At 42.5% G+C, this 144179-nt stretch overlaps 4 protein-coding genes across 11 annotated transcripts in view; 1 reads left to right on the top strand and 3 right to left on the bottom strand.

Moving 5' to 3' along the window:
* The window catches only part of snx11 (sorting nexin 11), a 73786-nt gene extending 43620 nt beyond the window's left edge, over nt 1-30166 (bottom strand). Inside the window, exons 1-3 of one of the 2 annotated variants that reach the window (XM_084322876.1) lie at nt 30029-30166; nt 7729-7783; nt 6129-6215 (exon numbers count right to left, since the gene is read on the bottom strand). In XM_084322876.1, the coding sequence (XP_084179002.1) occupies nt 6129-6215; nt 7729-7752 (111 nt within the window). In that variant the 5' untranslated portion in view covers nt 7753-7783; nt 30029-30166. Of the gene's footprint in view, nt 1-6128; nt 6216-7728; nt 7784-29870 lie in introns of both variants that reach the window. The other variant, XM_084322877.1, reaches the window with a different exon arrangement.
* Nucleotides 30167-60410: 30244 nt separating this feature from the next.
* On the top strand, nt 60411-75635 carry cbx1b (chromobox homolog 1b (HP1 beta homolog Drosophila)). 3 transcript variants are annotated; one of them, XM_084323304.1, is made up of 6 exons: nt 60411-60545; nt 67156-67239; nt 68034-68397; nt 68796-68940; nt 69298-69392; nt 70910-75635. In XM_084323304.1, the coding sequence occupies exons 2-6, from the start codon at nt 67191-67193 to the stop codon at nt 71052-71054; spliced, it is 798 nt and encodes a 265-aa protein (XP_084179430.1). In that variant the 5' UTR covers nt 60411-60545; nt 67156-67190; the 3' UTR covers nt 71055-75635. The 3 variants fall into 3 exon arrangements, with proteins under 3 accessions (XP_084179430.1, XP_084179431.1, XP_084179432.1); XM_084323305.1 differs by having other exon boundaries at nt 60430-60536; XM_084323306.1 differs by having other exon boundaries at nt 60436-60545; nt 67163-67239.
* A 2583-nt stretch (nt 75636-78218) lies between these two features.
* On the bottom strand, nt 78219-114432 carry nfe2l1b (nfe2 like bZIP transcription factor 1b). 5 transcript variants are annotated; one of them, XM_084322797.1, is made up of 6 exons: nt 114298-114432; nt 112416-113241; nt 110705-110920; nt 105823-105912; nt 101681-101839; nt 78219-81851 (listed from the first exon to the last, which is right to left on the bottom strand). In XM_084322797.1, exons 2-6 carry the CDS (start codon nt 112971-112973, stop codon nt 80484-80486), a joined length of 2391 nt encoding a protein of 796 aa, XP_084178923.1. In that variant the 5' UTR covers nt 112974-113241; nt 114298-114432; the 3' UTR covers nt 78219-80483. The 5 variants fall into 5 exon arrangements, with proteins under 5 accessions (XP_084178923.1, XP_084178925.1, XP_084178924.1 ...); XM_084322799.1 differs by having other exon boundaries at nt 110705-110887; XM_084322798.1 differs by lacking the exon at nt 114298-114432 and adding an exon at nt 113498-113618.
* A 1959-nt stretch (nt 114433-116391) lies between these two features.
* On the bottom strand, nt 116392-138966 carry cdk5rap3 (CDK5 regulatory subunit associated protein 3). The gene is made up of 14 exons (XM_084322735.1): nt 138830-138966; nt 138363-138408; nt 138015-138146; nt 137694-137794; nt 137315-137363; nt 134190-134368; nt 125255-125391; nt 122207-122351; nt 120883-120990; nt 120090-120162; nt 119890-119978; nt 118740-118945; nt 118273-118444; nt 116392-116806 (listed from the first exon to the last, which is right to left on the bottom strand). Exons 1-14 carry the CDS (start codon nt 138833-138835, stop codon nt 116741-116743), a joined length of 1509 nt encoding a protein of 502 aa, XP_084178861.1. The 5' UTR covers nt 138836-138966; the 3' UTR covers nt 116392-116740.
* Between the last annotated feature and the right edge of the window lie 5213 nt (nt 138967-144179).

Raw genomic sequence — 144179 nt, 5'->3', positions numbered from 1 at the left:
TACTGATTTTTATGGATGACCCTTCCCGGTCGACCACAAAATTATTGGGAATAATCGACGACTTTGGTAAATTGTCAGGCTTTAAGATTAACTGGAACAAATCAGCCTGCCTACCTCTTAATGAGCTGGCCAAGGCGGTGCGACTACCAGCTGATATCCCCATAGTGGAACATTTTAAATACTTAGGTATAGAGATATTCCCCACGCTGAGTCAAACTACTAAGTACAACTTCACGGGTACTTATGATAAAATACGCCAGGATCTAGACAGATGGTCGTCCCTTCCTAACTCCTTACAAGCCCGAGCTTCCATAATCAAAATGAACGTCCTGCCTAGGATAAGTTTTGTTAGCTCAATGCTCCCCCTGCCCCCTCCAATAGACCACTGGCGCAAGGTACAATCGATGGTATCTAAGTTTATCTGGAATAACAAACGCCCGAGAATCAAAAGAGCTACTACTCAACGTAGGAAACAAGATGGGGGCCTCGCAATCCCTGATTTGAAGCTTTATTTCTGGTCCTTTTCACTGAGACCTCTGATGTGCTGGCTAGACCCTGTAGATGCTGTATCTTGGCGCTCCTTAGAAGCGGCGGCGGTCTCACCGCTAAGATTGCAGGATGTGGTGTACTCCACTGTCCCTATTTCGAAATGCCGACTGAGGTATGGACCGATCATAACTCACGTGATCCAGACGTGGCGTAATGTACAGAAGTCGTGTGGGGTTAAATGCCCATGGCACCTGGACTCTCCAATTTTTAATAACCAGCAATTACTTGTTGGGCTCAAGCTTTGCAACCACACCCCTTCCTCAGGCTCATAGTGGACAGGACGACCTCCAGAGGGTTTGTCTCAGACTTTTATACGCTCTTAATTCAGTCCACGTATAAAAATGTATCATTGGATACAATCTGGCGTGTGGATATCCCGGGGTTGGACCCCGAGTTTGACTGGGATGATGTTTGGGCAAATGTGGCATTGTCTTCCCGCAACCCCAATCACCAGCAAATAAATTTCGTTCTTCGCTATTTGGTCATCTATTAGATAGTAACCCTGGAATTTTGAATTTAAAATTTAAAAAGGTTGAACTCTGTTTTCTTTTCTTTTTGTCTTTATAATTTATAAATTGTTATATTCTGTGTTATTATTGTTTGTTATTTTCCTGTGAAGTTCTGTGTATTGTGATTGTGATTAATGTGTTGTCTTGTTTCATGTGAGTAATAATAAAAAAAATTGATCAAAAAAAAACTGCCTATGCCGGTACCGTGACTTTCTTTTCCAGCGCGTACTGTGTTATCGTTTCCTTTTTCTCGCATGAAACCGCGTCACCACAGGAAACTCTACTGTGATTGGAATGTTTATGCGGCTTGTGGAATGTGGGACTTGTAGTTTTTGAACGATTAGCAGCGGAGCGAAAAAAGCACTACCGAGTTTGTAATCTTCACTCGTCTCGCACATTATGCAAGTAAATGATTTTTCCTGTTCGCACACACATATTTTTAGGGGCAAATGAGAGTGAAATGCTCGCACTATAGAGCATATATATAATTATATATATAATTAGTAAACTGTCGAGGGCTTTTTTTTGCCCCCCCTTAACTGATTTGAGGGCATTTGGTAAATTTTCAAGGGCATTTTTCCCCTTGCCCCCCTTAATTTCGAACCCTCTGATGTAATGCTTAATTATACCCCAGAAACTCTCGCTTGAAACTGTTGTGCAAAACGCTTCTGGGGGAAAAGAACAGAGTTCAAGAACTGAAAGTCACAAGTTTTAAGGAGGAGGTCTCGCCTCGTTTCCTGTAACGATGCAGTGAATTATCACACGTACAAATCCGCTAGCTTTAGTGTTTAAACACTACACTGCTAAGCACAAAGACACATGGATAATAATTTTGTCAGAGTTGGTGCTATTTCTTTTCCCCTTGTGAGGGTTTCTTGGTGTTTTGCTCCTGGATAAGTTGAGCTCCTGGATAGGGTAATTTGGCATTCTGTTTGTTTTTCTAAAAGGTTACAGCAAAGACCTTTCAGAGGGAGACTAATCACGCCATTCCTCTAAAGCACATGTATCAAACTCAAGGCCTGTCTGGCGTTTTTATCAGACCCCCAGACTGAATTCACAATTTATTTTGGCCCACTGCCTCTCCTATAGGCGCAACTCAACCGGCCTGTGATATATAAATCAAGCACACCTTGTGCAAATGTCCCGACTGTTCAAGCAAACGCACATGGATTGTGTCTTTATTGAATAAAAATGCATCAATCTGCATTGGGTTGCATCTAATTTTACTTTATCAAGTGGATTATTGCTAATTCATCATATCTACTCTGAAATCAAATCCGTGGAAATGATTGGTTTTGTGCAAGATAAGTGAAAGCTATGGTAGAAAGAGATGCTGAGGTGAGAGATATTTTCTGTGTGTTGCTTGTGTACATGTGGGTGTGTGTGTGTGTGTGTGTGTGTGTGTGTGTGTGTGTGTGTGCGTGTGTGTTGTTGTGTATGTGTGGGTGTTCCACTTAGTTCTCAAAGTCCAGGACCAGTTTAACCTAGAATTGCTAATCTGACTTAACTATTGTGAATGAATTTATAATTGCAACGTAATAGGCATTATTTAATTAATTTCACACATCTACTCTGTGGAAATAATAGTTTTGCATGAGACCAGTGAAAGCTGTTATTCTCCAATAGTCCAGGACCAGTTCAATTGCTAATCTTACAAACTTTTGTGGGTGAATAATTAACTTAATGGCTAATATATGTAATTTCATTCTGTAAAAAATAAATCTATAATAAATTATCCACAAATGATGCTTCCATATCCACTTTTTAAACAGCCTTCCCTGTATTCATTGAGGCACCAGAGAATCAACATAAGTGCATTTACAACATCATATTGAGCTGGTATGCATAAAATAAAAATGACCAATTAAGCTAGTGACCTCAGGAAAATGCACCTTTTTAAGTATTATTATTTGTCCGGCTCGCAAAATCATCCGTTTTTCATTTGGGTTAGAGACTAATTGAGTTTTTCACCCCTGCTCTAAAGCGGCATGTGAGCGACACAAGGCACAGCGTTGGTGATCTTACTAAGATAAGATAGCATGTTCCTTTATTGATTCCCTTGGAAAAGTTCAGGGGTCATAGCAGCACAGGGGGGAGGGGAGGTACCGGCAGGGTAATAGACGGGTGTCTCGTCTACGTCAGACTCGGTGTGCGCATGCATCAAGGAGGCAAAAAGGAACGTAATCAGGGTCAGAACAACGTGGCAGCTACAACATATTTGCATTTGTTAGTCATGCTAGCTAAACAAAGATAGATATGTAAAAGGTGAAAGACTCACACTCGCATTTAATTTGAAACAACTTTTAGCCAGGAGAGTGCCATGGTTTCTCCATAGAGCCCCATTGTACTTTTGTATGCAGGTAGGGGGCAACTGAGTCACGTGACCCCCCCCCCCTCCCCTACCTTCCACCACAATGAGAGATGAGGTTTTGACTTAATGTGGCCATTTTCTTTATTCACAATAAAGATCTAGGTAAATATCTGTCCGTCTCGTACAAGTTGAAGGTGTTCTGAACATTCTAACACTAAATTTATGTTTTTCTGACTGGTGGAACCAGTCAAGTCTGTTTGACACTTGTCCGGCGATCTCACAGTGTTAACAATAGTGCCTGTGTTAGGAGACAGGAACAGCAGCATCTTGGGTTATAGGATGCTCTGCCTTCAACCCCCTTGCTGAGTGGGGTTGTGGGTATTGTAGTAGTCACCACAATACCACAAACAGTTACCATGGAAACAAATAAAGATTACCATATAAAACACATTTTTGCTAAATATTAAGTTAAAACATTTTCCATTATTGGTTGTAACAGTGAAATAATTAAATAATCTACCCCTCTGACAACGATTTTAAAGCTACACAATGTGGTATGGCTGTAATTACTGATACTTCGATCTTCACTGGGCAGCTGCAGAATTGGTGGAAATCACAGTGAACCCTCACTCCCTTCAACCCCCTAACTCTGTGCAAAACCAACCTGGTTGTGTTATGGGCACATAAAGTGTGTTATATATTATATTAAAAAAAAAATGTGTGAATCACACAGTGTGATAGGTGCCAGCTACTATTCCGAGGCTGCAGAAGAAGAGCAGAACTTTAAAAATATTTTATATATTTTTTGTTCACATGCATCCTTGTTTTGTTCACATGCACGTAACCATGGCAAATCAATTTCAGACAGATGACTGCGCTTCTCCTTTCTAACTGGTCACGTAATGGACCATCACAAGAATGCACCCACAGAATCAGTGCTTGTGACTTGAATGGTAGTCACTAACACATGATGCTGTCTGTGTATGCATTTTATTTTTCACTTCCACATTTGAGTGGATAATATCAATGGGAAAGGGGGCATGTCCTAAACCTTTTCATCGATTCATCACACGGCACATCTGGGTGCTTGGGCTTTTTTCGCAGCCCAGTCTACACAGACACTGTTCCTATTGACTGCCATTGTATTTGGCCTGTTAGTGCATCAAGTAATTGCTTTCCAACACTGGCCAGGTCATGAGGTGACATATCAGCCATTTTCATGACTCAAACCCACAGAAGCGTGACACACCCATCTAGTCACTGACTCTTGCTGCTGTTAAGCTACAGCATTCCAAACAACATCTCAACCGTTGTCCATACAAAACCTAAAGAACTCGGGTCTAGTGCATGACAAATTCCAGTCAAGTCCAGTAAAAGACACTCTTTAACTCTTTCAGTGCCACTCACAAGATTTCTCGTGTTTTTTTATAGGTGGTTGCTAGCCACTCACGAGATTTCTCGGATTTTTTTTTTTTTTTTTTGCGATCTGAAAAATTATTGCATCACCCGAGCCTACCCGAGTATAGCCGAGGGGCGCCGACGATCACTGTGGAAAAAAGCGCCCCCTGTCGTCTCCCAGATGACATAAGTGATTTTGGAATGGACTCAATGAAAATGAATGGGGAAAAAAATCCAGTACTCCACATTTTCCAGTTCACTGATCCAGCCGGGGTTACCAGAGTTCATTCTGGAGCCTCAGATCCCCGCGGATCATAGAGATCTACTGTGTCGCGTTGGATCCATACACGTATCGATTTTTTCGAATGGTGATCAGGAATTGGAATATACCAGTTGGATACCATCTGATGTCAGGTAAGGACTCTATGTTATCAGTGGTAGGATAATCGGAGTAAGTTTGATGAAGTTATAAGCTGTTTTGTGAAATGTCTTCTTTCGGTTTCACTGTAAAACTCAGTGAGGTAATCAACGGAGCGATTATCAGTGCGCGGCCGTAATGTGCGTGCGTGCACGTATAATATTGATCATCTAGCGTTTATTTGAAAACGATTCATAAAAAGGCAGACGAATATCAACGTTGTGGAATATTCCAATAAAAGACGATTTTCATAGAATGCTCCAGAATGAGCTGTTTTTTTATATCAAAACGGGGGCTTTTCTAACTGCTCTGAAATGGAAACGACGCGATAAAAAAACAATCTGTCTTCACAGCACTGACTGGAAAATAGTCTTTGATAATGCGATGGGCAGATTAGACACATAGCCATAATTTAAAACATAGATTAGGCGATATTAACGTTAACGCCGATGGTGGCATTCAAGCGGTAAAACGGAAAACCAGGCGTGGCACTGAAAGAGTTAAAGGTGCACTATGCAGTTTCGGAGGAGGGGGGTCTGTTTGCAGAGCATGCAATACATTTAATGTAATTCTTAGAATTATTCTATCTTATGTTATTATAAATTAAAACTAAATAATTGTTAGGCACTGTGAACCAAACGTAAGCCTAGAACATGTTTAACTAAATTGCGGGCCCTGCCTTTGTAAACGACAAAGTTAATAAAATAGTAACTTTTCAGTGTTCCAGGGATCCCATTTTCCTCTGAGGACAGGACTCACTTATCTGACTAACAAAATGACATACTGCACCATTAAATGTATTCAAAGGAGCGTATCTATAAAATGCCATTACCTACAAATGATTTCAACGTTTTCACTCAAATCTGTGTAGCGAGTGATATCTCTTTGTAGGTCTCACTAATAGTGAGTGAAAATGCAATGTGTATGAATGTTTATTACTCACATGAAGGAATATCTTGTAATCCACATATGAATTCCAAGAGCCTTCATTCTGAATCCGAGGGTCTTGGACCCGCACTGCAATAAACTCCTGGAGAAGGAAAACAAAGCGTCATTTCAGATGCCGCACAAAAACAACAGTGTGTGACGTGTATTTAAGAGACAGAGCAAGATTATGGGGAATGATACACACCGATACAAGCTTCAAACTTTATACTTGATGACATCACAAGTTAGAGTCTTAACAACAATAAATGTATGAATTCTGAAATTGGGGCATAGTTCCACTTTAAGACCACATTCTTATATTCTGTCTGAATATACCTGCATATAATCCTTTTTACATACCTCACCTGTATTATATACTATATCTATATCTCTATATATATCCCTAACCTACTTACTAGTTATACCACTGGCCAGTATAACTTACTACCATAGTGTTTTTATACCTGTATCTGTATCATTCACTGTACACAATACTATACATGTAATAAAAAAAGTCAACCAACAAACTCGATTCTTGTACCGGATCTCCTCACTGGTAAACAAGAATACCCTGAAGACTCTAGCAGAAGCACTCATTCAAGGGTACTACGACTATGCTTGCACCTCATGGTACCAAAGCACCTCAAAGGCGCTAAAAACAAAATTACAAACATCTCAAAACAAACTGGTCAGACTACTGCTTGACCTTACTCCTAGAACCCACCTCACCCCTGCCCACTTTGACAACCTAGGATGGCTTAGAGTAGACGACAGAGTACAGCAACTTGCAATGGGCCTGGTCTACAAGATACACTACACGACCAAGGTACCCATGTACATGACAAAATACTTCCCAAAGGTCAGTGAATACCACGATCACAACACCAGAGGGAGCTCCACAAATCATGTTAAACCCAGATTCGGCTCAAACAAGGGACTAAACACGTTTCGCAATTATGCCACATCAATGTGGAACGCCCTACCCAAAGCTGTAAAGGAATGTGAATCACTACCCACTTTAAAAAACACTCTCAAAAAACACCTAAGGGAGACTGCAACTCGAAACTGGCCCCTGTAAATGTCCGAACACAACCCCCTCCAATGTACAGTAAATTACCAAGTATGGTCTTGTCAATAATCCAATGTACAGTGTTTGTTTGTACAGGTGTACAGTGTCCCCCCCCCCACTCCTACCCAACCCCCCCCCCCCCAATCCAATGTACAGTTTCTACGTCTAATGTATATACTCTTTTCTTTCTGGACTCTTTTTGTATCACAAACAGTACTGTAATTGCAAATCTGGTATGTCATAAATGTATAGATGTAGCAGTACTGTCTATCGGTATGTCACATATGTTACGATGAATTGAAAATGGGGGACCCTGATGTAAACAAGACGAAAGTCTTTCTCTGGTCTGCATCCCCTTAACAATTGTATGTATTGAGCTGTAATGTACTGTACCCATTCTGCAATCTGTTAATAAAGTTTTCAATCAATTCAATCAATCAATAACACTGTACATACATCCGATTATCATTATTACTCAGTAGTACTCATATATACTCCAATTTAATCACTTATACTTATACATTGTATATGAAGTAGGGTTACTTACATCTTCTTCGTGACTCTTGATCATCCTACCGAAGGCTGCGCTGCACAGGAGACATCTGCAAACCAATGGAAGGAAATAATCCCTATCAAACTGATTCATTCTCACTCGTATGGTCTTGTCATAAGCTGTTTGGTCCTCAGAATGTAAAGTTTCACAATTAAAACAGACACTATGATTTGCACGTAATCAACATATTTTCTAACTTCCGAAGGACAGTTTTAATAATAGGCACAGGAGCGTTGTGAGGAGTAAAGGCACAAAGCTCATCCTTTCCGCTATATTAGCCTAGTTTGTTGTCTTCTTTCGACTGAAAGCTAGAGCTGTGTTAGCCCCTTTCGTGACTTTCGGTTTGCAAGCCTGTGGCTTTTGTGACCGGAGTCACTTGCCCACCCGCCCCGATCAACTGCGGTCAAGTGAGCCGTCTTTTGCTTTTGCGTGGTCAAGTGAGCCGCTCTTGTTTTTCGAGTGCGCGATTAGTTCCAGGTTTACGGTAATGCATTCAAACAACCCTGGGAGGCTGTTGTAATGAACCGACGTGACTTTTGAACACAGTCTCGCAAGTAGATCTTACAGAAATACTTAATATGACATTGAATGCGCATCGAATCAATAGGACGTTTAGTCTAATCAATAGGACGTTTCGTATGTGCAGTATTATTGAACATCGAATCAATAGGACGCGCAGTATATTCGACCACTAAACAAAAGCTACAGACAATTCCACAGAGGAACACTTCCGGTGAGGATTTCAAAGTAAAGGATGGCATGTGGTTCATTTCTATTATTTCATAAGTAGTTTATTACACTGCCATGTTTGTACTTAATACTTCTCAAGACTACTTGCACAAATAATATTAACTACTTTTACTGTGTACTTTGAGTAATTTGAGTTTCAAAGTCCTTTTTATAGAACAATGAGTATTTTCGACTAACTTTGATGTGGGATAAAAAAAAGATTTTCCCATAAGCACTTTATGAAACTGCCATGGTTGTACTTAGTACCCCTTAGACTACTTGTACAAATTATATGAAATATTTTTACTGTGTACTTTTTGAGTAATTTCAGTTTTAAAGTCCTCAGAATCAGCATTTTCGACTAACTTTGATGTGGGATAAAAAAAAGATTTTCCCATAAGCACCTTATGAAACTGTCATGGTTGTACTTAGTACCTCTTAGACTACGTGTACAAATTATATGAAATATTTTTACTGTGTACTTTTTGAGTAATTTGAGTTTCAAAGTCCCCAGAATCAGCATTTTCGACTAACTTTGATGTGGGATAAAAAAAGATTTTCCCATAAGCACCTTATGAAACTGCCATGGTTGTACTTAGTACCTCTTAGACTACGTGTACAAATTATATGAAATATTTTTACTGTGTACTTTTTGAGTAATTTGAGTTTCAAAGTCCCCAGAATCAGCATTTTCGACTAACTTTGATGTGGGATAAAAAAAGATTTTCCCATAAGCACCTTATGAAACTGCCATGGTTGTACTTAGTACCTCTTAGACTACCTGTACAAATTATATGAAATATTTTTACTGTGTACTTTTTGAGTAATTTGAGTTTCAAAGTCCTCAGAATCAGCATTTTCGACTAACTTTGATGTTGGATAAAAACAATTCTTCCCATAAGCACTTTATGAAACTGCCATGGTTGTACTTAGTACCTCTTAGACTACCTGTACAAATTATATGAAATATTTTTACTGTGTACTTTTTGAGTAATTTCAGTTTCAAAGTCCCCAGAATCAGCATTTTCGACTAACTTTGATGTGGGATAAAAAAAGATTTTCCCATAAGCACCTTATGAAACTGCCATGGTTGTACTTAGTACCTCGTAGACTACCTGTACAAATTATATGAAATATTTTTACTGTGTACTTTTTGAGTAATTTGAGTTTCAAAGTCCCCAGAATCAGCATTTTCGACTAACTTTGATGTGGGATAAAAAAAGATTTTCCCATAAGCACCTTATGAAACTGCCATGGTTGTACTTAGTACCTCTTAGACTACCTGTACAAATTATATGAAATATTTTTACTGTGTACTTTTTGAGTAATTTGAGTTTCAAAGTCCCCAGAATCAGCATTTTCGACTAACTTTGATGTGGGATAAAAAAAGATTTTCCCATAAGCACCTTATGAAACTGCCATGGTTGTACTTAGTACCTCTTAGACTACCTGTACAAATTATATGAAATATTTTTACTGTGTACTTTTTGAGTAATTTGAGTTTCAAAGTCCCCAGAATCAGCATTTTCGACTAACTTTGATGTGGGATAAAAAAAGATTTTCCCATAAGCACCTTATGAAACTGCCATGGTTGTACTTAGTACCTCTTAGACTACCTGTACAAATTATATGAAATATTTTTACTGTGTACTTTTTGAGTAATTTGAGTTTCAAAGTCCCCAGAATCAACATTTTCTACTAACTTTGATGTGGGATAAAAAAAGATTTTCCCATAAGCACCTTATGAAACTGCCATGGTTGTACTTAGTACCTCTTAGACTACCTGTACAAATTATATGAAATATTTTTACTGTGTACTTTTTGAGTAATTTGAGTTTCAAAGTCCCCAGAATCAGCATTTTCGACTAACTTTGATGTGGGATAAAAAAAGATTTTCCCATAAGCACCTTATGAAACTGCCATGGTTGTACTTAGTACCTCTTAGACTACCTGTACAAATTATATGAAATATTTTTACTGTGTACTTTTTGAGTAATTTGAGTTTCAAAGTCCCCAGAATCAGCATTTTCGACTAAATTTGATGTGGGATAAAAAAAGATTTTCCCATAAGCACCTTATGAAACTGCCATGGTTGTACTTAGTACCTCTTAGACTACCTGTACAAATTATATGAAATATTTTTACTGTGTACTTTTTGAGTAATTTGAGTTTCAAAGTCCCCAGAATCAGCATTTTCGACTAACTTTGATGTGGGATAAAAAAAGATTTTCCCATAAGCACCTTATGAAACTGCCATGGTTGTACTTAGTACCTCTTAGACTACCTGTACAAATTATATGAAATATTTTTACTGTGTACTTTTTGAGTAATTTGAGTTTCAAAGTCCCCAGAATCAGCATTTTCGACTAACTTTGATGTGGGATAAAAAAAGATTTTCCCATAAGCACCTTATGAAACTGCCATGGTTGTACTTAGTACCTCTTAGACTACCTGTACAAATTATATGAAATATTTTTACTGTGTACTTTTTGAGTAATTTCAGTTTCAAAGTCCCCAGAATCAGCATTTTCGACTAACTTTGATGTGGGATAAAAAAAGATTTTCCCATAAGCACCTTATGAAACTGCCATGGTTGTACTTAGTACCTCGTAGACTACCTGTACAAATTATATGAAATATTTTTACTGTGTACTTTTTGAGTAATTTGAGTTTCAAAGTCCCCAGAATCAGCATTTTCGACTAACTTTGATGTGGGATAAAAAAAGATTTTCCCATAAGCACCTTATGAAACTGCCATGGTTGTACTTAGTACCTCTTAGACTACCTGTACAAATTATATGAAATATTTTTACTGTGTACTTTTTGAGTAATTTGAGTTTCAAAGTCCCCAGAATCAGCATTTTCGACTAAATTTGATGTGGGATAAAAAAAGATTTTCCCATAAGCACCTTATGAAACTGCCATGGTTGTACTTAGTACCTCTTAGACTACCTGTACAAATTATATGAAATATTTTTACTGTGTACTTTTTGAGTAATTTGAGTTTCAAAGTCCCCAGAATCAGCATTTTCGACTAACTTTGATGTGGGATAAAAAAAGATTTTCCCATAAGCACCTTATGAAACTGCCATGGTTGTACTTAGTACCTCTTAGACTACCTGTACAAATTATATGAAATATTTTTACTGTGTACTTTTTGAGTAATTTGAGTTTCAAAGTCCCCAGAATCAGCATTTTCGACTAACTTTGATGTGGGATAAAAAAAGATTTTCCCATAAGCACCTTATGAAACTGCCATGGTTGTACTTAGTACCTCTTAGACTACCTGTACAAATTATATGAAATATTTTTACTGTGTACTTTTTGAGTAATTTGAGTTTCAAAGTCCCCAGAATCAGCATTTTCTACTAACTTTGATGTGGGATAAAAAAAGATTTTCCCATAAGCACCTTATGAAACTGCCATGGTTGTACTTAGTACCTCTTAGACTACTTGTACAAATTATATGAAATATTTTTACTGTGTACTTTTTGAGTAATTTCAGTTTTAAAGTCCTCAGAATCAGCATTTTCGACTAACTTTGATGTGGGATAAAAAAAGATTTTCCCATAAGCACCTTATGAAACTGCCATGGTTGTACTTAGTACCTCTTAGACTACGTGTACAAATTATATGAAATATTTTTACTGTGTACTTTTTGAGTAATTTCAGTTTCAAAGTCCCCAGAATCAGCATTTTCGACTAACTTTGATGTGGGATAAAAAAAGATTTTCCCATAAGCACCTTATGAAACTGCCATGGTTGTACTTAGTACCTCTTAGACTACGTGTACAAATTATATGAAATATTTTTACTGTGTACTTTTTGAGTAATTTGAGTTTCAAAGTCCCCAGAATCAGCATTTTCGACTAACTTTGATGTGGGATAAAAAAAGATTTTCCCATAAGCACCTTATGAAACTGCCATGGTTGTACTTAGTACCTCTTAGACTACCTGTACAAATTATATGAAATATTTTTACTGTGTACTTTTTGAGTAATTTCAGTTTCAAAGTCCCCAGAATCAGCATTTTCGACTAACTTTGATGTGGGATAAAAAAAGATTTTCCCATAAGCACCTTATGAAACTGCCATGGTTGTACTTAGTACCTCTTAGACTACTTGTACAAATTATATGAAATATTTTTACTGTGTACTTTTTGAGTAATTTCAGTTTTAAAGTCCTCAGAATCAGCATTTTCGACTAACTTTGATGTGGGATAAAAAAAGATTTTCCCATAAGCACCTTATGAAACTGCCATGGTTGTACTTAGTACCTCTTAGACTACGTGTACAAATTATATGAAATATTTTTACTGTGTACTTTTTGAGTAATTTGAGTTTCAAAGTCCCCAGAATCAGCATTTTCGACTAACTTTGATGTGGGATAAAAAAAGATTTTCCCATAAGCACTTTAGCCTTAACTGGCGTGGTTTATTTAATATGTACATTTGCGCCACTAAACCTGCTCTCCATGAGAGCTAGAGAGAGAGAGAGACAGAGGGGCAGGGAACAATCCCTTATACCTGATACCTGACGTCAGTTACAATAGCTGCGTCTCCTTACGCCTATAGCGCCCTCTTACTGTGGAACAGTTAAAGTGCAGTTACATGCAAACATTAATACTGTACTTACACTTAACAATCTGTTTGCCTGTTTTTGTCATACATAGACACAATCACTGAATGACTGTTTCAGTTGATAAGCTTTCATTTTTTGTTTTTAATATTTGCTCATCTCCTATTGTTGTGAAGGGCCAGATTAAACCGAATATATATATTTATTTATATATATATATTTAATTGTATTTGTATATTCTCTAATATTCCCTGATATCCCTTGTATATTCCTTGTACAATATGCATTGAATATCCATTCTAGCCTACTGAACATCCCATAATAGTCTCCATTCTACTATTGGTCGAGACCTTGGTGCCAGGCTGCCATACCCCTCAGACCCAGTTCAAACGTACCGCTCGACATGTACGAACAAGTCCTAGTTCCGCGTAGGAATTTGGCTACCGCACCACTAATGGGACTATTTGTTCATAGTGCGTATATATACTGCGCTACTAAAGTAGGACTTTCTTTTCAGTCCAGTTTCTTACCCTCCAATAGAGTCACAGACGTAAAGCCTCCCCGCGATGCCACGTGTGGGAGTAAAGCCAAGTTCGGCCTACCATCGGTATTGAGACATCGTGTATATTAATATTTGAATAGTCATATTTGGCACTATATCGTCGAGTTGGACGTAGTCTATTAAGCTAATAATAGTCTGTTAATATATAGTGCTTCGTGCGGTGAGAATACTACCGTAGTCAGTACCCCATCGTTTCGGGCAGAGAACTGGCTGCTTACCCAGGGTGGTTGACCCTATGTGAAGCTGCACCCGAGGAGCCCCAGAGCCGACGAGCGAGTGGACCTGTATACCGGATTATTCTACCGACGACAGCCCGCCTTCCCAGGCACGGATTATGCTTTGGATACTTCGATTATTCTATGGATAAAGACCCCCGACACTACCGTGTGTTGGAACCCCCCCCCCTGGAGAGGACGCAAGGTGAGGAGACGCTCTGCAAGACGAGGTCTCTCCACATCTCTCCCCCGTGGACCGGAGAGAGCCGGCCCACAAAGAGTCCACCTGCTTTCATCTGTGGTCCAAGGATCGCCGGCGCATTGAACGGCACTACAGTGGGTTCACCTGGGATACCCTTGGCCGGACGAGGCAGCTGGATTCTACCCCTCCCCCCCCCCTCCTACTCCTGTCGGCTTACAAGCGACCGGATTAACCCCCTCTAGTGTATCCAGCCTATAATCATTAAAGTATCATTGCTGTTATTCCTTAACTATTCCAGGTCGTATATTTACCACCTGCGCCTTCAGAGATTGGACATTATCTATTGATATACCGACGAATACTCCTTGCCATAAAAGTGCATACTATTTCAATTCATAAATGTAATTAAGTGATCAAGTGCTTATTCTACACACCATCGCTGTGTAGGAAATAAAGACCTGTTTCTAATTCGTACATTTGTGTTGGATCCGTTTCATCTACGTGAGAGTGTTCATGATAATATATTTATGCCGTGTACTGGGTGGCCGAATATTAAGTACAAAGGTAGTGGTAGTAAGTATCATATCTAGTAATACAGTCAGGGAATTGTACCCCTCAGTTACACCTATGCTTATCTATGTAGTTTAGTTGGATATTCATATTTTTATTATTGGCATGACTACTTACTTTTAGTAGAATGTATATATATAGTTAAAGGTGTTCATATTCATTTTATTTTCAAATATATGTTATAAGTATCTACGTTTATTGATATTATATGTGTAAATAGTAATTTTGTATTTCAAATACATCATGCTAATTTCAAAGATGCTTGTATGTGTGTTTTTATTGCAACATCAAAGCAACCTAGGTAAGTTGAACATCAAAAGCCAAAACAAAAGTTAAAAAACAAACTATAAAAACTCTAATATTGGCACGTGCTACTACAGTTATACTGTTTTAAAGGTAAAAGTTAAAATATCTTCTTGCAATACATCCAAAAATAATTTTCACTGTGTTTCGTGAAATTTTGACAATGCAGTCTAAAAGTATAATGAACCAACCCTGTTCATTTGTGCTAGATAATCAAAAACAGTCATTCCACAACTACATGTTCATGACTTTTTGCTAAAACTATTGTATTGATTCAATCATTTAGAATTGCAATGTCATTGTGAAATAGAAATGTTCATCATATTTTTTTATTCAGCACAAAATCAAGACAGTACAGATATGCAGATATACTTTACAACACGTTTAACATCATGTCTGTACCGAGACTGCTATGCTTGGGGAAGGGGCGTGGGGGAAACATAAAAAGAAAAAGAAAAACAGGTACACCAGAATTTGCAGATAAAAAAATACAGTACTGTTGAGTCCAGAAAAGAGAGTATATACATTTGACGTAAAAAAGACGTACATTGGAGGAGGTTGGGTAGGTGGGGTGGAGTCGTGGGGGGGGGGGGGGGGGTTTGGTTAGGCGGGGTGGGTGGGGAACACTACAAGCAAAACTGTACATTGGTAAGTATTACTGGTGAGATAAATCAAACACATTTTTAAAAGAAAATGACAATCAAATGGGAAATAAGATGAAAATAAATATAATGCAGTGCCTTTATAGCCCTATACGCTCTATACAAGCCCACTTTATATCGAACTGTTCACCTTGCAACCTGATCAGATGAGTCATCCTCTCCATGTCCTGAATTTCTTTAACTTTGTTTAGCCATTGGTTATGTGTTGGGGGACTGTGTGATAATTTTCTTGGCAGCAGTTAACAGTATTTGAAGAAGATACACACTTTTCCTTCCCTCAATGCCCTCCGTTATGACTCCGAGGATGGCAGTTTTGAAATCTTGTGGGATGTCCATGTCGAATACTTTTTTTTACATCCCTGAATGCAAAAAGTCCAAAAGCAGGACAACAGTAAGATTTTGGTGGGACAAAGTGGGACAGATAGATAATGTAAATTTTTGTATTAGAATAACTCGTCTTCACCGAATAGATTAAGGTTAAATCAAAATAAATACAAATTAAATACAGAATTATATCTCTCCACATTCATCTTGGCACTGGCAGCCGGCTTGTTACCACCTAACATCTGTTTTAAATATTCAAACTTTATCACTTGACAGGAATGTCTTGTGTTCGATTTTTGCTTCGAAAAGAGGGACATCCTCTCAATACGTGGGACGCGGTCTCAAATGGTGGAAACAGTACAACCAAAAGGGGGACACCTGGTCACCGTACCCAGAAGTGACATAATTTTGGGCATGTCCAGAAAATGTATGGTTAATTTGTTCACCACATCCCCTCCAGCATTGGCTTGTGGGAGTTGTACCTGCTTTAGCAGTCAATAAGGGGGTCTTGAAAAACATACTAATGACCTTCCATATATATTCTCTCCAGGAGTTAGAATTAGTCACCTTATGTAATTCAGTACAAACATCGAACCACTCCTCTTCTTGTGAGATCTCCTGTTGGAGCTCAGCCTCCCACTTCAACTTAATGTATAGCGAGTCGTTGGGGTTCATTGATATTAGGTTTTGATATAATTTAGAACTAATTTTTTGTTTTGAAGCATCAATTTGTATATTAGCTATAAAGCGTTCTATTGGAGAAGGGTGTCGAATTTTTTGTCCCAATCTTCCTGGTTTTCAAAAAAATGCCTTAATTGGAGACATCTGAAAAAGTCAGTACTAGGAAGGCTAAACTCCACTCTGAGTTGTTGGAAGGATTTAAGCTGGCCGGAGTGAATAAATTGGTAAACAAATTTCAGACCCTTTGTCCTCCATCCACTGAATCCTGCATCCAGAGTTGATGGTGTAAAGTCCCCAATGAAACCAATTGAGGTCAGGCCCGATGTTAAAGGCAAACTGAACTCTTTCTGGACCGCTCTCCATATTTGTATCGTAAATCTCGACCATGCTTGGCCAGCTGTAATGTTTTAAAACGCACTAGGTAATTTCCCCTGCCATATTAAACGTGAGAGTAATTGATTTAGTAAATTTAGTAAAAGTGTGGTTACCAATTGGGATGGCCAGCATTAGAAACGGATACAGTAGTCTAGGGAGTATGTTCATTCTGATTATTTCCACCCTCCCTATCAAGGAAAGAGGCAGAACAGTCCATCTATCCACGTCCTCTCTGATCTTATTGATAAGCCTCGTGTACTTGGCTTTATACAAATTGGTCAAATGTGGGTGTTATGGTATGCCTAAATATTTAATACCAGTACTTGGCCATTTAAAAGGGAAGAGGGATATGGCCTGTTGAGAAATGTTCCCCCCAATAGCCAGTGCCTCTGTTTTGTCTATGTTAATTTTATATCCAGAGTAATAACCAAATGTTAAAATTTTACTCATACGGCATGGAATCGACCTCGAAATAGAAATGTTAATTAAAAGGAAAAAGGAAAAATCTAAACCCAAGTACTAAGTACAACCATGGCAGTTTCATAAAGTGCTTATGGGAAAATCTTTTTTTATCCCACATCAAAGTTAGTCGAAAATGCTGATTCTGAGGACTTTAAAACTGAAATTACTCAAAAAGTACACAGTAAAAATATTTCATATAATTTGTACAGGTAGTCTAAGAGGTACTAAGTACAACCATGGCAGTTTCATAAGGTGCTTATGGGAAAATCTTTTTTTATCCCACATCAAAGTTAGTCGAAAATGCTGATTCTGGGGACTTTGAAACTGAAATTACTCAAAAAGTACACAGTAAAAATATTTCATATAATTTGTACAGGTAGTCTAAGAGGTACTAAGTACAACCATGGCAGTTTCATAAGGTGCTTATGGGAAAATCTTTTTTTATCCCACATCAAAGTTAGTCGAAAATGCTGATTCTGAGGACTTTAAAACTGAAATTACTCAAAAAGTACACAGTAAAAATATTTCATATAATTTGTACAGGTAGTCTAAGAGGTACTAAGTACAACCATGGCAGTTTCATAAGGTGCTTATGGGAAGAATTGTTTTTATCCAACATCAAAGTTAGTCGAAAATGCTGATTCTGAGGACTTTGAAACTCAAATTACTCAAAAAGTACACAGTAAAAATATTTCATATAATTTGTACAGGTAGTCTAAGAGGTACTAAGTACAACCATGGCAGTTTCATAAGGTGCTTATGGGAAAATCTTTTTTTATCCCACATCAAAGTTAGTCGAAAATGCTGATTCTGGGGACTTTGAAACTCAAATTACTCAAAAAGTACACAGTAAAAATATTTCATATAATTTGTACAGGTAGTCTAAGAGGTACTAAGTACAACCATGGCAGTTTCATAAGGTGCTTATGGGAAAATCTTTTTTTATCCCACATCAAAGTTAGTCGAAAATGCTGATTCTGGGGACTTTGAAACTGAAATTACTCAAAAAGTACACAGTAAAAATATTTCATATAATTTGTACAGGTAGTCTAAGAGGTACTAAGTACAACCATGGCAGTTTCATAAGGTGCTTATGGGAAAATCTTTTTTTATCCCACATCAAAGTTAGTCGAAAATGCTGATTCTGAGGACTTTAAAACTGAAATTACTCAAAAAGTACACAGTAAAAATATTTCATATAATTTGTACAAGTAGTCTAAGAGGTACTAAGTACAACCATGGCAGTTTCATAAGGTGCTTATGGGAAAATCTTTTTTTATCCCACATCAAAGTTAGTAGAAAATGCTGATTCTGGGGACTTTGAAACTCAAATTACTCAAAAAGTACACAGTAAAAATATTTCATATAATGTGTACAGGTAGTCTAAGAGGTACTAAGTACAACCATGGCAGTTTCATAAGGTGCTTATGGGAATTTTTTTTTTATCCCACATCAAAGTTAGTCGAAAATGCTGATTCTGGGGACTTTGAAACTGAAATTACTCAAAAAGTACACAGTAAAAATATTTCATATAATTTGTACAGGTAGTCTAAGAGGTACTAAGTACAACCATGGCAGTTTCATAAGGTGCTTATGGGAAAATCTTTTTTTATCCCACATCAAAGTTAGTCGAAAATGCTGATTCTGAGGACTTTAAAACTGAAATTACTCAAAAAGTACACAGTAAAAATATTTCATATAATTTGTACAAGTAGTCTAAGAGGTACTAAGTACAACCATGGCAGTTTCATAAGGTGCTTATGGGAAAATCTTTTTTTATCCCACATCAAAGTTAGTCGAAAATGCTGATTCTGGGGACTTTGAAACTCAAATTACTCAAAAAGTACACAGTAAAAATATTTCATATAATTTGTACACGTAGTCTAAGAGGTACTAAGTACAACCATGGCAGTTTCATAAGGTGCTTATGGGAAAATCTTTTTTTTATCCCACATCAAAGTTAGTCGAAAATGCTGATTCTGAGGACTTTAAAACTGAAATTACTCAAAAAGTACACAGTAAAAATATTTCATATAATTTGTACAAGTAGTCTAAGAGGTACTAAGTACAACCATGGCAGTTTCATAAGGTGCTTATGGGAAGAATTGTTTTTATCCAACATCAAAGTTAGTCGAAAATGCTGATTCTGAGGACTTTGAAACTCAAATTACTCAAAAAGTACACAGTAAAAATATTTCATATAATTTGTACAGGTAGTCTAAGAGGTACTAAGTACAACCATGGCAGTTTCATAAGGTGCTTATGGGAAGAATTGTTTTTATCCAACATCAAAGTTAGTCGAAAATGCTGATTCTGAGGACTTTGAAACTCAAATTACTCAAAAAGTACACAGTAAAAATATTTCATATAATTTGTACAGGTAGTCTAAGAGGTACTAAGTACAACCATGGCAGTTTCATAAGGTGCTTATGGGAAAATCTTTTTTTATCCCACATCAAAGTTAGTCGAAAATGCTGATTCTGGGGACTTTGAAACTCAAATTACTCAAAAAGTACACAGTAAAAATATTTCATATAATTTGTACAGGTAGTCTAAGAGGTACTAAGTACAACCATGGCAGTTTCATAAGGTGCTTATGGGAAAATCTTTTTTTATCCCACATCAAAGTTAGTCGAAAATGCTGATTCTGGGGACTTTGAAACTGAAATTACTCAAAAAGTACACAGTAAAAATATTTCATATAATTTGTACAGGTAGTCTAAGAGGTACTAAGTACAACCATGGCAGTTTCATAAGGTGCTTATGGGAAAATCTTTTTTTATCCCACATCAAAGTTAGTCGAAAATGCTGATTCTGAGGACTTTAAAACTGAAATTACTCAAAAAGTACACAGTAAAAATATTTCATATAATTTGTACAAGTAGTCTAAGAGGTACTAAGTACAACCATGACAGTTTCATAAGGTGCTTATGGGAAAATCTTTTTTTATCCCACATCAAAGTTAGTAGAAAATGCTGATTCTGGGGACTTTGAAACTCAAATTACTCAAAAAGTACACAGTAAAAATATTTCATATAATGTGTACAGGTAGTCTAAGAGGTACTAAGTACAACCATGGCAGTTTCATAAGGTGCTTATGGGAAAATCTTTTTTTATCCCACATCAAAGTTAGTCGAAAATGCTGATTCTGGGGACTTTGAAACTGAAATTACTCAAAAAGTACACAGTAAAAATATTTCATATAATTTGTACAGGTAGTCTAAGAGGTACTAAGTACAACCATGGCAGTTTCATAAGGTGCTTATGGGAAAATCTTTTTTTATCCCACATCAAAGTTAGTCGAAAATGCTGATTCTGAGGACTTTAAAACTGAAATTACTCAAAAAGTACACAGTAAAAATATTTCATATAATTTGTACAAGTAGTCTAAGAGGTACTAAGTACAACCATGGCAGTTTCATAAGGTGCTTATGGGAAAATCTTTTTTTATCCCACATCAAAGTTAGTCGAAAATGCTGATTCTGGGGACTTTGAAACTCAAATTACTCAAAAAGTACACAGTAAAAATATTTCATATAATTTGTACACGTAGTCTAAGAGGTACTAAGTACAACCATGGCAGTTTCATAAGGTGCTTATGGGAAAATCTTTTTTTATCCCACATCAAAGTTAGTCGAAAATGCTGATTCTGGGGACTTTGAAACTCAAATTACTCAAAAAGTACACAGTAAAAATATTTCATATAATTTGTACACGTAGTCTAAGAGGTACTAAGTACAACCATGGCAGTTTCATAAGGTGCTTATGGGAAAATCTTTTTTTTATCCCACATCAAAGTTAGTCGAAAATGCTGATTCTGAGGACTTTAAAACTGAAATTACTCAAAAAGTACACAGTAAAAATATTTCATATAATTTGTACAAGTAGTCTAAGAGGTACTAAGTACAACCATGGCAGTTTCATAAGGTGCTTATGGGAAAATCTTTTTTTATCCCACATCAAAGTTAGTAGAAAATGCTGATTCTGGGGACTTTGAAACTCAAATTACTCAAAAAGTACACAGTAAAAATATTTCATATAATTTGTACAGGTAGTCTAAGAGGTACTAAGTACAACCATGGCAGTTTCATAAGGTGCTTATGGGAAAATCTTTTTTTATCCCACATCAAAGTTAGTAGAAAATGCTGATTCTGGGGACTTTGAAACTCAAATTACTCAAAAAGTACACAGTAAAAATATTTCATATAATTTGTACAGGTAGTCTAAGAGGTACTAAGTACAACCATGGCAGTTTCATAAGGTGCTTATGGGAAAATCTTTTTTTATCCCACATCAAAGTTAGTCGAAAATGCTGATTCTGGGGACTTTGAAACTCAAATTACTCAAAAAGTACACAGTAAAAATATTTCATATAATTTGTACAGGTAGTCTAAGAGGTACTAAGTACAACCATGGCAGTTTCATAAGGTGCTTATGGGAAAATCTTTTTTTATCCCACATCAAAGTTAGTCGAAAATGCTGATTCTGAGGACTTTAAAACTGAAATTACTCAAAAAGTACACAGTAAAAATATTTCATATAATTTGTACAGGTAGTCTAAGAGGTACTAAGTACAACCATGGCAGTTTCATAAGGTGCTTATGGGAAAATCTTTTTTTATCCCACATCAAAGTTAGTCGAAAATGCTGATTCTGAGGACTTTAAAACTGAAATTACTCAAAAAGTACACAGTAAAAATATTTCATATAATTTGTACAAGTAGTCTAATAGGTACTAAGTACAACCATGGCAGTTTCATAAGGTGCTTATGGGAATTTTTTTTTTATCCCACATCAAAGTTAGTAGAAAATGCTGATTCTGGGGACTTTGAAACTCAAATTACTCAAAAAGTACACAGTAAAAATATTTCATATAATTTGTACAGGTAGTCTAAGAGGTACTAAGTACAACCATGGCAGTTTCATAAGGTGCTTATGGGAAAATCTTTTTTTATCCCACATCAAAGTTAGTCGAAAATGCTGATTCTGGGGACTTTGAAACTCAAATTACTCAAAAAGTACACAGTAAAAATATTTCATATAATTTGTACACGTAGTCTAAGAGGTACTAAGTACAACCATGGCAGTTTCATAAGGTGCTTATGGGAAAATCTTTTTTTATCCCACATCAAAGTTAGTCGAAAATGCTGATTCTGGGGACTTTGAAACTGAAATTACTCAAAAAGTACACAGTAAAAATATTTCATATAATTTGTACACGTAGTCTAAGAGGTACTAAGTACAACCATGGCAGTTTCATAAGGTGCTTATGGGAAAATCTTTTTTTATCCCACATCAAAGTTAGTCGAAAATGCTGATTCTGGGGACTTTGAAACTGAAATTACTCAAAAAGTACACAGTAAAAATATTTCATATAATTTGTACAGGTAGTCTAAGAGGTACTAAGTACAACCATGGCAGTTTTATCAAGTGCTTATGGGAAAATCTTTTTTTATCCCACATCAAAGTTAGTCGAAAATGCTGATTCTGAGGACTTTAAAACTGAAATTACTCAAAAAGTACACAGTAAAAATATTTCATATAATTTGTACACGTAGTCTAAGAGGTACTAAGTACAACCATGGCAGTTTCATAAGGTGCTTATGGGAAAATCTTTTTTTATCCCACATCAAAGTTAGTCGAAAATGCTGATTCTGGGGACTTTGAAACTCAAATTACTCAAAAAGTACACAGTAAAAATATTTCATATAATTTGTACACGTAGTCTAAGAGGTACTAAGTACAACCATGGCAGTTTCATAAGGTGCTTATGGGAAAATCTTTTTTTATCCCACATCAAAGTTAGTCGAAAATGCTGATTCTGGGGACTTTGAAACTCAAATTACTCAAAAAGTACACAGTAAAAATATTTCATATAATTTGTACACGTAGTCTAAGAGGTACTAAGTACAACCATGGCAGTTTCATAAGGTGCTTATGGGAAAATCTTTTTTTATCCCACATCAAAGTTAGTCGAAAATGCTGATTCTGGGGACTTTGAAACTGAAATTACTCAAAAAGTACACAGTAAAAATATTTCATATAATTTGTACAGGTAGTCTAAGAGGTACTAAGTACAACCATGGCAGTTTCATAAAGTGCTTATGGGAAAATCTTTTTTTATCCCACATCAAAGTTAGTCGAAAATGCTGATTCTGAGGACTTTAAAACTGAAATTACTCAAAAAGTACACAGTAAAAATATTTCATATAATTTGTACAGGTAGTCTAAGAGGTACTAAGTACAACCATGGCAGTTTCATAAGGTGCTTATGGGAAAATCTTTTTTTATCCCACATCAAAGTTAGTCGAAAATGCTGATTCTGAGGACTTTAAAACTGAAATTACTCAAAAAGTACACAGTAAAAATATTTCATATAATTTGTACAAGTAGTCTAAGAGGTACTAAGTACAACCATGGCAGTTTCATAAGGTGCTTATGGGAAAATCTTTTTTTATCCCACATCAAAGTTAGTCGAAAATGCTGATTCTGGGGACTTTGAAACTCAAATTACTCAAAAAGTACACAGTAAAAATATTTCATATAATTTGTACACGTAGTCTAAGAGGTACTAAGTACAACCATGGCAGTTTCATAAGGTGCTTATGGGAAAATCTTTTTTTATCCCACATCAAAGTTAGTCGAAAATGCTGATTCTGGGGACTTTGAAACTCAAATTACTCAAAAAGTACACAGTAAAAATATTTCATATAATTTGTACACGTAGTCTAAGAGGTACTAAGTACAACCATGGCAGTTTCATAAGGTGCTTATGGGAAAATCTTTTTTTTATCCCACATCAAAGTTAGTCGAAAATGCTGATTCTGAGGACTTTAAAACTGAAATTACTCAAAAAGTACACAGTAAAAATATTTCATATAATTTGTACAAGTAGTCTAAGAGGTACTAAGTACAACCATGGCAGTTTCATAAGGTGCTTATGGGAAAATCTTTTTTTATCCCACATCAAAGTTAGTAGAAAATGCTGATTCTGGGGACTTTGAAACTCAAATTACTCAAAAAGTACACAGTAAAAATATTTCATATAATTTGTACAGGTAGTCTAAGAGGTACTAAGTACAACCATGGCAGTTTCATAAGGTGCTTATGGGAAAATCTTTTTTTATCCCACATCAAAGTTAGTAGAAAATGCTGATTCTGGGGACTTTGAAACTCAAATTACTCAAAAAGTACACAGTAAAAATATTTCATATAATTTGTACAGGTAGTCTAAGAGGTACTAAGTACAACCATGGCAGTTTCATAAGGTGCTTATGGGAAAATCTTTTTTTATCCCACATCAAAGTTAGTCGAAAATGCTGATTCTGGGGACTTTGAAACTCAAATTACTCAAAAAGTACACAGTAAAAATATTTCATATAATTTGTACAGGTAGTCTAAGAGGTACTAAGTACAACCATGGCAGTTTCATAAGGTGCTTATGGGAAAATCTTTTTTTATCCCACATCAAAGTTAGTCGAAAATGCTGATTCTGAGGACTTTAAAACTGAAATTACTCAAAAAGTACACAGTAAAAATATTTCATATAATTTGTACAGGTAGTCTAAGAGGTACTAAGTACAACCATGGCAGTTTCATAAGGTGCTTATGGGAAAATCTTTTTTTATCCCACATCAAAGTTAGTCGAAAATGCTGATTCTGAGGACTTTAAAACTGAAATTACTCAAAAAGTACACAGTAAAAATATTTCATATAATTTGTACAAGTAGTCTAATAGGTACTAAGTACAACCATGGCAGTTTCATAAGGTGCTTATGGGAATTTTTTTTTTATCCCACATCAAAGTTAGTAGAAAATGCTGATTCTGGGGACTTTGAAACTCAAATTACTCAAAAAGTACACAGTAAAAATATTTCATATAATTTGTACAGGTAGTCTAAGAGGTACTAAGTACAACCATGGCAGTTTCATAAGGTGCTTATGGGAAAATCTTTTTTTATCCCACATCAAAGTTAGTCGAAAATGCTGATTCTGGGGACTTTGAAACTCAAATTACTCAAAAAGTACACAGTAAAAATATTTCATATAATTTGTACACGTAGTCTAAGAGGTACTAAGTACAACCATGGCAGTTTTATCAAGTGCTTATGGGAAAATCTTTTTTTATCCCACATCAAAGTTAGTCGAAAATGCTGATTCTGAGGACTTTAAAACTGAAATTACTCAAAAAGTACACAGTAAAAATATTTCATATAATTTGTACACGTAGTCTAAGAGGTACTAAGTACAACCATGGCAGTTTCATAAGGTGCTTATGGGAAAATCTTTTTTTATCCCACATCAAAGTTAGTCGAAAATGCTGATTCTGGGGACTTTGAAACTCAAATTACTCAAAAAGTACACAGTAAAAATATTTCATATAATTTGTACACGTAGTCTAAGAGGTACTAAGTACAACCATGGCAGTTTCATAAGGTGCTTATGGGAAAATCTTTTTTTATCCCACATCAAAGTTAGTCGAAAATGCTGATTCTGGGGACTTTGAAACTCAAATTACTCAAAAAGTACACAGTAAAAATATTTCATATAATTTGTACACGTAGTCTAAGAGGTACTAAGTACAACCATGGCAGTTTCATAAGGTGCTTATGGGAAAATCTTTTTTTATCCCACATCAAAGTTAGTCGAAAATGCTGATTCTGGGGACTTTGAAACTGAAATTACTCAAAAAGTACACAGTAAAAATATTTCATATAATTTGTACAGGTAGTCTAAGAGGTACTAAGTACAACCATGGCAGTTTCATAAAGTGCTTATGGGAAAATCTTTTTTTATCCCACATCAAAGTTAGTCGAAAATGCTGATTCTGAGGACTTTAAAACTGAAATTACTCAAAAAGTACACAGTAAAAATATTTCATATAATTTGTACAGGTAGTCTAAGAGGTACTAAGTACAACCATGGCAGTTTCATAAGGTGCTTATGGGAAAATCTTTTTTTATCCCACATCAAAGTTAGTCGAAAATGCTGATTCTGAGGACTTTAAAACTGAAATTACTCAAAAAGTACACAGTAAAAATATTTCATATAATTTGTACACGTAGTCTAAGAGGTACTAAGTACAACCATGGCAGTTTCATAAGGTGCTTATGGGAAAATCTTTTTTTATCCCACATCAAAGTTAGTCGAAAATGCTGATTCTGGGGACTTTGAAACTCAAATTACTCAAAAAGTACACAGTAAAAATATTTCATATAATTTGTACACGTAGTCTAAGAGGTACTAAGTACAACCATGGCAGTTTCATAAGGTGCTTATGGGAAAATCTTTTTTTATCCCACATCAAAGTTAGTCGAAAATGCTGATTCTGGGGACTTTGAAACTGAAATTACTCAAAAAGTACACAGTAAAAATATTTCATATAATTTGTACAGGTAGTCTAAGAGGTACTAAGTACAACCATGGCAGTTTCATAAAGTGCTTATGGGAAAATCTTTTTTTATCCCACATCAAAGTTAGTCGAAAATGCTGATTCTGAGGACTTTAAAACTGAAATTACTCAAAAAGTACACAGTAAAAATATTTCATATAATTTGTACAAGTAGTCTAAGAGGTACTAAGTACAACCATGGCAGTTTCATAAAGTGCTTATGGGAAAATCTTTTTTTATCCCACATCAAAGTTAGTTGAAAATGCTGATTCTGGGGACTTTGAAACTCAAATTACTCAAAAAGTACACAGTAAAAATATTTCATATAATTTGTACACGTAGTCTAAGAGGTACTAAGTACAACCATGGCAGTTTCATAAGGTGCTTATGGGAAAATCTTTTTTTATCCCACATCAAAGTTAGTCGAAAATGCTGATTCTGGGGACTTTGAAACTCAAATTACTCAAAAAGTACACAGTAAAAATATTTCATATAATTTGTACAGGTAGTCTAAGAGGTACTAAGTACAACCATGGCAGTTTCATAAAGTGCTTATGGGAAGAATTGTTTTTATCCAACATCAAAGTTAGTCGAAAATGCTGATTCTGAGGACTTTAAAACTGAAATTACTCAAAAAGTACACAGTAAAAATATTTCATATAATTTGTACAAGTAGCCTAAGAGGTACTAAGTACAACCATGGCAGTTTCATAAAGTGCTTATGGGAAAATCTTTTTTTATCCCACATCAAAGTTAGTCGAAAATGCTGATTCTGGGGACTTTAAAACTGAAATTACTCAAAAAGTACACAGTAAAAATATTTCATATAATTTGTACAGGTAGTCTAAGAGGTACTAAGTACAACCATGGCAGTTTCATAAAGTGCTTATGGGAAGAATTGTTTTTATCCAACATCAAAGTTAGTCGAAAATGCTGATTCTGAGGACTTTAAAACTGAAATTACTCAAAAAGTACACAGTAAAAATATTTCATATAATTTGTACAAGTAGTCTAAGAGGTACTAAGTACAACCATGGAAGTTTCATAAAGTGCTTATGGGAAAATCTTTTTTTATACCACATCAAAGTTAGTCGAAAATGCTGATTCTGAGGACTTTGAAACTCAAATTACTCAAAAAGTACACAGTAAAAATATTTCATATAATTTGTACAAGTAGTCTAAGAGGTACTAAGTACAACCATGGCAGTTTCATAAAGTGCTTATGGGAAAATCTTTTTTTATCCCACATCAAAGTTAGTCGAAAATACTCATTGTTCTATAAAAAGGACTTTGAAACTCAAATTACTCAAAGTACACAGTAAAAGTAGTTAATATTATTTGTGCAAGTAGTCTTGAGAAGTATTAAGTACAAACATGGCAGTGTAATAAACTACTTATGAAATAATAGAAATGAACCACATGCCATCCTTTACTTTGAAATCCTCACCGGAAGTGTTCCTCTGTGGAATTGTCTGTAGCTTTAGTTTAGTGATCGAATATACTGCGCGTCCTATTGATTCGATGTTCAATAATACTGCACATACGAAACGTCCTATTGATTAGACTAAACGTCCTATTGATTCGATGCGCATTCAATGTCATATTAAGTATTTCTGTAAGATCTACTTGTGAGACTGTGTTCAAAAGTGACGTCGGTTCATTACAACAGCGTCCCAGGCTTGTTTTAATGCATTACCGTAAACCTGGAACTAATCGCGCACTCGAAAAACAAGAGCGGCTCACTTGACCACGCAAAAGCAAAAGACGGCTCACTTGACCGCAGTCCCGATCACCCAGTAGCGAAACGACCAAGCGTCGTCAAGGGGCTCGCGGTGTGTCAAGAATACATCAGATCTGAATTTCAAAGATACCCAGCGTACAATATGGGTCTAACACAGCTTCACGATGGGGTCTGGAAGCTCGGAGTTGCTAATAAACAGTTTAAAACATTGTTACTCGACGAGTGGTATTTACAGACCGAACGTCCATCTCCGCCGTTGGTGTCACAGCGCATGCGCACCATGCCGCGTTCACGTTACTGGGAAGAAGCGGAAGAACCAGTTTCCGACTGGGAAAAACCATTCACGTCAGCCTCCTAGTGGTAATTCCTACTAGGACATATGGGATTCTTTTATAGACCCCATATCTCCCACTTCGCGTCACGAATTGCGGAAGTATGGATGTGGGCGTTTCATCCATAGATATATATAGAGTCAAAGCGTGAAGGCTTCCTAGTTGTAGCAACGAGATGTCCTCTGGTTCTTCCGCTTCTTCCCAGTAACGTGAACGCGGCATGGTGCGCATGCGCTGTGACACCAACGGCGGAGATGGACGTTCGGTCTGTAAATACCACTCGTCGAGTAACAATGTTTTAAACTGTTTATTAGCAACTCCGAGCTTCCAGACCCCATCGTGAAGCTGTGTTAGACCCATATTGTACGCTGGGTATCTTTGAAATTCAGATCTGATGTATTCTTGACACACCGCGAGCCCCTTGACGACGCTTGGTCGTTTCGCTACTGGGTGATCGGGGCGGGTGGGCAAGTGACTCCGGTCACAAAAGCCACAGGCTTGCAAACCGAAAGTCACGAAAGGGGCTAGAGCTGTGTCAAAAACAAAGCAAAATGAAATTCCTTGAAAATCAACCCTATGCTGTCTGGTGGCGGTTCAATGTTAACCCTATTCCTTTTATTGAGATCAACTGCATTCATTGAAGCAATGGGTTTAGCCCCAAAATCAGGCAACCCCAATAAAAAAATGTATGCGTAATATACCACAGGATATCTACCCCACGGCTCACAGTCTGGACTGTTCTAACCCTGGCTGTGACGGCTTCAAAGTGACAGCAATAACATTCTAAAAAGAAGAGTATGTCCTGTTGCAATGTTTGCTAATGCAATAGTTGACAGGAAATACATTTAGGTCCAAACTGTTCCGTGGCAACATAAATAACTCCAGTGAAACAGTCTATAATAATAATGAATAAACTGCACACAGACGACAGAACATTCAGGTTAAACTAGATTTGTCAAAGTGATCATAAACAAATAGCAAGGGATACCGTTAGCTGAAATAACACCCCACCGTCAAGTGTCACCAGATCATCATAATAAACAAACTCGGGACCCATCGAGTAGGATCTTGATCTTCCTTCTGTGTCTCGGCTGAGAGGACCGTGACTAGATGGCTTCGAGGTGAACACTGACGAAATAATAATATCATCGGGCTAACTTGAGACTTACTTTTACAAAGTAATGCATAGGCGTGGCTGCGTCCAGTCAGCTATATGTTTTGTTGTAATTAAATGTTCGGAATATCCACAGGAGTTTCGGTCCATTTTGCAAGTCAGCGAGCGCTACGGCGTCACTCGGAGTCATATCCGCTTCCGGGGCGTGTAGAACGGTCTCGTTCTCACCACTTTTGTTGAAACGATACGTATTTTTACACACAAATAATCAAGACGCCAAACGCGAATAAACGCACAAACAACAAGTAGTTGTCTGATTAAGTAAAGCTGAAATGCAAAGTAAAACAATATGTTCTAATGTGCCGCTGTGCGAGCAGCGCATGTTTCGTGACCAGTGGCGGACTGTTTGAAGGGCAGGGGCGAAAAGAAAAAAAGGGCACCTAATGCGCAAGCGCAACATCAGTGAGCAAAAAGATGAAAGATCTGATGCGTCATGTTAACATTAGCAGTGGCGGACTCAGGCTGTTTGAAGGGCAGGGGCGAAAGAAAAAAAAGGGCACCTTCACAACATGGGACCCCATCAGCAGGCATGCGTTGTTCATGGGACGGGGTCCCACGGTGTGGGACCTCACTCGCTATTTGCATATCAATAGCTCCGGTCGTCAGGTGTGTTAAATACGTTCTCAGACACATTCACACCTAACCTTGTTGTGAAGACGTGTTACATTCCATTCGTAGAGGCAATTAGGCACTGTCTTTAGTCTGTGCCCAAGCGAGGGGACATTAAATGCGCATTCGCGGGAGCGCGCGCACGCGCAGGGAGCGCGCGTGCACGTGGTGCGTGTCACCCCAGATGATTTCAATAACGCACCACTGCCCATCAGTGAGCAAAAAGATATGATGCGTCATGTACGGTGAAATAGTCTTCATCCTTGATTAAGATTAAGATTATAACAACATAGACAATCCAGATTAATAGTATAACTACACCTCTATGATAAAAACACACAGGGAACAATACACCTTTCAAATGTTTATTTCACCTCATTGTTATGGTGTTTGAAAAGTTAATTATCATGGTGTTTGAAAAGTGGATTTATCATAGTGTTTGAAACTTAGATTTATCATGGTGTTTGAAAAGTAGATTATCATGGTGTTTGAAGGCCTGCCCTAAACCATTGCTGCAGTGGTACTGTGCATTTATCAATGCTAAAGATATCAGTGAGGAATATAAATATTTGGGAAACAGCATTTTAATATGGTCTGGGTTGAAAAATAGTGAACCTATTCTTTAAAAGCTATTTACAACATATATTTTACAGGATATAAAACAGTTTAACAGTTAAAGTTAATTCGAGTGCCGTTGAGCTTCTTCCTTTCTCTCTCCTAACTCTCCTTCTCTCCTCCCCTTCTCTCCTCATGTACTCCCCTTCTCTCCTCCTGTACTCCCATTCTCTCCTCCTGTCCTCTCCTTCTCTCCTCATGTCCTCTCCCCTCCTTCTCTCATCCTGTCCTCTCCTTCTCTCCTCTCTATCTTCCCCATTCTCTCAATTAAACTTAATATATTGTACCTGCCTGGATACTGGCTGGATCAGTGGGATATTTTAATGGAAACAGGAGATCATTCAAGTTGTTTGTTGTTGTGTTGTTTGAATCATTTCTCTCCCTATCATCATTTTCATCCTCGCTTTCTTTAGCATCTCCATGATCATCTTCATCATCATTTCTCTCAATAGCATCATCTGCATTCTCTCTTGCCTCCACTTCTTCATAATTTCTCTCCATATCATCTGCATTTTCTCTTTCCTCCACTTCTTCACCATCTCTCTTCCTGATATCATCATTTCCCTCTTGAATATCTCCATCTCCATTGTCTGTACTGTCTTTATCTAAGGTGGAGCAAATCATATTGGTTTTATAATAGTAATATAATTGTACTGTATATAATATTTGTACTGTAGCCTACAATGTTATAATTGTATTATAAAATAATATGTCATAATATTATAGCACTACCACCACTAGCCCTCTTGCCTTGATTGGAATAAAAAGGATCTATGGTTGGTAAATTTAAATGTTTAAGACACCTTTTTCTGTCCAAAATAAGCATTATTGACCATGTTAGCACCAGATTCTCTGTTAGATTATATATAAGAGAAGCTGCTTCTCGCAGCATTTTTCAGCAACTTTTTAATATTCTTCCAATTCCTTTCTCTCATTGGCATTCTGTAATCATAGAATATATATAATATAGGCCAATGCTAAACCCACTTTTAAGTTTACTACCACTCTTAAGTTAGCTTTAAAAAGCAATTCACACTGAACTTTAAAGTGCTATGGGTATATTTTGTGCAAATAGTCCTAAAATAATTTGTACACTTTATTTCTAAATTGAGAACACAGGTTAGCATAGAATCAGCTAAACAAGGTACCTGTTTAGTTAGCTATCTACAGTAGTAATACAGCTAGCCTACAGTAGCCTAAACACACTGCCATCAATAAAATCACTTGCAGTGTACATACATTAGTATTTAGTAATGCATAATTGGTAAAACAAACTCAATCTTTGCAACTTCAAAGAAAGCTTGATGTATTACCTACCTCACACACAGCAGTAGGATGCAGGGTTACAGCTCAGACTGCATTAAGCCCTCTGGCATCTGAACATTCAAGAGGGGATGTGTCTAAAACTGAAAACTTAAATGGATGGAATATTGTAGTGACAGCGCTGCTCAGAGTTGTAGCTAACACTTTTGCGTGACATTATTTAACCGTCGGGGCACATGGTCAAGTTTAACCATTGGAGGGGCACCAATGGGCACGTCCTCTAATTTTCGCCACTCAAAATGGCATTTTAGCGCAATGTTTTCAACTGTGGGGGCTAGGGGTGTAATGATTCGACCTCACAACGATTCGATTAGATTACGATTCTTCAGGCAACGATTCAATGCATGCATCATGAAATCTCTTCATTTGACCACGATTCGATTCGATACATTTTTGATACATTTTCGATACATTTTCTATCAGTTAATTCCCCCCAAAATGTTGAATACACAAACGTGGCTGGGGGAACTGATTCACTCAGCATGAATGGACTATTAGGTACCCATGTACATGTCAAAATACTTCCCAAAGGTCAGTGAATACCACGATCACAACACCAGAGGGAGCTCCACAAATCATGTTAAACCCAGATTCGGCTCAAATAAGGGACTAAACACGTTTCGCAATTATGCCACATCAATGTGGAACGCCCTACCCAAAGCTGTAAAGGAATGTGGATCACTACCCACTTTCAAAACCTCTCTCAAGGGACACCTACGGGAGACTGCAATTCAACACTGGCCCCTGTAAATATCCTAACCCAACCCCCTCCAATGTACAGTCATTTACATAGTATGGTTTTGTCAATAGTCCAATGTACAATTTTGTTTGTTTGTACAGTGTCTCCTCCCCCCCCCCCCTCAATGTACAGTTTTGCTTGTTTATACAGTGTGCCCCCCCCCCCCCAACCACCTCAAATGTAAATTACCCAGTATGGTTGTCAATATCCCAATGTACCCAACCCCCCCCCCCACCCAACCTCCTCCAATGTACAGTTTCTACATCAAATGTATATACTCCCTTTTCTTGACTCCTTCTGTATCACAAACAGTACTGTATTTGCAAATCTGGTATGTCATAAATGTATAGATGTAGCAGTACTGACTATCTGTATGTCATGTATGTCATATATGTCCTGATGAATTGAAAATGGGGGACCCTGATGTAAACAAGACGAAAGTCTTTCTCTGGTCTGCATCCCCTTAACAATTGTGTGTATTGAGCTGTACTGTATTGTACCCATTCTGCAATCTGTTAATAAAGTTTTCAATCAATCAATCAATCAAGGTAAATAAAAACAATACACAAAAGAAAAACATTAAAAAATATATATATTTAAAAAAAAAATATTATTTAGATTAATTTAGATTATAATCGATTCTAACATATTCAAATCGATGCATCGAATCTAACACATTAGAATCGATGCATTTCGATTAATCGATGCATCGTTACACCCCTAGTGGGGGCACATGGTCAAATTTAGACCATTGGAGGGGCACATCCTCTAGTTTTTTCACTCAAAAGGGCACTTTTGCATGATGTTTTTCAACTGTGGGGGCACATGGTCAAGTTTAGACCATTGGAAGGGCACCAATGGGCACGTCCTCTAATTTTTGCGACTCAAAAGGGCACTTTAGCGCAATGTTTTCAACTGACACTGTACAACTGTACAAGCAAAACTGTACATTGGAATATTGACAAGACCATACTTGGTAATTTTTACTGTACATTGGAGGGGGTTGTGTTAGGACATTTACAGGGGCCAGTTTCGAATTGTAGTCTCCCGTAGGTGTTTTTGGAAGTGGGTAGTGATTCACATTCCTTTACAGCTTTGGGTAATGCGTTCCACATTCATGTGGCATAATTTGAAACGTGTTTAGTCCCTTGTTTGAGCCGAATCTGTTAGGGTTTGAAACCGACCTCAACAGCACGGCACAGACAGGTAGTTCAGAGTTAGCCAAACACTAGGGCGTATTTATTACAGAATCAAAAAGAGCCAAATAACAAATCTGAATCAACAAAAAAGGAGAATGCCTTCGGCAGAGTTGTCTGCGGCTCTGCAGATCCTCCCGGTGTTAGAGGTGGGGAATCGGCGTAGGCGCCGCTGCGGCTCTGCAGATACTCCCAGATCCAACTCGGAGTGGAAACGGAGAGAGAGAGATAGATCAACAACAGTCCAACAGTACACAGAGGCAGTGCAGTTCAGTCCTCCCTTAGCTGAGTCCAGTATGAAATACAAGTGACTTGATCTTCGGTGTAAACTACACACAAGTTAGCTGAGTCCAGTACAAAACAAAACGGTACTTCTTCAGTGTTATCCAAACACACAATTTAGCTGAGTCCAGTACAAAACAAAACGGTACTTCTTCAGTGTTATCCAAACACACAACTTAGCTGAGTCCAGTACAAAACAAAAACGGTATTTCTTCAGTGTTATCCAAACACACAAAAACAGATAATCCAAAAAGGTTTGTTTCCAAAACTCACCAAAGCACAAACGCGTAAAGCGGGCAACAAGGCGCAGCTCCAAACGGATGATCAAGATATTCACCAGCGGCGATCCAAAGATGTCCTGGAGGCAAAGTAGACGAGGCACAACAACGGGGGGAAGACAGGCAGTAGCAGTAGTAATCAAAACGACCCGACAACGATTGAAAGAAGGTCTGAGTATATGAAGCCTCTGGAGCGCTAATCACAAACTACGACAGGTGCGTGATGGAATTGGTACTCGCTCCTGAAGCATGTGGCGGGGAATGCACCAATCAACACAGTACCTTGAAGAAGCATGTGGCGGGGAACGAGCCAATCCTCACAGTACCCCCCCCTCCACGGGAGCCACCCGGCGACCAGCCCGACCCGGCTCGTCCGGATGGGAACGATGGAAGTCGGTGATCAGGCCGGGGTCCATGATGAGCTGGCGGGAGACCCAGCTCCGTTCCTCCGGGCCGTATCCCTCCCAGTCCACCAGGTACTGGAACCCCCGACCCCGCCGTCGGACGCCCATCAGCTGGCGGACTTGCCACTGGGGGTGTCCGTCCACCATCTCGGGAGGAGGCGGGTCCGGAGCAGGAGGCATCAGGGGACTGAGAGAGACAGGCTTAACCCGGGACACATGGAAAACTGGGTGAATGCGCATGGATGCAGGAAGCTTAAGACTCACCGCCGCCGGACTGAGTACCTTCAGAACCTCAAAAGGACCGACGAACCGGGGGTTAAGCTTCTTGGCCGAGGACCGAAGCGGAAGGTCCTTTGCGGACAGCCACACCCTCTGCCCAGGGTGGTACGTCGGCGCAGGGACCCGGCGCCGGTCAGCCCCACGACAGGCGCGCTCCGATGACCGGAGCAGCGCAGTCCTGGTGATCTCCCAGACCCGACGGCACCGGTCGAGATGGTCCTGTACGGAGGGAACTGCCACCTCCGACTCCTGTGCAGGGAAAAGAGGGGGTTGTTAGCCCAGGGATATCTCAAAAGGTGAGAGGCCGGTGGCGGAACTGACCATGGAGTTGATGCAGTACTCGACCCAGGGAAGGAACCGGCTCCAAGAAGCGGGTTTCTCGGCAGCCACACACCGAAGAGCAGACTCCACGCTCTGGTTCATCCTCTCCGTTTGTCCGTTAGTCTGGGGATGATAACCAGAGGAAAGACTGACCGTTGCCCCCAATCCCTTGCAAAAAGCCCGCCATACCTGGGAAGTGAACTGGGGCCCCCGGTCCGAGACGACGTCCTGGGGAAACCCATGGAGGCGGAACACGTGGCGTGTCAGGAGGTCCGCCGTCTCGGCTGCCGAGGGAAGCTTGGGAAGGGCCACGAGGTGAACCCCCTTGCTGAACCGATCCACCACGGTCAGTAGGCACGTGTTCCCCTGGGAAGAAGGAAGACCCGTGACGAAGTCCAACGCCACATGGGACCAAGGGCGGCTCGGAATGGGAAGCGGCTGCAATAGCCCGGAGGGTGCCTGGTGGGAGGCCTTGCTGCGGGCGCAGACCGTGCAGGCCAGTACAAACTCCTTGACGTCGTTCCTCATGGTGGGCCACCAGAATCGACGAGCCAGGAAGGAGAACGTGCGATGAACGCCTGGGTGGCAGGCGAACCGGCTGGTATGGCCCCACTGGAGGACCCGGGACCGGACTGAGTCGGGGACGAAGAGGCGATGAACAGGTACATTGCCGGGAGCATGATGGAAGCGTAGGGCACGCCTTACCACCCGCTCGATGCCCAAGGTGACCACTCCCACCACCCTGGCCTCTGGGAGGATGGGAGTCGGGTCCTCAGTGGTTGGAGCCCCCTTGGAGTGTAACCGGGACAGGGAGTCGGCCTTCGTGTTGCGGGAACCATGGCGAAAAGTCAGCGAGAAGTCGAACCGACTGAGGAAGCTGGCCCATCTTGCCTGCCGGCCGTTGAGGCGCTTGGAAGCACGGATGTACGTCAAGTTCTTGTGGTCCGTCCAAATGGTGAATGGTTCCTCTGCCCCCTCTAGCCAATGACGCCACTCCTCCAAGGCAGCCACAACCGCCAGCAGCTCCCGATTGCCGATGTCATAGTTCCTCTCGGCAGGGAGGAAACGACGTGAGTAGAAGGCGCACGGATGTACCTTCTGGTCCGTTACCGACCGCTGAGACAAGATAGCCCCTAGTCCAGTATCCGAGGCGTCCACCTCTACAATGAACTGTCTCTTGGGGTCTGGGTGGAGCAAGACCGGGGCGGTGGTGAACCTCTTCTTGAGGGAACGGAACGCAGCACACGCCGCTGGGGACCAGTCGAACGGCAGGGCGGGAGAGGTTAGCCTGGTAAGTGGTTCCGCCACCTGGCTGTAGTTCCGGATGAATCTTCGGTAGAAGTTTGCGAACCCGAGGAAGCTCTGTAGCTCCTTCCGAGAGGTGGGTTCCGGCCATTCCTCCACGGCCCGGATCTTGCGAGGGTCAGCTCGGGTCAAGCCGCTCTCCACGATGAAGCCCAGGTAATCGACCTGTGGGCAGTTAGTTGGATGGGTGGATATAAGCTGGAAGATCACACCCACACGGGGCGCCTCATTGTGTCACTTGCTGGTGATCATGGTGTCGGAGGTTGCCTGTGGTTGCCACTGTGGTGGAACTGTGTTTCATTTGCCCTTGTTGTAGTGTATTTGGCCTTGTCTCCATAACTGTATGAGACTGTGTGTTCGTCCTGTTCACACTGGTAGGTATCTGAGCTAGCGTTGCTACCAGGTAACATATAGAGACATATATATAGATTGGCCTCTGTGTTAATTGACACATTCATGGGGGAGCATGTCTATATTATTGGCCTTATCATTTAATCCCTAGTGTTGTCTGTTTGTCCATTTATATCTACCTTGTTTGTTCTCCCCTTACCTTTTTCCCTTTGTGTGATCAAGGGTTGAAATCCCCTAATAACATCCCCTTCTCCCCTTTGGGGAACAGGCCGTGGGTTGGAAGCCCCACACCTAATAAATACAATTTACCATCTGAAATCGTCTTTGTTTACTATCTGCCTACCCGGGACTGTTTTGAAAAGCATTTTCTACTGAGGGGGTTGTTTCTGCTCATGTACCACCTGCCCAGTTACTATCCTGCATGGTCGTTAGACCTCTGTACATGACATGGGGGCTCGTTAGTTTGCGCAATTGTATGGTTCCTTGTTGGTAAAATAACGGGGTGACTTGTCGATTGAAGCATGTCAGGTGAGATAAGATAGCGTTTTCTAATTGGTAGGTTAGTGTGGTTCCATTGTCCGTGCTACACAGTTTGATTGATGTAAACCATTGTTGTATGTGATACGCTTGAACTAATCTGTTTTTTCTGCCACATAGGTAACAGGGGGATCGCCTACTTGGTTAGCGGGTGGGGGGCACGCGTCGTAATTCCGGTGGAGTGCGCAATGAAATCGGTAAGCGACTGAAGATATGTGTAGCCTCATCCCGGCAGGGGAGTAGTTTAGCTGGGGTATGCTAGAGTGACGTGGGTGATCCTAGTTAGGTGGTTAGACCAGCATTTATTGTTTTCATAGATGGTAGATGTGGGCAGTAAATCAGAGTGGTTGAATTGTATACTACGGAATGTAATGATTAAATGTGTTACGCACGGATATTGTGGAGTAGGTGAGGGGGTATTTTCTTGTCACCTGTGATTCGTTTATTATTATTGTGTTATTTTGCGTAGGTTGTGGTGTAGTCATATTCTGTAGGGACTATGGCTGGGGCGACTTTTACTTTGGACTTGTTTGTGGCGGATCCTACGAGGGATCAGATTGATGACTGCACGAAAGCTGAATTGTGTGGGGTCGCCAAGCATTATGGCATTACGGTCCAAAGTTCAAAAAGTAAAGAGGAGGTGAAAGCAATTGTGCTCGCTGGGTTGGTTGATAGGGAGATATTAAGTTCGCCCATAGCCGGGGGAAATGGCTCGGAGGACGTCACGCATGACGAGGCGTCTGGTGAGTCCAGTGAGGGAACAGGTGGTGCGATACAGGAACGGAGGGGTAGCGGTGCCAAGGCTGAGGAGATTGACAGTGATAATTCTGTACACTCAGGACGTGCCTCTGTTTCAGAGGAGAGAGCTGCTATGCGTGACAGGGAAGAGAGAAAGGAGGAGAGAGACAGATTGGAGAGGAAAGAGGAGAGAAGAGAGGAGAGAGACAGAGAGGAGAGAAGGGAGGAGCGAGACAGATTGGAGAGGAAAGAGGAGAGAAGAGAGGAGAGAGACAGAGAGGAGAGAAAAGAGGGGAAGGAGAAGGATAGAGAGCTCCAGATTACAATAAGGAGGATGGAACTGGCTCTTCTTCTCCCTCATCTGAAAGTTACCAGGGCAGTTTTAATATTGGGCAGCATATTTCTATGGTGCCCCTTTTTCGGGAGTCTGAGGTGGAAGCATATTTTTCTGATTTTGAGCAGATAGCGTGGGCTTTACAGTGGCCGAAGGACCAGTGGGCACTATTATTGCGATATAAGCTCACAGGTAGGGCTAAGGGGGCATGCCAGTTGTTATCAAAGGAAGACAGCATGGTATATGAGAAAGTGAAGGGTGCTGTCTTGCGCGTATATGAACTGGTGCCGGAAGCGTATAGGCAACGGTTCAGAGCACTAAGTAAAGCTCCCTCGCAAACACATGTGGCATTTTCCCAGGAACAACGGACAATGTTCACTTGTTGGTGTGAATCATGTAAAGTGGATGGGGTCGAGGCTTTGAGCGAGTTAATCCTCATTGAACAATTTAAAAAATTTGTGCCCGAACGCATGATTGTGCTTTTGGAGGAGCGAAAGGTTTCTACCCTCCAGGAAGCTGTGGTTTTGTGTGACGAGTTAGCAATGACCCACAAATATATTTCTGTACGAAATGATGTGTATGTAGGAGGGGGCGCGTTTTCTCAGTCGGGGTCGCTGTTTCGGGGAGGTGACGAGCGACCCTTCCGACCTCGCTCACCGCCGTCTGAAAAGGTGTGTCATTATTGTAAAAAAGAAGGGCATTTTGTGAAGGACTGTCATGCGCTAAGGGATCGACAGGAGACCAGGGAGTCAGCCCAGGACCCGAAAGGGGTGGGGTTGATTGGTACGGTGTCATGTCCTGACCAGCATAGCTCTTTTGAACCCTTTTTGTTTGATGGTTATGTGTCCCTGTCGGGTAAAGTTGGGGACTACCAGCAGGTGAGAATACTCCGTGATACAGGAGCCGCTCAATCGTTCATCCTGGCTGATGTATTACCATTGGATGTGGACTCCTGTCAGTCGAGTGAATTGGTGAGAGGTATTGACATGGGGTGTGTGCGCGTGCCGTTGCATAAGGTGCATGTACAGTCTGTACTGATCACAGGTTGCTTTCCGGTCGCGGTTCGCCCATGTTTTCCCGTAAAGGGCGTGGATTTCGTCATGGGGAATGATATCGCTGGGGGTAAGGTCATCCCTGTGTTGGAGGTTGGATACGCTCCATTTACTAACTCATTGATTGATAATCACCCCAATGTTCCTTCTATTTGTGCTGTCCCTAGGGTACAGGAGCGGAAGCGAGACCAAGGTCTAGCGTTGGGTGACTCTGTCTGTGGTGAGTTTTGCAAATTGGCGGTGGCGCAGCATTTTGAGGCGGGGGATGAGGTGTTTATTGTGCTGCCCACGCCTAGTACTGTGCTCGCTGCCCGGTTCTCAGGACCTTATGTGGTAAAAGGAAGGGTGTCTGCCACTAAGTATATGTTGCATACGCCAGGGCGGCGGAGGAGGACACGCTGGTGTCATGTGAATAGGCTAATGAAAGGTTCTGCCCGCGTCTCGTCGGAGTTGGGATGTGACAGGGTGGTTGGTTCACATGCTGGGTTGTGTTCTATTGTGCCTTGCAGGACGCATAGTGCTGATGTTGGGAGTGCGAACCCCGGTAAGCGGTTCGCGTGTCGGTGTCCGGTGGCGATGAGGGAGGTCGTGGGGAGAGTGGCTATGTACCCTGACAAAAGAAAGAGGGGGCTGGCTTCACCTGGCCATGGTCCCTGGGACTCTCCTTGCCTTCTAACTCCCATGGCTAATGTGTCTCTCCGGTCTTTTTGTACTACAGGAGGGTGAACGTAATGACGGTGCCTGTCTTGTTCCCGTTATGGCATGTGGTATTGGGAAGGGTGTTGTTTATTTATTTCTGTTCTGTTGGTGCTAATCGGATGTTGGTTAATAATAAGTGATAATGTTTTGCTAACCCTGCGGGTTCGCTCTTATGGGGGGAGGTGTGACGTACGTGGGTTGGTCATTATCATTATTACTGTATTAGGAGACCATGTGAACATCAGATTGTATCATGAGTTGGGTTATGTTGTTCTTGGTGGTGTGATGTGTCATCTTTAACGCTGCTTCTTCTCTTCTTCCCAGAGACCACTCATCCTCCTGATTGAGCTGATTGCACCTGCTTGATTACACCTGTGGGCAGTTAGTTGGATGGGTGGATATAAGCTGGAAGATCACACCCACACGGGGCGCCTCATTGTGTCACTTGCTGGTGATCATGGTGTCGGAGGTTGCCTGTGGTTGCCACTGTGGTGGAACTGTGTTTCATTTGCCCTTGTTGTAGTGTATTTGGCCTTGTCTCCATAACTGTATGAGACTGTGTGTTCGTCCTGTTCACACTGGTAGGTATCTGAGCTAGCGTTGCTACCAGGTAACATATAGAGACATATATATAGATTGGCCTCTGTGTTAATTGACACATTCATGGGGGAGCATGTCTATATTATTGGCCTTATCATTTAATCCCTAGTGTTGTCTGTTTGTCCATTTATATCTACCTTGTTTGTTTTCCCCTTACCTTTTTCCCTTTGTGTGATCTAGGGTTGAAATCCCCTATAAATATATACAATTTACCATCTGAAAACGTCTTTGTTTACTATCTGCCTACCCGGGACTGTTTTGAAAAGCATTTTCTACTGAGGGGGTTGTTTCTGCTCATGTACCACCTGCCCAGTTACTATCCTGCATGGTCGTTAGACCTCTGTACATGACATCTGCCTTGACGAAGAGCCGATTGTGGAGGAGGCGCTCCAGCACACGGTGGACATGCTGGATGTGTTCCTTGAGGGTCTTGGAGAAAATGAGGATGTCGTCTAGGTATACCACCACAAACTCCTCCAGCATGTCACGAAGGACGTTGTTCATGAGCGCCTGGAATACCGCCGGAGCGTTGGTGAGGCCGAACGGCATTACCAGGTACTCGTAGTGGCCCCTGGGAGTCTTGAAGGCGGTCTTCCATTCATCGCCCTCTCGGATACGGACCAGATGGTAGGCACTCCGGAGGTCCAGCTTGGTAAAGACGGTAGCCTGGGTGAGAGGCTCGAAGGTGGAGTTCATGAGAGGAAGAGGGTACTTGTTCTTAATGGTGATCTCGTTGAGCTGGCGATAGTCCATGCAGGGTCGAAGGTCTCCGTCCTTGTTCCCAACAAAAAAGAAACCGGCCGCCACCGGGGAGGAGGAAGGCCGAATGAGGCCTGCTTCCAAGGACTCAGAGATATATCTATCCATCGCTGCCTTCTCAGGGACGGTCAGACTGTAGAGGCGGCTGCCGGGAAGGGGAGCCCCTGAGCGGAGGTCGATGGCACAGTCGTAAGGCCGGTGAGGCGGAAGGGCCTGAGCCCGGGACTTACTGAAAACCTCCTCAAGGTCGTGGTACTCGGGGGGTATAGTCGAGAGGTCCGGGGGCGGCTCACAAAGGGGGCTCCGGGGCGAGGGACAGGACGCCGCCTGAAGACACTGGGCATGACAGGCGGAGCTCCACCCCCTGATGGTACCGGAGGACCAGGCGATGTGGGGCTCATGCAGCGCGAGCCAGGGCCTGCCCAGGACTACTGGGACAAGAGGGTATCTGGTGATAAAAAACTAGAGTCTCTCAACGTGGTTACCAGCAATGGTGAGAAGGACTGGACAGGTGCGTTGAGTGATGTCAGCCAGGCGGTGCTGGTCCAACGCGAACACCTCCAAGGGTCTCACGAGGTCCTCTAGCGGAATGTTGGCCTGGGTAGCAAACTCGAAATCCAGGAAACTCTCGTCGGCACCCGAGTCAATGAGTGCCTCCACCGTCGCCGGTTGGTCCGCCCAGGCCAGGGTGACGCTCATCAGACGGCTAGGTGGTGCACGGTTCTGGGAGCGAGAAAAACGGCTCACCAGGATCTCCCGGGGTCCCGGCGAGCCTGGTCTTTTGGCCGGGTGGGGCAGTTGGAGATACGGTGCCCATCCCGGCCGCAGTAGAGGCAAAGGCCGGACCTGAACCTGGCCTCCCGTTCAGCCGGGCTAAAGTGTGAGCGTCCCAGCTGCATGGGTTCCTCCTCGGGCACCGAACGGGAGGGGAAGGAACCACCAGTTGTGGTGGGAGCAGGACGGACCGCAGTACCGTCACGAGTGCGGGGGGTCTGGGGAACTTCTGGGGGTCCCAGTCGGGCTCTCTCACGCCTTCTCTCCTGGAGGCGTCCGTCGATGCGAATGACGAGGTTGAATAGGTCCTCGAGGGACTCAGGCTCCTCATGGGTCGCGAGCTGGTCCCTTACAGCGTCGTTGAGCCCCCTCATGAAGGTGAGACGAAGCGCTTGATCGTTCCAACCGCTCTCCGTTGCGGCCAGTCTGAACTCCAGCACGTAGTCGGTGACCCCGCCACTGCCCTGCCGGAAGGTGCCCAACCGAGCTCCTGGGTCCTGGCCACGGGCTGGGTGGTGGAAAACCCTGCGGAGCTCTGCCACGAAGTCTGGGTAGGAAAACAAAAATCAGCCCTCATTGCCCAGGAGGCAGTAACCCACTGTGCTGCCCGGCCTGAGAGCAGGTTAGTCATGTAAGCCACTCGGGCTCCCTCTGAAGTGAATCGGCTGGGTTGATGAAGAAAAACCAACTCACATTGCATGATGAATGTGGCACAATCCTCGAAGTTACCATTGAATAACCGTGGTTCGGAGAGACAGGGCTCCCGAGGTGCGGGATCGGGAGACGCGGGGCCCGCCACGGCTGCGGGTGGTGCTCTGGCCGAGACTCCTGAAGCAGGTGGGGTTACAAGCAGGGCGTTAAATACTTCACTCAGAGTTTGTAATTGGTGAAGAATATCAGCCTGCTGATTACCCTGGGCTGTCTGCAGGGTAGCCAGAGAGCCAAGGGACTCCTGAATAGGCAGGACCTGGGCTCGGAGCTCCTGTACAGCAGCCGCAGCCGCACCTAACTGTAGGCTGTGGTCGTTGGTCAATTCAATCTGGACCGCCAACGCTGTTCTGACTCTGTCTGTGTCGGCTGAGGTCGTCATGGTCGGGTCGTAATGTTAGGGTTTGAAACCGACCTCAACAGCACGGCACAGACAGGTAGTTCAGAGTTAGCCAAACACTAGGGCGTATTTATTACAGAATCAAAAAGAGCCAAATAACAAATCTGAATCAACAAAAAAGGAGAATGCCTTCGGCAGAGTTGTCTGCGGCTCTGCAGATCCTCCCGGTGTTAGAGGTGGGGAATCGGCGTAGGCGCCGCTGCGGCTCTGCAGATACTCCCAGATCCAACTCAGAGTGGAAACGGAGAGAGAGAGATAGATCAACAACAGTCCAACAGTACACAGAGGCAGTGCAGTTCAGTCCTCCCTTAGCTGAGTCCAGTATGAAATACAAGTGACTTGATCTTCGGTGTAAACTACACACAAGTTAGCTGAGTCCAGTACAAAACAAAACGGTACTTCTTCAGTGTTATCCAAACACACAATTTAGCTGAGTCCAGTACAAAACAAAACGGTACTTCTTCAGTGTTATCCAAACACACAACTTAGCTGTGTCCAGTACAAAACAAAAACGGTATTTCTTCAGTGTTATCCAAACACACAAAAACAGATAATCCAAAAAGGTTTGTTTCCAAAACTCACCAAAGCGCAAACGCGTAAAGCGGGCAACAAGGCGCAGCTCCAAACGGATGATCAAGATATTCACCAGCGGCGATCCAAAGATGTCCTGGAGGGAAAGTAGACGAGGCACAACAACAGGGGGAAGACAGGCAGTTGCAGTAGTAATCAAAACGACCCGACAACGATTGAAAGAAGGTCCGAGTATATGAAGCCTCTGGAGCGCTAATCACAAACTACGACAGGTGCGTGATGGAATTGGTACTCGCTCCTGAAGCGTGTAGCGGGGAATGCACCAATCAACACAGTACCTTGAAGAAGCGTGTGGCGGGGAACGAGCCAATCCTCACAGAATCTGGGTTTAACATGATTTGTGGAGCTCCCTCTGGTGTTGTGATCGTGGTATTCACTGACCTTTGGGAAGTATTTTGACATGTACATGGGTACCTTGGTCGTGTAGTGTATCTTGTAGACCAGGCCCATTGCAAGTTGCTGTACTCTGTCGTCTACTCTAAGCCATCCTAGGTTGTCAAAGTGGGCAGGGGTGAGGTGGGTTCTAGGAGTAAGGTCAAGCAGTAGTCTGACCAGTTTGTTTTGAGATGTTTGTAATTTTGTTTTTAGCACCTTTGAGGTGCTTTGGTACCATGAGGTGCAAGCATAGTCGTAGTACCCTTGAATGAGTGCTCCTGCCAGAGTCTTCAGGGTATTCTTGTTTACCAGTGAGGCGATCCGGTACAAGAATCGAGTACCCAAGGAGGACAATACACTACCTGAAGCATACTGCACCTTGTGAATACTGGAATTTTTTTTTTTTGTTTAACCTTTATTTACCCAGGGTAGGTTCGCTGAGCACAGATGCTCTTTTTCAGCTACGCCCTGCTTCACATTCACACAGTTCCATTCATACCTGGGAGCTGCCCAGTACAACCACAGTCTGACACCATTGGCCACTGAGCAACTCCACTGGAGCAGTTGGGGGTTAAGTGCCTTGCTCAAGGGCACTTCAGCGGCAGATTTTTCCTGCCGGTCCCGGGGATCGAACCGGCGACCTTCCGGTCACAAACCCGCTTCTCTAACCATTAGGCCACCGCTGCCCCAACTTATATTGACCAAATTGTTTTACCCCATGCTCAGTAGGCTCAGTATATTCTTACTGTATTTATTTCTGTATATTTTATTTCATTTCATTTTATCCTATTTTACTCTACTCTTATCCTAGGCAACTTGATTTGATTTGTGTTATTATTCTAATTTGTGACCTGTCCTGTCTAAATGTTTAAATGTTGAGCGATTTGCAGTGTCAAATTTCCCACGGGATAATAAAAGTATTTCTATTCTATTCTATTCTATATACATTTGACGTAGAAACTGTACATTGGAGGAGGTTGGGTGGGGTTGGATGGGAGGGGTTGGGTAGGAGGGGTTGGGGGGGAAACAATGTACAACTGTACAAGCAAGACTGTACATTGGAATATTGACAACCATACTATGTAATTTACTGTACATTGGAGGGGGTTGGGGGGGGAACACTGTACAAACAAGCAAAACTGTACATTGGAATATTGACAAAACCATATTAGGTAAATGTCTGTACATTGGAGGGGGTTGGGTTAGGACATTTACAGGGGCCAGTTTCGAATTGCAGTCTCCCGTAGGTGTTCTTTGAGAGTGGTTTTGAAAGTGGGTAGTGATTCACATGTCCTGATGAATTGAAAATGGGGGACCCTGATGTAAACAAGACGAAAGTCTTTCTCTGGTCTGCATCCCCTTAACAATTGTGTGTATTGAGCTGTACTGTATTGTACCCATTCTGCAATCTGTTAATAAAGTTTTCATTCATTCATTCATTCATTCATTCATTCATTCATTCATTGAAAATGGGGGACCCTGATGTAAACAAGACGAAAGTCTTTCTCTGGTCTGCATCCCCTTAACACTTTGACTGCCACTCACGGCTAATTTCGGGTTTACGATAGTTACGTTGAAAGCCACTCACGAGATTTCTCGGAATTATTTAAAAAAAATAATTTAGCGATCTGAAATCATATTGCATCACGCAAGCCTACCCTAGCCTACCCAAGGGCCGCCGGCGATCAGATGTGAAAAAAGCGCCCCCTATCGTCTCCCAGATGGTAAATGGTAAATGGAATGGACTCAATGAAAATGGATGGGAAAAAAAATATTCCAGTCCACATTTTCCAGTCCACTGATGCAGCCGGGGTTACCAGAGTTCATTCTGGATCCTCTGAGCCCCGCTGATCATGAGTTCTACTGTATACACGTTAGATCTATACACTTATCGATTTTTTCTAATGGTGATCAGGAATTGGAATATACCATTTGGATACCATCTGATGTCAGGTAAGGAATCTATGTTAGGATAATCAGACTCGTTTTCGAGGAGATATAAGCTTTTTTCTGATATGTGCTCTATCGGTTTCACTGTAAAATCCATGAGGAAATGAAAACGGCTATTATCAGCGCGCGCCTCGAACGTGCGTGCACGTATACTATTGATCATCTAGCGTTTATTTGAAAACGATTCATAAATAGGCAGACAAATATCAACGTTCTGGAATATTCCAGTAAAAGGCGATTATCACAGAATGGGCTGTTTTTCACCTGAAAACGGGCGCTTTTCAAAATGCTCTCAAGCGGAAATGAAGCGATAAAAAACCAATCTGCCTTGACAACACTGACTGGAAAATGATTCTTTGATAAGCGATGGGCAGATTAGACACATAGCCATAATTTAAAACATAGATTAGGCGATATTAACGTTAACATTGGCGCCGATGGTGGCATTCAAGCACTAAGTCGTGTGCCCCCTGGTGGCACTGAAAGTGTTAACAATTGTGTGTATTGAGCTGTACTGTATTGTACCCATTCTGCAATCTGTTAATACAGTTTTCAATCAATCAATCACAAATGTAACACAAGACGATGTTGTGTATGTCGTAAACAAGGAGAGAGAGAGAGCGAGGAGAGCAAGCTAAAAGCAATTGGTTTTGATAGTCTATCAGTGAGCTGGATGCAATCCTACCTTGAGGGGAGGGAACAGATGGTGGAGGTAAACGGTACCCTATCCCCCCCCCCCCTCACAGTGAGCTGTGGTGTTCCACAAGGAAGCATACTAGGACCGCTACTGTTCCTAATTTATGCAAATGACATGTCGTCAGCTTGTGACTGCAACTTGTTCCTGTTTGCGGACGACTCAGCCCTGCTGGTCTCTGACAAGAACAAGTTACAGGTTGAAAAAACCCTCAGCTCGGAACTAGGCAAAATCTGCATATGGCTCGCGGATAACAAACTATCATTACACATGGGCAAAACAGAGTCCATTCTCTTCGGTTCAAATAACAAACTCAGCAAGACCGACGACTTCTCAGTTACAGTGGGTGACAATATTGTCACAAGGAAAGATGAACTTACCTACCTGGGTTCCATCCTAGAGGCTAATCTCTCCTGTGACAAAATGGCATCCAGTGTAATAAAAAAAGTCAACCAACGAACTCGATTCTTGTACCGGATCTCCTCTCTGGTAAACAAGAATACCCTGAAGACTCTGGCAGGAGCACTCATTCAAGGGTACTACGACTATGCTTGCACCTCATGGTACCAAAGCACCTCAAAGGCGCTAAAAACAAAATTACAAACATCTCAAAACAAACTGGTCAGACTACTGCTTGACCTTACTCCTAGAACCCACCTCACCCCTGCCCACTTTGACAACCTACGTGGAGGTATTAGACTGAGACTAAAAAGAGCTGCTTACCGCCCAGCAATTCCATCCATCTTTCTGGCGAATGCCCGTTCGTTGGAGGGTAGGATGGATGACCTAAGGGCGAGGGTCCGGTTCCAACGGGAGATGAGAGACATCAACATCATGTGTCTCACGCAGGGCCGCCTGGGAGAAATGCGAGGCCCTGTGCGAGATTTAACGCGAGCCCCCCCCCCCCCCCAAAGGAAAAAAAAAATTATATATATATATATATATATATATATATATATATATATATATATTTTTTTTTTTATATAGTCAACATATTCTTAAATAATAGCGCTGCCCGAGGCGGGGCATGATACAGTCAACATATAGCAAAAGAGAGAGCGAGAGAGAGCTCCCGTTCTACAGTCAATATACAGTGTACAGAGAGAGAGAGAGAGAGAGAGAGACACATTGGAAAGAAATTGAAATGCTATTTGGCCCTAAACAGAGAGTACACAGTGGCAGAATACCTGAGCACTGTGACTGAAGATCCTTGAGCACAGCCTAGCCATCGAGAAAGGCCGCCATAGGCAGACTGTGTGTGTTAGAAAGAGAGAGAGAGAGAGAGAGAACATGTGTGTTTGTCATGTGTGTGTGTGTTAGAGAGAGACTATAGCATGTATGAGAGATTCAAAAGGACAAAGATCAACACTTAAATCCAACAAGAAGAGGGTCAACAGAGAAACCAAAGCAGCAAGGAGCCAATGGCCGACATCAGCTAAATAGGCTAGCCAGGTACTGTGACACCAGGCCACGTGACACACAGCTTTGGCCAACGGCCCAACGCTACCCAAGCTACACAAACGACCATTCACACACAGCACATGTCGTATCTCCAAATGTTGTGAAGTAGCATATGTTTTGCCTGGAAAAAAACATCGTTATTAACAAAACATTCGGGAGGGGAAGGAAGGAAGAGTGGGGTAATGTCATGACATTTTCATTAATCTTACGTTACCTGCACGAGGAACGCAGGGCGAAAGGCCGCAACACAGGTCTCCACGTTGACGAAAGGCCTCTCGCTGTCGGGACAAAGCTATGGCCAGAGCCTTGTCATGGTGCAGGCCCGACTACATCTTCTGTCAAAGATGATGTCGTAGTCAGAGTGCCAGGGCCTGCTATTCTCAAGGCTAACGAACGTTCCCAGCTGACGCTAAACAGCTAACTGGCTAACAGTTAGCTCAATCAGGCACCTGGCTGCATGTAGTAGCCGCATAGCTTGCTTCTGCGTTAGCTAACAGCTAACAAGCTATGCGGCTACTGTCTACATACAGCCAGGTGCTCTCACCAGGCACACACAGTTAGCTACTAGTAGTACTATATATTAGCTAGTCGACCAGTTTGGCTCCAGAGAGAGAGAAAGATAGATAGGTCAGGACAGGTCCACGGCGGGTATATAATCATAGGTTGACTCACCATAACGCAGTATCAATGAATGCGGCGCGGCCGGCGCCAATGGTAAAGTTGGAAGGAGACTTGGCCCACGGTGTAATTTCTTCTTCTTCTTCTTCTTCGAGTACTTTCCGGCAGACTGGACACCTTTCGGCGTATTGCTGCCTAACAGATTTATCTGCTCACAAGTTCTCTTCTCCTTCTTTTGAAAAGACATCCACTCGCCTCGCCTCGCTCCTCTGGATAGGTTAGCTAACGCTAGTTAGCCGTTAGCTAAGCTAGCTACTAGCCGACATCATCATGGCTATCCCGACTGAACCACACGTTAGCACTCAATATTATAACGTAGCTAAAGCTAACTAGCTGTCCCTGTCTTTAGCCGGGATGGCTAGCCTGACTGAACTGTCTAACATGCAACAACTTTCATCTTCAGTCCATCTGCCGAACGATGTCCTCTTCACCTTGGCTGGCATAAACTCCAATGCTGCACGCGCGGAATAGTCAGACGCTACCTTACCTGTAACCCCTCCCCTCATTGAAACCAATGCCTGCTGCAGAGCACCAGAGCTCCAATAGTGACCCAGGTGCAGACCCAGGAACAAGTCATTCTACAAACGTGTCTAATGTGAAATATATAAGCATATAAGCAAAACTAGATTTTAGGTCTGTGATGAAAAAGGGCCTCGCGGGAAGGGGGCCCTCGCAAAAAAAAATAAAAAATAAAATAATAATAATAATAAAAGAAATAAATAAAAAAAAAATTTCTTTTTTTTTGCGAGGCCCCCCTTCCCGCGAGGCCCTGTGCGACCGCACTGCTCGCACACCCCCTGAGGCGGCCCTGGACTCTCACGGAGACATGGCTCACGTCGGCGACTCCGGACAAAAGCGTCTCTCCCTCGGACGCCTTCACAGTATTACGTGCAGATCGAACGGCTGCCTCAGGAAAGAGCATCGGCGGCGGGGTCTGCCTCCTCACGAACAATTCCTGGGTTAATCCCGAAGGGGTGCATGTTCTCTCGAACTCGTGTTCCCCGGACATGGAACACCTTTCTATCCTGTGTCGTCCGTTTCACCTCCCGAGGGAGTTCACCGCGGTCATCATGACCGCCGTATATATTCCCCCACACGCGAATACGGGCAAAGCGCTGGGAGAACTACACGATCACCTCAACAGACACCAGATCAAACATCCAGACGCAGCGATGGTAGTGGCCGGAGATTTCAACCAGGCAAACCTGAAGAAAGTGATACCGTCCTTTTTTCAGCACATCGCTTGCTCCACCAGAGGGAAGAACACACTCGACCACTGTTATTCCCCGTTCAGAGCCGGCTACAAGGCAGTAGCCGCTCCGCCATTAACGGGGTCCTCAAGCTCGAGCGACCACGACTCCATCTTGCTATTTCCGGCATATCAACAAAGATCACGTAACGCCGTCGTGTCACGTGAGACAAAGAAGTGGACCGACGAATCAGAGGCCATGCTCCAGGACGTGTTTACAGATACGGATTGGGATATGTTCAAAGGAAGCGCCAGTGACGTCAGCAAGCTCGCAGACACAGTGGTGAGCTACATAACAACAATAGCTGATGGTATTGTCCCCAGGAAAACGGTGCGGGTTTTCCCAAACCAGAAACCGTGGGTGGACAGCACTATTAGAGCAGCTCTGAACTCTCGCACCACCGCCTACAACCTGGGTAGAGAGTCAGGAAACATGGAGGAGTATAAGGCTTCAGTCTATACTCTACGCAAGGCTGTTAAACTTGCTAAGAGGACATATGCTGACAAACTGGAGACACAAATGGCACAAAACGACACAAGAGGATTATGGCAGGGACTGAAGACAATAACTGACTATAAAGTCAGCGCCCCCTCAATGGGGAGCGACGACGCCTCCCTCGTGGACAAGCTCAACACCTTCTACGCTCGGTTTGGTGTAGACAGTGGCGCTGCTGGCTCTCCGGCTAGTGACGTCACTGGCGCGCCGGCTGTTGTGGAGGGGGGGGGGCAACCGCGGGGGGGCGGGGACGCTCTCTCGTTGTCGGAACACAGTGTGAGAAGAGCATTTATGCAGGTGAACACCAGGAAGGCTGCTGGCCCAGATGGCATAACAGGACGCATACTCAAGTCCTGTGCCAACCAGCTGGCCCCAGTGTTCACCGCCATATTTAATCAATCCCTGGCGGAGTCAGTGGTCCCTGCCTGCTTCAAGATGTCATCCCTGTACCGAAGAAACACTCCCCAACATGTCCAAATGACTACAGACCGGTGGCACTCACCTCTGTGGTCATGAAATGTTTCGAGAGGCTGGTCAAGGACCACATTTGTGCCTCCCTCCCCAGTGATATGGACCCTATGCAATTTGCATACAGGACAAACAGGTCCACCGACGACGCGGTCTCCCAGGTACTGCACAGCACCCTCTCGCACCTTGACCGTCAGAAGGGGGGCTATGTGAGACTGTTGTTCATTGACTACAGCTCAGCGTTCAACACCATAGTCCCCACCAGACTGGTGGACAAGCTGATCGAGCTAGGTCTGAGCTCCGCCCTGAGCGCCTGGGTACTGGACTTTCTGAGCGAAAGACCCCAGGCGGTCAGGGTGGGGGGTCAGACCTCCAACACCATCACCCTGAGCATCGGGTCCCCCCAGGGCTGTGTTCTGAGCCCCCTGCTGTACTCACTCTACACACACGATTGTGTGGCCAAGTTCAGCTCCAACTCCATAGTGAAGTTCGCAGACGACACAGTGGTGGTGGGGCTGATCTCGGACAACGACGAGAAGGCCTACCGGGAGGAGGTTGAGGTACTGGAACGCTGGTGCCAGGACAACAGCCTGCTCCTGAACATTGGTAAAACCAAGGAGCTGATCGTGGATTATAGGAGAGGACAGCAGGAGACGCACACACCACTGATGATTAACGGGGCTACCGTGGACAGGGTGAGCAGCTTTAAGTACCTGGGGGTCCACATCTCAGAGGACCTGACATGGTCAACACACATAGACACAGTAGTAAAGAAGGCGAAACAGCGCCTCTACCACCTGAGACAGTTAAGGAAGTTCAGAGTATCGGGGAAGATACTTCAGTCCTTCTACTCAGGAGCTGTAGAGAGCATCCTGACCGGAAACATCACTGCCTGGTATGGAAACAGCACGGCACAGGACAAGAAGGCCCTACAGAGAGTGGTGCGCTCAGCCGAGCGTACCACGGGTATTGCACTACCCCCCCTGCAGGTTCTATACAACAAGAGGTGCAAATCCAGAGCCTGCAGGATAATGAAAGACCCTCACCACCCCAATAACAGCCTGTTCCAGCTGCTGAGGTCAGGCAGGCGCCTGCGAACCCCAGCTACTAGGACAGAGCGGCTTAGGTTCAGCTTCTTCCCCCAGGCCATCAGAGCCCTGAACAATGAACATTGAGTGCTCAGAACATTGAACTATCCACACACAAGCACACATGAACACACACACGACACGCACGCTGTGCACGCTCACACACGAGCAGCCACTTATCACTTTAACATGAGCGGGCACACACTCATGTCGCACACACGCACACTTATGGCCAAAAGGAAAGGACACTTTAAATTAGAATAACAGGAACAGTGTATTGCACTACCAAAGCTAACTAGCATGTCCCATATGCTCTGTAAATAACTATGTACAGATACCGAGATGTCACTCCATGTTACCTGTTACCTGTTTACTGCACAATGTTGTTTTTTTATTTTTTGATTCTATTATATGTTGTACCACTGTATTGCACATCGTTGCGGGCAAGACCACTCGCATTTCATTGTATACCTGTATGCCGTGACAATTAAAACTCTTGACTTGACTTGACTTGAACCTAGGATGGCTTAGAGTAGACGACAGAGTACAGCAACTTGCAATGGGCCTGGTCTACAAGATACACTACACGATCAAGGTACCCATGTACATGTCAAAATACTTCCCAAAGGTCAGTGAATACCACGATCACAACACCAGAGGGAGCGCCACAAATCATGTTAAACCCAGATTCGGCTCAAATAAGGGACTAAACACGTTTCGCAATTATGCCACATCAATGTGGAACGCCCTACCCAAAGCTGTAAAGGAATGTGGATCACTACACACTTTCAAAACCACTCTCAAGGAACACCTACGGGAGACTGCAATTCAAAACTGGCCCCTGTAAATGTCCTAACCCAACCCCCTCCAATGTACAGTCATTTACCTAGTATGGTTTTGTCAATAGTCCAATGTACAATTTTGCTTGTTTGTACAGTGTCTCCCCCCCCCCCCTCAATGTACAGTTTTGCTTGTTTATACAGTGTTTCTCTCCCCCCCCCCCCCCCCCCCCCCCCCCAACCACCTCCAATGTAAATTACCCAGTATGGTTGACAATATCCCAATGTACCCAATCCCCCCCACACAACCCCACCCAACCTCCTCCAATGTACAGTTTCTACGTCAAATGTATATACTCCCCTTTCTTGACTCCTTCTGTATCACAAACAGTACTGTATTTGCAAATCTGGTATGTCATAAATGTATAGATGTAGCAGTACTGAATATCTGTATGTCATGTATGTCATATATGTCCTGATGAATTGAAAATGGGGACCCTGATGTAAACAAGACGAAAGTCTTTCTCTGGTCTGCATCCCCTTAACAATTGTGTTGTTATGGTTTGTAACCGACCCCAATCGCACAACACAAGACAGGTATGAGAGTAAGCCAAAACAGGGCATTTATTCAATACAAACAAAAAGCGGCACTGTCCCTTTAAGGGAGAACACAAAAACACTGGAACAAAGAAATAGGGCAAAATGTGGCACTGTGCCTTTAAGCGGCGAGCAGGCTAAGGGGAAGGCTAGGGGACAGGGCCAGGGCAAAGGTCAGGGCAGGAACAGGGGCAATGGAGAGGGGGAACAGGGACAGAGGCCCGGGGAGGCGGGCTGGAGACAGGGACAGAGAAACAGGGTTAAGGCCTAGGACAGGGCGAGGGCCAGAGCTGCTTACAGGGATGGCAGGGTTCAGACGGCGGAGGCCTGGCTAGGAGATCCTCCTCGGAAGTGAAGAGACGCATCCTCCCGTGGGATAGGAAGCGATGCGCGCCGGCTTGAGCGTCTGGAGTAGGAGCGCGCCGGCTTGAAGAGACGCATCCTCCCGTGGGATAGGAAGCGATGCGCGCCGGCTTGAGCGTCTGGAGTAGGAGCGCGCCGGCTTGAAGAGACGCATCCTCCCGTGGGATAGGAAGCGATGCGCGCCGGCTTGAGCGTCTGGAGTTGGAGCGCGCCGGCTTGAAGAGACGCATCCTCCCGTGGGATAGGAAGCGATGCGCGCTGGCTTGAGCGTCTGGAGTTGGAGCGCGCCGGCTTGAAGAGACGCATCCTCCCGTGGGATAGGAAGCGATGCGTGCCGGCTTGAGGTCTGGAGTGGGACACTGGAAAACCTCCCGTAGAGGATTAGAGAGCGTAGACGGTGTCCCACTCCAGGCAAATGGCGACAGGTGGTGATGGCTGGCACCTCGTCTCACGCCGGAGACGCGGCAGGTGATGGTAACGTCCAGGACTCCATGAACACTGAACACAGAAAAGGATAAAGAGTCCAGAACAAAGAACCAGCATACAGAACGACCCGACAAGGACTGGAGGGGAGGTCCAGGTATTTAAAGCCCTCTGGGGCGCTAATCATAACTTATCACAGCTGTGAAAGGTAGTCCAAGGGTGGGGGCTGGTGAAGAGCAGAGGAGCGTAAAACAACGCGAGGGTGGGGGCTGGTGAGGTGAGGAGACAGGGAATTAAAGGTCCAGGGAACAGGCGAAACCTCACATGTGTGTATTGAGCTGTACTGTATTGTACCCATTCTGCAATCTGTTAATAAAGTTTTCAATCAATCAATCAATCAATCGAGAGAGCCCCCCCCCCCCCCCCCCCCCTCATCCGCATGCGCAGTAGTGCAAAAGGTTAGGGTAACCATAGATATCTATGAGGGTAACAGCCTGCTGGAGCGATTGGCGCTGAAAAAACGTCAGTGGCCAATAAGATCGCGCAAACCGAACGCGGAAGTGCATCACCATTAGGGAAAATATACAGTATGTCGGCGGTGTGATTACGAAACCTAGCCGCATTTCTCGGAGACGCTCTCTGATTGGCACTGACTGACGCTCTCTGATTGGCCACTGACGCGTTTGCCCAATCCGTGACGAGCTGTGTCTTTGCCCATTTCCACGTCAAACAGCCTGCAAACTACCTGGCGTTCTATCGCCATGCTCTAAGACAAACTCTAACCTTAACCAACTTCGAAAGAGTGCCTAAGCTTAACCGTCGAAAGAACTTGCTGGAAATGGTAACAACAGATGAGGTACTCAAAAAACTGAGCGCCCTCCAACCCAACAAGGCCACTGGCCATGACAACATCCCCTCCAAATTCCTCAGAGACTCAGCAGCCGCCATCACCCCAGTCATCACACACATAATAAACCTCTCCATAAAACAGGGACACGTCCCCAAGGACTTCAAAATTGCGAGAGTGACCCCTCTGCACAAAAAAGGCAGTAAATTAGACCCAGGCAACTACCGCCCTGTTTCTATCCTTACCTCCATCTCGAAAGTCATGGAAAAAATTGTATACGAACAGGTCGAAAAATACCTTGCGGAAAAAAATCTAATCTACGAATTCCAAACTGGCTTCAGAACATCCCACTCCACTGACACATGCCTTCTCTATTTAAACGACCACATCAAACAAGAGGTGGACGCGGGCAAATACTGCGGCATGGTCATGCTGGACCTACAAAAGGCCTTCGACACTGTCAATCACACCATTCTGATTGACAAGCTAAAAGCAATTGGTTTTGATAGTCTATCAGTGAGCTGGATGCAATCCTACCTGGAGGGGAGAGAGCAGATGGTGGAGGTAAACTGTACCCTATCCCCCCCCCCTCACAGTAAGCTGTGGTGTTCCACAAGGAAGCATACTAGGTCCGCTACTGTTCCTAATTTATGCAAATGACATGTCGTCAGCTTGTGACTGCAACTTGTTCCTGTTTGCGGACGACTCAGCCGTGCTGGTCTCTGACAAGAACAAGTTACAGGTTGAAAAAACCCTCAGCTCAGAACTAGGCAAAATCTGCATATGGCTCGCTGATAACAAACTATCATTACACATGGGCAAAACAGAGTCCATTCTCTTCGGTTCAAATAACAAACTCAGCAAGACCGACGGCTTCTCAGTTACAGTGGGTGACAATATTGTCACAAGGAAAGAAGATATTACCTACCTGGTTTCCATCCTAGAGGCAAATCTTTCCTGTGACAAAATGGCATCCAATGTAATAAAAAAAGTCAACCAACGAACTCGATTCTTGTACCGGATCTCCTCACTGGTAAACAAGAATACCCTGAAGACTCTAGCACAGGGGTGTCAAACTCATTTTCACAGAGGGCCACATCAGCATTATGGTTGCCCTCAAAGGGCCAAAGACCGTATAAATGTTAATGTAATGTAAAATAAATGTCACAGTCAAGAGGGGCAGAACTAACAACTGTGAGCTGCAAAGAACACGTGGGACAGATGTAGCAGATGTTACAAAAACAAATGGCTGCACACAACCTTGCAGAGGCCATACATCCAACTAATGGAAGATAGTTTAATTAACTTTAATTAACAGATTGCAGAATGGGTACAGTACAGTACAGCTCGATATACACAATTGTTAGGGGGATGCAGACCAGAGAAAGACTTTCGATTTGTTTACATCAGGGTCCCACCATTTTCAATTCGTAATGAAATTGCTATTATGTGTCTGCATGAACACACAACTGTAACTTTATTCAAAAATAACAAAATAAGGGTTGCCTCAGTTCACAACTATATTGGTCAAGTTTTGGGTGGGACTTGTTTGCGTCCCTACAGCTTCTTATTCAATTGAGCGAGATGCTCGGTTATGTCACACAGCCAGTTTGCATCTGACAGTTCAGACAATATTTCTTCAACCCTTTGTTACCTATTCCGCCTGGATCTTTTTTGTATTTTGGGCTGTAAAATTGTCAAAGAATGTCTGAGGAGTAAGTGCTTTTGGCTTTTTTCCTTTGTTACTTCATCAATACCTCAGATGTTCAACATACATGTATGTGTAAGAATGTGTAATAACTAAGGCTGTCAAAGTTAAAGCTTTATTAACGCATTAACCCACAATTATTTTAACGCCGCTATTTTTTAACCCAAGATTAATGTTTAAAAAAAAAAAAAAAAAAATTTTTTTACCAGAGCTCTTGGGGGCCACATCAAATGACGTGGCGGGCCACATTTGGCCCACGGGCCATGAGTTTGACACCTATGCTCTAGCAGGAGCACTCATTCAAGGGTACTACGACTATGCTTGCACCTCATGGTACCAAAGCACCTCAAAGGCGCTAAAAACAAAATTACAAACATCTCAAAACAAACTGGTCAGACTACTGCTTGACCTTACTCCTAGAACCCACCTCACCCCTGCCCACTTTGACAACCTAGGATGGCTTAGAGTAGACGACAGAGTACAGCAACTTGCAATGGGCCTGGTCTACAAGATACACTACACGACCAAGGTACCCATGTACATGACAAAATACTTCCCAAAGGTCAGTGAATACCACGATCACAACACCAGAGGGAGCTCCACAAATCATGTTAAACCCAGATTCGGCTCAAACAAGGGACTAAACACGTTTCGCAATTATGCCACATCAATGTGGAACGCCCTACCCAAAGCTGTAAAGGAATGTGAATCACTACCCACTTTCAAAAACACTCTCAAAAAACACCTAAGGGAGACTGCAACTCGAAACTGGCCCCTGTAAATGTCCGAACACAACCCCCTCCAATGTACAGTAAATTACCAAGTATGGTCTTGTCAATAATCCAATGTACAGTTTTGTTTGTACAGTTGTACAGTGTCCCCCCCCCCACTCCTACCCAACCCCCCCCCCCACTCCTACCCAACCCCCCCCCCACCCACCCAACCACCTCCAATGTACAGTCCCCCCCCCACCCCCACCTACCCAATCCAGTGTACAGTTTCTACGTCAAATGTATACTCTTTTTTTTTTTTGACTCTTTTTGTATCACAAACAGTACTGTAATTGCAAATCTGGTATGTCATAAATGTATAGATGTAGCAGTACTGTCTATCTGTATGTCATGTATGTCATATGTTACGATGAATTGAAAATGGGGGACCCTGATGTAAACAAGACGAAAGTCTTTCTCTGGTCTGCATCCCCTTAACAATTGTATGTATTGAGCTGTACTGTACTGTACCCATTCTGCAATCTGTTAATAAAGTTTTCAATCAATCAATCAATCAATCAATCAATCAATGCTGTCACGCTCTAAGACAAACTCTAACCTTAACCAACTTCTTCTTCTTCTTCTTTTGAATTTCCGGCAGAGTAGACGCATCGTGGCGTATTACTGCCCTCCACACTTCTTTTGATGATCTCTTCTTCTTCTTCTTCTTCTTCTTCTTCTTCTTCTTCTTCTTCTTCTTCTTCTTCTTCTTCTTCTTCTTCTTCTTCTTCTTCTTCTTCTTCTTCTTCTTCTTCTTCTTCTTCTTCTTCTTCTTCTTCTTCTTCTTCTTCTTCTTCTTCTTCTTCTTTCTTGGCGTATTTCTTCCCTCCTCATTTCTTATACTACACTAGTGGTGTTCCATCTTTAGGCCTCTTCAACTCACACTTTCTCCTTTTTCTCTGCTCCTCTTGCCTGTCCAATACTAATACATACCCTAACGCTATATCCTCTGGTACAACTCTGAAGCATGCAGAAATGTCAGCACTGCCTCTGTGATCAACTGGTGGTTCTCATTATCCATGCCAAAGAATGATTTAAGAGAGAAGGAAGAGACTCCCAGCTCTTCCAGACTTTTATAAAAGATTTCCCTCTCTTTCCTATACCTTTCACATTTTAGGAAGACATGCCCGACAGTTTCAGTCTCTCCACATTCACACACCCCATCTGGATGTTTGCCCACAATGCACAAGCTACTGTTCAACCCACAGTGCCCCAGCCTCAGTCTACACATCTTCACCCTATCACTCCTTGACCCATATCCCTCCACCTTGATCTTGACCCGAGGCTGCAGAGAGAAATAGTGCCTTCCCTTGGTCCCCCTTTCCCACTCATCCTGCCACTCAGCCTCGAAGAGTGCCTAAACTTTTAACCAGTGTAGAAACAGGCGTCGGCCAATCAGAGAGCGTCTCCGAGAAATGCGGCTGGGTTTGGTATTCACACGCCTAAGCTTAACCAGTGTAGAAACAGGCGTCGGCCAATCAGAGAGCGTCTCCGAGAAATGCGGCTAGGTTTCGTAATCACGCACCAGACGAAGGGGGCGGCATCTTTTGTAACATAATAATACTCATTTTGCCATTAAATCAATAGAGATAAGATTTTATCAACCATACACGTCGCATTTATCCATGCTCGGGTGCATTTTGTACGCAAGTTAAATTATAAGGTTTGTTTGGTGAGTTGCATTTTCTTTCCTTCCTCTTCCTTCCAACATGTGTTGTTTCAGCACCGTAACCAGTGTGATCGAACGGGTCTTGCAGGCTTTATGAGAGCATCAACAATGGGGGACAAACATATTTGCATTTAACTTGGCATGGACACATGACACGATACAAGCACTTTAATCTGCATCGTCGAGGTAGCTAGAGTATGATCCATTAACGGATGCTAACGCTAAAAACAATATGGAGGACACGACCGATAGTAGAGAGAGCGCTTTCACTCGAGGCTTTGTCTTATTACTACTAGATATAGACTTAACGTTAGCTATCCTCGGAATCCACTGCAACTTTCAGTTTTAACAAATACACAGCTTGCACAGCGGAAACATCATTCAATGATACTTTAGGAAGTGGATCATGTCTTATAACGTTAGCTGTGTGCAGCACGCTGCATAGAAGCCAGGGCCAGGTGTTGAAACATGCACCGGTCAAGTCTTTTTGGACGTTGGATTCAGGGTAGAGAGATACGGATATTTGTATTTGGCCTCCTAAGTTCTGGATTTTAACATATTTGTGCAGCCATACTCACTGCAAGCAATCATTTCGCCACTGTTAGTATGGTGATTGAGGACATACATTCCTGGGACAGTAACATTAGGCCCGCCTAACGGTAAAACATTAACACAATTGGTTCACCGGTGTGGTCAATTTGAGATATCACGGCAATCTATATATTATTTTGCTTAACATTTTCCTAGCCCCTTTCGTGACTGTGTATGCACGCCTTGCTTTGAATACAAAAATACAGTATTCAAAGCAAGGCGACGTGCACAGTACACAGTCACGAAAGGGGCTAGGATTTTCCATGCTTTGTCAAGATTGGTAGAGAGAGATGCGAGAGATGCGATGTCATCAAAGAGAACAGAGTTGGTTTGAGACCGATAGATGGATTGGGAATAGGGATGACCGTATAGGAGTACCATAGACATTTTCAGCTTCTCTTTTAAAATGTCTCTTTCAGAACTACACAGTGCACATTTAAATCTGTAGAATTTGACCCCACCACTGCTGTAGAGAAACACAGTGGAACCAAAGATTGGCATATTGACTTGTGACGATAAGACTTGCTCTAATTTATTTCTTTTTCTGTTTTTCAGTTCCTCTTTTGGAATAATATCTGGAAAGGATGGAATGTTCTATCGATAGGCTAATACAATTGTGTTTCTGTAACCTTATAGTTTTGTAATTGCTTCCATTTTACTAAAAAGCTGGAACCAAAAGCAAAACTGATTAATTAATGCAATGGCACACATTGGCATATAAATGTAAAAGATGTATATATATATAATATAGGTTTTGTTATTTTGGCAACATTTTGTATTAAGTTGGAAGTAGGGAAATGTATCATCTCCGGCCTACCTGTTCAAGCTACAAAGTCAGAAAAACATGAATGCTGCTCACACTAAACTTTGTTCTTAACCAACTACTGTATTGATACTTGATTGGTCTGAAAGCATACTAAGTTGAAATAATTTTTTTTTCAAATTCATACAGTTTTATATATTTCTATATTTTTGGTCACCGTATACAATGTGGGTGGCCATGTTGAAATGACAGAGTTGAGAAATCGTACATCAGTTTGCGACTAGCGAGTTGACTCACTGTTTTATTAGATTTTTTCTAGTAGGAAGTCGGAATTTCCAACCTCCGAGTTATGATCAAACGCAGAATTAATATTGGGTTTTGACAGAGGATTATAATTTCTGTGCATCCCTAAATGGGAAGCTGAACTACTGAAGTTGTTGTGAATTGATTACAATCAAGGCTGATTATTAAATCATTGAGAATCATTTCTGTTGTCAGTATGTCGTTTGTATTCTGCTTTTCTGTTCAGAGTAGGGATTTATTCAACCTTAGTAGGTCCGCAGTACACACTGCTTATCTTCCTATCCGCTGTTAGATATATTAAAAGTATCACAGAAGTTTGTAAACAGACCCAAGTATGTTATAATAAAGTGTGAGAACACTTGAGAGAGAGAGAGAAAGAGAAAAAAGCCAGATTAAAAACACTTGCTCAATATTAATGAAGTTATGAAATAATATTGAGCAAATGACAACAGTGTGTGTGGGTGACCTTCCTCCTCATAGCCTGATCCTCTCCACCACCTGTCACAGACTAATGTTCAAGGTGTATAAACTGATACAACAGCGCTATAGCATGAAGGATTGTTCCACATCCTCTCCCAGTTTTCCAAATAATCATATTTCAGCCAGTAGACCTACTTGAAGCCCATGTCATTGTTGAAAACAGCATCTAGCTGAATAGCCAATGTCCACAATATATATTTTGACCCCAGTAGATCACTGGTCATATAATCCACCACCCATGTGCTCCCTGGAGGATTTAACAAGACATACATGTCTCTGAATAGAAATTTTTAGAAGCCTGAAGGTGTCTAGTTAACAAATACAAATGTTCTGTCCAAAACGGTCCTAAAGGGTTAATTTGGCAGCCTTTTCATACAAGGCTATGGATGGACATTTGAGGATTTTGCTAACTTTTGAACGAGACAGAAAGACGAACTAACCAGTTTTCCAATACACAATTGACACTGGGAATTCATAAAAAGAAATAGATGGAATGATGCTTAAAACTTTTGGAAACGTGTAAAAAATATGTGAAATCTAACTAGGAAGGTCATGGTCTTTAGGAGGGCCTCCCATGTACCCCTTGGAAGTTTTATCGACTCCCTAAATGTTTCTAGTTAACAAATACAAATGTTAACCGCACAAAAACATTTCCCATCTTGGATTCCATCAGACAAACTAGCTTCTGAACCAGACATCACAGAAAGACAAATTAACTCACCGACCTCTCTACACAAATTACATATATATTTTTTCTATTTAAAATGCTATTTTTGTGATGGAACAATATTTCCACAGACAAGCTAACAGTCACTTTGAAGGAGCTACAGAGTCGATTGTGCACCAGTCAACAATATGAAGAACTGCATAAAGCTGGCCTGCAGGGGAGGGTGGCAAGGAACCAGAGGTGGAAGTACACAGTTCCCTTTAGTAAAAGTAAAAATCCTCGATTCAAAACTTTACTTGCGTATTTGTATCTGATATTGAATGTACTTAAGTATCAAGTAAAAGCACACATTCTACATGCTGTCGGTGTATTCCAGTGCTTTGGAGCCTTCAACCTCAAACCATTCACCTCTAAAGGTTACGTTAAAGTGGTTATGTGATCCAGTTATGCCGGCTCTGATTGTGTCCTATGCAAAATATCCTTCTTCAAAATAACAAATGGGTTCAGATGAATGTAGTGAAGTAAAAAGTACAATATTCCATTTGAAATGTAATGGAGTAAAAAGTACAAAGTTCCCTAAAATGAAAATACTGCAAGTAAAGTACCTAGAAACTATACTTTGGTGCAGTACTTCCACCACTTCAAGGAATCTGCATCCCCCTTCTTGCACCAACAGTTGAAGCGAGGCCCTTGAGAGATGCCCTGTGAGAGGGTGTCCTGTGCGGGGGTGTCCTGTGAGAGATGCCCTGTGAGGGGGTGTCCTGTGAGAGATGCCCTGTGAGAGGGTGTCCTGTGAGAGGGTGTCCTGTGAGAGATGCCCTGTGAGAGATGCCCTGTGAGAGATGCCCTGTGAGGGGGTGTCCTGTGAGAGATGCCCTGTGAGAGGGTGTCCTGTGAGAGGGTGTCCTGTGAGGGGGTGTCCTGTGAGAGATGCCCTGTGAGAGGGTGTCCTGTGAGTAGGGCTGGGCGATATGACGATATTATATAAATATCGGGTACAGTTCATTAACGATACACTTTTTTAACGTATCGTGGATATCGTGATGTTTTGCCCAAGAGGATTGTGTCGCGTCAATCTGGTCCACCCCGTTCAAACTTTTGAACAACGCCGCTCCCACACACACATTACTGCATCAAAGTTAGTACTTATGATTAACAAAGGCATTCGTTTTGTGGCATCAACATTATATAGTTACACGTTATATAGTTACACATCAGCGTATTTACCCAAACATAGCAACGTCCGATGACGACATAGATAGCAAGCGTTACTGTTCATATCTCAGTCCGTGCCGAGTTGTGCGTGCCCATTCTGCTGTCTGTTAAGAAAGTTTTCAATCAGACAGATGTATGGAAAGGCTTTTATTATAACATTTGTTGCAGTAAAATCATTATGCCTCGTTGTTATGCTGCGGTGCGCTAGTAATCACTCGTCGGCTGCGGTGAGCTGTTGTTGTTGTCGTTGAGCTGAGCTCTCGTTAAAATCAAAGGAGGGCATTCAGGAATGTAAAAAAAGAATAGCGCTGCTTGCCGATTGGTGCTAAGAACAGCAGGGCGGGTACAAGCGGTGTGACGTAATTGGCAGACTCGACTGTCAATCAAAATTATTCTGTTGCCGGCTGAATGATTGAATGAATGAACGTTATTAACGATTGCAGAATGGGTACAATACAGTACAGCTCAATACAACAACAGTGGACTGACTGGAGGATGAAGACCAGAAAAAGACTTTCGGCTTTTTTACATAAGGGTCCTCCATTTTCAATTCATCAAAACATTTAGAGACATACAAATATACAGTAGTTTCATAAAAATGCTAAAATCCTATTGATTGATTGATTGATTTAAAACTTTATTAACATATTGCAGAATGGGTACAGTACAGCTCAATACATACAATTGTTAAGGGGATGCAGACCAGAGAAAGACTTTCGTCTTGTTTACATCAGGGTCCCCCATTTTCAATTCATCATATTTCATATCTAAATCATATAATATCTCATTGCTAAATATATGCAATATATAATCTAATAATCCAATAATCTAAATCTAATATATAATATAAAAATGCTAAATGCATGGGTATTTTATTTTGTCTTTAATGTTAGCTTGCAAACTCAAATACTGTCTTGGTAAGCCTCATAATGAATTGTTTGGGGGAAAAAAGAAAAACATCGTGATGCGTATCGTGTATCGCCGAAAGGTCAGAAAATATCGTGATATCATATTTAGGCCATATCGCCCAGCCCTACCTGTGAGAGATGCCCTGTGAGAGGGTGTCCTGTGAGAGATGCCCTGTGAGAGGGTGTCCTGTGAGAGATGCCCTGTGAGAGGGTGTCCTGTGAGAGGGTGTCCTGTGAGGGGGTGTCCTGTGAGAGATGCCCTGTGAGAGGGTGTCCTGTGAGAGATGCCCTGTGAGAGGGTGTCCTGTGAGAGATGCCCTGTGAGAGATGCCCTGTGAGAGGGTGTCCTGTGAGAGGGTGTCCTGTGAGAGATGCCCTGTAAGAGGGTGTCCTGTGAGAGATGCCCTGTGAGGGGGTGTCCTGTGAGAGATGCCCTGTGAGAGATGCCCTGTGAGAGGGTGTCCTGTGAGAGATGCCCTGTAAGAGGGTGTCCTGTGAGAGGGTGTCCTGTGAGAAATGTCCTGTGAGAGATGCCCTGTGAGAGATGCCCTGTGAGAGATGCCCTGTGAGAGATGCCCTGTGAGAGGGTGTCCTGTGAGAGATGCCCTGTGAGAGATGCCCTGTGAGAGATGCCCTGTGAGAGGGTGTCCTGTGAGAGATGCCCTGTGAGAGATGCCCTGTGAGAGGGTGTCCTGTGAGAGGGTGTCCTGTGAGAGATGCTCTGTGAGAGGGTGTCCTGTGAGAGATGTCCTGTGAGAGATGCCCTGTGAGAGGGTGTCCTGTGAGAGATGCCCTGTGAGAGATGCCCTGTGAGAGGGTGTCCTGTGAGAGATGCCCTGTGAGAGGGTGTCCTGTGAGAGATGCCCTGTGAGAGATGCCCTGTGAGGGGGTGTCCTGTGAGAGATGCCCTGTGAGAGATGCCCTGTAAGAGGGTGTCCTGTGAGAGGGTGTCCTGTGAGAAATGTCCTGTGAGAGATGCCCTGTGAGAGATGCCCTGTGAGAGATGCCCTGTGAGAGATGCCCTGTGAGAGATGCCCTTGAGAGATGCCCTGTGAGAGGGTGTCCTGTGAGAGATGCCCTGTGAGAGATGCCCTGTGAGAGATGCCCTGTGAGAGGGTGTCCTGTGAGAGATGCCCTGTGAGAGATGCCCTGTGAGAGGGTGTCCTGTGAGAGATGCCCTGTGAGAGATGCCCTGTGAGAGATGCCCTGTGAGAGATGCCCTGTGAGGGGGTGTCCTGTGAGAGATGCCCTGTGAGAGATGCCCTGTGAGAGGGTGTCCTGTGAGAGATGCCCTGTGAGAGATGCCCTGTGAGAGGGTGTCCTGTGAGAGATGCCCTGTGAGAGGGTGTCCTGTGAGAGATGCCCTGTGAGAGGGTGTCCTGTGAGAGATGCTCTGTGAGAGGGTGTCCTGTGAGAGATGTCCTGTGAGAGATGCCCTGTGAGAGGGTGTCCTGTGAGAGATGTCCTGTGAGAGATGCCCTGTGAGAGGGTGTCCTGGGAGAGATTCCCTGTGAGAGATGCCCTGGGAGAGATGCCCTGTGAGAGGGTGTCCTGTGAGAGATGCCCTGTGAGAGGGCGCTCGGAACGGCACATTTAATTAATCCCATTCTCTCTCTCCATGTTTTCTCTCTTCTACCCGTTGACTTCTGGTTCCTGCCATCATGCTACACACTTGACGTTGACCAGGAACCAGCTGGTCCCAAAGGTCTACAGGACGAGTTATGAGCCAGACGACAGAACCCTCTAACGATGCTCCTGATGTTACAGAAGGTCTAATTATTATTTTTCTAAACCATGAATTTCACTGTATCACTTGTCCTTTGTTTGGGGAGGTGTATTTTGAGAGTCAAGAAAAAGAGAATATAGACTGGTGTGTGCCTTTCTAAAGATCCACAGTGGCTTTGGAAAGCATTGGGACCCCTTCACCTTTTCTACATTCTGCTGTGTGGATTTTCTTTAATGTTTTTGCCATCAATCCATCCACACAAAATACCCCATAATGATGAAGCGAATACATGTTTTTAAAATGTATACCAATTGAAATACAGAAATTCCCCATTTTTCACAAGTATTCAGACCCTCATATGTATTCTCATATGTAGCTTCGATGCATCGTGTTTGCAGAGGAGATTGTTTTGCTTAGATCTTAGCCGAGTTTAGTGCACTTATGGCCCTGGGTTAGAAACTGAACTTAAGTCTGTTAGTCCGGGTGGGCATGACACTGAAGAAACAGTTGATTGGACTGATATATAGCTACTGTATGTATGTGTGTGGACAAGTACAGTAAATATTTGCACTCCCAGTCCCATGTGATGCCTCTCAGCACTTTGGTATCACTGTTCATTTATGATCCGGAGGGAGGCTGTCGTCATGCAAGCGGTGCCACTTGGCCATTAACCCTTTCAGGTGTATGAAAAATGAACATTGTAATGATGACACAACAACGAAAGAGTTATAGAATTCTGAGAAAACATTCTGACAAACTACCAGGTGTGAGGTGTCATCCACTGTCCAGAGAGTCACGCGTCTCCTGGAGTTTTAACTTGCTGCTCATGAACCCACAGCCCCTGAAGCCCCCTGCCCCGCCCCCGCCCAGGAAGAAGCTAAGATAACGACAGAGAAGGACGAGAAGGCAGAGGACGAGAAGGCAGAGGACGAGAAGGCAGAGGACGAGAAGGCAGAGGACGAGAAGGCAGAGGACGAGGTGGCGACGCCTGTGGCAGTGCCGGAGGCAGCGGCAACAGAAACGGCAACGGCAACAGCAACAGAAACGGCAACGGCAGCAACAACGGCAGCAGCACCGGTAGCGGCGGTGACGGTGGTGGAGGAAGAGGAGGAGGAAGAAGAGTATGTTGTGGAAAAGGTCCTGAACCGGCGCGTGGTTAAAGGAAGAGTGGAATACCTGCTGAGGTGGAAGGGCTTCACTGAGTGAGTGACGTGATGTGTTAAATGTTTCATAATCATAAACCAAGGTTGTAATATGTCCCAAGCGAATGCTGCAGGGCCGTGCACAGATATTTTGGGGGGGCAAGCAACAAAAAAAGCACTCCCACCACACCCAAAGTCAAACAGGGAGGTATTTCTTTTTTTTTTTCAATCTTTTGATGGTTATCCTGCCCCGTTTTAAGCTGAGATTGTAGTAAACTAAAACTTATATGCAAAACATAAAAAAAAATAAAAATCTGAGGGTACTTCATGTATAGCAAGGCAAAATGAGCAGTGTCTCTCAAGCCCCCTTTAGACCCTATCTGTGCACATGCCTGGCATGCGGCGATGCTGTATCTTAAACTAAACATCTAATGTGTATCATTTCTCTGTTTCTGCAGTGTAGACAACACGTGGGAGCCGGAGGATAATTTGGACTGTCCGGACCTGATCGGAGAGTTCCTGCAGTCCCAGAAAACAGCCCACGAGGGCAAGAGGAAGGCTGCAGAGGGAGACGAGAGTAAATCCAAGAGGAAAAAAGACGAGGTAGGTCCAAATGAATTATTAGTGTTTGATTAGCCACATAATCATCTCTGCCAATGAAATTGGTACCTTTTATGCTAATCTGCAACTTATTCTTGACAAAAATCTGTCAACATATTATGAAGTGCTTGGTCCATCTTGACCAAATCACAGGTCAGAAATGGACCAGTGATGTAAAAAAGAAAAAAGGTTAAATGTGTCTGCAGACACATTGCCTAACCTTTATTTAACATAAATAAATACAAAGTGTCATGATAAGAATTGCCAAGCAACACGTGTCATTTCAGGAGAACTGCTTTGGGCCACGGATGAAGCATGTTTTGTGTGTTTTCTCAACCAGCATTTTGTGTTGTGTTTCAGACGGAGAAGTTAAGGGGCTTTGCTCGAAGTCTGGATCCAGAGAGAATAATTGGTGCCACTGATTCCACAGGAGAGCTGATGTTCCTCATGAAATGGTTCGTACACTGATTCCACAGGGGAACTGATGTTCCTCATGAAATGGTTCGTACACTGATTCCACAGGGGAACTGATGTTCCTCATGAAATGGTTCGTACACTGATTCCACAGGGGAACTGATGTTCCTCATGAAATGGTTCGTACACTGATTCCACAGGGGAACTGATGTTCCTCATGAAATGGTTCGTACACTGATTCCACAGGGGAACTGATGTTCCTCATGAAATGGTTCGTACACTGATTCCACAGGGGAACTGATGTTCCTCATGAAATGGTTCGTACACTGATTCCACAGGGGAACTGATGTTCCTCATGAAATGGTTCGTACACTGATTCCACAGGGGAACTGATGTTCCTCATGAAATGGTTCGTACACTGCATTTGATTCGTAGCCTGCCAGAGGTTTGACAACCGTCAAAAATTAAATGTCACAGGCTAAATAAACTTGTAATTAAATACGGTAGTCATGACAGCATCTGGCTACACGTACATTCGTAGGGTACATTCGTAGGGTATCGCCACTTATTTCCCCATTCGATTCCGATTCACAAGGTCACGATTTGATTAGATTCAATATTGATTCGGTTAGGGATATTTATTCTTCTTGGATATGAAAGAGATTCTCAGAGAACTAATGCTGTAAATTGTACAAGGAATCCTCTAACCGGGTGCATTATTACAAATATTAATGTTTACATTAAGAATTGACCACAAATGGTGGCTAGGTGGCGCAGTGGGCAAGGCGCTCGCCACCAACGCAGGAGATGCTGGGTTCGAGCCCAGCTCTCGCCGTTGCTACCAGCTTGGCTGGTCGTTCATACTAATACAATTGGCAGTATTAGGGGGTGGGAAGCTGGTGGGTGGGGATCGGACGTTGTGGACAGCGACTCCAACAGGTCGGTTGGTGCACCTGCGCAGTAGAATCAGGAAGCGACGGGCGGCGTGTCCCTCCCATGCAGACCCTCGCCGCTGAGAGATCGCGCTGTGCAGGTGAAAAGATGCGAGAGTACCGGAGGGGACACGTGATGCAAGGCTTGGTCCACATTGCAGCCGGCTTGTGGGAGGCATGGCCTAACAACGTTCGAGACAGGGGAGGGTAGAATTGGACAATACGAAATTGGGGAAGGGAGAAAAATAGAAAATGGGGAGAAAAAGTAGATCAAAAAATAAATAAACAATTGACCACAAATCAGTTATATTAATGTCATTATTTAACATGACCAACACACTACAGCAGTCAACACAACATAGCATGCATATATATATATGTACAATATATGTATATATATATATGTTTAAGATTGATCTCAGGATTTTATGAATCGATATTGGATCATTCAAATTTAAATCGATTTGAACCGATTTTTATATTTTCCTTTTTAAACCCAGCGCTACACATTTGTATGTATTGTTGCTAGTAAATATTATGCCATGTGTGAATATACTTATCAACTTATATCTCTTGATTTCAGTGTGCACTTTCTATGATCTGAATGTCCTCTGTCCTCCTTTTAGGAAGAATTCTGACGAAGCAGACCTTGTACCAGCGAAGGACGCTAACGTTAAGTGTCCGCAGGTGGTCATCTCTTTCTACGAGGAGCGTCTCACGTGGCACTCGTATCCCACCGAGGAAGAGAAGAAGGACGATAATAAGAACTAACATGCGGTTAGGGAGAGGGGGGGCAAAAAATAAGTAGTTTTGAAAACTATAGAAGTAGTTTTGAAAACTATAGATGTAGTTTCAACAAGGTTTTTAGACGGAGGGGCAGAGACGAGCGGGAAAACATTGGACTCTTTTGTCTTTCAGCTCCATATCACCCATCTTGATTCAACTAGCCCTCCATCCGGATACGATGAAAGTGAATATGTGATATGGGTTTGCTTGAGAACCATTCCAGGAGGACATGTAAAAATGCAGTGTTAAAGTTTTCTAAATATCCATTCCAGTGACAAGTTATTTGGATACTGCAGGATCATTTTCACTCTACAAATTGGTCCAGAGGTCCAGGTTGTTTTGCTATGACATTATTGTATTGTTGGGAGACGTGTGATCATGTTGTCTTTCATGACAGGCTGTGCCATTTATTTTTTTACTTAAGTGACTAGTTGCTTTTGAGAGCTAAACAATGGTTAATTTCTTCTCCAGAAAGTCTTTATTGATGTAAATGTTTTGAGGGTGCAACCCCCGAAGGGCCTAGACCCTGTAAAAAAAATTGGTGGTTTTATTATAATTATTCAGCTTCCGCCACATGTACCTCAACGCATGCGTCACTTTTTATGCAATTCGGCCTGCTGATAGACCAGCAAAAAGTTACACGATGAGACAAAAAAGTGGAACGAACAATCCTCATGGTGGCGCTATAACAAGCATTGAAAATTATAAATTCAAACGGCTGTATCTCGTGAGACCATTAGAGATGTGATTTTTTCTTTCTTTAACACATTAACTGCCACGCTTATATCCATCAATGTTTGATCACTGCCACCAGTCTAAGTCTATGGAGATGTTTACCTTTGCAGGGCTATAACTTTTTAAATTGTATTGCTAAATTGACATTACTATGGCCCATTCAACATCGATTATCTATCGTTCAGGATGTAGGAACGTTTAACTTTTTCATTCACACATTCATACAAAAATACTGTCTAGAATATAAATATGTTTTTATCGTTTTCTGCAGTAATTCCTAGAACGTGAGATATAGGCATAAATGCATTATATAGATTATCAAATGCCGTTTGATACCGATCCAAGCTATATAAAAAACGTCAACTTACATGGTCCTAAACGTTATGCACGGGGGGGGGGGGGGGGTCGTTTATAATTCTGTGATCGCCGTTAACCCTTTATCTGCTGGAGATTATTCTCATCTTAATCCCTTCTCTGCCAGTACTGTAAGTATATGGAGATGTTCCCCTTCTTTGCAGGGCTATAACTTTAAATTGTATTGCTAAATTGACATTACTATGGCCCATTCAACATCAAGTATCTAACGTTTAGGATGTAGCAACGTTCTACTTTTTCATTCACACATTCATACTAAAATACGGTCTAAAGTATAAATATGTTTTTATCGTTTTCTGCAGCATTCCATAGAACGTGAGTTATAGCCATAAATACATATATTAGATCATCAAATGTAGTTTGATACCGATTGACGCCAGATAAAAAATTTCAACTGTACGTGGTCCTAGACGTTATGACTTATCATCTGCTGGTGCCCGGAGTGGGGGGGGGTTTATAAGTCCGTGGCCGACGTTAAATCATTTATGTAGTATGGGTTATATATAGATCAGAGCAGTTTGTATGGATAATAATAATCAAACACGCTGAAACTCACCGCAGCTTCCTCGTAGCGATGGGGGATGCTACTGGAGCAAAAAGATCGTTATTATGGGATGTCGATCTAGTTGGTCCAGTTCCAGGTTGTATAATACTAATATACGTCCAATCATGTTGTTTATCGAGTTATGGCAACGGATCCATGTCCAGTGTGTCGAGATGGAGCCGGACGAAATATGGGTGAGCACCACTTCCGGCCACTCACTTCGGTTTTGGCAACTCGCCGATCGGCCACCAGGTGGCGGTCTTGAACCGTTGGAGAGTTGAGAGGAGATCTACAGCACCCCTCAAGTCTCCGTGGGTGAAATATGATTTGAAATATTGATCTCAAAGACGCTGTACGACGTCATTGGCAGATTACGCATGGCGGAGAATGACGTCGTAACACGTCATTGGCGAGAAAAGGGTTAAATGCTTCATGTACTATGGGTGATATATAGATCAGAGCAGTTTGCATCGATAATGATAAACAAAAACGCTGAAAGTCACGGCAGCCTCCTCTTACCGTTGGGCGATGATACTGGAGCAAACAGATCCCAGTTATTTGATGGGGATCGAGGCGATCCATTTCCGGTTTGTATAATACTAATACACGCCCAAATCATGTGGATTATTGAGTTATGGCAGCGATCCATATCCACGGTGTGTGGCTAGAGTCCTGGGATGATATGCGAGTGGCCGGACGGATTTAGGAGACGCACCGATATGCAACCGGCATATCCGGTTTGGCAACTCGCCGATCATCCACCAGGTGGCAGTGTTGAAGCGTTGCAGAGTTGTGCTGAGTCCCACAGCATCATACAAGGCTCCGTGAGTGAAATATGAATACCATGGCGAAAATATGAAATATGATCACAATAACGTTGTACGCCGTGATCTGGCAGAATTCGCATGAACTTGAAACCCGTTGTACGACGTGAATGGCGCACAAAGTGTTAATGATCTTTTTCCGTTTTTTTTCTCCCATCCCAATGTTAGTCGTTATGCCAATTCCCAATCCCCTTCCTGGTCGTTGCGCACTCTACCCCCTACCGTCGGTCCGGGAGGGCGGAGACTATCACATGCTTCCTCCGACACATGTGTACCCAGCCCACCGCTTCTTTTCACCTGGCAGCGCGGACTCTCACTGGGAGAGTGTAACGTGTGGAAGGTGACACAACCTCTCTTAGATCCTTTCCTTGCTGTGCAGGCGCCCCGACCGAACTGTAGGAGTCGCTGTTTACAACGACGAGGACCCACCCTCTAACACTGCCAATTGTGTTAGTATGTACGGTCGGCCAACCCGGAAGCACCACAGCTGGATTCGATCCTACTGTCTGTGGTGGTAGACAGACGTTTAGTCCGCTGCACTACCCGGCCGCCGCTTAGAGATAATAATAATAATGCAGGACCTCTTTAGGGGGTCTTTATTTGGCATGCAACAAACTGGACATGCAATTGGAGCGGCACACACATGCATTGTCTTTTTCTCAGTCGCCGATGTGATTGAGTCTCTGCGCCTAACCCATCCCGTCGTCCTTCCCCCCATGGGCAGCCGGGAGCAGATAGGGCGGCAACGTGAGCCGCGCCCCGGGGACCAATCCAAGTGCTCCTGCCCGTCTTCGTCAAGGACGCCACAGCGTTAGCGATCTGTTGTTGTGCATGTTTTTCCATTGGGTTTATCTTATCGGGGGGGAAACCCTTGCGAGCACGGAGAGAACATGCAAACTCCACACAGAAAGGCCTGGGAGATACCCCACCTGGGTACCTGGCATCATGGAAACCTGGTCCCCAAGCGGCAATCGAACCCTGGACCTTCTTGCTGTGAGGCGACAGTGTTAACCAGTGTTAACCACTACACCACGTGCCGCCATGTGAAACTTAATGTATTTCCTCACGATTAACAATGTTGCCTCAAGGACCCATAAAGATTTCTTGAAATTATTTGAAAAACATTTTGTTCCTGTACCAATTTGAACCAAACTTGCGGCATATCTTTAGGGAACATACGTATGCATTTTCTGTCCAATTCAGCTGAATCGGTTGAAAAACATTGGTGCTGTGAAGTTTAGTGCAAATGCCGCAAAATACAGAACCGCATGAACATCAAAAGTTGCTTGCATGACTTTGTTTCCAGTACGGAAGTTAATTTACAAAATGACAGAGATACAGCCACTTCAATATTTTCACATTAATTGCCCATAGAGTGCCATTCATTTTATGAATTTCTTCACAAGTGCTTAGTCTTTCCAGTTCATAACATCAACATAAATGATTTGGCTTGCACCCTTGTATAGGCTGCTTGCAGCTATATTATTGTTATTATTATTCTTTTTTTTAACATGTCATTGACTCTTATAATTGTAGTGGTTTTCATAAACTGGTCTTGCTTGTGTTTTGGTGAATAAACCACTTTTTGTTATTGTGTTGTCTCATTCCGGTATTACTTTAAAGGGTAACTTCAGAATGTTGGACCCTTTAGCCCTATTTCCTACTTACCAATGTCCTCCGCACAATCCATACTGAATACATACGCGCAGCTACACTGTGCACCCAAAGTAGGTGATTTCAGGGCTTTGTACAGAAAGCAGTGTGGCCCCATTGACCACTCGTTTTGTGGTTTAACTAGCCAGAGCTTGCTAGCTAGAGTATCCAGTAGGAAGAACAGTGTGGCTTGCGCTGAAAGGGGACTTACCAGTCAACACCATAAGTAGGAAATACAATTCTGAACATACCCTTTTTAAGTCTGATTGTTAATAAGAACTAAACCTGCATCAAAAGTGATGTGATTCAGTGGCTGGATCCAGGCTAATTAAGAGTTTCAAGTGGCAATCCTTATTTTTGTTTATTTTGGTGATCTCTATTGGTGATAAGTGGCTATTGCTGTTTTTCCACTGTATTGACTTCCTTTCCATCTTGAAAATTCATGCCGACTAGTACTACTGAGTTAATCTTCTATTCATTCCAAACAAAGCACTCACTTCCTGTGTGCCAGTTATTTCCCCAGGGATGTCCTACCAGACACCAGTGTTTAGAAACGGCAAAAACAATCATGAACTGGTTATAGGTAGAATCACTATTGTGTTACATCAGTAGGTGGCAAAATATACATGTATTTAATTTATATTAAATTGTTTGAGATTATCACTTTAATTCCTGCTTCAGGTCTTCTATCATATTGGTTCTCAGCGTGGGGTCTCCAGCAAAACAGAGAGTAGGTTAATTAGTGTGGGTGACCTGGCAAAGCCTTAAAATCTATATTATGCTGCCGCTTTTTTGTTTCGCTACTCCTCCCAGAGCTTTCGCACCACACTATTTAGGAAAGTTTCACCACACGGTTTGTGGGGAAAATTCAAACGACAATTTTGCTCCATAGGAATGAAACTAGTATGGCAGCTGCAATTTTAAGTACATTTTGTAAATCACAACAGTGGCCTAAATTTTGCACCTAGATATAAAAATAAGACAAAATGATGCCATGACTGTCCCCTTGCTCGTAAAAAAATATTAATCGAATTGGACATTTCAATCTCATTTTGTGGGCATTTGTTTGACAGTCACGCTCCACATACACACTACTAATGGACTCTCCACTCTAGGTGAAATCTGATTTGTTTTTACGTTTTTAGATTGCCAGAGGCCACAATTGTCAACTGAATTACACATAATCGCACATAAACCTTCATTAACTCCCTCTAGTACTCAATTTCAAACATCTAAGCTTTAACTTCTATGGTTTTGCTTTTATTGTATTCTTAAGTTAAGTGAGAAGTGCTGCCTCATTGAAATACATTGAGAATAGATGTGTGTCAGTTAGAATTTGACAGTGGGGTCCATGCACAAAAAAAAACCCACTTAAAGGGACAGGCACATGAATGAACCTCTTTCACTGGGAAAAACATGCTTATGGGGACATCAATCAACTCGGTACAGACTTCTACATTAATTGGTCTAAGTTAACCACGCCCATATGCATAGGCCACACCCTTTCATATGTCATGAACCGTTTGTCTCTAGAGACTTAACACTTTCGATGCCGGCCGTGTTTAGTTTAACACTAACTTCAATGTTAGTGTTAAAAACGCATATGTTTAAAATTATGGCTATGTGCCTAATCTGCCCGTCGCTTATCAATGACTTGTTTGCAGTCAACATTGTCGAAACGGATTGTTTTTTTTAATCGGTTCATATCCTTTTTATAGCATTTTGAAAAACTATCGTTCTCTCGAAAATTTCCGGAAAATAGAAAGATTCCCCCATAAACAGCATTTATTGGAATATTCTCGAATACACTAGACACGTTGTCATTTGTCAGCCTATTTATGAATCGTTTTCAAATAAACGCTAGATTATCGATAGTATATGTGTACTTATGCACGCTATAGAAGCGGGCTGAAAAATCGATTCTCTCATTTCCTCAACATCACATGGCACATGCTGATATCTCAGTGAATACAGCTCTGATTATCCTAAAACTGGTAACATACTCCTTACCTTAGATCAGATGTTCTCCAAAAAGATTATTCCAATTCCTGATCGCCATTCCAAATATCGATCGCCTTTATTGATTGATTATTGGCTGCTGTAAATATATATTCCACGCTGCTTTCCAACTCGCGATCACTTCCCTCATCATCAGATCCATCGCCAGCATAATGGAGTCAGTAGGCTCCCCCCACAGGGATCTCCCAGTATAATCGAATGGCCTGCAGTTACACAGGGATAGACGATAGGGGGCGGTATTTTCCCATCTGAGCTCCTAGAGGGTCTGCTGTACCAACGGGAGACTCGATTGATCAAACGACAATTAGCGTTGTCGGCACTCAACGGGGGGCATGCTAAGACGACAATATACGTCGTCGGCACTCAAAGTGTTAAGGGAGGTGTCAATCAACTCAGTAGACCGCTACATTAATTGGTCTAGATTAACCACGCTGCTACTCTGAAGCTATGCTTATGCCCCCTTTCATATCTCATGATTTAACTGTTTGTCAGAGACATGCGGGTGGTGCCGTTGGACTCACTGGGGATATCCTTTTTCATTGGTCTATGTTTGCCCCGCCGCTTATACATACGTCCCGTCCCTTTTTGTATCTTGAACCGTTTGTCGTAGAGACTCGCAAGAGAGGTGCACAGGCGTCACCCACTTTCCCAGTGGAATTGTCCAGTTTCACTAATATTCTATTAGTATAAGAATGACTATTCTGATCATCTAATTCACTCTCCACGTATCTCCCCAGCTACAGTATAGACCGTTTCAGTCTAATATCTCTGCATGTTTATGTTGTGAAGTTGAAACTGTCTATAGACAGACATTCTGTACTAAATATCTAAAGCCGTCTTCTCAGATAGAGCTCGCTGGGAAATCTTATCAAATGGGGGTCCACAGCTTCTTACTTATCCAGTTGGGAATCCATAACATGAGAAAAAAATTGCGAACCATCTATAATATACAACTTGATAACCATTCTTCCTCATAATTAATGACACGAAAGCACAGTCTCACAGTTGAAAATAAAAACACTTTATTAATCAATAAAAACAATCCCAGATTGCCAGCAAATATCTGAAGGTAAAACGTGTAGAGAGAACTACATCCAAACTCAAAAGCAGGGGGATGAGAAAGGCAACGTAAAGAAAACAAATGACCAACACAAGTAACATGAAAATATTTACAGAACAAACAAAGACGAAAGCAGTGCACTAAGATAGTAGTAGTAATAACTTAATAGTCGGTGTTGCATTGAGTTGCGATGAAGTGAATAATTCCAATCAAAGGTTGTGCGAGATCCATGCCTGAATATCATATCCATGAGAGGACTTAGAAGTAGTGTCTCCTTTCAAAGTTATAATTCCAGAGAGACGATGCTATTAGTGCTGCGGATTATTTTCAGCTCGTCTTGTAAATAGTAACAGATTTCTAATCTATCAGCTATCTAAAGCTGCAAGAATCTGCCTCAATTTCAGTGGTGGGTGGGGGTAATGTACATTTACTGACAATTATATTTCATCCAGAAACACAAACAGATAATAGCACTTCTAGTTCGAGAGCAGTATACTTGAAAGTTCTCAAAAAAACTTTTAAAACAAGATATGTGCTTGTGAAATAAAGGCATTCAAAAACAGGGGTGTCCACTACACACATTCTCTTTGCTTGTCAGTTCACTCAATTAAATAATTGTTTTACTTTGTTATCAACACAAAACGTATGACTGTTTAAATACTTAAGCCCGACAGCTTTGACTTTCCAGCAAAAAAATTAAAAATAAATAAAGGAAATAGAATCTTTCAATTTCTTCAGGTAAACTGTAAATAACCGACAACATTGGCAAGTAATTTACTTTTATGGGCCACACTGCTCTCGCAAACCGGTTCAACTTACAATCCCAAGAGGCCAAAACCAGATACCTCACGTGGTTTTGATTTGGTGGTATTCGATAAGTAGAACATGTAGTCGCCAGCCCATCATGGTCAGTATTTTGAATTCCTCCAACTGGGGGTGCATTTCTTTAACAGGCACAAAGTGTCCAAAACAACAAAAAGGGGGTGTAGACCTTTTCTATGAAGTGGATGTGGCTACAGTAGACCTATAACCTTGCTTCTACTGCAGGGTGTGAGCATTTGTAAGAGTCTTAACAACCGCAACGCTCATCTCAAAACCTGCAGTAGAGGAGTAGCAAGAGACATGGCAAAATGCATACAGCCAAGCCTTTGAAGGACAAATTACAGTGCTATGTATAAGTATACAGAAGCTGATACATTTTCTAATGCAGTGTGCCTCCTTCTCTAAAACGTCCGTCTGCTCTTCCCACGGAGCTTCACCTCTTGGCCTCTCGTCAACGGCCGGCCCAAGAACACATCCTCAGCCTCGCTTTCCTTCCTGGTTCCAGTGTCCTACTTCTAAACGTCAAATCTGATCTCTTTACGGGGCCCCCTATACTTGAAGTTGTCAACATCCCGAGCCAAATTCTGGAATTTGTTATAAGACCACATTGCACGGGAGTGCAGCGTCGGAGCATTCAGATAGTTAGGTCTAGGGAACAGGCGAAAAGCACCATACATTGGTTAGTACTGGTGTTAATGGCATCCCTAAGTAATGGATTCCTTTACCCTTTGGTATCAAAACTCTTACAACCTTTACACGTTGTTCTTAAGGCTTCTCTGGGCCCTTTTGCCTAAACCGCAGCTTACGAACTCAGGAGCTCTTAATAATAACTTTCAAGTTTCCAAGGTGAGATGTGATCTAACAGTCCTTTCAAGACTTACCAAACAACGCATAGGCAATTCCAACCCCAATTTGTTGACAATTCTTCTCTTCCAATTCCCTTGATAACTAGTCCCTGCGCTCAGTAACTTGACACGGCAAATCATCATTCTTCTCTCCGGTTTGGTGCCAAATGATCTGGAGCGGCAGGTACATTTTTCCAAAAGGCTCTATTTACGGTAGGTCCTCCTTTTATACCCTTTTTTCCCCCCCTCGTTCCTTCCTTTTTCTTCCCACCATAATGAGAAATCAGTTCTCTAACAAAAGAGCTTCTGCTTCAAAGTTGTTTTGACGGTTTGCTTTTGTCCAGGAAAAAAATTGCAGGAACCAAAAGAAAAAAGGAAAAAGAACTAACGCAGGAAGAGTAGTCAACAACGCTATCTTCTTCTTCTTCTCACGAGAATATTCTCCAAAGGAAAAAAAAGGACATCTCTCTTGCATCTGCAGAAATCTTTCTTATTGATTTGGAGCAAAGTGAAAGAATCAACAGCGGCTTGTCCCCCTCACTTCTTTTTGTCCTTCTGTTTCTTCTCAGGCTTCCGGTTCTGCTCCACGGCCATCACACCGCGCGGCATGATGACCACGCTGCCGTCGGCACTGTACTGGAGGGAGTACTCGCTGGGGGGGTAGGGCCGGCCCTCCTCGTCCCGGAGCTGGGTGAACACCTCTTGGTAAAGGCTCTGCATTTTCTGCTTCATCTGACGGATGGAGCGAATGAACTCCATCTTCTCCTTCAGCAGGCGGGCCTTGTCGCGCCGGAGGTCATGGACCCCTTGCTCCAGGTTCAGGATGGTGTCCAGCTTGCGTTTGCGGCAATTCTGGGCCGCCATCTTGTTCTTGCCGCGTCTGCGGATGTCTCTGACGAGGGCCAGCTGGCCTTCGCTCAGGTGGTGTTTGGCGAGGAGCTCGTTGAACTCTTCCACGGGCAGGTTGATGATCTTTTCGTTGGAGAAGGGGATTTTCATGGCTCGGGCTCGGCGCTCGTCACGACTAGACTGCTTGTCGAGCAGGTCCTGCGCAGGCTGGAACTTGGAGTGCTGTTTGTCGCGGCCAGTCTTCTTAGCACCTGAAATGGGGATCTCTGGGTGCTCAGAGAACGGGGAAGAGAGAGGCAGGTTGTAGGTGTGATTGTGGCCGATGTTATCCAGCTGAGGGAGGCCGTGGAACTGGGAGGGGTCCTGGAAGCTCATGCGGCAGAGCTTGCTGTACTCGGGCTGGTAGCCCCCAACAGCACCTTCTTCCGGCTCCACGGTCGCCGCCTCAGAGTCAGTGCTGTATCCCACGGCTCCTTCCTCCGAGAAGGTGGCAGAGGTGGAGGACGAGGAGGCGGCAGAGGAGCAGGAGGTCTCTGAGCTGCTGGGGGAGGCCGGGCTGGAATCCAAGGAGAGGCCCGAATCCGAGTCAAACTCGTCCTCCAGCTGGGAAGCCTGGGCCTGGCTGAAGCCCTCTTCCATGGCAAGGTCCAGCAGGCTGATCTCATCGAGCATGGACTCTTCCAGCAGGGTGCTGAAGGGATCGGGCAGAACAGGGGTGGAAGTGACATTGTTACTAGTGCTGTTCATAAGTGGCGGGAGAAAGAGTCCAGTCAGGTTAGTGGCTCCAAACGTAGAGTTGACGTTAGAGGAGTTGCTGGAGGAGGGTCTGGGCACGGCGGGCCTCGGGGCGGGGGTGCTGGGGGGCTCCAGCTGGGGGCTGAAAAGCGGGGGAAAATCCTGGCTGCAGCTGGGGAGGGAGGCCTGGTGAAGGCTGACATCCTGATTGATGAGAGCCGAGCGTCCAAAGCTTCCCATGTTGCTCGACTCGGTTGTGCTACTGGTGCTGTTGACACTGTTGGCGTTGGGGGTGATTGTGGTGTGGTTGACCTCCATTGCCTTAAAAAACAGAAATACTTTGGTTAGGAAAAATGTATTCATATTACTACAAATAATCGAAACATATGGGGCATGAGGGCTGTATATATATATATATATTTATTAGATGGCGTTTTCACATTCGCCGAAATGCTTGATTGTGATTGGTCAATAGCCTCAGACAGCGGTGAATTATTTTTCGATAACTGACCGCTGCCATGGGCAACGCACAATAATCACCGGTGATTATTGCTTTTCGCAGCTGGAGCAATCAAGCCCACTGACACACACTGCATCAGTGCAATCAGACACACCTGCCGGCTGCCGGCGATAATAATAATCACTTTATTTGGGCTGACAGAGCCACAGAACAACTGCGTCTGCATTTGATCTCGTCTTGTCGATGGTGTAAAATGAATTAGTTATATTGTTAGTAAGTTAGCCATGTAATAAGCGGGATAATGTATAGCTATACTCGGTCATTGTCGCAAAATAATTGACCTTCACTGATGTTTAGAACACCTCGGCGAGGCGCCTCTGTATTCTAAACTCCGTGTCGGTCAATTATTTTGCGACAATGACCTCGTAGCTATACATTATCCCTTACATATACTATATATAACCTTTTTTGATGTTCAAAATTATCTATTTTAATTATTATATAAATATGATGAAGGAAAAGTGGATGAGATTTGATGGGTTTCAAAACAGCACGGATTGTGAAAACATTCAAGCAAAGTTTTCGTAATTGAGTTTTTTTTTTGTATTCTTTTTTAAACAAACACATAAACAAACATGACAACACACGATTAGATATACAAGCACTGTTAACAGTGCACATCAAATTAAATCACAGTTTAAATAAATGTCTTATACAAGATATGCCCCTAATACCTGCTATCTATTCCCTACACATATGCTCTTGCTCGCACCCCCCACCCTGGACCCCCCAATGGATAATCCATCCATTATTATTCGCTCTTAACCAGACACTACCATTAAATGCTAGCTTTTATTCTCTCCACCACTTCTAACCACATTGTCAATTTGGATTCATTGAGACCCAAAATTCTTGCTGTAGATATTTCTAGATAAATCACATCGAGATAAGTAAGAATCCAGACCTTTCGGCACATTTTTTCCGGTTGAATCCATTGTGATGCTATCAGTTTTTTAGCCACTGTAATACCAGATAAAACCAATCTCTTTAGCTGTGGATGTACTGCATACTCAAAAACATCATTCAACAGTAATACAGAGGGGTGTACAGGTATATTCAGAATTAAGAGATTTGATAATTGCTGGGTCACTTCTTTCCAGAATATCTTAACTGGTGGGCAGTCCCAGTACATGTGCATAAATGTCCCCTCGTCCCTATTTGTACATAAGGAGCATTTGGAGTCTTGTTTAAGACCCATTCTGTTCAGTCTTATAGGAGTCAAGTATGTCCTATGGATATAGTTAAGATTGATTTGTTGATGGTCCAGGTTCCTTGATGCAAGTCGAACATTTGCCCAGGCTTCTTGCCACTGAAAATCTATTTCCAGGTCTGGTATATCCCTCCTCCAAATAGAGTCTAGGTGGAGGGTTTCATACGAGGCCGTTAGTAATTGATGATAAAAATCTGATACAAAACCTCTCGATGTCTCTCTTTCATAGAAAAATTTGTGGTATCTGTGGTGTGCAATTGGTATCCTTAATGGAACACCGTTAACAATAATTGTGCGTAAAAAAGATATGTGGAACCGGTGAGATTAAATTCTTTTTCTATTTCATCATAGCTACAAATACCCTGTTTGTTGAAAACATCTCCTAATGTATGTATGCCTTGCTTTTCCCATCTAGGGAATCTTATAGGTCGTTTTCTAATCAGGAGTGCATTGTTATTGAATAAGGGAGTATGATTATGCCATTTATGTGGGTTAGAATATTTTTTTTGTGTTTCACGCCATATCCGGATCGCATGTGTAATTATGGGGCCAAATTTCAGTTCGCATTGCTTAATTGATATTTTGGTGTATACTATGTCCTGCAGTCTCTGTGGTGCTACTATATTTACTTCTAAATTTCTCCAGGATACTGATGCTTGGGGTTCAAACCAGGTTGTCAGTGGTCTTAAAGTGTACGCCTTAAAATAGTGGAAAAAATTTGGAATTGCCATCCCTCCGTCGGCTTTGTTTCTCTGTGCGGTGGATCTTTTTATACGTGGTTTGTTATTCCAAATAAATGTATATGCGGAAGAGTGTAATTTTTTCCAGTAACCATCTGGAGGGGGTAATGGAAGCATTGAGCTGATGAAGTTGATTCTAGGTAAGACATCCATCTTAACTATTGAAACCCGTGCCTGTACTGAGTTTTTAAGTTTTGACCACCTGTCAAGGTCGTATTTGATTTTATTTTGGATTTCTATGTAATTGTGTTTCACCGTTTGGCTTATGGTAGGGAATACTTCAACTCCCAAGCATCTAAAGCAGGGGTCAGCAACCTTTTTGACATGGAGTGTCTGTTTGAAATATAGTTGTAACTAGTGTGCCTCAACAATATTCCATGCATCGTACATTTTCTCTCTCATAATCAGGTATTTTTAATGATAATTTTTACATTATTACATCATTATTGTTATTGTTATTATTAACAATATTATTATGATGGTTGTATCAACCCTAAATCTGAGTTGGGGGGGGGGGGGGATGCAATGCAGACAAACAGCTACATACAGTGCGACCATTTCACTCACATTTGCCCATTCATTTTTGGACACATCACACACCATCGGTGTGTGTACTGTACGTGTGCTGTTATAGCTCCACCTACAGGCCTAATGGAGAACACCAGGAGAACACCAGGATGTGAATGGAGGGTGAATGTGAGGTATATCGTGTAAATAAGTTTTGATTGATCGCAAGACTACACTGTAAAAAAACAATTATAATAAGTTACCAGAACTTAAAAATATTGAGTTCAGTTACTGTGCATTACGGTTTTCAGTTTTCAATCCATAATAAGCTAACAGAAAAATAAGTACACAACCACATTATTTCAACCTAATAAAACTATGTTTATTGTCATTGTTTTAAGAACACAAGTTGACTTGGTAATACTCACATTTTGAGTAAAAATGGCTTTTAACATGTGCAATGTTCAATGAAATAGAAAAATAAATAATAAAATTTGTTGATTAATCCCACTGGTCACAATGGTGACCGTAATAATGTTTTTGTTATAAGGCTCTGCAAATGTTACTGAATGATGTAGCAACGTATTTCCAGCTAAATTGAAATAATAAACAAATAAAGGGTCTCAATTAAATATGTGGTAGTAAAAAGAACCTGTGGGAGGATTTCAACAAGATAAATGCGACAACAGTGCAAAATATTTCACTATAATATTTCAGAGAATTTTTTATTTTTTTAAAACTGCTGCCCCCTGTGCCTATGCAAATGCCCCCGCGTGCCTATGCAGGCACGCGTGCCTAGGGTTGCCTACCCCTGATCTAAAGTGTTTAAGCATTGGTATTTCTTCTGGAAGACTTGTATTCTTTGCAGGGGCGTTCAGTGGAAGGAAAGCCGACTTTGGCCAGTTTATTTTAAATCCCGATAGGTCGCCAAAGTCATTAATCAACTTGAGAAGGTGAGGCATTGCGGTGTTAGGGTTTTGCATGAACAGTATTACGTCGTCCGCATATAGACTAATTTTGTGTTGTGTGCTCTTGATTACGATTGGTTCTATGAGTTGGGATTGTCTTATATATTGTGCTAAAGGTTCTAGTGATAAATCGAATAGTCCGGGACTAAGAGGGCAACCCTGTCTGGAAGAGCGTGATACCGGAAATATTCCGGAGGTGATTATACCTGTTGTAATCATGGCCGTGCTGGCATCTAGTACGTATAGTAATCGTCTTATGTTGTCAGTGATCAAACGGTTTCTTATGAAGCCAGTTTGATCCGGATGAACTAAAGATGTCATATGTTTTTGAAGTCTGATGGCTAATACCTTAGAGAACAGTTTGATATCGGTTCCGAGGAGGCTTACGGGTCTATAACTACCGCACTCGGTGGGGTCTTTGTCTTTTTTAAGGAGGACTGTTATGAGTGCAATATTGTCGTTCTTATGAAAGTTCCCCTCCTTGACTGAGTATAAAATCATATTAAGTAATAGGGGTCCAATTATGTCCCAACATGAGGGTTTTGTTCTATAGTTATGCTGCTCCAACTAATCCCATAGAGCGACAGTACAGCGTTGACACACCGGTATATCAAACCCATCGTTATGAAATTTCATTCAGATTTTGAAAACGTAAAACCACGAAAGGTCTATCTATCCACAATGAAGTAACCAAGGAAAATGGTTTATAGTTAGAAAACTATATTGTAGTTTGTCGGAATACAGAATTATTTTCGAATCTCTCTTTTCTTTCAAATTATGGGCCAGTGTCAAACGTGGGTCTCATGCTGTGTTCGTTTAGGGTTGGATGTGTGATCCGAGTTACTTACAATGTCGAAAAATACATGGATGCTCACGCTAAACTTGGTGTTGTACTTAACACCAAGTTATATTGGTATGCTGATTGGTCTGAAAGCATACTAAGTTGAAAATCAAACATTCTTTACAAATTCATACAATCTTTTTTTTGTGATCAAATCTTTTTTATTTTCCATTTTTCAAACATGAAACAACACAACTCACAACACAATAATAACAATAATACATAAAATACATCCAACATAAACTAACACAACAATGATTAGACAATAAATTAGACAGATTATACATTTACATACATAACCAGTTAAAACAAGGTGTCACAAAGTATAAGGAAAATAAAACATTTACTATAAAACGGGCTTCCTGAGCCCCCTCCATCTCCAGGCCCGGCAGCCGCGAACCCCAACCCCGGAGGACCCGGAGTCCGGCGCCCCGCGGGCCAAAGCATCACGCCCCTTTAATGCCTCGACCCGCAGAGACCCCGAACCACGGCCCCCCCAGTCAGAGCCCGCGGCCACCAGACCCACAGCCAAAGGGGGCAGAGAAAATATACATAATTAAAATTACAAGAAAAAAAACAAAAAGAAAAAACAAGTGGACAATGGCACTGGCCGTAAGGCCGGCCAAAATGAGTCTCTTTACATGTACAGAGGTCGACAATTGAGAAACATCATTTAACAATAATACAGAAGGCAAGGTCGGTATGGTCAAAGAGAAAATCTCTGATAGCTGAGAGGTAACATTTTCCCAGAAGATCTCAACAGGAGGGCACTCCCAGTACATATGCATATATGTTCCAATGGCATCGTTTGGACACAAGGTACATCGAGAGTCAGGTCTGAGACCCATTAGGTTCAATCGCCTGGGGGTCAAATAAGTCCTATGAACAAAATTTTGATTAATCTGTTGGTGATCTGGGTTGCGTGATGCTAGCCTAATATTTTCCCAGACTGCATCCCAATCAAAATCTATATCCAACTCAGGGATATCCTTTCTCCAAATCGTATCTAGGGGTAGGTCCTTATATGAGGACATAAGTAAGTGCCAATAAAAGTCAGAGACGAAGCCTCTCGATGTCTCCCTGTCATAAAAGAATTTGTGAAACTGTTGTCGCTCTAGTGGAACGTCCCATGGAACGCCATGAGTCTTCAGAGCTGCTCTCATTTGTAAATAAAAGAAAAAGGAGGTTCTGGGGAGATCATATCCGTTGGATAGATCCTGGAAAGAGCGGAGACCAGAGTTATCGAAGATATCCCCCAATGTATGGATGCCTTTATTTTCCCATCTAGGGTACCTAATAGGTTGCCGTCCAATAAGGAGTAAATTGTTATTAAATATAGGGGAGTGCGTGTGCCATTTATGGCGGTTAGTACACGCTTTCTGGGTGTCACGCCAAATCTGGATCACATGTGTGATAAGAGGGCCAAATCGTAATTTGCATTGCTTAATTGAAATGTTGGTATACACAATATCCTGAAGTCTATAAGGGGTCACTATCTTCTCCTCCAATGGTCGCCAGGACACGGCTGCATGAGCGTTAAACCAAGTGATGAGGTCTCAAAGAGTACGCTTGAAAATAATATTTGAAGTCTGGAAATGCTAAACCCTGTCGAGTTTACTCCTGTGCAGTGGATCTCTTTAAGCGTGGGCGTTTGTTGTTCCAGACAAATTTATATGCAGCAGAGTGCAGTTTTTGCCAGTAACCAACAGGAGGAGATAACGGTAGCATGGAGCTGATAAAGTAAATTCTGGGTAAAACATTCATCTTAATTATTGAGGCACGGGCCTGTAATGAGTTTTTTTTTATTTGGACCACCTGTTAAAATCATTCGTAATCCTGTCACCCAAGCTGGAGTAGTTATACTTTACTGTCTGGTTAATTTAATAGTGGGGAATATTTCAATCCCAAGACACTTAAAGTGCTCTACCATGAGTATGTTTGCTGGGAGGATGGTTGCCTTCGCAGTCTCATTGAGTGGAAGGAAGGCTGATTTTGGCCAGTTGATCTTAAATCCAGATAGACTGCCAAAATCATCTATTACTTGGAGAAGATGAGGTAGAGAGAGGGCGCTGTTCTGCATAAATAGGAGTACATCATCTGCGTATAAGCTGATATGGTGATGTGTGCCCTTAATTGACACAGGGGATATAATCTGGGATTGTCTTATGTACTGAGCTAGAGGTTCGAGTGATAAAGCAAAGAGTCCGGGACTAAGAGGACAACCCTGTCTAGAAGAGCGCGAGACAGAGAAGAGTGGTGAGCAGAGTTTCCCTGTTAAGATCATGGCCAAAGGCCCTGTGTAGAGAACTTTGATCATGTGAATGAACCCCTCACCTAACCCCATCCTTCTAAGGACTGCCCACAAATATGACCACTCCAATCTGTCAAAGGCCTTCATCGCGTCTAAGGACATGACAGCCGTAGGGGTTGCGACATCCTTGCTGGCATCAATCACGTGCAGTAACAGTCTGATATTATCCGTGACCAGTCGGCCTCTTATAAAGCCAGTCTGGGGTGGCTAAGTGGCGCAGTGGGCAAGGCTGTTCGAGCCCAGCTCTCGGCATTGCTACCAGCTTGGCTGGTCGTTCATACTAACACAATTGGCAGTGTTAGGGGTGGGAAATCTGGTGGGTGGGTCCTGATCGTTGTAAACAGCGACTCCTACAGTTCGGTCGGGGCGCCTGCTCAGCGAGGAAATGGATCTAAGGGGGGTAGTGTGATCCTTTCACACGTTACACCCTCTCAGTGAGAGTCCGCGCTGCCAGGTGAAAAGAAGCGGTTGATTGGCTACACATGTGTCGGAGGAAGCATGGGATAGCCTCCACTCTCCCAGACCGACCGTAGGGGGTAGGTGCGCAGCGACCAGGAAGGGGATTGGGAATTGGCATAACGACTAACATTGAAAATAAAAATAAAATAAAAAACTGAGGAAAAAGGAGGGGGAAAAAGATTTAAAAAAATAAAATAAAAATAAAGCCAGTCTGATCGGGGTTAACTAGAGATGTCATATGCTTTTGAAGTGGGATGGCTAGCACCTTAGCATATAGCTTGAGATCGGCTCCGAGGAGACTTAAGGGTCTATAGATGCCACATTCGGTGGGATCCTTATCTTTCTTGAGTAGGACAGATATAAGTGCCATATTGACATCCCTGGAAAGATTGCCCTCTTTGACTGAGTGTAAAATCATTGAAAGTAATAAGGGACAGAGTACATCCCAGAACGCAGTATAGAGTTCCGGTGGAATGGCGTCCCAACCAGGAGCCTTGCCCCGCTGCATGTCAGCAATCGCCTCCCTGAGCTCATCTAGTGTGATAGGTTCAGCTAACCGTTTAGCGTCATCCTCTGAGATTTGTGGTAAGTTAATTTGACTAAGATAGTCCTCCAGCTTGGTATGATCATAGACCACTTCTGACTCGTACAGGTTGGAATAAAACGAGCAAAATGTATAGTTGATTTTGTTGGGGTTGGTGGTTATCTCCCCCTGTTGGTTCTTAATGGCAGGGATATCTGCAAATTGTTCACTGGCCCGTATCTTCATAGCTAGTAGGTGACTAGGTCTAGAGCCATGAAAGTAGTAGTGTTGTCTTGTTCTGTGCATTTGAAATTCAGGCTGTCTTAAAATGGAGTTAATCTCCTTTTTCACCACCTTAATTTGGAGCTCCAGTCGGCTAGAGTAGCTGTGCTGCATAGAAGACATCATTGTTTTATGAAGCTCTTCCAATTCTACCAACTTGGAGAGACGACCCTTGCAGAGATTGGAAGCAAATAGAGTGGTGTTACTTCTAATAAACCCCTTAACCGAATTCCATAAAATTCTGGGGTCCTGTACCGATCCAGCATTAAACTGCAAGAATTCAATGAGCTTCTCCTTAAATTGTAGGTTGAATTCCTCGTTCTTCAGCAGCGTTGAGTTAAAGCGCCATCTAGGGGCACGGGACGTTATTTTACTGAGTGAACCTTTAAGGAGGATGTATTTGTGGTCTGACAGTGCAATGGGCAAATTCACACACTCTTATACATTTTATATTTTTCCTCAACGTATACGATGTGGGGGACCATGTTGAAATTACATCAAATGACGCTGAGGCTTGGACTGGGGGTTGAGAAATCCTACCAGGGTTTGCAACTAGGAATTGATTGATTGATTGATTGAAAACTTTATTAACAGATTGCAGAATGGGTACAATACAGTACAGCTCAATACACACAATTGTTAAAGGGGAACTCCAACATTTTGGGAAATTAGCTTATTTAACATCTTCCCTGGAGTTAGACAAGAAGATACATAGCTTTTTTGTCTCTGTGCGTGCATTTTAGCTTTGGGAATAGACGCTCCGTTAGCATAGCTTAGCTTCATCACTGGAAGTGAGGCAGGACAGTAGCCTTACAGTGCCTTACAGTGTATTGCAAGGTCTGACATTGACCAAACTTGATATGCATGACCTTGGTGGGCTCTAGGTCAACTCCTAAAAAGGGGGTCAATGTCAGACTTTGCAATCAAAAGTTAGGGGGCTAATAACCCTTGCCATAATTTCAGTGCGCCCCCTAACTTTTGATTGCAAGGGCTGACATTGACCCCCTTTTCAGGAGTTGACCTAGAGCCCACCAAGGTCATGCATATCAAGTTTGGTCAATGTCAGACCTTGCAATACACTGTAAGGCACTGTAAGGCTACTGTCCTGCCTCACTTCCAGTGATGAAGCTAAGCTATGCTAACGGAGCGTCTATTCCCAAAGCTAAAATGCACGCACAGAGACAAAAAAGGTATGTATCTTCTTGTCTAACTCCAGGGAAGATGTTAAATAAGCTAATTTCCCAAAATGTTGGAGTTCCCCTTTAAGGGGATGCAGACCAGAGAAAGACTTTCGTCTTGTTTACATCAGGGTCCCCCATTTTCAATTCATCAGGACATATATGACATACATGACATACAGATAGTCAGTACTGCTACATCTATACATTTATGACATACCAGATTTGCAAATACAGTACTGTTTGTGATACAGAAGGAGTCAAGAAAAGGGAGTATATACATTTGACGTAGAAACTGTACATTGGAGGAGGTTGGGTGGGGGGGGTTGGGTACGTTGGGATATTGACAACCATACTGGGTAATTTACATTGGAGGTGGTTGGGGGGGGGGGCACACTGTATAAACAAGCAAAACTGTACATTGAGGGGGGGGGGGGGGGAGACACTGTACAAACAAACAAAATTGTACATTGGACTATTGACAAAACCATACTAGGTAAATTACTGTACATTGGAGGGGGTTGGGTTAGGATATTTACAGGGGCCAGTGTTGAATTGCAGTCTCCCGTAGGTGTCCCTTGAGAGAGGTTTTGAAAGTGGGTAGTGATCCACATTCCTCTACAGCTTTGGGTAGGGCGTTCCACATTGATGTGGTATAATTGCGAAACGTGTTTAGTCCCTTATTTGAGCCGAATCTGGGTTTAACATGATTTGTGGAGCTCCCTCTGGTGTTGTGATCGTGGTATTCACTGACCTTTGGGAAGTATTTTGACATGTACATGGGTACCTTGGTCGTGTAGTGTATCTTGTAGACCAGGCCCATTGCAAGTTGCTGTACTCTGTCGTCTACTCTAAGCCATCCTAGGTTGTCAAAGTGGGCAGGGGTGAGGTGGGTTCTAGGAGTAAGGTCAAGCAGTAGTCTGACCAGTTTGTTTTGAGATGTTTGTAATTTTGTTTTTAGCGCCTTTGAGGTGCTTTGGTACCATGAGGTGCAAGCATAGTCGTAGTACCCCTGAATGAGTGCTCCTGCCAGAGTCTTCAGGGTATTCTTGTTTACCAGAGAGGAGATCCGGTACAAGAATCGAGTTTGTTGGTTGACTTTTTTTATTACATTGGATGCCATTTTGTCACAGGAGAGATTAGCCTCTAGGATGGAACCCAGGTAGGTAATTTCATCTTTCCTTGTTACAATATTGTCACCCACTGTAACTGAGAAGCCGTCGGTCTTGCTGAGTTTGTTATTTGAACCGAAGAGAATGGACTCTGTTTTGCCCATGTGTAATGATAGTTTGTTATCAGCGAGCCATATGCAGATTCTGCCTAGTTCCGAGCTGAGGGTTTTTTCAACCTGTAACTTGTTCTTGTCAGAGACCAGCAGGGCTGAGTCGTCCGCAAACAGGAACAAGTTGCAGTCACAAGCTGACGACATGTCATTTGCATAAATTAGGAACAGTAGCGGTCCTAGTATGCTTCCTTGTGGAACACCACAGCTCACTGTGAGGGGGGGGGATAGGGTACCGTTTACCTCCACCATCTGTTCCCTCCCCTCAAGGTAGGATTGCATCCAGCTCACTGATAGACTATCAAAACCAATTGCTTTTAGCTTGTCAATCAGAATGGAGTGATTGACCGTGTCAAAGGCCTTTTGTAGGTCCAGCATGACCATGCCGCAGTATTTGCCTGCGTCCACCTCTTGTTTGATGTGGTCATTCAAATAGAGAAGGCATGTGTCAGTGGAGTGGGATGTTCTGAAGCCAGATTGGAATTCGTAGATTAGATTTTTTTCCACTAGGTACTTTTCGACCTGTTCGTAGACAATTTTTTCCATGACTTTCGAGATGGAAGTAAGAATAGAAACAGGGCGGTAGTTGCCTGGGTCTAATTTGCTGCCCTTTTTGTGCAGAGGGGTCACCCTCGCAATTTTGAAGTCCTTGGGGACGTGTCCCTGTTTTATGGAGAGGTTTATTATGTGTGTGATGATTGGGGTGATGGCGGCTGCTGAGTCTCTGAGGAATTTGGAGGGGATGTTGTCATGGCCAGTGGCCTTGTTAGGTTGGAGGGCGCTCAGTTTATTGAGTACCTCATCTGTTGTTACCATTTCCAGCTTGAAGTCGTCCTTGCGGACCCCTAGGTTTTTGTAGTAAGCTACTATGTGTTCTACCCCATAAAGCCCTGAGTGGGAGGGTAGTTTGTTTACCAGTGTTGTGGCTATGTTTGTGAAGAAAATGTTTAAGTAATTGGCTACATCCAGCTTGTCTGTGATGAGCGTGTTGTCCGTTTTTATGTTTATGTTTGAGAATCTGGTTTTAAGTTTTTTACTGCATCCTAGTTGATTATTGAGTAATTTCCAAAGTTCACGTGGTTTGTTTTTGTTTTCCTCAGTTTTGTCATTGATGAAATTCTTTTTTGCAGTTTTGATCATGGAGTTTACGTCGTTTCTTAGTCTGTTTCTTTCTAGTTTGAGTTCAGTCACGTGGGCTTGGAGTTCACTGCTCGTGCTTTTAGTAAGCTTTGACTGACTTTTACGAAACTCAGAGCATTTTTTGTCTCTGGTTTTCATAGCGGCCAGTATTTCGGAGTGCATCCACGGCTCCGCGCGATTTTTTACCCTGGTGGTTCTTAGGGGGGCCATGTCGTTTAGTATTGTTGAGAATTTGGTTTTGAAACCAAGCCATGTTTCTTCAGCCAGTGTACCATTGAGTTCATCTGACCAGTCCAGACTCTCCAGTTCAAGGTTGAAGGCCTCGCTAGAGTAGGTTTTGAGGTCTCTAGATGTGACTTGTGTTTTGTGGCAGCCAGCCTTTTGTTTTAGTTTTTTGCGGGTAATTCCCGATGTTGTTGCTACATTTGTCCTATCAGGAAGTTGGAATTTACGACCTCAGAGTTATAATCGAATGCAGCATCAGTCCGACAAATTGGAAGTCATCATTACAATCCATCTAAAGCATAGACACCAGTGTTTTTAGATATTGGAAGAAGAAAGTTAGAAAATGCTAGTGGAAGTCAATAGGGTCTGTTTGCATGTCTGTGAAAAGAAAAAACAAACATTTAGTCCTTCTATGTAGACAGTTTCAGTGGAATTGCATTGCTAGGGAATAGCTGCTGTTGAATGAGTTTGCTAATATCAACAACTGACAGGAAATGAAACGTGGTGGTCCCTGTAAACATTTTGTTATCAAGTTGAAACCATGCATCGTTAACTAGAAAGGTGCGCTCAGTAAAGCACACATCTCCACCAGGCGACAGCTACTACGCATACCAATGAAAGTAGTAGTCTGTACTGAGTTCATTGACACCTCTTTGATAAACGGCTCATGAGATATGAAAGGAGATAGGGCTTATTTCAATGGCCAATTATGGAAATGTATTAATACATGTTTTTAATGCATAGGTATAGCAATAGGTCCACTATGGCATGTCCTTGTTGTGTGATCGAAACCACTGTGAAGAGTTCAGTTTATATGTTATTATCTACCTAATATCTGATGGTGAAACGCTGTGCGTGGGGTACCTGTAATTCAGACACCAGGTACCCTGAAAGACTGGATGGAGGAGTATTTCATACCTTTTCCGAAGCCCAAAAGACAACTCGACAAATGCAAGCGATGGATTCTGCTGTGTCGTCGACCACATACACAACTGAATGTGAAGACCATTACCATGGACACTTATGTTTGCTCAAAGGTAAGGTCAATTCATAAAGACATAATATTTGACGGCATGTATTAGAAACGTAGACCAAACTATTAGTTTGCTAACATTTGACTTTGACTGCCAACTAGCTAGCGTATATCCGGGCTCTCGTGTCTGCTCCGAAAAGACACAGACCCTACCTCTCGAATGACAACCTTGTTAGCTTTCTGCATCATAACGTTAGCCTTATGTATCATAACATAAGCTTTCTGCATCATAACGTTAGCTTTCTGCATCATAACGTTAGCTTTCTGTATCATAACGTTAGCTTATACTCTGGACTGGATTGATAGCAGGGCTAGTACTAGTAGAGCCAGCTAGTTCCTCATCTCATCAGCAACGTTACCGCAACGTTACCGCAAGCCAGGTGCATAACAGTGGAAATGATGACCAACAAGGACAGTTATAGTTATAGATGTAATGCAGTGACCACCATTGATAGTATAAAGAACTGGCTAACTGACAACAGAATACTACTACATGCACTAAGAATGCTCGATGATGGGGGGAGCTCCCGTAGCTCACCGCATATCTCGGCGCTATCTCTGCGTCGGGGAAAACCGTGCTCGTCACGGATCTGGGGGACACGAGTTCGATTCCCGGACCCGCCGTCATTTCTCAGAATGTCTTCCCCTGCTCTACATCCCATTTCAACCTGTTTATGCTTGACCAGAAAAAGCGATAAACACTAAAAAATAAAGTTTAAAAAAAAAAAGAAAAAATGCTCGATGCACTTCAGATGCCATAGTGCCACTTGAAACCAGTAACAACAGGGACAACGATGTAAATAAGTCCTGGACTTTTTGTTTTATCCCTGACAAGGCAAATACAAATGTTGATCTGTCAAAGTTGTTATGTTTGTTGTCAATAAAATCCACTTTGAGCTGCATTTTATGTATGAAAGATGCTCCATAAATGAACTATTATTATTATCCGTCTATGCTTAGCTAATACTCAGCTTTTTGTGTTTTCTTTTCACAGAATGAGGTGTGCTGGAGATGTTACTGCCCTCACAGACGACACAGGTCAACCCAAGACAGGACATGAGTGACAATGAAAGAGGTCTGATTTATGTTTTTGGACTAAAGTGAGCATTATGGAATGTGTGCAGCTTTACAATCATGTCATTGATGAACTGAATATATGAACTGAATAATATCCCTCTCTCCTCATTCACCTCTCCCCCTCATCCCTCTCCCCTTATCCATCACCCCTCTCTCCTTATCCATCACCCCTCTCTCCTCCCCTCTTACTCCAGATGAGGAGTGTGGAGCAGGCTCCCCCAATGGAAGGTGGACATTACTAAAAAGTAGAGGTGGGCATAGATTAATGTTTTAATCTAGATTAATCTATCTGCAATCCTGGATTTAATCTAGATTAATCTAGATTAAAATGGCTCAAAAAAAAAAAAAAAAAAAACTGCAGAAGGCATTCAAAATATGTGTGTTTTACCGTAATAATGACCAGAACTTTTTCTTTCCTCCTTATGTTTCTCAGGCCAGGTGGCCCATTACACCATGAGCCCATCTCCCGTTTCCAAAATGCATTACAGACTGTTTGAAAAAGCTGTTTTGCTATGATAATTGGTAATGAAATATCAAAATAATGTTCAATAAGATGTACTTGTGTTTAATAAGTTGTTTTATTCAGAAGTTAACACAAATAAATAATATTACCAGTACAGTACAGTATCTAGCACACTCTCAGGAGCAAAACAGAAAGAATCATTTCAAACTTGAACTATGTGACAACAAACAGTCAACTGCTCCAGTGGAGTTGCTCAGTGGCCAATGGTGTCAACTGTGGTTGTACTGGGCAGCTCCCAGGTGTGAATGGAACTGTGTGAATGTGAAGCAGGGCGTTCCTGAAAAAGAGCATCTGTGCTCAGCGAACCTACCCTGGGTAAATAAAGGTAAATTTTATTTATTTTTTTTTAAATTTTTTTAGATTAATGCGTTAATTATATTATCGCGCGATACTAGTATAGCGTTAACGCAGCACGTTAACGGCCCAGCTCTACTAAAAAGCTAAACAGAATGCTTAAATAGGAACGTTAGAGGTTCTAGAAGGTCCTACTATGACATCATCACCAACGTTCCAGAATGATCGGGCAAAAATAAGGTTCTAGAATGTACTGCCGTGACATCATCACACACGTTCCAGAATGTTCGGGCGGCACACATTTTCTAGAATGTTCCTAACAATAGGTCCGTGGGTGAATTATGTACCATTACAATCACTACAGTACTGTATTAAGTTTCAAAGGTAAAAGTACAGTACATATTCTATAGGGTGTTCTTGTATTCCAGTGCATTCAACCCTCGATATATTGACCTGAAGGTTGTTAAAGTGGTCCAGTTATGCTGCTCTGTGTCCCTCAGATTGCTGGTTTAAAATGTTAAAGTACTTAATCTTCATCAACAGTTGCTGATATTGCAAATGTCAACAGACCAGGCTATTAATCCATAATGGAGGTACTAGAAGAAAGGTTACAGGGTAACCAAAATCAACATGTTTCTCCTTCCAAGGGTCATCAATAATCACAGCAAATGTTGTGACTATGACTAACGGGTCAGGAGATTGACAATGCACATCCAGCGATAACATTTTAATTCGATTTGTGAACTATGGGTCTGGGGTTGGGACAAAATCAATTTTAAGCCTCGTCACAGGATTCATTTGGCTACAAGAATATAATGTTAAATTACCATAGATGTATGCTAGAGCTGCCGCGGTTACCGCATTACCGCTGTTACATCACGCCCACCGCAGAGTTTAGCTGAATACCGCATCACCGCTGTTTTTTATAATAATACTCTCAACCAAAGCAATGCAACAACAATTTTGATTGACAGTCGATTCTGCCAATTACGTCACACCGCTTGCACCGCCTCTGCTGTTACCACCAATCGGCAAGCGCTTATTCGTTTTTTAACTTCCTGAATGTCAGCCATTGATCAGAGCTCACAACAAAGCTAATAACGTTAGCTCCCCGCCGGAGTGGACTACCATCGCTCCTCAGGAGTACTAAACGAGGCATAATGATTTTACTGCAACAAATGTTATAATAAAAGCCCTTCGTTCTATACACTTGTCTGATTGAAAACTTTATTAACAGACCGCAGAATGGGCACAACTCAGCACGCTCTGAGCAAATGCTTGCCTTGCTATGGTCCGGTAAATACGCTGATGTTATTGAACGTGTAAGTGTAACTATATAACGTTAATGCCACAAAACGAATGCCTTTGTTAATCATAAGTAGTAACTTTATAATAAGAAGAAAGGGTCGGGGGGCTAACTGCCGGGCGCTACCACCCCTGCCTGCGACACTGAGAGAACGGCGCATGACCAGAGGGGAGACTTCGAATCCGTGTTTCACTTTCAATAACGAATGCATGCTTGCCGAATCCCAAACAATATTCATGCTGCAAAGTCATCCTCTAAAGATAGACATTTAGACTAGAGGCAGGCTATATGCTATAAAGAGTCTATCATGGAATGTGTGCAGCTTTACAATCATGTCATTGATGAACTGAATATATGAACTGAATAATATCCCTCTCTCCTCATTCACCTCTCCCCCTCATCCCTCTCTCCTCATTCACCTCTCCCCCTCATCCCTCTCCCCTTATCCATCACCCCTCTCTCCTTATCCATCACCCCTCTCTCCTCCCCTCTTACTCCAGATGAGGAGTGTGGAGCAGGCTCCCCCAATGGAAGGTGGACATTACTAGAAAGCTAAACAGAATGCTTAAATAGGAATGTTAGAGGTTCTAGAAGGTTCTACTATGACATCATCACCAACGTTCCAGAACCGCCGGGCGCTACCACCCCTGCCTGCGACACCGAGTGAACGGCGCACGACCAGAGGGGACTTCGAATCAGTGTTTCACTTTCAATAACGAATGCATGCTTGCCGAATCCCAAACAATATTCATGCTGCAAAGTCATCCTCTAAATATAGACATTTAGACTAGAGGCAGGCTATATGCTATAAAGAGTAGACTACTAAAAAAAAAGAAAAAAAAGCATTCAAACCTTTTTTTTTTGCGGTAACCGCAGCGGTAGGAAATATTTCGCAAATTTGTGCGGTAAGGAAAACATCAATACAGCGGCAGCCCTAGATGTATCACAACAACACATGATATTGTTCGCTATTCCAGTTTATATCGTACATCCATTTGTGTAACTGTAAATCCATGTATATTTATTGTATATATTAAAAATAGTGGCTATTTATGTACACTTTAGTTGTGGGTTTTCTTTTCTAATCAGAGTGATCCATCTTGAGAATATGTTGTATATGCATTTATTTATATTTATATTAAATATAACTTATACTTAGTGTTATAAGAAAAGCTATGTCCTGTACCCATATACTGTGATTTACAGGTATTTTGGTAAATGGTAAATGGCTGTATTTATATAGCGCTTTTATCCAAAGCACTTTACAATTTGTTTCTCACATCTTACCCATTCACTCACACACCGACGGTGGAGGCAACCATGCAAGGTGCCAACCTGCTCATCAGTGTCTTGCTCAAGGACACTTCGACACGCTGCCCGGGAGGAGCGAGAATCAAACCGGGAACCTCCGGATTACCAGACGACTGCTCTACTCCCAAGCCACTGTCGCCCCCTATTAGGTCTATTTTATTATTAGGTATTTTTACTTTGGTCTCTATCACTATACATTTATAGTTAGTGTAATCAATCATTTGACCTGATGTACACTAGAATGTGCAGAATACCATTCTCTGACGTCTCACCCCTTTATGGAGGAGGATTGTTGGCAAGTGACAGCTCTCACCTTTTTCCTCATTCTAGTGACTAGTGACACAACTGTCGGGTCTAGCTCGTATACTGCGTTGGACCACTAGCCTTAAACTAAATGTATCAGCAATAGTAGTAATCATGGATTATCGTCATAGTTCTTGTAATCTTCAATCAAGTCAACTGTAAGTAATGCTTGAGACGTTATCTATAGCTAATGCTTGCATCACCATGGAGGTCTAAGGTAAATGTGTATCTCATGAACGTACTTTTCCACTGCATATTGTAACCCTCTCTGTCTGCTTCTAGATGAAATATTTGTGTTATCTTTAAAAAAAAGGTCTATTACCTGCTGTGGTAAATCTCCCGCGGCCTAGCCCCTTTCGTGACTGTGAAGCAAGGCTTGCATCACAATCAGGAAAGGGGCTGCCTGCGGCCATCGTCAACGAGAGTCATTCACGGTCGGCTTTGTTTGTCCGAGGTTTCAAAGGGGCCGTGGTTTAGCGACAGGTCTATTGCATGTCATTGAAGGTCCGCGCTGGTCTGTGTCTATAATGAAATGAGAGGAAAGCTCTCCAGGTATACATCAGCTAATGTAATTGGCTCCCAGACCCAACTATGAGAATAGATTAATGGCGGTAATCTTTTTATCGCCCGGTAACGGCCCGGCCTTAACACTTTGGACGCCAAGAACGAGTTACGCCATTTTTGCCCGCCAGGCGTTGAACGCCAAGAACGACTTACGCCGTTTTTTGGGATCAATATTAAATGTTTTCGCCATGGCATTCATAATTCATCCAGCCAACCTCCGGACTGCAGTGGGACCCTGTATGAGATTGCAACGCCTCAATACCGCCGCCTGGTGGATGGTTGGGCAAGTTACACTCTCGGCAAAACCGGAAGTGGTGATCGGTGCGTCGAGGAAATCCCTCCGGCAGTCACATCTTGTTACGTGGATCCAGACAAACACTATAGTGCATTTGGATCGCTTTCTAAACTTAATAATCGATATGATTTCGGCGTTTATTGCGCCATACAAACAAGAAATGGATGTAGGAGATCGACGTCAAATAATTGGGATCTTTTTCCTCCAGTCTCATCGGCGAACGGTAAGAGGACAGTAACGTTATTTTCAGCCCCGATTGTTTATTCATTTCACTGCAAACCATCTGATCAATATATCAACCCATACTAAATAAAGCCGTTACCGACTATCAAGGAATTATAAATGACCCCCCCCTTTCCTTCACGCATGATGAAGCATAATGTATACCGATCATATACATTTGAATTTTTTAATATAGCGTGTATAGGAAAGAAACGCCAATCGATAATCTATTATACGTCAGGGCCTATAACTCTCGTTTTTGGAATTACAGCAGAAAAGTTTAAAAACATACTTATATTCTAGACGGTATTAACACAACAATGTATGAATGAAAAAATATAACGTTCCCACATCCTGAACGATAGATAATCGATGTTGAATGGGCCATAGTAATGTCAATATAACAATACAATTTAAAAAGTTATAGCCCTGCAAAGAAGGTAAACATCTCCATAGGCTTTCAACGGTGGCAGACTGGGTATATTGATGGATATAACCATATATTTTTATTATTATTATTATTATTATTTTTTTATCTTTTCCCCCCTCCTTTTTCCTCCGTTTTTCTCCCATCCCAATGTTAGTCGTTATGCCAATTCCCAATCCCCTTCCACTTTTTTAACAAAGTGAACTGTTCCTTTAAACTAAATCTGGATTGATACTAATCCTTAACCAGGTGGGCTACCGTATTCGGGATGACGTGCCTGTGGGCGGAACGCACAAAGTCATGGCACTTTGCGAGCATCTAGCAGCTCGGGCTGCATTTTGCGCCAAACATATAAATGATAGTTCAAATTTGTTGCTGTTCGAACGCCTGGTAGGATGTGGCCGGTACTGCACCTTCGGAGTCCCAGTAGGCTATGCATTTTACAGGCAACATACAGCTCCCTGACATTGAATAGGGTATTACAATCGAAAAAAAAAGGAAAAACAACCCAGAAACGAGAATCTTTGTTTATGGCACTGAACAACTTAGGCCCAGAAACGAGAATTCTCGTGAATGGCACGGAATGTGTTAAGAGGTTACGGCACATACCTGTAGCTCCATAATGGCCATGATGTCTTGCCACTGCTGCTCTAGATCCAACTGTGGTTCTGCCTGGGGTGTGGTGGGGGCCAAAGGGAGGCCCACAGATGTCGATGGAGCTTCTTCATTAGAAACCCCTATCTCTGGGGTCACAACTGGGGCTGGAAACTAATGACAGAATACAGAGAACACAGACGTTTGGCTCACGTATTGTGCGGAACACATTATGAAAGCCTAGCTATATCGTCTTGGCATTATGCTCTCTTTTTTTACATTGAACCAAACAAAGCCGGCATAACGCCTATTTTAGAGGCGTGACATAACATCGCCTGCGTCTGATTGATTGATTGAAAACTTTATTAACAGATTGCAGAATGGGTACAATACAGTACAGCTCAATACACACAATTGTTAAGGGGATGCAGACCAGAGAAAGACTTTTGTCTTGTTTACATCAGGGTCCCCCATTTTCAATTCATCAGGGTGATAGTGTGAAGTATAACATACGGGCAGCTTTCTAAACAATAATGGCGGGTGAACCGATTGTTGAGGTGCTTCTGCTAGCTGTGCACATTTATAACACAAATTTATACCACTCTCCAAACAAGCAAAGTTTCTGTGCATCGTATATTCAGAGATACTGTATATAAAACGCGGAAGACTCATAAAAATGTTGCTCTTCCCACTTGGTGTCCGCATAGAATGCTTTCAAAATTGCAGCGAAACAGCAGAGATAGAGGTTTATGGATGGTGCCATGGGTGGGGGGTAGAGACAGTGATGGGGGTAGGGTTGTCACGATTCGTCGCCCTAGTCGATGTGGAAATTTCATTGATTTGCATATTCACGATCGACGCATCGTATTGTTAATTGTATGTGCCATTTGCGGTGGAAATGGCAGATGTTCAAAGTCATAACATGCGCAACGTGTAATCCAACTAATGCACAGTGAATCACGCAAAAAATATAAATAACTTCTCTTAAACCACTATTCGTGATTCTGCCTAGAGCCAGGCAGTCACAGTGCACGTTTCTCACATTTGATAACTTCCATGTTTCACTCCAGCTGGAAGGGAGGGGCTGGGCCTGATACCCCCACCTTACATTTTAGAAGCTATGGCAGCTCTTCAGCCTGCGTTCTACAGCCTGTGAACTCCTCTTGTGAGTCGCGCTGTTTCTATGTAAACTCCGCGAGCAACGGGTCCAATAAATGCATCTAACATGCTTTATATCCTTGCCATTCCTGTATGCCCGTCGCGGTTAAAAACCGTAACTAACGTTAGCTGCTAACTAAGCTAAGCTAGCTCACAGGCACAGGAGAAATCAGTTTCATGGAGTTCTAATAGTGAGGAAAGGGGGGGGCTCTCCCTCTCTTTACGTTCAATGATGATGATCAATGAAGTAGCCAAAAGTTACACTATAAAAACTAACTTGATAGTTGATAATAAATATTTCACTTAGCTAAAATATAATAATCATTAAGTCTGCTATAAGCTATTCTCCCTCTCGTGTGTGTGTGCATACATTTACTATAGGCTACTCTTTTTGACATGGATTAGGCTAATTAGCTTTAACAATCCTGATTCCTGAGCCTATTTTATTCAAAAGGAAGATATTGATTTAAATATGTATATAGCCTATATATAAAAAATACATTTGAATCGTATCTCCTGTGCTGGCACAAGCACTACCATAGTGTGGAGTGGAGAGATAACACACAATACATGTAATAATTCATGGAAATATACTAAAAAGCTATCTCTCTGGCTGGTAGTTTTTATTTTTTTTAATCTAAAGCTAAAAAGGATGAGGATACTCATTAAACATTTTGAAATATTCAATTGCAAATATAATAAATTGTTGTAGAGATTTTTCTGGTAAATTAATAGTTTAGATTAATCGATAAAATAATCAACAGATGAATCGATAACAAAATAATTGTTAGTGACAGGCGACAGCCCTAGATGGGGGACTTCCATTGAGCTACAACATCAAGGGACTTTAAGCCGTTTGTTAACAGTACAAGTGGAACATAGACACACTACTGTGTGTGATGCAGCAACATTAGTCTATTCAAATGGAATGGTAAATGGACTGCATTTTATATAGCGCCTTTATCAAAGTCAAAGTCAGCTTTATTGTCGCTTCTCATAATGTGCAAGACATACAGAGAAAGCACTTTACAATTTATGCCTCACATTCACCCATTCACTTACACATTCACACACCGATGGCAGAGGCAACCATGCAAGGTGCCAACCTGCTCATCGGGAGCAGTTATGGGTTAAGGTCGCTTTCACACAGGGGCTGTTTGGTCCGGACTATCGGACCAGAAGTCGATAGTCCGGTTTTTCGGGTTTGTGTGAATGCGCAGTCGAACTCGGTCCGCGGACCAAACACGCGAACTCGGTCCTCCAAAAAACATAGGTCTCGGTTCGCCTTCATCGGACCAAACGTAGTCAGTTAGGCATCTTGGGTAGAAGGAACACCGCAGCTTATTGTTATTATTATTAATACCGCGCGCAGCACACTGCATCTATCTATCTATCTATCTATCTATCTATCTATCTATATATCTAACTGTGCATCTTGGGTAGAACAAGGAAGAAGAAGAAAAACACGGCTTATTATTACCATGGCGCACGGCATTACAAGCACACTGTGTAAACATGTCTCGTGGACAGACTTGGGTGATCCGCTGATCTGGAGTCAGACATGGCTCGCAGTCCACACACACAGACACACACACGGGCTCGCAGCCACACACACATTTCCACTCTCTATCAATGCCACGCCTCTGCTACTATCACTGCTACGCAGTTTGTGTATTTCCGCATTTCACTTCCTGAATGGGAGGGATTTCCACTCTCCATTGTGTCCAATAGACGAGCGCCCTTTTCGACCGTGTGATATTGTTCAGAAAGTTCGGTGCGCTTGACAAATTGCTATGTGAACGCAGGCGAACCAAATGAAGAATGCAACAATGTTGCAACTTCACCACCAGAACCACACAGAGTCCACCAAAACTATATGTGAAAGCGACCCGTGTCTTGCTCAAGGGAACTTCGACACGCTGCCGGGAAGAGCAGGAATCAACCCCCGGAATCTGAGAAACTGTTTATTATGCTATATAGAGTTCCATAGTTTAGCCATTCTGATGTTGGCCATTAAGCCTACTTAAACTTATATTCTTGAATGAATTCTGTAGCATAGGCTATATATAGCATATCAGTGTTTAAACGTTATCTTGCAGTTGTAAGGCCAAGCATTTCACTCCAATAGCCGGAAGCCATAAAGATTGCAGACGTCATGATCCAGGGATCAATTTCCAATCATGTTGCTACTTACTTTTAAATTGCAAGTGCATCAGGGACAGACACTCAGCCAAGCACCCACAGTCCTTAACCAGCTATACAGACTATGCTTATTACAATATAACTTAGCCATTCAAATGAATCAGCTCAGAATGAGCTGTTTCAAATCCAAATCGATCGACCACTCAGTTTGACCTACTCAATAAAAGTAAAAAATTGTTCCACCTTTCGGCCACGATGTGATGCTGTTGACTGGGACGTTGATCGTATACAACACGCTGATGCGTATAATGGCGGATTCGTGCAAGCAACCATTTCTTCAGAGATCTTTTAAATCCCCCAGTGGCGAGTCTCACACACAACACATCGCCAAAACGTCACACCCCTGTCCGCTCTACACAGATGCCGATTCGGCAACATGACCACCTCCACTGAACAGGCTGTGTAAAAAAGGGGCTCAATGTTACCAGTTGTACGATAACCATCGTATTTGTATGATCATTTTGCCCAATGTATGCCTGTATGTTTTATTGGTTGTGACTTGCAAACAATAATTTTAAGCCTGGGGTGATAATTGAACATGTCCCATCTGGCAACACTGAAGGGGCTACAGGGTTACAGTTGCCCAGTACAACCACAGTCCTCTACTGTTGGCCACTGAGCAGTTCCAATGGGGCAGTTGGGGGTTTAAGTGCCTTGCTCAAGGGTAATTCAATGATATTGAGGGCAAGAGAGTACTTCCCCCCAACAAGATTCTTCCTGCCAGTCCTGGGGATCAAGTCACAAGCCAGATTCTCTAATCTTTAGGCCACAGCTGGCCCCACAGTTTATGCATTTACCTCAGGCTCCTCTCCAAAAGGGAAGGTGGCCTCCAGAAGCCTCATGCATTCTTGTAGAGACGGGGAAGTCTGGGAGCCACCGCCTGGGAGCTGAGGTAGGAAAACAAAGAGGTTCCATCAGGGGCAGACTCTTTGTAGGCTTTGTTTGGAGTTTGGGATGAAAAGTTAAGTACATGATTAACTACAAATTATGGCCTATGGACAGTTTTTTTTTTTTCTTCATGGTTATCGGACATAACAGAAAATGTATTATTGGTATGGGACAAAATCTTCCCTACAAAGCATAGTGCCCTGCAGTGCCACGAGGAGTTGCCATACAAGAGGTCAGGCTGTAAAAAGTAACAAGGACACATAGTGTCATAGGCCATGTTTAGACGGAGAGAGTCTGAACAGAAACCGCAAAAGTCGACTTGCGGTCTCACTTTTAATGTTGCGTTTAGACTAGTGTTTTGGGATGGAATTCTGCGTGCAGACGAGGCTGTAAAGACTCGAGACGACGGAGCCCCGCTGTCACACGATGGCGCATATGTCACATGACGTGCTGTAAAGACCCGCCCTACTCTGCCTCTGATTCGCAGACTGTGGGTGGGGGAATGTGATTGGACCAAAGCAGAGTCACTCACAGACAGTGGCTCCAGTCACTAATAGTTGCGATAGCCGCGGGACAGATTCTTGTGTATTTAAAAGTACTGCCAATGTAGCCTTCAGGTGATCGCCATGGATAGAATCAGACATGCTTTGTTTACGCTTCTAGGCTACTGGCGCATGCCTGTGATGTAAGCAGTACGCGCGACGAGAGCCTTGAGAACCCTTTCTTCATAGTTTTATGCAGTTTGACAGTTTAGATGATAGTGCAAAGGTTTATCGTTTCTAGGAATTCCACCCAGGAAGGTGGTCTCACTTTTTTGCGGTTTCTCCCCGTAAAAACGCTGTAAACAAAAGGCACATCAGAAAAAATATTTTTGCGGATTCACCTGCTAGCGTTTCCGTCTAAACAGGGCCATAGATGCAAAGCATCTCACAGGCCTGAGGCTCGACCAGAGTATGCATTAGTGTTGTCACAATACCAACATTTTGGCTTCCATACCGATACCAAAAAAGTCATGATACCGTTTCTGAAACAATATTACAGCAAAAACCTAAAACCTCAGGAAAAGGAAATAAAAATATTTTTGACACCGTTGAGCTTAAATAATAAAAAATACAATTATTCTGTTACACCTACTGAGTTATATAGCTAATGTCCATGTGTTATTGTGCGTTATCTCTCCACTCCACGCTTATAAAAGAATATGATACGTGTAAATAAATATCTTCCTTTTGAATAAAATAGGCTCAGGAATCAGGATTGTTAAAGCTAATTAGCCTAATCCATGTCAAAGTAGTAGTCTATAGCAAATGTACACACACACACACACACACACAAAAGAGAAGGAGAATGGCTTATACCTGACTTAATGATTTTTGAATATTTCAGCTAATGAAGTGAAATATTTATTATCATCAACTATCCCTATCCAGTTAGTTTTTATAGTGTAAGGTTTGGCTACTTAAAACCATTGAACGCACAGAGAGACACACACAGAGAGACACGCACAGAGATAGAGAGGGAGAGAGAGGGTCTCAGACTCGGTCCCTCCCATTCCTGTTGGAGCTGGAAAACAAAACTAACTTAACGGACTCTGCCGAGCGGCTCCAGGATTAGTTTAACCGTTTTGGGACCAGCTTGGTTGACATTAGCAGCCAACGTTAGTTTAGGTCATCGAACTGTGAGATTGTAAGTAGGGATGTCCCGATCGCCTTTTTTTTCTCCCGATCCGATTCCGATCATGTGATTTTAAATATCTACCGATTCCGATCGTTCCCGATCCGATCTTTCACATTAGTAATCAATTTTGACGCATTTTTGTCAGAAACTGGCGGAGCAAGACAAGCCCCTCTGTTGGCTATAGTCCCTGGAGGGGCGCGAGCGCGGCGGCTCTTGTTATTACATTCACCCTGAGAAATGTGCTTCATAAGAAATATTAAAAGTTTCAATATATGTTTGCACATTAGTATACATTCAGTGTTCGACTTACGGTCTGAAACGCCGACGATAATCCTTAGTCACAGCAAATAATTGACGTTATCCAGGTGAAAAGTTAGTCTGAAAAGTCCGCCTCCAGGCTCCAGCTTCATGAGTTTTTCCTCCACACGGAATGTCGTCCTTGCAAACATTGCAATTGCTGTTTTAAAATGCTTAGTTCCAACTTCCAAACCTCTAGCTGCTCAAGTGAGTGGATAACAGTGTTTCGGGAGCGACGTGTTGTACTGTTGTTGTGATGTGAGCGTGTAGCCGGTCTAAATTAAAGGGAATGTGTTTGTTGCAACGGTGTAAATTAAAGGGAATGTGTTTGTTGTGGACAATTATTCTGCTCTGTGTGACAATAAATACATTAATGATATATTATATGTAATTTAAAACCAAAACTAAGGCCTCCGTATGAGTTTAAGATGTGAACATGGTCATGTTTGTTGAATAAAAAGAAAATACAAATCTTTTATTGACTGCCGATTTTTATTAAATTTTTTTTCCCGATCCCGATCCTCTGAAAAGCATGTGATCGGCGCCGATCCCGATCACGTGATCGGATCGGGACATCCCTAATTGTAAGATATAATATTTACTCACACATGTGCTCCTAAATAATTTTTCAGATTCGCACACATCTATTTTAGTCACAAATGCAAATTAAATGCTCGCACTGTCGAGTCCTGTCTTTAGGCAGAATCACAAACAGACAATGTGGAAAATGCCTTGGTGTGTGTTCAGCTGACACTGTTGACACACCCACTACGCAAAGCGTGCATGCTCATGCTCACACACACACACAGTGCTCCGGTCATGCATCCACTCAACTCATAGAAAATGTTATTATTCTAAAAGTATTGATACTAATGAAATGGAGTATTGGACCGTTTTCTAGTATCTGTGTATCGTGCAACCCTACTGTGCACAGGCTCGGGTGCCCTTAGGGCACAACGCACACAGTACACACACACATTACACATATGAAACAGTAACATCGCACATCGACCCTGATATTGGACAAATGGAGAAACACATCTCAGGGCAGTGAAATAGAGGCTGACCCCCCTCCCACCGCCCTCTGTCATTCGCAATGGCGAATTAAAATACTTAGCTAACCTATAAACGGAACAAGGTCAGTAAAATGTAATGGTGTTCTACTGAGTGTAATGGTTTTCTACCAGGAGCTTTCATACCATGGTGTTGAGACGGTTAGCTCTGGGTGTCTGCCCTGTGTCTGTCCCGTGTTTGCCCTGTATCTACCCTGTGGCTACCCTGTGTCTGCCCTGTGGCTGCCCCGTGTCTGCCCCGTGTCTGCCCTGTGTTTGCCCCGTGTCTACCCTGTGGCTGGCTGCCCTGTGGCTGCCCCGTGTCTGCCCTGTGGCTACCCTGTGTCTGCGCGGTGTGTAAGTGCACATGATGATGTTGTCGAGATAGCAAGCAGATGCTTGTGGGACGCCACTAGGGGGCAGAGCAGCCAAGTGTGAATGAACGACGAACGTTTGCATCTAAAAATAGGCTGAGTCTTATTCAAGATCGAGTGATTTAAAGCGGAGACGCCCATCTCCTCTTTTTGTCTCACGCAGCGGCTTAATGTACGAATGTACACCCCCTGGAGAAGATGCTGGTTCACCATAGCCCTTGCAGGCTACTAACTGGAGCCTGACCGATATAACGCTTGGTCGGCCAATATTGGCTTATCACCGATATATCGTTTCAGCATGTATGTTAGGGATATCCGGCAGGTCGATTAGCCATATTTTACAGGCTAATTTTTCAAGCTAACATGGAGATAGTGGTGTGATTCTTTTTTAAGTTACATTCGGATACAGCTAGCTTAGCGTTATCTAAAAGAAAAAAACAGCGGTTTGTGTTTGTGCATTTCCAAATTGTGCCAACAACATCATGTCGCCCACTTTGCGTAGCGTTCATATATTAATTGATACGGACATGCCATTCCATGAGCTGAGATACCTGCTGGAGAGAATGGAGGTAGGTACAAATGGTAACAGACTGTTTTTTTTTATCTACTTTTTCTCCCCATTTTTCTATTTTTCTCCCTTCCCCAATTTCGTATTGTCCAATTCTACCCTCCCCTGTCTCGAACGTTGTTAGGCCATGCCTCCCAGAGGCCGGCTGCAATGTGGATGAAGCCTTGCATCACATGTCCCCTCCGGTACATGAGGAGGCAGCCGTCGCATCTTTTCACCTGCACAGCGCGATCTCTCAGCGGCGAGGGTCTGCGTGGGAGGGACACGCCGCCCCCGTCGCTTCCTGATTCTACTGCGCAGGCGCACCAACCGACCTGTAGGAGTCGCTGTCCACAACGTCTGATCCCCACCCCCTAATACTGCCAATTGTATTAGTATGAACGACCAGCCAAGCTGGTAGCAACGCCGAGAGCTGGGCTCGAACCCAGCATCTCCTGCGTTGGTGGCGAGCGCCTTGCCCACTGTGCCACCTAGCCGCCCTGGTAACAGACTGTTTTGACTAGCAATACGCATTAAGCATCGGGTACTGTATATTGCTGTGCATCGTTATGTCTGCGGAACCAGACATAATAAAACCAGTAGAGTCTGTGTGTGACTCCGCGGCGCGCAACATCTCATTATTGCTGCTCCCTTGCGCTTTAAGATGCGTTCTAAAAATAGATTTCCCTAAACAATTATTCAAGTACAACTCAAGTAATTCATGCGAGTACTCAATCTGGGAAAACATTACTTTGTGCGAATATCGTCCGATATATTGATATTGAGAGTTCTTTTTTAGTTTTTACTCCCAAGGTATCAGTATTGGTCGCCCTCTACCACTGACCTGTTCTGGTATGCTCTCTCCCGTCTCTCCATCCACCGGCTGAGGCTTCACATCGTTCCTCCAGGTCTCCTGCGCCTCAGTGGCCTCCTCGCTCTCCTGTGGGCTGCTGGGCTTTTCTTCCTCGCTCTCCTTCTGACGGTTGCTGTAGTTGAACACCTCTCGTCCCGCGCCAAGGTCAATGTCCTGTCGCCACAGGATGTCGATCAAATCAATGTCCTGGAAGTACACATCCCGCACAACAGAGACATTTAAGCAAACACAGAGAAAAGATCACATACTAAATTATTCCAAATCAAAGCCAGTTTAACATTTAGGTGGGGTGGTAATTCAAAAGCCCAGCAAATCTTCTGGTTAAATTAATCCTACAGGCGTACCAGGGTACATACCGTACTCTAGAGAATTCAGGCTAGGTGTAACAGTGGGGATTTCCCCATTATGTTAATGTTTTTTGTCATATGATGACTACATGTTAATCCATGACAGTGTGTAATTTTAGCAGCAAGGTCTGGCAGGTCACGTAACGTCTGGTTGGATGATGCAACCGTGGGATAACCCCTTGCCAATGGATGCCGTCATGTGATCTAAATGTAGACTCGCCCTCATTGTAGGGCTTTTATGGGCGATTATGGCAAAAATCATAATCACAATTATCGAGATTGAAATAATGATTATTAAACACGATTACTCACTGATTTGAGAAGATCATATGATGATTTATTACCATTGTTCCTGACCAATGGCTGCCTTTCTGCCATCTTATACTAGTTACCAAAGACGTTTAACTGGAGAAAAGCGGCGTGGCTACCTCCTCCCTCTCAACACGGGCTGAAACTACTGTCGGGGTGGTGCACACCACAGTGAAGGAAGGGTGCGCTGCATTTACAAGACAAAATGAGAGCGCCACAGCATGCTGCACAATAATAGTTGTATCTTGTTTTAATGATCGTGGGAAGCCAAAATGGTAATTGAAATTGAAACTCGTTAATCGCCCAGCCCTACTATACCGGTGTATTATTTGGCTCAACCAAAATTGGCATGTTGTTCATGTGGTCCACTGTTACACAGATCACACTGTTTTCAGGAGCTTGTGTGGCTTCACTGTGGTCTGATGCCTTACTGCAGGCAACGCATGCATGTTTTAACAATGGAGCGTGGACTCACACACATGTTTCAACAAAGGGGAGTCAGTCAGTAACAGACATTGGCTCGTATTGGGCCGACCACCCGAGTCCGGCCAACAAAGGTGTCGGGTCAAGTGTGGGCTATTTGAATTACAACCGAGAAATTTGTGTCTTACACGACAATGCAGCTTGCACAACAACGCAACTTGTTGCCTGGTGGCAGAATCCAAAGGAGGGATCAAAGGTTGCTATGCATTCCATGTTGACCAGGGTTGTGGTCAGAATGGAATGGATGTAACTACGTTAAATTACATTTAAAAAGAAAAAGAAAAAAGGAAAGTCTGACATCCAAGTGTAAAATCAGCAATGGATATCAGCCAGCTAACTGACAAGTAGTGTAACCATTTCACCACTATTCAGTCAACTGTTATGGTCCACACCCATTTCTCAGCTGCTAGCATACCCTCCCCATGTTAATACCCATATCTTATAACACCACCACCACTGATCCATTGATTAGTTAACATTCATGTTGATGATGACATGGGCCAGACCCCTCCTTGTTAACATCGCTCTTGGTTTTCCAGTACCTCTTTGGAGAGGTCCTCGTTGGCCTCCCTGCTGCCCTGTTCCTGACCTCCCTCAGAGGCCACCGCTCCCAGGCTGCTGTCCGCTGCGTTCAGGTTGTAAGTGGATTCAGGCGCGCCGCCACCTCCCCTCATGGCCGGGGTAGCGTCAGGGTCGTTAGCGTCCTCTAGGCCGGCCCCATTGTCCAGGGTGATGCCGGGGCTGGACTGGCTGGTGGCGGACACCACCGTCTCCGTGTCACGGTGCACCAGCCAGGTACTGAGCTCGGTGCTGGGCACGGAGAGTCGATCCAGTTGGCGCACCTGGTTCAGCAGCCGGCGGGTGGTAAAGAAATGGTCCAGGTCCACACTTTTGGGATGGATGCCATAGCCGTCCAGCGTGTTGCGCAGGTTGTGGAACTGGGTCTGGGTGTAGGCGGAGCTCTGGCCCAGGATGATCTCACGCAACGGGGGCAGCTGATTGCTCAGGTAGGTGTCGACGTCCACCCGCACCCCAATGAGGCTCAGAAGGATGGTGAACTGAATCAGGCCCTCTGTGAAGTACTTTTTCAGGTAAAGCATTTCTTTACAAAGGAACAAAAAGTGAAAGTAAAAAATAAAAAACAAAAAACGGGGCAAACTACAGTGCAGCAACACTTCTTTATTTACACTGCAAGGTTGAGATGAATAGAGGAAATAAATGGTTTCGAGAGATTGCGGGGAGGGGCTTTAGCAGGATTCTGTCAGATCAAAGTTGGAATACAATCCAAAAGGGTATTTCCACGTCTTGGGGACAGTTTGCTTAGTGTTCCAAGGCTTTTTTCTTCATAAGGTCCTCATCCTCCCATACCTGAGGAAAGTGAGCCATTTTATTGGGTGAAGTCAATTGCAACAAATTGATCTTGGGGCAACAAAGACATACATTCATAATCAATACTTTCACTCACACACACAAAGTCATAGCAATCTATACAAAGCGGTAAGCACGTTGTAATGAAAGATAAACGACTTGCTAGCCATCTGAAGACCACTGCATCCTCCCAAGATTATAGAACAGAAACTGATAATAGCATCGCAAATGTAAGAACCTTATTGCATTTGCTTACCAAATGTAGTGAGAGCTAACAGCTGCTAGAATTAATGCATTATCCAAACTCAAGACAGGACATCTATCTTTACTGGATACAGCTGAAGGTGAATGAGGGAGAGTCCCAAAAGCTAGCAAACGTTTTCTGAGAACCAACGACAACGTAGTACGTTAGCAGCAGGGTGCCTCCCTCCTCTCACACGCACGCACACGGCCTATCTTTGTCCTACTAACGTTAGTTAGCAAGCATTCACCGAGACCACAAACTCTGTTATGATATGCAAACACTTATATTACGAAAGATAAACTAGCAAAGCGAAGCAGTCTTGTCACACCAGCTGCTTGCAAAACTGTTTATATAAAAAGTGACAGGTGCCGGTATTTTTCGACCACCTACTTCCGCTGTAAGCTAGCATCAAACAATCTCCCTAGCAACAAGTGGTGAAAACGTGACTGACAGGTCGGCGGTCCACTCACAGACCTAAAACACGATAACAACACATGATTCAGGCAAACCTTGGCCAATAGGAAATAGGCATAGGTAGGCTGTTGGAATTGAGGAAAATGCTAACTAGCTATATAAGGTTAACTTTTAACACCAAGTGCTATAGCTATGCTTTAACTTGTTTGACACGATGACCAATGATTTGCTTTGCCATGTGCAATGTATCTAATGTTATAAACAAAACTATATATCATGTGATACTGCATGTATCAACTAAAGCAGGTTAGCTGACATTAGCTAACTGCTATCAGAGCCAGTAAGTAGCTAGCTAGCAAAGCTAATGTTAGTTGGAAAAACCTTAATTTCATACTTACGCATGAAGATTTTGCTACTGTGTCTTCACGCTAACAAGTCCACTACCCTTTGGGACAATTAATACAATCCTCTTTCATTACAAGCTTCACAGAATAGCCCAATAAGTCATTCTCCAACCTCTCATTGAATGGCCCACCATGACTTGCAAAATTGCTAGCTAGCTGGCTAGCCTAGCCTCCTAGCAGCACTGCCTGACATCAAAACACGCTTTCCTACAGCGCATGCGTAGAACATTCTAGTGGCAAGCTTACAGTCAGTGCTCTACACGTTGGGATGAGAATAGGTATTATTATCAAGAGTTAACAGTGGGTATAGAAACTACTTTTTGTTGAGTAGTCCTAATTTCTGTCTTTTATTTTTATTTTATTTTTTCGAATTATATATACATCCTAGACAGAAAGACAACATATGAAACAACTGTTTGTCATTGGTTGGAAGTTGAACAGACACTGGCATACGACGATCAATAATGTGCTAAAATAAACTTGAAACATTTGATTTCATGGGCCTTTAACAATGCAATAATACAAATAATTTATAACAATTCAAGTTAAACAATTAGACATAAATAAATCTTTGCCGATGTATAGCTCCCATTTCTTTCTTGAAAATGTGATTTATAAATGTAATGAATTTCTTTGCAAAGAAATTAGAAAATACTTTTTCATACATTGTGTGATCCGTAAGAAGAAGAAAAAACACATTTCCAGTAAAAGCTTAATTACTAAAAATTTTACCCAAGATAAATCTACAAATATCTTGCCACAGTTTGAGTATGTCAACATTTCCAGAACAGATGGACAACAGTCTCAGTATGGGAATCACAGAAGGCACAGCTTAAAAAAAATCAATATATATATATATATATATATATATATATATTTTTTTTTAATTTAACAAAGAAAGACCTAACCAAGTAACAGATTAATAAATTAATTTACCCAAAAATAAATTGTCAGTCAACTTTTTTCCAGCATAGATTGCTTACACAACTATTCCAAAAAGCTATTCCATGTGAAACAGAAACAACATTACGTTGAAAAAGAGCATGGATCTTACAACCAGATGGGTCAAAGCACACTTTTCCAATTGGTGAGTCAGCTACATTAGAAGGAACATCAAAAACATCAGATGGTTCAGTCAGTTTTACTGGTTTTCTATAAGACATGCCTACTTTTTAACTATTTATTTAAAAATATAACAATAATTTTAAATAATTATCTATAATTATCCCAAGGTATATCAGTATTTATTCATTAGTTAGTATAATGGCCATTTAAATGTCAACTTTGTCACTCAGTTTTCCATTGTTACTATTCAACATATTTACAAAAACATTTAGCACAAGTCTATTCAATATATATATACACACACACAGAGGTATTTATACAGGAGGTATATAACCTATAATATGGTGAGAAGCAAATATTTATATATCTTACCAGAGCAGCAGGGTTCCACTCACTCAGGAATAATTTTCCAGGGCATTATTGACCAACTTGGAAACCTGTAATGTGTGTTCTAAAAAGTAATTGATCTACATTGCTATCTTACAAGTCAACAGGACAATACATTAACCTGGAACTTTGCAGTTTACTACGGATGTGACCTAATTTTAACTCTTAAACTTGATATAACAGAGCAGACAAAGACTTAAAATTAGATAAAACATTTATTTCTCCAGGAGCCCAAGGTACCCATGTACATGTCAAAATACTTCCCAAAGGTCAGTGAATACCACGATCACAACACCAGAGGGAGCTCCACAAATCATGTTAAACCCAGATTCGGCTCAAACAAGGGACTAAACACGTTTCGCAATTATTCCACATCAATGTGGAACGCCCTACCCAAAGCTGTAAAGGAATGTGAATCACTACCCACTTTCAAAACCACTCTCAAGGAACACCTACGGGAGACTGCAATTCGAAACTGGCCCCTGTAAATGTCCTAACCCAACCCCCTCCAATGTACAGTAATTTACCTAGTATGGTTGTCAATATCCCAATGTACAGTTTTGCTTGTACAGTTGTACAGTGTCCCCAACCCCTCCCTACCCAACCCCCCCCACACAACCCCACCCAACCTCCTCCAATGTACAGTTTTTACGTCAAATGTATATACTCCCTTTTCTGGACTCTTTTTGTATCACAAACAGTACTGTATTTGCAAATCTGGTATGTCATAAATGTATAGATTTAGCAGTACTGTCTATCTGTATGTCATGTATGTCATATATGTCCTGATGAATTGAAAATGGGGGACCCTGATGTAAACAAGACGAAAGTCTTTCTCTGGTCTGCATCCCCTTAACAATTGTGTGTATTGAGCTGTACTGTATTGTACCCATTCTGCAATCTGTTAATAAAGTTATCAATCAATCAAGCAAGTTAATGATATTGATCATGACAAAAACAACTTAGGTGAAGATCCTCTTCACCGCTACACGTTGACTCCCATTAGGTTGACAGGTCTACTGTTGTATCGCTTGGAAATGTCCGCCTCAATCTGGAAAAAACAAGACAATGAATTGATTAAAATACTGACCATGCAGCACTGAACGTACAGTACTTAAAAAGCGAATATATTGCATTTTAGGCTAAATGAAATTAACAAGATGTTTGTTTCTGGGAAGAGTGATGCTTTATATGACTATTTATTTTACAGTATGTTGCTTTTTATCCTCTATTTTTTTTTTTGATATTTAAAGTTTTGTATTTTTCTCAAACAAGACAATACATACATGACAAAACAAGACAAGAAATTATAATAATAACAATAACAACAAGGGGCGAGGGGGGGGGGGGGGGGGGGTTGCAGAGCGTTACAAAGGTTCAGTAGACAAACTTATTCCAGATAGTGATCTAATAAAGTTCAGGGGACCTTGAAGGCCATCGGGCCGATCACTCTCTTGAAGAGACAGAGCAGCCTGTTCCATCGATAGCAAGTCCATGAAGTCCTTGCGCCAGTTCTCCATACTGAAGCAGTTCGGTTTGCGTTCTTTCCAGTTCATTAAAATAATCCGTTTGCATGCTAGAAAAGCCAGTGCTACAGTATTATTTACAATCTTTGCTTGAGCAGTGTCCATTTTTACACCCAATATACACATTATAGGGCAAGGATTAATGTCAATTTGGAGAGTAACTGACAGGTCCTCAGCAATGTCCAACCAAAATGTCCTAACAAGCGGGCAGTGCCACAGCAAGTGCATGAGCGTACCCTCTACTCCACACCTATCCTTATCCTCTATTATTAGTTAAGAGTTAGAGTCCATTGGCTTTCATTTCAATTGAAAATCCGAAGACCAGCAATTAGTACATCGTGTCCCATATGTTACTTATTTTTATAGTGTCCTATATGTTACTATTAGATATTTTTTTATATACACCGTGGGAAGGGGGAAACGCAATTTCATTTCTCTGCATGTCTTGCACATTATGAGGAGCGACAATAAAGCTGACTTTGACCGACTTAATTTACTGATGATAAAGCATTTCTTCTTAATAACTCTTTATAGAATGGATACAATAATACCATTTTCTGGCAAACGTTTTATATAACTTCTTATTTATTTTCAAGATCTTCCACTTTTTGAATTGATTGCTTTGAGTGTCACTTCACTTGACTCCAACCTCTGTTGTAATCAGAGGTTTTATGTTGTATGTTTACAGTGCATTTATACTGGGTTATTGGCAGAGGTTCGATTCAAAGATGTCAAGGCGTAGAAAAGGAGGATGGTTACAACAGGTCTGACCACCACCTCACAACCTCAAGCCAGGTCTGACCACCACCTCACAACCTCAAGCCAGAGCTGACCTGGTATCTGTTCTGTGTAAAGTAAAGACGTCGACTAACAGGTATATATGACCAGCGCCATCAAGCCTAAATTAATCAATATCGAATCACAATCAAAATATGCAAGTTGAAATAGATCCGAATCAAATCAGGTAACCGGTGGCGATGCCTGGCCCTACCTGTTTCTGGAGCTCGCGGGTGCGTCCGGCCACCAGGTCAACGCGTGGCTCCAGCTTGGCCTGCTCCTCTAGGGCTTCTTGTCTCTTCTCAGCCAGCGTGGCACGCTTCAGCACCAGGATGTCTGCCTGCTTCAACTTCTGTCTCAGCATCTCTGACACACGCTCAACATACCTAGACAAACACACAACGTTTTACATAGTGCCCTTGGGTTATTATGAGTTTCAACCTTGTTTTAAAAAATCACCTTTTCTATGATCCATCAAGCACTAAAGAAATCTATGTGACACCCTTACCATCTTGGAGAATCCTGGGTTGCTATATTTCATGGTAGAATGAGTGTAGTTAATACAAACCTTCGCCGGAGACTATGGTGAGTCTGAGGGAGCAGGCACCACCAAGCTCTATGAGCCTATTTGTATTTATTTATTACCCAGGGACAATAAGCTGGCGTGTCATATAATAATACCGTGGAGAGGCCTGGATCATGAAGAGGTGCTGCATCCTCAGGTTGGTCAGCCGCTCCAGAAGGTGGCGCACTTCTGACAACATCTCCTCGACGCGCTCACGGGTTTGGCTCTGGATGATGGACGGGGCGAGCTGGAACTGGCTCATAGCTACCACATCTCCCTCCTCTCCCATCTCGCTCAGCCGCTGGGCCAGGAAGACCTCCAGCTACACAACACATAAGACATGGATCAGTGTGCCCTGGGTGGCGATCTGGATGGATGTTACTGGATGCCCAGTTACTTCTGCCCCGTAAACCTCTGCTCCGTTACCTCTGCCCAGTTACTTCTTCCCCGTTACCTCAACCCACTTGCTGTACCCCGTCTATACTTATAGACTATTTTAATGTTGCTTCTCTCGGACCAACTTTGTTTGCAACAGTTAGAAGAGGGCGGGGTTTGAGATAGGTCCATTGCACATCTAACCATCCTGTCAAGGGGATCTTTTCCCTTGAATTACCCTCTCCAAGCTGTCTTCCATTTATTCTCCTATTAGGGTTTTGTGGGAGTTCTTCCTCGTCTTCGCTGAGGGTTAAGGTCAGAGTGGTGTCGTTTCATTGTAGTGTGGGCCTTTCAGACATGCAACTGTGATTCAGGTTTATCTATACAAATTAACTTGACTTGTCTCATAAACTCTCTTTCTTTCTTTATGCCTTGGAGACACCTTGAGGGGTAGACCCACCCCTAAAAGAAGTAATTTCTACTGGGTCTGCTGACAAAAGTGATACTAATTTAAGTATGGTAATTTAAAAAAGGTCCTTCTTAACCTTCTACGTGTCAATGGCGCTCCAAATCAATACACATTAAGCCACGGACCCCCGTTCAATAAACCTTGACCTCTGGGAAGATTTGTAATGTTAGATACGATTGAAGTCCAGAATTCTATAGCCGTCTGTACTGTAGCTGAGCAGATAACAGTGGAGAAAGTGAAACCTAAGATCAGAATAGTCACGTTAATATATGTGTGAAAGAAATAGTCCCCCTGGAACCCCCCCAAGGACCCCCGGGGTGAGAAACACTAACACAGTTGGAGGTCAAATAAGTCATCACATATAAACTATGTATATTTAAACCACATCAGTGCATCCTTCGGTTATCAACCCGATTCATTACCTCCATTAGTTCATCAATGAACTGGCTGCGAGACTGCGGGTTCTCCAGAACAGTCAAGGCATCCTCACCCCTCGCCACGCCATCAGGACCTAGGGGGTTAACACATACGTCCCTTATATAATACAAATGTTTCTTCCACTCAGCTGTAAGAGATGCAGTGGACCATCAGAATGGTGATGGTGGATGTTAAAGCCTCTTACAGTCTGTGCCCACATCTACGACTTCGATTTCCACCGCAGTCGCTTCATCTCCCCAGTCGATATCGCCCGTGTCCTGGTGAGACGTGTCATAATGCCGCATTTACACTTGACCACATCAGCACCTCAAGAAACTCAAATATTTCCTCAACTTATTTTCAACTGTAATAGGTTCAACTCTGTATAGCACCTTTTATACAATACTTGCATGTAAAATTTGACATGCCGGAAAATGCAGTGAAAATAGACAGAATAAAAGCAGTGCAATAAAATAGCTCTCATTTACAATGCAATAATCACAGTGTGGATGAGTCTAAGTGGCAGAATGTATTAAAAAGCTATGGTGAAGAGATATGTTTTTAGCTTACTTTTGAAAATATTTTGTTAGCTAACCTCCCTAATGTCCATAGGGAAGGTGTTCCATAGCTTCGGTGCGCTATTAGCAAAGGTTCACTAGTTGTCTGCTCCGGAAATCACATGTCCTCACAACAGAACAATAGGATTCTGGAATTTTTCTTTTATTATTATTAAATAAAAACAAAACACAAAATGCCCCTTTAACTGGTCATTATTGTAAAGGTAGACACATCCTTGTCATGGGTACTGAACTGAGGTATGTTGTTAACTGAAGAAGGGAGAATCTGCATACCATATACTCTAATATAAACCTTTATTGAAACGCTAAAAGCCGACCATAAGGAGGATTCTCCGTTCTTCGTCGTTATTGAAAATTTGAATTTATTCCTAATGGGCCAGCCTGGTAAAATGAAGATGGCAAATACAACATGTTATGTACCTCTGAGCCGGGCTCCTGAGTTATGCCCCAGTCCACTCCGTCCTCAACCTGGATCCCAAAATTAATTTCCTCTACCCCTGTTCCACCACTCAAGTCACCCCAGTCAATCTGAGAAAAAAATTAAAATTATATATATAATATAAAATTAAAAAGACAACACAAATCAGTTGTGTATTTGACAGCTAATATGCATCGTGCAGGACTCAACTTTGGACATGATGAGAATTTATCCATGTCTCAGATTATCAAAGTTAAATAAGTTTAGCATTTTAAGTGAATAGAATAGAACGTTATTATCCAAACACAGCTGGAAAATCTTCTTTGGCCTCACTCCAGGCACAATGGAAAAACATTTTGGATGATTCGATTTAAAAATAATAGAGACAATATACAGTATGGCTGGGCAATATACAGACATTAATCTTTTTTCATCTGTTATTTGTGTTTTTTTAAATTTTTATAATATTTATTTTTATTTTTACATGAATGATAACAATGTTGTTGTCTAAATGCAAGATTTAAAATGTCTCACATATTGATGTACAAAATATTTGAGAAGAATGTAAATTGAAAGTGACAATTTCAGTTTGATACTGTACCATAATTCCCCATTATGATTATATTATATGATGAACTTCAGTTGGATTAACTAACGTGAATCTCCACTTCTAAGCAGATATTGTAACTAGGGATGTCCGATATTATCGGCCGACCGATATTATCGGCCGATATCGGCAGTAAAATGTGATATCGGAAAATATCGGTATCGGTAAAAAAAAAAAAAAAAAAAATAACAATTTTTTTTTTTTTTTTTTTTTTTAACATTTATTTAACCTTTATTTACCCAGGCAAGCAAGTAAGAACCAATTCTTATTTTATTTATTGTCAAAAGTATGCATGTTGGTTTAAAATGTTCATTTTTACTTTTTTAATGATCATATTTTGCACAGATAATGCTTACATTTAGAAAGCCTTTTGAATGCATCCAGTGAAATTATTAGTTACCTGAAATTATTCCGTTTTTTGGGGGGGAAACCCTGCATATATCGGTATCGGTTGATATCGGTATCGGTATCGGTATCGGAAATTGGAGTTGGACAATATCGGAATATCGGTATCGGTAAAAAAGCCAATATCGAGCATCCCTAATTGTAACATACAGTATGTCAATATAGAAAAAAAGCCCTTCTGACTATTGTACCCAGGTTGTGCCACCCAGCCCTACTGCACACATTGGAAATGGTATAATCGTAAATAAACTCTACACGTCTATTCTGGGAAGCCTGATAAATACAGGCTCTGATATATTGAGATGCAAACCGACCGTTTCCTCAGTGACCATATCAGGAGGCGCCTCCTCCAGAACGGGCCTCTCAACGACACTGGGCTCCTCCCCTGTCCTCCACTCGTAGGACGTCGTGTTGCCCCTCTTCTGGGCAAAGGTCACAATAGGCAGGACCGGCTCAGACCTGGGAATGAAGACATGATGGTGACTCACTTAACTAAAGAAAGAAAAGAGTCCATGCAGAGTAGCTTACTGGTTCTAAGCATATAGGTCAGAAGTTATAAGAAGGGGGGGGGCATGTCAACATGATGGGAAATGCGCTTACCATCCTCTACGCAGTGGTTCCCAAAGTCGGGGTCGCGACCCAAAGGTGGGCCGCGAGCAGCCACTGGTGGGCCGCGAGACGATTAAAAAAAATAAAAAATAAAAATAAAAAAAAAATGTTTTTTTTATTTTTTTATTTTTTTATTTAAATTTTTTTTTGTCAGGCCACTGAACTTAGAAGCAGGCCAGGACAGTGTTTCTAGTTGTATTCTAAAATTCTATTATATTGTATTCTAAAATGTGACTATATGGTTTTATATTAACTTAATAAATAAACAAAAACGAAAAATCTACTTATTTCAACGAACATTTCAAACTAAATAACAGATTATGCACATAAAACGCTGAAAACAACCAAAGCAACAATAGTATTTTAATGAGGCTATTATTATCATTATTATTTTGCAACAAGTTAGCCCTTTCATAAATAGCACATATAAATGAATAACTAACTTGAACTAACTTAATAGGATTGAAGTGATATTTGGCTTAAAAAATCGGTCACCTAAAAAAAATAAAAGAAAAAAAGCCTGACGATGTGCATTGGGCCGCGGCTCTCTGACGCCTTATTTTCTGGGCCCTGGCCTGAAAAGTTTGGGAACCCCTGCTCTACAGAGCCAGACAAGAAGATAGATACCAATTTCCTCTGTGCATTCAGTAGACAGCACAAATTAATGTAAGCGGATATGGACCACTAGCCGAGCTTAAAACTCTGGGAGAGGCGTATTTGGCCAACAGCTATGCTAGCTGGTCCGTATCCACTTACATTAATTTGTGCTAAGCTAGGCTAGCTTGCAATCAGATGTCTTTCTACTGGATGGAAATTTGGTATCCATCTTCTTCTCTGGAGAAGACAGTAAGCGCATTTCACATAATGTTGGACAAGGTGGAGGCAGAAACATCAGACGGTTGCCTCCGCCATTAAAACATGTTAATGCAGCTTATATCGAGGCAGACAGCCAAACACAACAAATACAATTAAAATAAGGAGCATTTATTCATGTTTTCATGCGTTTTGCATTCAAAGTATTGTGACACTTGGGTATCTGAATAATACCTGGAACTAGTTTGTTGTTTGTTGTCATCAGCTAGAAAGATAATGTTATGCTAGCAGGCATTACGGTCATTAGCATTGCACGAGATTAGCAAACAGTGAATATGATTGAACAGTATTTTTTAAACACAAAGCTTAGGTAGCTATCTAGCCAATGATTCCCCCCCAGTCTGTCAGCAGCAGATTCAAGTAGCAAGTTGTGTGGTACTTTATCGCCACCCTGTGGTGTTCTGAGGACAAGGCAGATGAAGGCTTGATATACAGTAGTAGACCACCGTCACTCAAGTCACTGCACTTCCATCCAGTCATTAATATGCCAATAAACCAAATGGACTACCCACCCAGCCCAGATATTCATTGAGAAACAACTTGCTACTGGAATCTGCTGTTGCCTAACAGTCAGTGACAGTACATACAACATATTTCATTGTGAATTCTTTCTTTTAGACAACTGGATAGCTACCTAAGCTTTGTGTTAAAACATACTGTTAGATCATATTCACTGTTTGCTAAACTTAGGCAGCGCTAGCAACCGTAATGCCTGCTGGCATAACATTAGCTTGCAGGTAGCTTGCTAGCGGGTCCACACTATGCAGTCAATGCATTAATTTAGAATGGTGATCAAACATTTTGGTTGGAATTACGTAGGTTTCCATTATCGACTTTTAAAATTGGACACCTACCAACCAATCAGAACAGAGTATTCACCCAGGCCATGGTATAAGGAGTAATAATCTTTACAGTATGCCGAGCTGTGCTGAGATGGCCTGGTTACACCTGGATGATAGATTTATGCAGCAAGTGACATGGTGATAAAGAAGTGGATGGTGACATGGTGAGGACTTCACACAGTGGAGTTCAGTTCTCCAGGGTAGCAGTATAAAAAGGGACCTGGAGATACACATTATCCCTGTCCTGTGTGGAAACCCTGTATTAAGGCTGGATGATACACCTGAAAATGTACAGATATTATGAATCTTCTATCAATCTAATTGTGCCCATATGTACAACCAATGACACATGCTGACAAAACAAACATTACAAACATGTTGACAGTAAACACCAGTTTTGTTTGGAATTCAATTTCATGATGGAAAGAAAGCCAATAGCAACAGCAATGACCACTAATCACCAATAGATGTTGCCAAAATAAAATAGAAAATGAGGATCTTACGGATTACCACTTTAAATCGCTTTGGATAAAAGCGACAGCTAAATGACTAAATGTAAATGTTAAATATCAGTCAATACAGAGTGCCGACTGCTTTTACTGAACAACAGTATTACACACTTAGAACATTCGTTTAGGGTCACTGGACGAAAATAACAGGGACAAAATAAATGTTTTGCCCTTAGAGAGAACGAACATGCTTCCATGTACCAGAAACGCAGCAGAACAAGTGGCTTTGCTTTAATTTCCGACATGTTCCACTGGTATTGGATTTCAGTATTGAGAGAATTCTCTTGATACTAATACCCTGCTTTAGCCTGGTATCGTCAGCCAGACATCTAATACCAGTATTGGTATCGGTGTACACCACTGATTATTATCAAGCCAACCCATGGATACTAATACACTGTATAATGTAAAAAATACATGTACGTCAGTGGGAGGGGAAACCCACAGCTGATGTTTTGGGAATACAAGCGTTGTGCAAGACATGGATGTTATGCATCTCCATAGTTCAGACATGGGTCTATATACTCACCACTCACAGACAAAGTTTGTGAACGCTGTGTAAAGTTGGATCTGCTCCTCCAGTCTGGCTACGTCCCTCCCTACTTCCCCAAGAACCGTCGGTAGATCCTTCACCAGGGCCTGCAGCTCCCGGGCAACATTCTCCCCCTGGCAGAGAGAAAGTTAATACAAAATAAAGAAATAAAAAAAGTATAGGTTCAGAGGGTATAAGGGGTGCATTCTGGGAAACCGGGGGTGTCGTTATTATTTACATACATCAGCTACCGTTTACGTCGATCGTCTCTGCACTTTATGCATGAACATTTATGTTGGGAAGTAAAGGGAATAACTCGACCACCAAGGGCCTACCTGGAAGAGGTAGAGAACCTGTCACAGTGGTGTCAGGAGAACTGCCTCTCCCTGAACGTCAGCAAAACAAAAGAGATGATTGTGGACTTCAGGAGGTCGGGGGTCAAGGACTACAGCCCCCTCAGCATCGACGGGGCACCGGTTGAGAGAGTGAACAGTTTCAAGTACCTCGGAGCCCACATATCCGAGGACTTGACATGGACCACACACATTGACAGTGTTGTGAAGAAGGCACGACAACGCCTCTACTTCCTCAGGCGCCTAAGGAAGTTCCAAGTCAGTCAGAAGATCCTTAGGAACTTCTACTCATGTACAATAGAGAGCATCCTGACCGGCAACATCACCTCCTGGTTTGGGAATAGCACTGCACAAGACCGTAGCAGACTACAAAGAGTGACACGTTCAGCCGAACGCACAATTGGAGGGGGGCTTCCCACCCTCCAGAACATTTACAACAAGCGGTGCAAGGGGAAGGCTAAGAGAATTATTAAGGACTCGAGCCACCCGAACAACTGCCTCTTTGAACTGCTGCGGTCAGGCAAGCGATACCGGAGTCTTAAGGCGAGCACAGAAAGACTCAGAAGAAGCTTCTATCCCCAGGCCATCAGGCTGCTAAACGAACAATAATCGCTAAACGAACAATAATCACTATGCAACAACCATCAAATGCACACAGCACACACACCCACACACTCACTCAAACAAACAACACACTGCAGCACCCACTCTCCACACTTTAGATCACACAAACACACTTACACTTTATATTTATTGATAAAGGATTTGCACTACAACTCGTACACCTACTGTGAATTGTACCTAAATTGCACCTCGTCCCATTTCTCCATTTCTGCCTTGCACTATATAGTATTGTATATTAGTACACTGCACAGTATTGTATATTGTATGGTAACTACGTCTATTCTGCATCGAACATTGTACATATGTCTAAACTGAACACTGTGACCTCTTTCTTTTACTTCTAATTTTACTATGTTTTTATTTCATACTTATCTTGTCTTGCACAGTCTCTGGAGCGCAACAGTAAGAAGCATTTTGTACAAAAGTATTCTGTACTTCTGTATGACAACTATTAAAGAAACTTGAAACTTGCCGTCTCATCCTTCCTGCACTCCCACCAATATGATGATATCCTGGTATGGTGTTATTTAACTAGTCTGTGTGATGTCGTCTAGAACCACATGTACCCCTTCTTGCCTCAGATTGAATCCCTCCTACTTTGACCACTCTTCTGACCATATTGGTCATCTACCGGCCACCCAAACCAAACCCAGCATTTATTCCCGAAATACATGACCTCCTAACCACTCTCTGCACTACATCTGCAAACATGGTAAATCTCGGTGACATTAACATTCATGTCGACACCCCCTCATGTCACTCTGCATCAGAGTTTTTACAAATGCTGGACAGTGTCAACCTGACACAGCATGTGCACGTCCCCACACACGACAGGGGGCACACACTTGACCTGGTTATTTCCGACCTTGCTGCCCCTATTAACAGCGATAACAACGATAATTCTCGGTATTTCATGCCAACCGTTCAGTGCCAACGACGAGAAATCTCGTTATTAATCGTAATATTTTCTTATTAGCGATTTCCATTCATTTTTCATCAATCTAGCCTCACATTACCACTAGCACTCTGAGCTCGAACAGGGAAAATACCGCCCCCTATCGTCTCCCGGATGGTAATGCACCCTTTGGATTGGACTGAATGAAAACGCATGAATGAATGAATGAATGAAAACTTTATTTAACAGATTGCAGAATGGGTACAATACAGTACGGCTCAATACATACAATTGTTAAGGGGATGCAGACCTGAGAAAGACGTTTGTCTTGTTTCCATCAGGGTCCCCCATTTTCAATTCATATAGACATTTATGACATACACAACATACATGACATTTATGGCATAGGGACATATAGGTATTTAGTACAGATACATTTGTGACATAAACGGTATTCAAATATACAGTACTGTTACCCCTAGATCCTGACAGAGTATATACATATGATGGGGAGGGGACTGTACATTAGGAGGGGGTGGGTGGGTTGGAGAGAAATATACATACGGCGGGGAGGGAATATATACATGCGGTGGGGAGGAGACTGTCTATTAGGAGGTGCTGGGGGTTTTGGGCATTTACGGTGGCCAGTTTGGAATTGCAGCCTCCCGTAGGTGCTCTTTAAGAGCGGTTTTGAATGTGGGTAGGGATTCACATTCCTTTACAGCTTTGGGTAGGGCGTTCCACATTGTTGTGGCATAATTGCGAAACGTGTTTAGTCCCTTGTTTGAGCCGAATCTGGGTTTAACATGATTTGTTGAGCTTCCTCTGGTGTAGTGGTTGTGGTATTCACCGACCTTTGGGAAGTATTTTGACATGTACATGGGTACCCCGGTCGTATAGTGTATCTTGTAGACCAGGCCCATTGCAAGTTGCTGTACTCTGTCGTAGGGCTGGGCGATATAACGATAACGATAAATATCGCGATATATTTTAATAATCGATATCGAATATCGAAATTTAAAAAATCGAAAAATCGTTTTTTTTTTTTTTTTTTTTTTTTTTTTACCTGCAACAGGGCAGTTTTAAAACCAGAGACAGTGGACAGACTTGTCTTTCTTGCCTGCAACTTAAAGTAATGGCTTTGCTTGTCCAAATGACAATACTGACCAAATTCAGATTTATTTTTCTCTTGTCCATTTATTTTGTTTGCTTTCTAATTTAAAATACATTTTGAAACCGTCTGTACACAGTAGGCTATGTGTGCTAGCAGAACTTGACTCCAGTCACGAGTCACAGTGCACATGTGCGGTGGTTTGTCCACCAAAAAAGCGCCAAAAGATCGAAAATAAACTAGCAGAGTCAGAACTGTTCAACTCCTCTGGAGCCACAGCCAGCAGAGAAGCCGGTTTACTTTAGCTTTTAAACCAGCTGCAGCCTGAGAACTGGAGTGTGAGGGGATGTACAGTAACACTAAAGATGGCGGCAATGACAAAGAATGGCTGCAAAATAAACATACATCTGTTGTTAAAAAAAAAAAAAAAAAAAAAAAAACTTTAATTTTTTTTTTTATACTTATAACAATTCGATAATTATCGATATCGAGAAATAAAATAAAATTATCATATCGTTATCGCGATATGATTTTTTTCCATATCGCCCAGCCCTACTCTGTCGTCTACTCTAAGCCATCCTAGGTTGTCAAAGTGGGCAGGGGTGAGGTGGGTTCTGGGGTTCAGGTCAAGTAGTAGTCTGACCAGTTTGTTTTGTGATGTTTGTAATTTTGTTTTAAGCGCCTTTGAGGTGCTTTGGTACCATGAGGTGCACGCATAGTCGTAGTACCCTTGAATGAGTGCTCCTGCCAGAGTCTTCAGGGTATTCTTGTTTACCAGAGAGGAGATCCGGTACAAGAATCTAGTTCGTTGGTTGACTTTTTTTATTACATTGGATGCCATTTTGTCACAGGAAAGATTTGCCTCTAGGATGGAACCCAGGTAGGTAATTTCGTCTTTCCTTGTGACAATATTGTCACCCACTGTAACTGAGAAGCCGTCGGTCTTGCTGAGTTTGTTATTTGAACCGAAGAGAATGGACTCTGTTTTGCCCATGTGTAATGATAGTTTGTTATCAGCGAGCCATATGCAGATTTTGCCTAGTTCCGAGCTGAGGGTTTTTTCAACCTGCAACTTGTTCTTGTCAGAGACCAGCAGGGCTGAGTCGTCCGCAAACAGGAACAAGTTGCAGTCACAGGCTGACGACATGTCATTTGCATAAATTAGGAAGAGTAGCGGTCCTAGTATGCTTCCTTGTGGAACACCACAGCTCACTGTGAGGGGGGGGGATAGAGTACCGTTTACCTCTACCATCTGTTCTCTCCCCTCCAGGTAGGATTGCATCCAGCTCACTGATAAGCTATCAAAACCAATTGCTTTTAGCTTGTCCATCAGAATGGAGTGATTGACAGTGTTGAAGGCCTTTTGTAGGTCCAGCATGACCATGCCGCAGTATTTGCCCGCGTCCACCTCTTGTTTGATGTGGTGGTTCAAATAGAGGAGGCATGCGTCAGTGGAGTGGGACGTTCTGAAGCCAGATTGGAATTCGTAGATTAGATTTTTTTCCGCCAGGTACTTTTCGACCTGTTCGTAGACTATTTTCTCCATGACTTTCGAGATGGAGGTAAGAATAGAAACAGGGCGGTAGTTGCCTGGGTCTAATTTGCTGCCCTTTTTGTGCAGAGGGGTCACTCTCGCAATTTTGAAGTCCTTGGGGACGTGTCCCTGTTTTATAGAGAGGTTTATTATGTGTGTGATGACTGGGGTGATGGCGGCTGCTGCGTCTCTGAGGAATTTGGAGGGGATGTTGTCATGGCCAGTGGCCTTGTTAGGTTGGAGGGCGCTAAATTTTTTGAGTAGCTCATCGGTTGTTACCATTTCAAGTTTGAAGTCATCTTTGTGGACCCCTAGGTTTTTGTAGTATGCTACTATGTGTTCTACCCCATAATGCCCTGAGTGGGAGGGTAGTTTGTTTACCAGTGTTGTGGCTATGTTTGTGAAGATGATGTTTAAGTAATTGGCTACATCCAGCTTGTCTGTGATGAGCGTGTTGTCCGTCTTTATGTTTATGTTTGAGAATCTGGTTTTAAGTTTTTTACTGCAGCCTAGTTGATTATTGAGTAATTTCCAAAGTTCGTGGGGTTTGTTTTTGTTTCTCAGTTTTGTCGTTTATGAAATTTCTTTTTGCTGTTCTGATCATGGTGTTTACGTCATTTCTTAGTCTGTTTCTTTGAATTTGTAGTTCAACCACGTGGGCTTGGAGTTCACTGTTTGAGCTTTTGGAAAGCTTTGTCTGACTTTTATGAAGTTCAGAGCATTTTTTGTCTCTGGTTTTCATAGCGGCCAGTATTTCAGTGTGCATCCATGGCTCAGCGCGATTTTTAACCCTGGTGGTTCTTAGGGGTGCCATGTTGTTGAGTATTGCTGTGAATTTGGTTTTGAATCCAAGCCATGTTTCTTCAACCTGTGTACCACTGAGTTCATCTGACCAGTCCAAGCTCCCCAGTTCTAGGTTAAAGGCCTCTCTAGAGTAAGTTTTGAGGTCTCTAGATGCGACTGTTTTGTGACAGCCGGCCTTCTGTTTTAGCTTTTTGCGGGTACAGAAAATCATATAATTATCACTTAACCCGCATGCTATCACCCCTTTATTGGAGATCATGGATTTGTCAGAGGTCAAAATGAGGTCAATGGTGGTTTGTGTCAAATCACATACCCTTGTGGGTTGGGTGATTAGCTGGCTGAAACCGTGCAGACCGTGCATGGGGAAAAGAAAATCCGGAATCCACATTTTACTTGTCAGGCATGTAATCCGAGCCGATTACAGTCTTTGTGGTCCCTCAGAACAGCGTGGAATATGTGTTTAAAGCACCCAGCGTTGGATCAATAAACGCGATCGATATTTGGAATGGCGATCAGGAATTGGAATAATCTTTTTGGAGAACATCTGATCTGAGGTAAGGAATCTATTTTACCAGTCTTGGGGTAATCAGAGTTTTTTTTCACAGATATATCAACGTGTCCCATATGTGTGTATGTGTGTGTGTGTGCTGATCAGGAAATAAGATAATCGATTTTTCAGCCCGCTTCTCTAGCGTGCATAAGTACACAATATACTATCGATAATCTAGCGTTTATTTGAAAACGATTAATAAATAAATAGGCCGAAAAATGATTTTTTTGTGTATTCCAGTAAAGGGCGATTCCTGCAGAATCACTTATTTTGTCTGGAAATTTCCCAAAACGAGCGTTTTTCAAAATGGTATAAAACGGAAATGTACCGATTAAAAAACCCCGGAGAGTCAGCATTGCCTTGGCTCGGGCTGATCGCTATACTAACTCGTTTGGCTGAGTTAGGGGGAGGGGAGCCGTGGGTGGGTCCTGGGCGTTGTGGACAGTGACCCCTACAGTTCGGTCGGGGCGCCTGCTCAGCGAAGGTAGGATCTGGTGAGAGGTAGTGCGGCCTCCCACACGTTACACTCTCCCAGTGAGAATCTGCGCGGCCAGGCTGGCTGCCGGCTGGCTGCACATGCGTCGGAGGAAAGCATGTGGCAGTCTCCGGCCTCTTGGACCAACAGTAGGGGAAAGTGCGCAACAACCGGGAAGGGGGTTGGGAATTGGCATAACGACTAACAGTGGGATGGGAGAAAAATCGGAAAAAAGGAGGGGGAAAAAGATAATAAAAAAAAATAAAAAAAATCCGTTTCGACAATGTTGACTGCAAGCAAGTCATTGATAAGCGACGGGCGTATTAGACACAGCCATCATTTAAGATATAGTTTATGTGTTCGCAAATGTGCTCGCCCTCTCATTGAATAGAGCGTTGGCACTCAAGCGCTAAATCGTGCGCCCCCTGCTGGCACTCAAAGTGTTAACAACCTGTGTGTATACGACCCGGGCATGTCGGATCACATGGCCGTTTCCATGGAGATGCTGTCCCCCCCCATTCAAAGCCCAAGTGCCAGATCTGCTTCAGAAATATAAAAAACATCAACCTGGACGCTCTGGCCTTGGATCTTCAACATCTTCCCCCTTCTGCCCTCTCCTCAGCCAGTGACCCAGTAGGCTACTACAACAAAGCCCTGAGTGGCCTCCTGGATGTTCACGCCCCCGTGAAATCTAAGATGGTCACGTTCTCACGCTCTGCCCCCTGGTTCACCAGCGAGCTGAGAGAGATGAAGGTGGCTGGCCGTGTCCTCGAGCGGCGCCTCACCGTGCACAGAGAGGCCTACAGAGAGCACCAAAAGGCCTACTCCAAAGCCCTTAAGGACGCTCGGTCACAGTTCTACTCCAACATCATCAACAATAGCCCCGGCAATTCTAAACAGCTTTTTTCCACCATACACCACCTCCTCAAACCCCAAACCCAGGCACACAGAGAGACCACTGAGAAGCGGTGTAATGACTTCATGTAATTTTTCACAGCCAAAGTTGAGGGCATCCGCTCCCTCCTCTTCTTCACCTGCTCCACCTGCTGTCCTACAGCCTGAAGTCTCCCAGCTCCTCCGCTGTTTCAGTGACACCACGCAGCGTGAGGTCGAGCTCATCATCGGGAGGATGAAGTCATCCACGTGTGCCCTGGATCCCCTCCCCACAGCCCTGGTGAAAGCCAACATCTGCACTATTGGTCCCCTAATGACCAGCACCATCAACCTCTGCTTGCAGGCTGGCCACGTTCCGCCTTCTCTCAAAACTGCCATCATTACCCCCCTCCTGAAGAAACTCACCTTGGACCCAGAGGCCCTCGTCAACTACCGGCCCATCTCCAACCTCCCATTCCTCTACAAGGTGCTGGAGAAGGTAGTTGCGGAGCAGCTCCAAGCACACCTCAGAGACAACAACATCTTCGAGAAGTTCCAGTCTGGGTTCCGCTCTGCGCACAGCACAGACAGCCCTGGTCAGGGTCACCAACGATCTTCTGATGGCGGCGGATGCTGGAACCCCATCCATTCTGGTCCTTCTCGACCTATCGGCAGCCTAGCCCTTGGCTTGTTCCAGTCCCTCTTGGCTGGTGCAACATCCTCCAACCACCCCGTCACCTGCGGTGTCCCCCAGGGATCCGTCCTCGGCCCCCTGCTTTTCACCCTGTACATGCTCCCCCTCGGCCGCATCATCAGCCGGCATCCACTGTTATGCTGACGACACCCAGCTGTATATCCGGATTACACCATCTTCACCTTTTTATGTTCTTCCATTTCATTGGTTGTTTTATTAATTTTAATTGTTTTATTCATTTAACTTTTTATCTTTATCTCCTGTAGCACTTTGAGATTTTCACAAATATAAAGTGCGGTACAAATTGAATTTATTATTATTATTATAAGCTCAGAATTTTGGACCACTAGTCACATTTCCTACTTTCCACACTACTTACCAATTATGTTGTTGATCGAGAGTCCTTTCTCAGTACAATCCATGCTGCTCTTCATACCGTATGACCCTCAGCCCTGGCTGTTAGCCACAAAACGAATGACAAATATCCACTGAAACCTACTGTTGGTGCAGTGTGTGAATTAGGTTTTTAGCATTTCAGGGCTTGTACAGATTGGAGTGTGGCGTAGTTTGTGGCTAACTAGCCCGGGCTAGTATGAAGAACAGCAAGGGTTATGCTGAGAAAGGCCCCTGCTGATTGAGACCTTATTGGCAAGTAGGAAATAATATTTTTAAAACTTTACCCTTTAACATTCTCCTACAGAAAAACCTTCCATGGGGCGCCCGAGTGGCGCACCGCATACAGCACTACGGTGCAACACGGCCGACCCGGGTTCGACTCCCGGACCCGGTGATCTTTGCCGAATGTCTTCCCCGGTCTATCTACCATTCCTCCTCTCTCTCTCTCTCTCTCTCTCTACCGGACTGCCCGGTAGCAAAAATCAATAAAAACCTACAAAAACATAATTTGTCCGAAAGGACAAGTAACATTTAAGAAAAACCTTCCATATAAAGTTATAATTTTGAGCACTGAGCACCTTTTCTCCCTGTGTGTGTGTGTGTGTGTGTGATTGCACACCTACCGTGATACCGTACTGCTTGCAGGCAGTATAGTAGCGTTCCCTCAGGTCTGCGGCTGAGCTCTGACACTCCACCTCCCGTCGGCTCAGATCCTGCTGCAGCTGCTGGGCCTTGGCCACCTGCTTCCTCAGAGCCGGAGCTTCATAGCTCACACTGCGAAACAGCAGGCTGGCCACCTCCGCTGAGCCACACAACAGGATTGATTGATTGAAAACTTTATTAACAGATTGCAGAATGGGTACAATACAGTACAGCTCAATACACACAATTGTTAACACTTTGAGTGCCACGCCGGGTTTTCCTTTTTACCCCCTTGATGCCACCATCCACTCCCAATGTTAACGTTAATATCGCCTAATCTATGTTTAAAATTATGGCTATGTGTCTAATCTGCCCGTCGCTTATCAAAGACTCATTTTCCAGTCAACATTGGCAAGGCAGATTGTATTTTTATCGCTTCATTTCCGTTTGATAGCATTTTGAAAATCACCCGTTTTCAGAGGAAAAACAACACATTCTATGATAATCGCCTTTTACTGGAATATTCCAGAACATTGTCATTTGTCGGCCTATTTATGAATAGTTTTCAAATAAACGATAGTATATGTGTGCGCACGCACGCTCGTGCCGTGCGCTGATAATCGCTTCTGTTATTTCCTCATGGCTTTTACAGTCAAAACAGCTATATCACATATAGTGGAAACGCTTATATCTCCGTGAAAACGAGTCTGATTATCCTAACACTGATAACATAGCTTCCTTACCTGAGGTCAGATGGTATCCAAATGGTTTATTCCAATTTCCGATCGCCATTAGAAAAAATCGATAAATGTATTGATCAACCGTGTATACAGTAGATTAGAACACATGATCCGCGCGGCTCAGAGGCTCCAGAATGAACTCTGGTAGACCCCGGCTGCATCAGTGAGAAGTAAAATGTGGAGTCAGAAATCCGTTCTCCCATTCACTTTCATTGAGTCCATTCCAAAAGGGTGATTTACCATCTGGGAGACGATAGGGGGCGCTTTTTTCAGATCTGAGCGCCGGCGGTCCCTGGATCTCCAACGGTAGGCTCGCGTGATGCAATATGATTTCAGATCGCTAAAAAAATAAATAAAAAAAATACCCGAGAATAGCCGTGACGTGGCACTAAACGGTCGGGGCGTAAACCCGAATATTCTCGGGCGTGGCACTCAAAGTGTTAAGGGGATGCAGACCAGAGAAAGACTTTCGTCTTGTTTACATCAGGGTCCCCCATTTTCAATTCATCAGGACATATATGACATACATGTAGGGATGGGTACCTTTCACATTTGAACCGATACCGGTACCTGTGAATCGATACCGGTACCCAACGGTACCTTTTTTCTGTACTTTAGTCTCAAGAAATTAAATGTACCTACTACCTCAGTCGTGAAAAAAAAAATCCAAACTTCAAATAACTACAATTTCGACAGTTTTCGGCTTGCCATTGCTCCGACTGCTTTGTTGTTGAATCAAGTCAAATCCTAGGTAAGCATATATTGTGCGTGTGAACGTTGACATGAAAATAAAAAAGGCAAAAAAAATTAAAAAACTTCTTTTTTTTCTTTTTTTTTGTATCTCACTTGAATCGATACTCGGTAAGTAAGTAAGTAAGTAAGTAAGTATTTATAAAGCACCTTTCATACATGTCATGTAGCTCAAAGTGCTGTACACAATTATAGGCATATATAACGATAAAAGCAATAAAGTCATAGTGATCAGTTAAGATCAATGTTTAAAAAAAAAATAATAATAATAATAATAGTAACGTAAAAATGAAAATAACGTAAAAACAGTCATTTGCTTACCAGTTTGGGAGAACAGGTCCGCACAAACATTTCCGCTCAGTGGCAACCGGAAGTGCACTAAACCAGTGCACTTGTATGGTAGGTAGCAATGTTTAGGTCTTATAATGCTAGTGTAGTTACGTTTTTATCAGTGGTCATAGTTGGGTCCATAGTGCTTTACCAAGTCCCATGGATCCATCAGTGGCCGTGTATTGTGTGCGTATGTACCCGTTCGCTCATGTGGTCAGTGGCCAGAGTTGTAGTCGGTAGTACCGACGTGTTTCGGTTCGGTACCTCAAAAGTACCGAATTCGGTACCCATCCCTACATACATGACATACAGATAGGACAGTAGACAGGAGGGTTGAACCACAGTCAATACTCAAGGAATAATGGTACTCAGAGGCTTAATTGACCTACCGTAAAAAACTTCAATTAATAGCCCAGGCTTTCATTTGCTTCAGTCATTGAATACAACCGGCCTATATTTGGCACAAGTCTATAAGGGACCGGCCTAGAATTCCTTTTGTATAAAACTCTTGCTCTGCAAAGGTGGGAAATACTATCAAATTGTTTATTTAAAACCAGTAAGTATGCATCAAATAACATATAAATTATGAATAAATTTGATCTCGCTCCGAGAGAGAGCAGTTGAGAGTCCACCCTTGACCCTCCAAATCACAACTTAGAGGAGACAGTGGCTCGGGAGGTAGAGCAGTCGTCTGGTAATCGGGAGGTTCCCGGTTCGATTCCCGGGCAGCGTGTCGAAGTGTCCTTGAGCAAGACACTTAACCCCTAATTGCATGCTTGCCTCTGCCGTCGGTGTGTGAATGTGTGAGGACCAAATTGTAAAGCGCTTTGGATAAAAGCGCTATATAAATGCAGCCATTTACAACTGTTGCTTTGTTTGTCAGAGGAAAGCAACAGTTATGATTATAGTATCAAGAAAAGAGGGCAGAGTTTGAGATAGGTCAATTTGCAGTGAGAGCTTCAGGGTTTCTCAGATTCATATTCAAGAAGTTATACTGAAGTTCCATATAGCTCAGAGGGAAGTTAGTGGTATTTATGCAATTAGGTGGTTGTGCCTCTACAACCGCTTTGGAGGTCACCCTGCATATAGTGTGTCTCAGAATTCAATATGTGCCTACAATCTCGCTGTAATTAGTCCTAGACACCAAATTGTTGTTTTCTTGGCCAACTAATTATCAAAGCCAAGTTGGATTTAGTGTTCTGGACAAGAATGATAATAATTACACTAATAACAATAATTATTATAGATATGCTTCATTGAGGCGCATGGTTAAAAGCTATACTTACCTAGGTACGCATTATCTGCCTCATAGAGGGACACTATTTCCTGCCAGTCCTGTAATAATAAAACAGAAGATGGAGAATATTTTATATTTTTAGGATTTCTAGGACATATCGTTTTTGCAATGTCTCGACGACATTGAAAATGAGGGTGAACTCAATTGTCGTCGAGAATAAATAAAGGTTGATGATGCTCTCCGGTAAGAGATTTTGTTGTTTAACAAATATCTGGTAGCACTCCACTCCACTGAATTGTTCCCATCTCCCATGAATTCTTTGTTCATCATCCAGTAAACTGTAGTTATCCGGTAGCATGATAGTCACTCACACTGAACTCGTTTGTATTTCAGAAAACATCTCTGTGAGCCTGTCAGTACCACCTCACCATCATCCTCTGAGAAGAGTATCTGCCGAAGATGTTTTTAGAGGAAGCCTCCGTTCCCCTCAGTATCTCTACTATCCTCAGGCAGTGGAAGTAGTGAATGTCTAGCAACAGAAGGACACAAACAGCGTTCTAGTTCATCAGCAACTGCAAGATACTGGTTTAAATTGTAATCAGTAACATAAGCCATTGGATGACACTAACTCTGTAACATATTCGGTTTACTTTCAATCATTTGTGAATTACTTTCGCCTATAGAATCTTTGGGATCTAAACAGATTATATTTACAGTTATTATCCAGTGTGTGTTTTTAAGGGACCTACAGGAGCCAGACAAAAGCTGTTTGATCTCGTCGTTCTCTGGCATGTCCTGGATGGCAGCGTTGATCTTCTCCCGAATCGTCATGACCGCACTCTGCCATTTTAGATTGCAGTGCCGCCGGTCCACCAGCCAGTCTGTCAACAGAGAAAGGATTCATTATAGTGTACCCAGGTATGAAGCCAAAGCATGAATACTTTAATCACGGGAGACAATATGTATGAGAAGCCATGAGCATGGGAAATTTGTGAAAGTTGTGGTAAAGTCATATTGTAAAAAGTAAGTCATGCGTTACTCTTGTTTTTCCTCACATAAAATGAAAGCCTTACTTCACTTTATTTACAAAACCTTACCCAAGAGCTTGCTGGTTTGTATGTCGATGGGTAGACTTTTAAGATTCTGTTGAGATAAGGTAAAAAAAATCATTGCATTTTACACTGAGTCATATATTATGGTTTGCAGGACAGGCCACACATTATGCTGTAGTTGAGTGTGTGCTTAGCTAGCTATGATCAACACAGAACAGTGATGGGAAAAGTTGAGTGCAACATCTGTGTGGCGTTGGACATCTTACGCTACCGTTATAAGCAACTAGTACAGTAGGCAGTCTGTCGTACTCGTGTGATAGGAAGTAAGCAAAATAAATTTGGAAAAAAATACAAGAAAGTGCATCATTATAGGTTGACACTTTCACAGTGTTTGACAACAGTAAGTTGCTAGTAGTATAGCGAGCTGACTGCTAATTGACAAACAGAAGAACCATTATGCTGAAGCCTACGTGACGTTACAAATGAATGAGCACGAATCATTTTCATCTTACCTCCATCGTGTCTTCAATTGTTAAAAGTTAACGTTTCTCCAACTTTTTAACGCCGCATTATAATTTTAGTCCAGGTATAATGAGCTACAGTTACTATAGCATTCACTGTTTACACATTTTGACACGTTATAAGAACGAGAGCCAATATAAAGACGAGATGTTCAGTCCTTGCAATATACAGCCAATAAGATCCTACAATACTAAAGGCTGGTGTCTCATTGGTGGCGTTCCGTTTGAGTGAAAAGTCTGAAGTTAACCAATAGAGGGCAGTGTGTACCCTCACAACAGAGGCCTTGATTGATTGATTGATTGATTGAAAACTTTATTAACAGATTGCAGAATGGGTACAATACAATACAGTACAGCTCAATACACACAATTGTTAAGGGGATGCAGACCAGAGAAAGACTTTCGTCTTGTTTACATCAGGGTCCCCCATTTTCAATTCATCAGGACATATATGACATACATGACATACAGATAGTCAGTACTGCTACATCTATACATTTATGACATACCAGATTTGCAAATACAGTACTGTTTGTGATACAGAAGGAGTCAAGAAAAGGGAGTATATACATTTGACGTAGAAACTGTACATTGGAGGAGGTTGGGTGGGGGCCCGGGGGGTTGGGTACATTGGGATATTGACAACCATACTGGGTAATTTACATTGGAGGTGGTTGGGGGGGGGGGGGGGGCACACTGTATAAACAAGTAAAACTGTACATTGAGGGGGGGGGGGGGGAGGAGACACTGTACAAACAAACAAAATTGTACATTGGACTATTGACAAAACCATACTAGGTAAATGACTGTACATTGGAGGGGGTTGGGTTAGGATATTTACAGTGGCCAGTGTTGAATTGCAGTCTCCCGTAGGTGTCCCTTGAGAGAGGTTTTGAAAGTGGGTAGTGATCCACATTCCTTTACAGCTTTGGGTAGGGCGTTCCACATTGATGTGGCATAATTGCGAAACGTGTTTAGTCCCTTGTTTGAGCCGAATCTGGGTTTAACATGATTTGTGGAGCTCCCTCTGGTGTTGTGATCGTGGTATTCACTGACCTTTGGGAAGTATTTTGACATGTACATGGGTACCTTGGTCGTGTAGTGTATCTTGTAGACCAGGCCCATTGCAAGTTGCTGTACTCTGTCGTCTACTCTAAGCCATCCTAGGTTGTCAAAGTGGGCAGGGGTGAGGTGGGTTCTAGGAGTAAGGTCAAGCAGTAGTCTGACCAGTTTGTTTTGAGATGTTTGTAATTTTGTTTTTAGCGCCTTTGAGGTGCTTTGGTACCATGAGGTGCAAGCATAGTCGTAGTACCCTTGAATGAGTGCTCCTGCCAGAGTCTTCAGGGTATTCTTGTTTACCAGTGAGGAGATCCGGTACAAGAATCAAGTTCGTTGGTTGACTTTTTTTATTACATTGGATGCCATTTTGTCACAGGAAAGATTTGCCTCTAGGATGGAACCCAGGTAGGTAATTTCTTCTTTCCTTGTGACAATATTGTCACCCACTGTAACTGAGAAGCCGTCGGTCTTGCTGAGTTTGTTATTTGAACCGAAGAGAATGGACTCTGTTTTGCCTATGTGTAATGATAGTTTGTTATCAGCGAGCCATATGCAGATTTTGCCTAGTTCCGAGCTGAGGGTTTTTTCAACCTGTAACTTGTTCTTGTCAGAGACCAGCAGGGCTGAGTCGTCCGCAAACAGGAACAAGTTGCAGTCACAAGCTGACGACATGTCATTTGCATAAATTAGGAACAGTAGCGGTCCTAGTATGCTTCCTTGTGGAACACCACAGCTCACTGTGAGGGGGGGGGGGGATAGGGTACCGTTTAACTCCACCATCTGTTCTCTCCCCTCCAGATAGGATTGCATCCATCTCACTGATGAACTATCAAAACCAATTGCTTTTAGCTTGTCAATCAGAATGGAGTGATTGACAGTGTCGAAAGCCTTTTGGAGGTCCAGCATGACCATGCCGCAGTATTTGCCCACGTCCACCTCTTGTTTGATGTGGTTGTTCAAATAGAGAAGGCATGTAAGTGGAGTGGGATGTTCTGAAGCCAGATTGGAATTCGTAGATTAGATTTTTTTCCGCAAGGTACTTTTTGACCTGTTCGTAGACAATTTTTCCCATGACTTTCGAAATGGAGGTAAGAAAACACTGGAAAAGCATGCTATAACTATTTTACTGTACTTGTTTTCGATTCGTTTTTGCCTAGAATTTTGATTCCACCTGAGCCCCGTTCCTTGTACGTGGCTAACTGAGTCAGCCGGATAATTTTCAGGATAACTTAACGGTTCCACGAAGCAAGTTTGGCAAAATCACTATAGCAACACATCCATAAACTTGAACCTGCTCCAGCGCAGGCTAACTGAAGTTAGCTGGATAAGCTTGACACTCCCTCTGGAAAAATGGCAGCTCCCTTCCTCAGAGATCCCATTGATGAAGGAGCAATATTAGTCAGATTAGTGCTTTACAGGGAGAGAGTTCTTCGAGATCGCCAAGATCCGTTATTACATCATGATGACTTCCTATATACGAGTGCTATCGATTCCGCCGACAAGGAATAATTTAAAGGTCCCCTATTGTAAAAATGGCCTTTTCCAGTGTTTTGAATTGTTTTCAAGCAATGTGGGGTTGTACCAACACTGAGAAAATGTGAAATCTGTGCAGTTTCTGCTGTTCAGCTGTGACAAAAACTCTCCCTACTGAAATAAGCAATTCAGAATTGACTGGATCTGTGACGTGTAAGAGGGGCTGACCAATCACTGTTAAGTTAAGCTAATATCTGCATACCCCAGCCCCTACTGTGGTTGTAGTCACCGCCCACAATCAAGTGCAGGTGTAAGCAAGTGCAACTGAAGTTCAACGGTGATTCGAGTAAGTTAGCATAGCGTTAAAATGATGAGCAAAACGGGCAAGACATGTGCTGTTTCTGGCTGCCAGGCAGCGAATACGTCCTTGCACTCGTTTCCTAATGATATCGTGCGCCGCAAGCAATGGGCAAAGTTCGTTTTGGGAGACCCCCCAACTGCTGTCCCAACTTTTCATAGTCGGGTGTGTACCGCAAATTTGAGCAAAGACGACATTGAGAATCAAGGACTTTATAATGCTGGGGTGATTTCCAGGCTGTTGCTAAAGAAGGGAGCTGTACCAAGTCTCCGGGACCCCGAAAGAAAGTATCGAATCAGTAAGTACATACGTCGTAATTAGCTTATTAGCCAGCTAGCTAACTAATTGATGTAGATAGGGGTTTAATTATATTACATAATGAATTGAATAGGAAAAAAACACAGTAGGACCTCGTTCATTCATCCGTTACCAATTGTGGACCTTTAAGAGATCCATGTTGTAGAATAAAGCCTTTATTGGTCAGCCTGTAAATGAAGGTGCACAAGAAATAAGAATTTCAGTTCAGTTACAATTCATGCCAAAGCTCACAAATACTTTAGGCACAGCTTTACATGGTTACACTTACATCCAGCTGCCAATCAAGCAATGCAATCTCCTTGTGAATCTTCCTCATTTTGAGCTGGCGGTAAGCGATTTCTGTCCTCAAGTACCGCTTGTACAGAGTCCGCACATCTTCATGGTCGTTCTGAAAAAAAAGAAAAGAAAAGCATTCATAACGTTGTTCAGTGTGCTGGTCAGATGCCAACTAAACTCGGGGGGGGGGGGGGGGGGAGGCATTTTATTTTGAAAGTGGTATTAAATTAGAACTCACCTCCCCATCCCCAGTTCCAGCAGAGTAAGAGGGGCCAGGCTCCACCTCCCCATCCCCAGTTCCAGCAGAGTGGGAGGGGCCAGGCTCCACCTCCCCATCCCCAGTTCCAGCAGAGTGGGAGGGGCCAGGCTCCACCTCCCCATCCCCAGTTCCAGCAGAGTGAGAGGGGCCAGGCTCCGGCGGATCAGGCCGTGGTCCAGCAGTACTTGCCTAAAGGAATGCATTGATTTAGTACAAATACCACTCACACGGAGTGAGTTGGATAGGAGTATTAGTTTCCACAACTTGCTTTTACCACATCACCGGAAAACGCAGACACAGTCTCCTCATCGTCTGGACTGACCTCCTGTTAGTGAATTAGGAATTATTAGGAACTTTGGAAAATTGTTTTTGGTTTTAAAAGACACACAATGAACATGTATAGAATCATTACACAATGATGCAGCAATATCAACTTACATCAGTGGGCTCCTCTCCTCCGACCAACACTATGGGTGGTGGCTGCAGCAATGTGACTGAAGGTCCAGCCACTGCAAAATGTGACGATGGTTAACCAAATGACTAATTATGAAAGAAACTCATAGAATGAAGTGCACCTACCTTTGAGATAAGGGCTCCTCACAGTACTGCCAACCTCTCCAGAGGAGCTGCCCCCAGCTATGCCCTCCATTATGGGCCTACTACCCCTATTGTGTTGAAGTGCCAGCTCCTCAGCAGGAGTAAAATCCGGAGTCTTAGGTCCTCCCCCCGTCTTGACCATATCAGCCTTCTTTTTGTTTGCTAAAATATGAAGGATATGACACTGACAAGCTGTTCAATACAATACCATGGCACAAATTGTATTGACTCACCATTCTGAATAATGTTTTTGTGCTTAGTTTTTACTTGCTCCCCTGTTCTCTTGATGGCTGGGTTGCAACTACATGGGAGTTGAAAGCGCTCAGAATTATATGACAGTGTTATTAGTACACCATAGCATATCATTATTGTAGAAAATTATTAAGGTGGACTCATGATAAGAATAGAGAGAATAACACACAATTTCGTTTCACTGCTTCAATTTATTGAATTTCTGATTATGAATACATACATAGCCTACTGATCCGCCCATACACAGATTCGCACACACATATTCAAACTCCTACTTCTATATGGTCATCTACACATACATGTATATACACATATAATACATGATACCTAAGCGCATACAGTACATATATCCTCATAAATATCTATTAATTCGTGGCAATGGAACCGACATCAGTTTCTATGTCCAAACCAACGGTTGCTATGTGTTGATATGAGAAATATATCAACAACAACATAATAATTTGGTGTCTTATTACTGGATCTTGTCAACAAGTCACAGTAGAACAATAATACTGTGTTTGTCTAGTGTTTTACCTGCTCTCTACCACTGCACAAAAAATTGGCATTTTCTTTTGACTTCTAATTTACATGCTATACTATGTTATTTTATTTCATACTTATCTTGTCTTGCACAGTCTCTGGAGCGTAACAGTAAGACGCATTTTGTATAAAAGTATTCTGTACTTCTGTATGACAACTATTAAAGAAACTTGAAACTTGAAACTTGAACTTGAAAGTGGTTACCAGTG

Source organism: Notolepis coatsorum, assembly GCF_963971535.1.
Source record: "Notolepis coatsorum genome assembly, chromosome: 10".
Lineage (NCBI taxonomy): Eukaryota > Metazoa > Chordata > Actinopteri > Aulopiformes > Paralepididae > Notolepis > Notolepis coatsorum.
Note: the sequence above shows the minus strand (reverse complement) of the source record. Positions and strands in the feature narration are given on the sequence as shown.

What these genes read in the sequence shown, in the direction of transcription:
- cbx1b (XM_084323304.1), top strand. Translation starts at nt 67,191, where the DNA reads ATGAGCCAGACGACAGAACCCTCTAACGATGCTCCTGATGTTACAGAA. An exon ending in TGCTCCTGATGTTACAGAAG is followed by an intron (nt 67,240 to 68,033) that starts GTCTAATTATTA and finishes ATGAACCCACAG; the next exon opens with CCCCTGAAGCCCCCTGCCCC. An exon ending in CCAAGAGGAAAAAAGACGAG is followed by an intron (nt 68,941 to 69,297) that starts GTAGGTCCAAAT and finishes GTTGTGTTTCAG; the next exon opens with ACGGAGAAGTTAAGGGGCTT.
- nfe2l1b (XM_084322797.1), bottom strand. Translation starts at nt 112,973, where the DNA reads ATGCTTTACCTGAAAAAGTACTTCACAGAGGGCCTGATTCAGTTCACC. An exon ending in ACGAGGACCTCTCCAAAGAG is followed by an intron (nt 110,921 to 112,415) that starts GTACTGGAAAAC and finishes GTGTACTTCCAG; the next exon opens with GACATTGATTTGATCGACAT. An exon ending in TGGCCATTATGGAGCTACAG is followed by an intron (nt 81,852 to 101,680) that starts GTATGTGCCGTA and finishes CTGTTTTTTAAG; the next exon opens with GCAATGGAGGTCAACCACAC.
- cdk5rap3 (XM_084322735.1), bottom strand. An exon ending in ACAGCTTTTGTCTGGCTCCT is followed by an intron (nt 137,795 to 138,014) that starts GTAGGTCCCTTA and finishes TTCTGTTGCTAG; the next exon opens with ACATTCACTACTTCCACTGC. An exon ending in CCCGCGAGCTCCAGAAACAG is followed by an intron (nt 116,807 to 118,272) that starts GTAGGGCCAGGC and finishes TGTTTTTTCCAG; the next exon opens with ATTGAGGCGGACATTTCCAA.